The sequence below is a fragment of the Thamnophis sirtalis genome, unplaced genomic scaffold, assembly GCF_051295495.1.
Source record: "Thamnophis sirtalis isolate CommonGarterSnake01/CBP01778 unplaced genomic scaffold, rThaSir2_p1.2 scaffold_3, whole genome shotgun sequence".
Lineage (NCBI taxonomy): Eukaryota > Metazoa > Chordata > Lepidosauria > Squamata > Natricidae > Thamnophis > Thamnophis sirtalis.
In genome coordinates, this window is record NW_028261383.1 from 108520081 (window position 1) to 108664259 (window position 144179).

Consider the following 144179-nt stretch of genomic DNA (forward strand, 5'->3'; position numbering starts at 1 on the left):
TCAGATGCTTTGAATCAATGCCCTATCTTCAGAGAACTTCATAAAGAGGGAATAAAGAATGTGCTTCCTCACACAGAAAAATAAATGATGTTGTTGGAAATGTTTATTTATATAAATTGTACTGCATAATTGAACAACTTTTTATACAGCTTAAGGTAAATCTTATCAGTTCATTAGAACTATGTATACACAGTTGAATGGTACATCTATCTAAGCCACAGCTCTTACCTTTTCATCATGTGAGCAATATGCAATGATTGTAATGCTTAAGACTGGTAAAATCTAGATGATTAATATTTGCATACCATCTCAATATCAATTGCCTATAGACCAAATCTCTAGCAATAACAATAGCACTTAGACTTATACAGTATACTACTTTATAAGTGCTATTACAGCCCTTTCTAAGAGGTTTACAGAGTTAGCATATTGCCCCCAACAATCTAGGTCCTCATTTTACCCACCTTGGAAGGATAGAAGGCTGAGTCAACCTTGAGCCAGTGAGATTTGAACTGCTGAATTACAGCTGGCAGTCAGCTGAAGTAGCCTGCAGTACTGCACTCTAACCACTGCACCACCTTGGCTCTTATAAATCTGTATGAACTGAACTTGAATTGTATATCAATGATCTGAAGCACTTTTATACAAAAGCACATATAGATAGTCTTTTACTTATTATGTATTGTTTAACACCGTTTAAATTATGACAAATCTTCCCAGAGCTACTTATGACCCATTTTCTGAGTTATGAAAACCACCACCCCAGTCATGCGATTACATTTTGGGTATTTGAAAACTGGCTCATTTTTACAGCTGTTGGTTTTGTTTTGTGGTAAGATGCTCACAATTTGCAATGTTTTTACCAGTTTCCAGGGTTTACTTCCAGCTTCTGGTGAAAACTGCCCTTTGGGAAGAATGACTTTCGGACCATGGTATTCACTTAACAAAAATCATAAAAAGGGTCACAATTTCAAATGTGGTAATGTGATGCCTCAACTTATAACTGTAATGATTGCAACTTCATAATTCTGGGATCAATTTTAGTCATAAGTCAAGGACTACCTGTCTAGTGTAGTCACTGGAGACTTCAATGCTAAAATGGGGTGGGATATTTCACTAGATATCAAGTGCTACTGTTTCCCTCCTTGTGACAATGAAGTAACATCACTACCATCCTGACACATTAAGAACAGTGTTCTTAATTAATTAAGTAAATTAAATAATTAAGAATTATGAAGGTCGGGTGTTTGTGCAAATATTGCTTGTTTAAATTCACATTTACTATAGTGTTATAGTAAAGCACTATCCAACTGAATATAGTTTAAGTTAGTTAATTAGTGAGTTTTAGGCTATGTTAAGATTTTCCAGATGTGACTAGGTAGCATTAGTTAACTCAGTCAGATTTAAAATGGGTTATTTTTCTCTGAGCAACCATCTTCCATGTAAACTGCATTTGAATTGTCCAAGAAATGTTCTTTTCCTGGGGAGGGGGGGGGAGTCTTTTCAAAATCAGTGTTGTAAGTTAAATATTCTTGTGCAAGATGGTCTCAAAAACTACAGGAACAGCTTATTGCTGCAGTTAACTCAGAACCACTTCTTCATTTACATTCTACTCTGTTAGCTTGTTGAAGTTCCTAACAGTATCTTAGCCCATTATAACAAAATAGTGCAAACTTGTAGCCAGCCTTAATTGCAAGGAAGCTTCTGAAAGATCAAGGTCTGTCTACTGTTCAAAGTTCTGATTTGATACAGACTGTATAAATGTTGAAACAGCTCTTATAAATGCATATCAAGAATTCAGAGACCACCCATCATCTTTTCTTCCAGAGAAAAAATCAATATAAACAACTGCTCAAAAATAAAAAATCTGCAAGGATGGTCTGGCAACAACTAATTACTGCTGCTCAGTCTAAAAACTCAACAATTTTCTGGCATCCTGTTGCATCGCTCTCATTCTAAAGGTCACCTCAATTTGACTGCTGCCATGGGGAGAAATACTATCAGCTTTTGTATACAGGGGAAGAAGTAGCCACTTTTTTATTGAATCTGGATACAAACCTGCCCCACCCCAGTGGCTACCAGTAGCCTGTATAGAGTACAGTAGGTTTGCTGCTAAAGTGTTTAAAGTCTGAAAAAGCCCCTGCTTTTGTTTATAGAAAAATAGAATTCCTTTTTAATGTTAGTTATCTCTCAGTCGATAAGAATGATGTACTTTCTTACAATATCACCCAATTTCATTTAATATCTGGGGGAAAAAATCATCAGGATTTTTGCCAGGAACACTTCTATTTCATTATATTTTTATTTTACTTTAGTTGCAATCTTTTATTATTCTCACATCTATTTTATCTAAATCAATATAAAAACTGTCATTATGTTTTATCTGTCAATATCCTCAAGTTGGTCCAAATGGTGAATCAATGCATCTAAAATCCACTAACTGAAAGAATACATAAAATATAGACCTCTTTTATTCACAAAATTGTGGCTGTTGCAGAATCTCTACAATCACATGATCATTATTTCCAACACTCCCTGCCAGGTTCCAACATGCAAAATCAATGGGAAAGCCGACAAGAAGTTGAAGTTCACTATCTTTTGGACAGCTTCTGACATTTCTTTTATCTGTTTAGATAAAAAAATATTGTTTTTATCAAAGTTCATATGTTTTTATATTTATGAGATATATGTGTTTTACATGATCACAGGGTCACCAGCATTGGTCTTTAAAAAACATCAGATTGCATTACCTTGCACTCAAGAGTGGTGGTGGTTTACAGTGGTTTATTCGACTTGTATGCCTCCCTATTCCCGAAGGGACTCAGGGCGGCTGACAAACCAGGAGGGAAGGAAACAAATACAAAAAAGTAAGACAAAACAGAACCACAATACAAACAATTTAAAAGTCACAACAAGCACAACCAATTCGAGTAGGGGTGGAACTCAACAACTCCAGGCCTGCTGGAACAGCCAGGTCTTAACGGCTTTACAGAAAGCCTGAAGGGTGGCGAGAGTCCGAATCTCCACGGGGAGATCGTTCCAGAGGGCCGGAGCAGCCACAGAGAAGGCCCTCCTCCGAGTGGTCGCCAGCCAGCATTGGCCGGCAGATGGAATTCAGAGAAGGCCTAATCTGTGGGATCTAATGGGTCTATGGGAGGTGATTGGCAGAAGGCGGTCTCTCAAGTACCCAGGTCCAATACCATGTAGGGCTTTATAAGTGACGACTAGCACCTTGAAGTGTATCCGGAGACCAATAGGCAGCCAGTGCAGCTCGCGAAGGATAGGTGTAACGTGGGTGTACCGAGGCGCACCTACAATCGCTCGCGCGGCTGCATTCTGGACAAGCTGAAGTCTCCGAACACTCTTCAAGGGCTGCCCCATGTAGAGCGCATTGCAGTAGTAAGATGCAGGAGATGATCCAATGTCTCACAGTTTGTCTAAGATGTGTGTATGGATCCCTGATTGAGACGCTATAGATTGGAAGTGGTTGGTGCAATGCAGGGACATGCAGTCAGGGGAGGCAGGGGAGGCAGAGCCTCACCACTGTCATCATGAAAAGAAAAAAAATGTAAAAGGAAAAAGGCAAGAGCTGAGGTCAGGGTGAGCTAGTTGCTGCCAGAGTCACCGTGGATGACTCTGCTAAACAGTTTAAAAAAGCCTCTAAAAAAGCGCTCTCTACAGGGAGAGGCAGGAGAACGACGTGCCTCATCTAGTCTGACTTTAGGTGTTTTATTTTCACTTGAGCAGAGTTAAGCAAGGGTTAAAAGCCTAAAAATTCCTGACGTAGGTGAGGCATGTTGTTCTCCTGCCTCCTCCTGTAGAGGGCACTTTTAACAATATATATTTATTGTTGTATTTGAGCTGATAAATAAATAAAGGCTCAAATAAAGGCTCAGCTCAAATACAACACAAATGTAACAAAGGCAACAGCAAAAATATTGGCTTTCTGTCTGGATGGTCTCTTGTGATGAGCCGATAGACAGAGAAATGAAGCAGTATGCCTCCTCCCATATTTGGGCATACCAGTGGTTGTGACACTAAATACATACATACATACATACATACATACATACATACATACATACATACATACATATCCAATTTTCCATAAATCTAAATCTTAAGAAAACATATTTGCATAGATAGTTTTTAATATACATAATCTATCACCAGATATATAAAATTTAATGTTGCAGGGTGGGGGGATTAGGAAGAAATAAAGCCTCTATGTCAACAATTCTGGATGCAATTCAGGGTGCTTGTTATTGCCTATTTTGTCTTTTAAGACATAGGCTCTGGTTATCTGAGGGGACAAGATATTTCCAACTGTATCTGCCTCCTTGCTATATTTAGACAGAGTGAATGCATCAATTAATGGTTGTAATCTGATAAGTCTGTGGAACTGTACCTTTCCTGTTGCAGCTCTTGCCTTATGAAATAGCATCTCCTCAGATTCTTGTTTCCTATCTCCTTGATTCCCAGGATTCTCTTTAAGACTTAACTCTGTTCCCAGGTCTGGGCTTAAGGTGCTTGTGAAGGCACTATTTGAATTTTCAGGATGGAAGGCATTGTTTTGATCATGACAGTTATATGGATTACATCTGTGTTTTAAACCTATGTATTGGGTTTGTTTTATGCCACTTGTTGGAGTTGGGCACCTTTCACAAATCAAAATCAAAATTCCATCAATAAATGAAATACCTAAGGTTCGTGTTTATGACACATAATATAGTGGACACTGGACAAAAGTTCTTTGTTTTTCTTAGTCTTTTCAGCTATGCAGGTTTTATTTTCTTCTGGAATATAGCAAAGGAAGACCAAAGAGGTGACAGGTTAACACATGATACTACTACAAAAAAGCAGAGAGCAGAAGACCAATCAAGCATGTGAAGTCGAATCATCCTGAAGGGAGTATTAAACAGATGATTCATTTTTGTAAAAAAATAAAAAATAAAAAATCCTACACTCTAAAACTAAAAATCAGCAGTGCTAGCCACCAATTATAGACAGATTTATAAGAGGGTCATTGGGCTAGAAAACTAATTGCTTATTTATCTGTATTTAGTTATATGTTTCAATTAGGAACAACTTTGCACACAGATTATTAAAGACATTTTAACGCAAGGTCTAGGCCAGAGTGCAACACTATGTATTTGTTAAAGTAAATGTCATGCCATTAAATAATGCATGCTTAATTAGAAAAGACAGCTGCTTAGTAATAAATAGTATTGCCATTTACATAGTAGTTCTGTAGCTTAACTATAGTTTTGTGGTAGTTTTTATACCCTTTGTTTTTCTGCAATGAAACAAAAAGGACATTTTTTTCCTGATTTTAAAGAGATTTGTTCATAATTTGGGAATCAGGGATATAGATATGAATTTAATATCTGGGTTATTTCCCCTATCCTCTCTGATCTATTTTTTTGCATTATTTTTGTATTTCTTGTTTTTAAATGTTTGTAAACCATCCAGAGTTGCAGCATATACATTTAATTAACTAATAATATTCCCTATTCCCAATCCGGATTATATTCTTATTCTCTCTGTGTATGTCCACCCTCCCTCCCCCCAAATACTATGCATTCTGGAATGAGGCTTCTCCTAAGATTTGAACAGTTGTTGCCCTATTGGTTTTTTAAGTACGTAAAACCTATTCAGTCAAGACTTTTGAGAGGATGATTGATGCTCCTTTCTTTCATTTCGCCCCCAGTTTTTTCCCTTTGCCATTATTGGTCTTTTGCTTTATGTTTTTATGTTTTTGTATTGTTGCTTTTAAAGCAATATTTTTAACAATTTTAAACTGTGTAGAGTCCCTAGGAATTTGGGGGGGGGTATATACATTTAATAAATCATTTATTATAATTATACTTATTCATTAAACATGAAACTCAGTCAACTGAACATTCAAAAATGCATCACAAATACCATTGACTGGTGCTAACGGTTGATACAGGTTGCTGCCAGCATTCTAGATATCAGCCAACTACCTTCTTAAAATATATGATGTTCCGAGTAGCACAGTTTTTTTGCAGTTCCACTGGTGTTATTGCAGGAAGCTGCAATTTGTTGATGTATCTTGTAAAATTCTTGGACATGGTACCAAGCGCCCCAATGACAATGGGTATCACTGTTACATGCTTCATCCATAGCCGTGTAGTTTAGATGGCCAGGTCGCGATATTTCATTATTTTTTCTAGTTCTTTTTCTTCGACTCTGGCATCTCCAGGAACAGCGATATCAATAAACTGTACACTTTGGCTCTCTACAACCATGATATCTGACGTGTTGTGCTCCAAATGACGATCCGTTTGTATTCGAAAGTCCCACAAGATCTTCACCTTCTCATTTTTGATAACTTTTTCCATTTTATGCTCCCATGACTTTCTGGATACAGGTAAATCATATTTTTTACATAATGACCAGTCGATTAATTTAGCAGCTCGGTCATGTCTAGCTTTGTAATCAGTTTGTGCAATTTTGCTGCATTCACATATTAAATGTGAAACAGTTTCAACTTTGTTATTGCAAAGTCAGCAGTTTGGGTTGTCAGTGGATTTTTGTATCTTTTGTATGGCATTAGTTTGTAGTGCTTGTTCTTGAGCAGCCAGTATTAAACCTTCTTTTTCTTTCTTGATAGTTCCCATCTTAAGCCATGTCCATGTCAAGTTGTCATTTTCCTTCAATATTTTTCAAGTGCTGTCTATGCAAAGCTTTGGTTTTTCATCTATCTAACCTATCATCCAGCTGTTTTTCTTACATTCTGCCTTTATTTCTGTTGTTTTTATATTATTTTCTGTTTTCAGAGCCTGTAGCAATTTTTCTGTACTTTGGATCACATAATCATTCAAACTTCATTTTTCTTCTTCTACAGTTTGATGGTTTTGCAATAGCCCCCTGCCCCCTATTTTTTGTGGCAGGTACAACCTGTCAATGTCACTTTGTGGATGTAAAGCATATTCAAATGTTTGCGCACTTTTGGGTCCTAGTATTCCAGTTCAGCCAAAGTCCAGTTGATGATTCCAGATGAGTAGTGTATCACTGGAACTGCCCATGTATTAATGGCTTTAATTATATTTCCAGCATTCAGCTTTGATTTTAATATTTTGCAGACCCCCCTCACATATTCCTTTTGTGTTGACTCTTTGACTTTTCCATTCAAGATGTTATCTGCTTCCAATATGCCTAGGTATTTGTAACCATTATCCTTTATTATTATTGTTGGTGAGATTCACAGCCTTTGGGGCTGGTTGGTAGCTCAACAGCTCGAGTCCTAACCAAGGACCTAGAAACTGTTAAGTTAACTTTGGAGGATATAAGTTGTTCCAAGTAGGGGTTTTTTGTAGAGTCAGAATGCATTATTGTTGTTGTTGTTGTTGTTGTTGTTATTTGCAGTTACATTCACAGTCTAAGTCTGGTGGAAACTTAATTCAAGTCTAAATCAAGGAATTAAGAATTATTAAGATAGTGTCTAAGAATATAGGCAATTCTGAGAAGGATGATATCTTTGAAAAATTAGCCTGTTCAAGTCTGATACATTCAATCTTTCCAAATACTGAGAGACTCCTTTAGGTATTGCTCTGAGGATTGCAGTCAGAATCAGTATAACAATGAATTTCATTTTCCATAAGTGGCCAACTCAAATCTGCATCTCTGCATATTTCATAATGTTTCTCAACTGTTTTCCTCAATCATAGCATCACCCAGCACAGCAAAATCAATGAACCAGACTTTTTTTTTCAAAAGTAGTTATATCAATTATATTATGAATAAAGATGGGTATTTATTTGAATATTAAAGTTTCATAAAATCTTAACAAACTCATTTTTCAAAACTTCTCAATTTGATGGTACCAGTAGTTTTTACAATATTCAAATCCAAATGTTTGTCAAACTTTCAAATAACAAAAAATTGCATCTCAGTCATGATACCTCTTGTAACAGGGATGGGTTCTGTCCAGATTTACTGCCGGTTCGCTCATGCGTGCACACATGCATGGATGCGCACTGTGTGCACATGCACAGTTCAATTAAAATTGTTCTGCGCATGTGCAGAACCAAAAAAACAAGATGGTAATGGCAATGGCAGTGACTGGGTAACCAGTTCATGGGCATGGCAGTCCTGGGTCGCTTCCGGTTCCAGTGACCCAGGTTGCCATACCACTACTGGTTTGGCCATATCGGAGGAAATCAATAGGAACCTACCTCTGGCTTGTACTCAGTTTGTGAAATTTTACTGCAGCCACTAATTAAATTGTGAATTGTTTCATCTTCTTCACATTTGTTGTCGTTTTTTATATGTTGAATGTTCACCTTGAAAGCTTGTTCTTTAGTCCTAAAATAAAACTTTCAGTTTGTTATTTTTCTTTAGCACTCCTGATCTAACCAATTCCATGTAAGGTTTTCTTTTTATCAGCTTTTCTTTGTATATCCTTCTAGTATGGACCATGGTTTGGCTTTTTCTTCCAATCAATAAAATGGTTATCAAATGATTCTTTTTTATATTTAGCCTTCACCTTTGTTGTTTGCAAGAGCCTTCATTGATTGTCTTCCTTCACCAAGGCTACTTGTCTTGCCTTAATGTAGGACATTCAGGCCATGCTTTTATTCCTGCATAATTTGTTTCATCTGTAGGAGTCCTCTACACCTTTCAGCTCCTAGCAAATAAAGCTGATCAATGTTATGTTTTTTGGGGTGTAAAGAATGAAGTATTATTATTAGTTTTCTTGTCTTCGGATCCAAGTTATCAAGTTCCACCTGCATCCAGACAACTATTCCTGCTGTGTCTTAAATAACAAGGGCTACCTAGGCATTAACTGTTTTAATTATTTTTCCACCATTTGATTTTGATTTCAAAATATTCCAAACTCATTTGATATATTTGGTGGGGGAATAATCTTTGTCTTGGTTCTAAATTGGAGGCTTCCAAAACTCCTGAGTATTTATCTCCTTCTTTGGATGCTAGTGCCTTTATTAAGTCTTAATTGTCAAGATATATTCCATGATCTCCATTTTGCTTTCTTAATAAAATATTGAATTCCAATTATTATTATTATTATTATTTTGAATTAAATTATTATTAGCCAAACATATTTATCAAGAACCTTCAGGAATAGCTAGGTTGCCATTAAAATTTGGAAGTTTTGTAACTGAGAGCAAAACTGGAAATGATTTTTTTAAAGGAAATCTTAAATTCGGAGCAGGGCAATATAAATTTGGAATAAATTTTAAGCCATAATTAAAAACTGTGAAAACCCTTTTTTGCAGTTATAGAAACAATTTCAAAGCATCTAGAAAGCTCATTAAAATGAAACTAAAGCCCTGCAGCAAATGTAGAAGACAGGGTTAAGTGGCATAAAACTGAGAGACTTCCAGTTTTTGCTCTGCCAGAATTTTCTACTTATAACTGCCATCATCATCTTGAATTGGACCATTTAGGTCAGAGTGTGCAAAGAGTGATGGCAATGCATCATGCACTGTATGCATAATGTGATGTTGATTTGCTATGCTTAGCATGAAAAATTGGATAGCGTATTTTACTGTAGGTGAATCATAGATTAAATGATAATATCAAGGTATGCAGATTGAAAATGTTCATCAAAGTTCGCAAATAAAGCATTCTGAAAGTAGAAAAAGCAAAAAAAAACAAAAACCACCAACCTCTAAAATGAAATTGTTAGAAAAAAAATTGAGAAAACTGGAGAAGTTAATCTTTATATCACCAATACAAAAAAGAAACTGAAACTAAAACACCAAGATCATGAATCTGACAATGTATACCAGTAGACATAATCAACAACAAAACAAAAGAATTAAGCTCAAGAACAAGCATTATAAATATATGTTATAAAATGAAGGATTCAACTTTTGTCAAATAGCAGTAAATGCAGATTTTTATGAGTTTTCTTTTAAAAAAAAGATGGAATCATGGATCCCAAAATTAGAGCTGGAACAAATTGCTCAGATGGACTATAAATAACATCGAGACAGAGTATCTAAATAGAAGATATTGTTGAAAATGTTTACGCTAAATTTTAAAGGATTTTTGGATAGAAACTGTATTCATTATAACAACACTCTGAAGAGAAAGGATGAACTTTGTAATTGTTATAATATAGACAAAATAACAAACAAATTAACCTATTTTTACAATAACTAAATATTTTGACTATTGGGCTATGGATTTACAAAACCCCAATCTAACGTGTGCAAAACATACCTGGATAATTCTTAAATTCCTAGCCTGAATTCAAATTTCCAAACAGCAGTCAAGAATGCACTGTATTATTTTTTGATAAACAAGACATAAAAGTAAGATTTAAAAAAAATGGTTACATTAAATATATCTGGACCTGATTACATGTTATTGATCACCAATCCTGAAACAGGGTGAAATGTTCTACTTCTAATAGTACCATGAATGTAAAATAAAACAAAGAAGAAATTGATGCTTAGGCAATACAATATTTTCTAAAGCAGAATAATAATAGAATAACAGAGTTGGAAAGGACCTTTAAACGTCCTGCACAAGACATTTCAGACAAATGTCTGTTGAGTCTTTTTTTAAAAGCCTCCAGTAATGGAGCACCTACAACTTTTTAAGGCAAGCTATTCCAATAGTTTATTATTCTCACTTTCATGAAATTTATCCTTAATTCTAGGTTGTTTCTCTCCTTGGTTAGTTTCCATCCATTGCTTCTTGTTCTGGTGCTTGTCTTGTCTTCTGTTGCAAATAGGTTGATTGCCTTTTTAATCTATGGAATCCTTCCCAAGCTCTCTCTAAGTTTGTTAAAATCAGCTCTTTTAAAGACTAAGACATTCTGTTCAAACCAATGTTTTAGACTTTAAAATAAAATAAAGAAGCAATGCTTCTTTATTTTCATTTATTCATTCTGTAAATGTATATGGCTGTCTTAGTTAAATAATCTTAAAGCATTATTAAAAGCATAAAAAAGAAGCAAAGATGAAGATAGTTAAATTAATGAATGAATCTAACAAAAATAATCAACCCCTTAATCTGCTGAGAGCAAAGCAGACAAAGAACTGATCTCAATAATATCCTGGCTTTAAAGCTTGAGGGAAGAAGCAGGTTTAAAAGCCTTTCATATAAACATATGAACTCAGGAGGAAGGCTGTTCCACAGAGAAGGCACTAGGGCAGAGAAATGCATGTGTTCTGAGATATACATCACACAGCAAAATGACTTGGGTTCCTACAATATTTTGCTTCCATTGCAAATGTTTCATTTTTATTTCTATTTAATAGTAAAAGGATGGTCTATAATTCAGTGGGAATGCATGTGCCTTGCATTCAAAAATTCCAGGATTAATTTCCAATATTTCTGAGCTAAGAAATTTGCCTGAAAGGTTAAAGAATTTCTTACTAGCCTATGAAAATCTCAGTCAGGCTAGGAGGATCGATATAACTAACTCTCCATAAAGACCTCAAATACATTGCAATATTATTATTTCTTCAAGACTCCTTCATAATGGATTGTACTACACATTCATACATTGGTTTATTCCTAATTCCCTTAGATCAATATTGTTCTCCACAGTGAAATTATTATTAAATCACAGTGTTTTATCCAAGGATCCTGTGTTTTGCTTTCAAAGTGTGATCTCCCATAATTATTTTAAATCTTGCTCTAGGTCAAAGCTGCAAAAAGTGCAGTCTCTGGAATACATGCTATCTTTGGTGGTGTACTAACATTTTGTGGATTTGTAGAATAATGTATGTGTGCCTGATATTCTGCAGAGTGAATGGTTTATGTATGTCTCCAGTTTTGTAGACTCAATAGACCATTCTAATCCTTAATAATCATGAATATCCATATTCGAATGCTGGCCCTGTCCACCTTTGGAATACAACACTTTCATGTCATGCAAAAGCCAATCTCAAGCCTAAATTATGCATACCGTACTTGCTTTAGATCACCTGTAGTGATCAAATATATGCATACCTCTATCATCTTAATGAGATTTAAATGCCTTATAGATTCTTTTCTTATAATATCTGTTGAAAAGGGGACTACAACATGTGAGATCGAAGTGTTTCTAAAATAACTCCATTTCCTCACAAATCTTGGAAGACTAGATAAATCATTTAGTACTGGCTCTCCAAGGCAATCCTTTGGAGGGGAATTAATGCCCAAGGGGATGATGATGATGATGATGATGATGATGATGATGATGATGATGATTACACTTAAAACAGTTAAAAATTGACAAAATCACCATCAGTCAAATGCAAAAAGCCGCACTGCTTGGATCCGCACACATATTACAAAAATACGTTACAACGTCCTAGGCCCCTGGGTGGGGCCCGACTAGTAACCAATGCCAAATCCAGCGAAACAACTGGCCGCTGTGATACAATTGTATAATAATTCATCCAACAGACAAAACAAGAATACAGAAAAGATTGATAAAATCAAGAATGGAGAGTTGGCAGAACAAAGCATTGCATGGCCAATTTCTGGAAAAAATAAAAGATAAAGTGGACAGTGAAAAAACTTGGTTATGGTTAACAGCAGGTACATTAAAGAAAGAAACAGAGTCACTAATCCTGGCTGCGCAAGAACAAGCTATCTGCACAAATGCCATTAGGGCCAAAATCGAAAAATCCTCTGATGATGCTAAATGCAGACTTTGCAAAGAAGCTGATGAAACTGTTGATCACATACTCAGCTGCTGTAAAAAAAATCACGCAGACTGATTATAAATTGCGGTACAATTCAGTAGCACAAATGATCCACTGGAATTTGTGCAAAAATTGTAATATTAAAACAGCAACAAACTGGTGGGAACATCAGCCTGAAAAAGTCACTGAAAATCAGATGGTCAAGATCTTATGGGATTTTCATATACAAACAGACAAAATACTGGCACATAAAACACCAGACATCACACTGGTTGAGAAAAACAAGATTACAATCATAGACATCGCAATACCAGGTGATAGCAGGGTCGATGAGAAGGAATATGAAAAAATATCAGGACTTAAAAATCGAAATTCCAGGACTTAAAAATTGAAACCAGCAGTGGTAATTCCAGTGGTAATCGGCACACTGGGTGCTATTCCAAAAGCACTGGAATTACATTTGAAACAGTTAAAATTTGACAAAATCACCATCAGTCAAATGCAAAAAGCCGCACTGCTTGGATCTGCACGCATATTACGAAAATACATTATGACGTCCTAGGCCCCTGGGTGGTGCCCGACTAGTAATCAATGCCAAATCCGGTGAAAGAACTGGCCGCTGTGATACAATTCTGTTGTTGTGATAATAATAATAATAATAATAATAATAATAATAATAATAATAATAATAATAATAATAATAAGTTTACAATCCAAAGTGGCAAGTTAATTAGTTTCTTACCAAGAGCAAAACTTTAACCTACTTTGCATTAAAGCACACTTGGAAAGATAATTCTAGGATAGGTTTTAAAAATAAAATGTAAACTCTTACTCTGCTCTATCAGCCTATTTCCCTTATCAGGGTTTATAACAATTACACATTATTGAATTTAATCTTTGTCAAAATGAGCAATCCCTGGTTTCGAGCACTATAGATGAGTTGCAAAAATGTGTCTGTTGTGAAGCTTCTTTGAAAGGAACCTGAAACAAAGTAGCTGGCAGGTAAGTTTGTATTGCAAGGCCTTCTGACAGCTTGTCAAAGTTCTACTTTTCTCACATTCAATCAACTTTTCTTTTTTAAAAGAAAAGCATGAAATAATATGTCAAATTGACAACCTCTGAAAGCCAGCACAGCAGCAGCCTTTTGCCAGACCTACAGACTTAGGAAGACTCTCAGTGTAAAATTATATAACTGTATAAATGATCTATGCTAAAAGGTATAATTTGTCTGGTCAAGTACTAACATAATTAGTGTCTAATTAAGACATTAGGTACTCCTATTAAATGACTGGATGCCTGAAGACCACCAAAGTTAGGGAAAGAGGAAAGGAGTACTACTTTAAAGAGTGTGCACCTTACAATTTATTGCTAATGATTTCACACAATTAATTTGCCACCTCATGGATTGCAATTAATTTGAAAGCAACCTCAACAGAGGCAAAGCTGTAATTACATGGGATGGTAGAGTAGTACTTTTGGTCAGTATAGCCATGATTGTCAAAGAAGATTGAAAAACAAATGGAATTGTTTATTTGCTCAAAACCTAATGTTGCCATTATCAGTTCTAATTTGTTTGTCATTATGGTGATCTCTTTGCCTGTAGGTACACATATGAGTAGGAATATAATTGTAAAGTGTAGTGCTTAATCTCTGGAGCAATTTTCCTTTATTCTTTCATTTATGACTTGTCATGACCAAATTATGATCACAAACAATTGTACTGGGATACATTTAATTATTATTATTCTTTTTTTTAAAAAAAAATCATAAATAAGAACAATTTGCACATACACATAGAAACATAATTATCGATATAACCAAAACCAAACCAACTCTTGGTGGGGAAAATCTACTCATGTAAAATTGAGTTGATCCTCTTCTTCATTCAATTGGGGTTAGATGAATGTAGCTATCAGGCTCACTAGCAAAGTTAAACATGAGAGAATTACATAAACATTTAACTCAACATGACTTGGCTAGCCTCTAGGCTCCTACTCTGCTTTGTAGTAACAAAGCAATGTGTAAAAATCTTTAATGTATATTAGGCAAAAGCTGCTAAAACAGTCAATGACCTTTCAAAATGAAGCTACTATTTCAACTTAGCTATAGTTTAATTCCAGCACTTCTTTTTCTAATCTTTTCCATGGTTGATCTGGTTATTTTACCAGCTTTTGTCTACTTTGTTGGTTGTTCACAGAACTCACATTTCTTTCCTGGAACAAAAAAATAGGGCTTTTAACTTAACTCTCACATCATTTTGTTTGTTTGTTTGTTTGTTTGTTTGTTTTATTTATATTCAGTCTTTGTTATTTTTATGAATAATTCGAGGCAAGGAACATATTCAACATACCTCCAACATCCTCCAGTTTTCCCCACCACAAGAGCCAAGGTGGCACAGTGGTTAAATGCAGCACTGCAGGCTACTGCTATATCAGCAGTTCAGCGGTTCAAATCTCACCTGCTCAGGGTTGACTCAGCCTTCCATCCTTCCGAGGTGGGTAAAATGAGGACCCAGATTGTTGGGGGCAATATGCTGACTCTCTGTAAACCGCTTAGAGAGGGCTGAAAGCCCTATGAAGCGGTATATAAGTCTACTGCTATTGCTATTGCTATTACCACAACCTTGTGAGATGACTTGGATTGCAAGAGAGTGACTGATACAAGATCCCCCAAGCTGGCTTTTATGGCTAATGCAGGACTTGAACTCACAGTTTTCTAGCTTCTAGCCTGGTGCCTAGACCAAATTGGCTTTCTTAGGTTAAATTTGCTTTATTTTATATTAATTAAATTAAGAAATGAATGAATTTCCAGATATAATTTAATGTTCATGTTCCAGAAAACATCTTGCCTTCTTCAGGGCCATTGTGTTATATATTTATTTTATTTATTAAATTTGTATAGCTGCTTATCTCCTAAAGCCCAGTTGCTAATTTTTTTTTTGGATTCTACTCCCTTTTTTACATTGAGAAATAGAGCAGTATATCTAAGTTATCCAGAACTCCATCTTCACACTTAATGAGAAGGTATATTGACATATCCATAAATATTCTGGAAATTAATGCAGAACTGGAAAATATTTGCTTTTATCAGACACGCCCAGAATGTCTCAGTTGAAGAGGTGGCGCCGAAGGGTGAAGACGTCCCCATGGGAGCTCCTCCCCGAAGGGAGTGGAGCTCCAGGTGACGTCACTGCGGCCTAGTCCAGGAGGCGGAACCTTAGGAAGAGGTAGGCTGGGTGGAGGGGGCGCAGCAGGAAGAGGCGGTTGAGTTTGAAAATGCCGGTAGGCGGCCGGGGGGTGGGAAGGGCCTGACATGGGAAGGCCTAACTGGGAGGAGGGAGGAAAGGCAAAGGCGGATTGTGCGGCTGCTGGAGGCTGTGCCAGGGACTGCGATGACCCGGCGGCCGGGTAGGGATGGCCTGACTGGGGGAAGGCCAGCGATGGATCGATGCGTTGGAGCTGTAGCGGGTCCGGGGCAGGCTGTAAGACGTCGGCGGCTGGCCTCTGTTTGTTGGGTTGACTGGAGGCCTCTGGGGGGTGGCGGTGCATCAGTTGATCCAGGTGGCGCCGCCACTCGCTGCCATCGGGTAGATGGACCCTGTAGGAGACGGGGCCGGTTCCCTCGGTGATGGTGGCAGGCACCCACCGAGGGTCTCCCGGGTAGTTACGGGCCCAAACCAAATCCCCCAGAGAAAAGGAATGGGAGGGTTGCCCCAGGTTGCCAGGCTGAAGTCCTGAATAGAGGGGTTGAAGTCTATCTAGGGTGGTCTGCAGGCGCCGACCCATCAACAGTTCCACGGGGCTTTGCTGGGTGAGGGGGTAAGGTGTGGAGTGCTGAGCCAACAGGTAAGCATCCACCCTTGCCTGCCAGTCGCCACGGTCCATACGGCCCAAAGCCTCCTTGGCCGATCGGACCGCCCTCTCCACCCGGCCATTGCTGGCCAGATGGTAAGGAGCGACTGGGGTGTGACGGATCCCTTGGGTGGCTAGGTAGGCTTGGAAGACTGTGGAAGAAAATTGCGGGTTGTTGTCGGACACCACTGTGTCCGGCAACCTGTGGGTAGCGAACAAGCGTCGCAGGGCCCGCACCGTACTCTCCGCTGTGGTGGAGCGATGAAGACTAGCTCCACCCAGCGCAAGTAGGCATCCACAGCGACCAGGAAAACCTGGCCATGGAAGGGACCCGCGAAGTCGAGGTGAAGGCGGGACCAGGGCCCGCATGGTATCTCCCACTCCCGAGAGGAGGAGGAGGGGGAAGTGGGGCAGGACACCTGGCAAGGGTCGCACCGGCCGACCCAGGCCTCAATGTCACTATCAAGGCAGGGTCATCACACGTAGCTTCGGGCCAGCGCCTTCATGCACGCAACCCCGTGGTGATCAGAATGGAGCCGCTGGAGAACCTGGCGGCGGAGGGCAGATGGGATGACCACCCGGTCGCACCATAGAAGGCACCCAGAGTGGAGTGACAGCTCTAACTGACGTGTTTTAAAGGGGCGGCACTCCAGAGAGATGCCCCCTGTAGGCCAGCCCCTCAGGACCCATGCCATGATCTGAGAGATGACAGGGTCAGCTTGCGAGTGGGCGGCCACGTCAGAGGCAGTGAGTGGGAGGTCCAGCTCAGCAATGGAGAGTACGGAGAGACAAGGGACAGGCTGGGGGTTGGAACAGGGTAGGGGCAGCAGCTGAGGGCATCTGCATGCCCTAGCTGCTTGCCCAGACGGTAGCACAGCACGTAGGAATATGCGGCTAGAAACTCCATCCAGTGGGTCATCCTGGGAGACAGAATGGGGGGGGGTTGGCTTATCACCGGCCAAAAGCCCAAGGAGAGGCTTATGGTCAGTGTAGAGGGTAAAGTGCCGACCGTAGAGGTAATCGTGGAACTTTTTAACCCCAGACACATAAAGCTATGGCTTTATCCTTTCCCATAACCTCCTAACATGTGAGAAAAGAAAGATCACATCATTGGCATCTGTAAGGTAAAGGTAAAGATTTTCCCACACATGCGTGCTAGTCATTTCCAGCTCTAGGGGTGGTGCTCATTTCTGTTTCTAAGCTGAAGAGCCAGTGCTGTCCGAAGATGTTCTCTTTAGTCATGTGACTGGCATAACTAAATGCCAAAGGTGCATGGAGTGCTGTTACCTTCCTACCAAAGTGGTCCCTATTTTTATACTTGCAGTTTTTATGTGCTTTCACACTGTTAGATTGGCAGAAGCTGGGACAAATAACAGGAACTCGCTCTGTTATGTGGCGCTAGAGATTTGAACTGCTGAGCTGCCAACCTTCTGATCGACAAGCTCAGCATCATAGTCACTGAGCCACTGCGTCCCTATTGACATCTGTACAATCAATTTTTTACAACATATATTTTTTACACATGCACACATAGACAGAGAGATAAAAACCAAACTGAATGTTGAAAATTGGCTGCCATAGTCCTTAAAAATAAAATGGAAGAACTTCTGGTAAGAAACAGCAGGATAGTCAAAAACTGTGCAGTCCTCAGCATGGGAAAACATGATCTCTGCCTTCAATATTCTGGCATGACACTAAGAAAACCCCAGCTCCACAAGCAGGCACTTTAAGGGACTATTTTCCCCTTGTAACTGATCCAGCACTGTTTTCTGGGCACAAGTCCACGAGAGCCCTGAGTGAATATGAGCAAATTTCAAACCACAAAAATCATTCCCAGACTTTCAATATTTCAAATTAGTGGTGATAGTGCAGAGTTTCAAATCAAATTATATTAATGGATTTAGAGAAAACAAACACTTTAGGCCGCTCAAGGACCTCCTATTTCCCTCAGTCTGAACTTGAAACAACCAGTCTTTCAAAGGTGAGAAGCTCCCTCTGTTTGGCTGTTAGCAAAATCATCCTTGCTTTCGAAATCATATAGTGTGAGCTTCCAAGATTTCTGCTACCAAATAAGTTTCATGGACACAATTGCTAGCAATTATTTCAATACCAGAAAGAATGCACTTAATAATATAAACTTCAATTCATATTTTTGTGGGTTTTTTATCTCACTTTTCATGTGATTGGTTCTTAAAATGGATAATAACAGGAAGCTGGAATAACATTGATTCACTGTGATTTATTTATTTGTTGTTATATGAAGAATGCCTGTTTTTACATTGAGAAATAGAGCAGTATATCTAAGTTATCCAGAACTCCATCTTCACACTTAATGAGAAGGTATATTGACATATCCATAAATATTCTGGAAATTAATGCAGAACTGGAAAATATTTGCTTTTATCATTGCCAAAGAATTGATGCTACAAGGTTAAAAGGTATCAATTCTTATCAGTTAAATAAATATCTGAAAACTAAAAATTTGTACATCACTGGAGGTTCTATTAGAAAAAAAAACTTTTAAAATGGAGTGGCTTACACTCATTTTAATGTAAAATTTCTCTATTTTATTATATATTTTGATTTTGATATTAATAATACAACTTCTCTCTCTCTCACCGACACACAAACAGTTAAATATAAGCTCTGTGGGTTTATAGAACAGGAATTTTGGGGGCAGGTTGATTTTGGATATTTTCTTTTTTTCCTTTTCATATAAAGTAAAAATTTGTGTTCTTTTTGGAGGAGGGGAGGAGGAGGAGAAACAGATGACAGAGGAGTAGAAAGGGAATAGAAGAGGCAGGAGGAGGAGGAAGAGAACAACATCAACAACAACATCTTCATTGAAAGTGGAGGAGGAAAAAATATCTTATGCCCGGTCTAGGATTGATAGATTTTTTTTTAAATTGGGACTCTCCTTTGGAATCTGGAAGAGCACTGAACCCAGACTTACTCATATAAATCTGAAAAATTTAGGTCCTTCCAAGAGTCATCCCATAAAAAATGTATAATAAACAGTAAAATTACCACTGTCCTAATTTTCAAAGAATAGAAAATATTACTCTATGATCTGGCACTGTATGGCATTATATTACAACATTACTTTTTCTCCTTTAAGACTTGCCTTTTAAAATAATAAATACAAAGAAAGGAATTTCTCTGGTAGTCTCTAAATAAACCAAAATGTATAATTATATTATATTACCATATAGTATGAATATTACATTATGTTAATTATATTATATTGCTAATATACATAAGAATTTCATGTGAAGGCAGCTGACATACCAACGATACAAATTTATATCAATATAAAAATCATTTCAATGTTCATATAAGAGTAAAATAAACAAAATATAAAACTAAAGAAATATACATTTCTAAAGATTCATGTAATTTAGAACACACAAGAACAACTGGTTAACTACACAACTGATTAACTACATAGAATTTGGAAATTTAAATTGCACTTGAAGAACCAGCTATAGGATTATAATTTATATTTTATTTTATATTATTTTTACTTTACTTTTTATTTTATTATTTTACTTTATCTTATCTGAGGATAACTTTTTTTAGAAACAAGAAATTGATGGATTTGTGTAGGGCAGGTTAAAGTGATAGGAGATGGTATCTCAGTCTATACACACATACACAAACACACATAGAGACAAACATAGACATTTTAAGAAATCCTTTTGCTTTTTCTTCTTTAAAGATTACCTTGATTTGTTCCTGTGGCTTTCTAAACTTCAACAAGGAAGAAAGGGAATCTTTAAAGTAAACCAATAAAAGCTACCTTTATGTTCTGTTGAAATGGTTACTGTAATTATTTGAAACTTTACAACAAGCAGACCACATAGAATGTCAGCTCAATAGCAGACGTGTGTCATTGTTAGCCCCAGAAAATTTCATACCAAAAACCTCACAGTGCTCAGCCACCGTCGAATTGAATGTACACCTCAAATAAAGCAGAAAGATAAATATCTATAAAACAAACTTCTCTATAATGAATAGCAGATTAACTGACCCTTGTAATTTGTGAAGAAAAGAAATCCCCCCCCCTTTTTTTTTCATTCTCTTTTATGTATGTGGAACATTTCATGTAACACTCCCAGGCATCTGAAGATTAGGTCCAATTTAAGCAAGAGACAATTTATTTTGCTATGTTTTGTTATGTTTCTATATCTATTATCACCTTTTACACTAGCTATAAATATGGAATCTTTTCTACCTCAGTAAATACGATGTATAGAGCTCATTATTAGGGCAGCAAGTTCTTGTGCTCATATTTTGTTAACTCATGAACTCCAATCAAATTTCAGTTAAGCCCCCAATTTCATGAAAGAGAAACATTTAATAATAGCTAATTTGTATTTTTATGTTTCAGGGCACTTCTAGTGCTAGCCACATCTGTCATTTTTGGATACTGTAGTTATAGAAGAAAGGGGAGCTCTGCCATCAAATCAGCAAAATTATTCTTGATTGCATTAAAAAAATGACTCTTTCCTTACTATTTAATGTGCAACGGTACCTGTCTGCCTACATTTTTAACAATGCATTTATCATATTTTCAAATCTGGGGTTACATTTTTCGTTCTAAAGTTTAGATGCCAAATTCAAATAATGAGAGATAAAATTCTTCCAAGGAGAATAATAAAACAAGTAAACCAAGACTGAGAGGCCCTTTAACTTTAATCTCTCAAAATAATTTCAATATGATATATCTATGGAGATCTCAGTCATCTAGGTCATGGTTGTCCCAAAGATGCTTTTTCAAGAGGCAACTGTTTTTTGTTTTTTTTTTGAAGATGTTTCACTTCTCATCCAAGAAGCTTCTTCAGCTCTCAATTTCAATATGATATGTTTAAGAAATCAGGATAATATTGTTTTGGTAAATTTACAAATAAAATCTGACTGGTACAAGCATCATACATTTCAAGCAAGAACCAGAATACATGTCAACTCTCTGTGTTGACATTCCACACATACTGTTGACAGAGCTGGATCTCAGATTACAGTAGCTGGGTTGAGATGGGTGTATCTATAGGGTAACATGATTTATGACACAGACAGAGGGGAGGAAAGGAACAGGGACAAAGTTCAGAAGCAGATAAAGAGAGCAAAGAAATGGCTGCAAATAAATATTGCCTAATGAAGAATGCCTAATGAAGCTGTTAATAAATCACTGGTTTTTATATTAAGACATTGGCTCGCTTATTATGAAGCAGGAATAGCATCGTTAGGAAACTTTACAGACAGCCATTTCTTGCTTTTATATATCTGGTGTGCCTAGGGAAACTCAGAAGACCACGGCAAAAGGCCAGCTATCTGAAGAAAGCCTAATTTTAGCTGGAGTGCAGCCTGACCTCAGACATCAAAGATGAGATGGGCAAAGCAAGAGGAGATGAGTATTCAACCCTAAAACAGCTACAGCTGAGCCACCTCTCCTATGCCCAGAAAAAGGGAAAGGCCCTAAGCGAGCTGGGAAGAGTGAAGGGGATGCTGGACTGGAATCAAGCCATGCCCCCAAAGCCCCAAATGGAGCCCCTGGGAAGTTGCATAGAGCAACGGAGGGAGGAATTTGACTTGTCACCCTCCTTGAAGAAATGACATTTTGCATGCCAAAAAAGAAGGGAGGAGCAATGGATCCTCTTGAGGTGATGAGAAGCACATGGGAATGCAGCCCTTCTTCACCCATTAGAAGGAAGATGAAACCACTGCCTCCCCCACATAGTAGGCAGGCTACCTAGAGCAGACAATCTTCCCCCTCCCTCCAAACTAGAACTGAGGAGTAACTTCAGACATATCAAATGCAAGCATACAGAGACCGACAGGAGGAGGGAAGGGCAGTGCTGATTGAACCGCCCCGATTCAGAAGAAAGTTTGATGGGCATTCAGATCAGTTAGCCCTCTTCCTTGACTCAGCTGAGTTGACTCACCTGGAATGCTATGGACACATTTACTTATCCCCCAGAGCCATAGTGAATACTATCACAGAGGGACTAGAGGGAGAAGCAAGAGAATGACTAGCAGCCCTTCACAAGAGGAGAGCTCCCCAATAGCAAGGTGTAGATGACTTCCAACAACTGTTAGAGGTCAGATTTGAGGAGGTGGAGGAAAATGAGCATGAGGAAGATGAGCTCAGCAACCTAAAGCAGAGGGCCTTCCCCATTAAAGAGCACATCTGCAAATTCAGGAGAGCCATTGGAAGGCTACCCACTTTACCAGAGCATTTGTTAGTGTATTTTTTCAGAACGAGTCTGGACCAGTGGATTGCCCAGGTAACTGCCTATTGTGACATCCCAAACTGACTCTCTGAGTGGTTCTGAGTAGCAATAAAAGTAGATGGCAGATTAAGTGCTAACGACATGAGAAAGCTACCAGACTTGGATAGAAAAGGGGACCAACCTCTTCCACACCAGCAAACAGAAACACCACCCAAGCAGGGAACCCCCCAAAAGAGTTCACCAGAGTATCTGGGAGCCACATCCAATGAAACCCAGGAGACCGAACAAATCCCAGGGGAATATCAGGACCTTGCAGAAGTATTCAGTGAGACTGAGTGCAACATTCTGCCCTCCCTCTCCACTATGAAGCAGATTGTGCCATTGAAATCATCCCCAGGGCAAAATTACCCAAACCCAAACAGTACACCATGAAGCCACGGATCATGGCGCCAGTCCTCTTCAAAGAGAAAAAAGATGGAACTATGAGACTGTGTGTGGGCTTTAGAGGAATCAATGCAGTGTGTGTACACAACCTAAACCAGCACCCCATCATGAAGGACATGCTATCGCACTTGGCCAAGGGAAAAGTCTTCACAAACTAGACCTCAGAGAGGCATACTACTGAATACGGATCAGGGAAGGAGATGAGTGGAAAACTGCCCCTGGGGAGCTTCCAATTCAAAGTGATGCCTTTCGGACTGTAGGGAGCCTCAGAAGTGTTCATGCATTTAATAAATGGGGTGCTGCATGAGCACCTCTACAAGGGGGTCCTCATCTACCTGGTTGACATCCTCATCAACACAGAGACTATGAATGACCACATACCCCTGGTCCAACAGGTACTGGAAAACTTCTGGCAGCCAACTTGTACGTCAAACTATCAAAATGTGAATTCCATCATGCACGACTAGACTACCTGGGCTACTGAGTGTCAAATGAGTGAATAGAGATAGACTCAGCCAAAGTACAAGCCGTCCTAGGCTGGCAACCCACTCTCACCTGTAGACAGCTACAAAGCTTCCTAGGGTTTGTGAACTTCTATAGGCAATTCATCCCCTCCTTTGCGAAGATTGCCAAATCCATGACAGACCTCTTAAAGACAGGGAGCCCAGGAACAAAACCTCACCTGGGACAACCTCTACAGTGGGACCTAACCTGCCAAAAGGCATTCAAGATACTAAAAGAAATGTTTGCAAAGGAACCGGTGCTGAAGCATCCTGACCCTAAGCAACTCTTCGTGATCCAAGCAGATGCCAGTGACATGGCAGTGGGAGCAGTGCTACTCCAAAGAAACAACCAAGGAAATTTACAACCCTGAGCCTACATCTTCTGCAAGCTCTCACACACATAAAGATGATGGGCCACATGGGAAAAGGAGGCTTTCGCAGTGAGATGAGCACTGCTAACCTGGAGACACCTGTTGGAAGGGGGCTGGAAACTGTTCAAAATCTGGAGGCTCTCTGGGCCCCACAGAAACTATCACCTAAACAAATCCAATCGGCTCGATATTTCAACCACTTTAACTTTGTACTAAAGCACATTCCAGGGCAGAGGAACTTTCTAGCTGACACCCTCTCCCTCATGCCCCAGTACAAATGTGAATGGGAGCAGGTAGTGGACACCATCATTCCCTCTACCCAAATAGCAGCCCAAGTGATCACCAGACAACAATGCAATGACTGGCATGACCAACCAGCAGGCGACCTAACCACAAGACTCAAAATTGAACTGCTAGCACACCCCTGGTTCCAAAACAACCAACACATCTTGACAAAAAGAGATGACCTCACATGGAAGGGGACGAAACTCTATGTCCTGGAATACCTACACATCCTACTTCTCCAGAGGAGTCATGACGCCAAACCGGCAGGCCACTTTGGATTTCTAAAGATGTTACACATTGCCCGGAGGCAGTTCTGGTGGCCCAAAATAAAGAAAGGTGTGGACAGTTACATGAAAAGTTGCACCATCTGTACCACAATGAAGAGGTGACCGGAAAAAAACCCCCAAACTGCTGCAACCAGTAGCAGAGCCAACGAGGCCATGGGAGGAGATTGCAAAGGACTTTATATTAGAGTTGCCGAAAAATGGGAGAAACACGGTGATTTGGACTGTAATAAACCTGTTCTCCAAATAGGCATACCCTGCGGTGGACTACCCTCAGCTCAGAAGCTGGCTAATTTTTTTCTCAAGTATATCTACCCCCTGCATAGAGTACCTCGGAGAATTATCTCAGATAGAGGGGTCCAGTTCATGGCTAAATTCTGGAGGGAGTTCCTGTGGTCCATTGGGTCATCCCAGGGCCTTAGCTCGGCTTTTCACCGAAGCACCAATTGAGGGGGGGCAGAGAGACTGAATGCTATGGTAGAGCAGTACCTGAGGTGCTATGTGAACTATCAGCAGCCCAATTGGGCAGACATTCTGTCTTTGAGGTCGCATACAATAATGCTTTCACAGCAGCACAGGACTAACACAGTTCAAAGTAGTGAGCGACATGGATTTTGTCCCAACGCCTGAGTATCCAAGGGATCCACCTTCCTCAGTCAGCTTGACTGACTGGATGTTAATACTAAAAGCAACCTGGGAGAATGTCAAAAAAAATGCTAGCTAAAGCAGCACAAACCTATAAAAAAAGAGGCAGATAAACACTAAGCTCTGCAATGATCATTCTTGGTGGGAGAGGAAGTTTACCACTCCACAAAATATTTGAGGTTAAGACTTCCTATCAAGAAACTGGGACCAAGGTTTGTGGGACCATTCCCCATAATAAAGATCATCAACCCAGTCTCAGTGCAACTGAAATTGCTCCCACTGCTAGGCAAGATACACCCAGTATTCCATAGTAGCCTCTTAAAACCCTGGTTGGATCCACTCTGAGACCACTTCCACGGGAGTCCCCAGGCCCTGTGGTCATAGGGGGCCAAACCAATTATGAGATGCAACACATCCTTGATTCAAGGTAAATCCAGTACTTAATCAAGTGGAAGGGCTATCCCTTGTCAGAGGCATCTTGAGTAAAGAGTAGAAATATTCAGGCTGATCGCCTTATAGAAAGATTCCATGAAAAATATCCAAACAAGCCTGGGGGGAGCATGTAGCCTTGAATCCTAAACTTGTACTAAAATTGTTTTTGCTCGCAGAGATTGTCTTTGAAAAGTGAGGGGAGCCAGATGTCAATTCTCCGTGTTGATATTCCATGTATACCATCGGCAGAGCCGGATCTCAAATTACAGTAGTTGAATTGAGATGGGTGTATCTATTGGGTAATGTGATTTATGACACAGACTGAAGGGAGGAAAGGAATAGGGGCAAAGTTCAGAAGCAGATAAAGAAAGCAAAGAAATGGCTGCAAATAAATATTGCCTAACGAAGAATGCCTAATGAAGGTGTTAATAAATCACTGATTTTTGTATTAAGATATTGGCTCGCTTATTATGAATCAAGAATGGCATTGTTTGGAAACTTTACAATACAGACATGAATTTACATACATGAAGGACACAGTACTTTAACAGGTCTTTTCCAGATAAAATTAATACTTACTTGGAACAAATGTAAACAAATAAAATTATTATAAAATGTTTTCCTGGACATATTTGAACCCCAAAGTATATAAATTATTGCTATTCTTCAACTTCTTCAACACCAATATCCTTGGTGCCATTACAATGGAAGTAGTTCTTTGGTGGCATATTTCACATCTACTGTGTTCAACTGCGGGATCCTTGGTGCTCCTTCAATTTGGTTGTTTTCTTGAAAATATTTCATTACCCAAACAAGGTAACATCATTAGTGCTGCACTCTGCTGATGGTTTTCTTATCTAGACTGGGTAATGAAACATCTGCAAGAAAACAACCAAACTGAGAGAGTTCCTCATTTCAACCCTGAAGTACAAATATTCAAGTCGTGATGGTGCAGTAGTTAGAATGTAGTATTGCAGGCTAATTCTACCAACTGCCAGGAGAATAGAATAGGATAGAATTCTTCATTGTCCAAGTGTGATTACACTTGGACACACAAGGAATTTGTCTTTGGTGCATATGCTCTCAGTGTACATAATAGGAAAAAAAGAAAAAAAATACATTCATCCAGAATCATAAGTTACAACACTTAGTCATAGGTTTCTAATAAGCAATCAAATCATACTAGGATTTGATCCCGACTGGCTCAAGATTGACTTGAGTCAGGATTGGTTTGATCCTGACTGACTCAAGATTGACTTGGCCTTCCATCCTTCCAAGGTCAGTAAAATGTGGATTGTTGGGGGCAATATGTTCATTTTTAAACTACATAGAGAGGTCAGTAAAGCACTATAAAGTCGTCTCAATGTTATTGCTATTGCTATTGCTATTGCTATTGCTATTCTCTCTCTCTCTCTCTCTCTCTCTCTCTCTCTCTCTCTCTCTCTCTTCTCTCTCTCTCTCCCTCTCTCTCTCTCTCCCTCCCTCCCTCCCTCTTCTTCTCCTCCCCTTCGTCCTTCTTTCTAGTATTATTCCTGCAGGAACAGGGTCCACTTTTCAGATTGATGAATGCCATCTTGCCTGACCCAACACCACACCCAGGTCATGTCTGCATTTGATGGAGATGGCTGTAGATCCATTGGTTGCAGCCAAGCTCCCCATCAAATCAACCTGGGCCTGATGTAGGTGTAGCCTGTGTTCAGCTCAGTACCACCGTGGCAGGAGGGCAGTATCCAGGGCCACCACTAGGAGGAGCAGACCTTACTTCCCCTTTATTGGTGATCAACTGCTTAATTTATTTATACTGGGCATGTTTAGATAGGGCATACTACTTATCAAAATAGTATGTTATAAAGCATATCACAAGTATGATGTTTGAATGAATCATATTTATAGTTCATAAGCACACCCTTCCTGTGGAAGAACCCTGCTGGTGCCTGTGCTGCCCTCTTTCCTTCCCATTTGAACCTTTTCCCCAATGTCAGTGCAGAAAGTTTTCAATGAAGCAGGTACACAGACATTAGATGATGTGCGAGGAGACGTGAGATTTGCTACCAGCAAATTGAGTCCATAATGTAAGCAATAAAAGGCATTTTTTTTCTTGAAAAGGAAAGAACAATCCAAAAGAAAGGAAGTTTAGAGAGCCAACAAAATAAAGCTCAAAGTAAACAAGCTGCAAGAACTAAAGCTGTCCTGTTTGTCTGCTTATAACCTTTAATTAGGTGAAATAGGGCATTGAACAGTAGCCATTTTTGAATGAGTGTAGCCCCAAAGAGCTAACTTAAAAATGTATTCAAAATCCGAGACATATTATTCCCATGGGATTGTCATTTGGCACAGTTGTGCCACTTCAGTTTTTCCATGGTTAGTCTGGGTTATCTGATCATCATTTCCAACATTTCCTGCCAGTTTCCTTTCACAAAAGTCAACAGAGAAGCTGGGAGGAAGTCAGAAGTCATTGCCTCTCTTTTTGCCCACCCAATAGTAATTCTGTTTTTGTGTTTAGATAAGGAAATATCTTGTAAATTATGATCCAATGGTTCATAGATAGTCTAGCAAACATAATAGAGTGATATATAATAGTAATAGAGTATAGCATATAGAGTAGTAATAGTATGGAATATTGTAGTTATCATTGTTGCCATATTGATAGCATAGAAATAGCATTAGGGCAGCATATAGGAAGCAAGCATATAACACTTTTATGTTTTTATGTTTTTATGTTTATTATTTTATTGTTTTATTTTATTTTACTCCCCAACCATTACAGGGAAATATAAAGAAACCACCTGTCCTGGGTGCTTTGATTCAGTCTGTGTCAATCTAATTAGGAATGTTTTTCAAAAATCCCATAACATCTCCACAAAAACTAATCTTTTACAAAGTTGTCAAATGTATTTCCAAATAAAACAAAATGAAAATGCATCTAGCAAAATGTATGTATTTAATTAAAATTCTGCAACATCATAGATACTAGGTCTACAAATTTCACCCAATTGTTAAACAGAAAACGATTACAGCAAAAGTCCAGGATTTCAAAATAACAATTCTCACTTGTGCTTTAATTTGAACTTTCTTTTGCTTCTTTTCACCACACCAAAGCTCACCATCTAACTATAGATGGTGACTGCCATTAAAGTGGAATCAGAAAAAGAACTGTGACAGTAACAGTAGATTTCAATCACCCTCACACCAGAAAAATATACATTCTGGGATTGAGGCAAGATATAAATTTCTATATACATAAATGATTATGTCTTGGGACAGCTAGACACAGTCAGCAAAAGTAGCAACCAGAATATAGTTTATTTTAAGCAGTGACCAGAATCAGATTCAAGACCTAAAAGTTATTACATTGTTTAGAAACAGCTAGGGTCATAATGCTACAGCCTTCAATAGCTATATAAGTGTAGACTTGGTGATAAAAACACATTTACATTTCATTTCAGAGAGCAAATTCCATGCAAATAAGGGGATTCGTGAAAAGAAAGTTGAAAGAGAGAGTTAAGAGGATCTTTTTAGTGACTGGAGATTACTTGGGACTGTAATAACAGTTAGCATGTGTAATTAGCAGAATCATAATATTATCATTAAAGTCAAGAATGCTTTAAAAATGGAAGTCTTACCCAAGTCAGAACAATAAAAAAGAACAAAAATCCTGATAAGATATGTAAGTAATCAATTCATTATGTAACCCAACAGAGAAAGTATAGCAGGGAGCCAGCTGGACCAGTAATGTTAAAGTGTGCTAAGGGAAGACAGAGATGTTAGATGAATTATTTACTCCCAGGGAACTAAGATATTCATAGTTGAGTTGTCTCTAAGAAAAATTCTAATAAGTAGATGAGATACAAAATTATGAGTCAAAGCCACACACTACCCCCTCAAAATACCCACACAAATTCTAGGTAGCATCCATCTAATAATTTTTAAATAATTCAATTATGAAATTGCTGCAATTTTACCCCGCAAATCAAAAGCAATCTCTGACTCCATAATGTTATTCACACTTCTGTGTATAAATATCACAACATGTGGTTTGATCATGAGAGGAATCCCAAAAGCATAAATATCATACATTCTGTTAAGCAATATGTGAAAAATACACAAATAATGAAGTAGAAAGAACTGCAAAAGGATAAGATTAAAATATGAAAGAAGATAATGTTATGACAATTCTTACTAAACCCTATTACTATTACTATTATTGGTAATAACAGCCATAATAATAGCAGGGTAAGATTCAAGGAGATTTGATCTGTGGGAATGAGAGTTATGTCTTTATTTCTAAATGATTAAAAGAACAGTTACATCTACTTTAATACATGGAAGATTAAATAATATTGGACAGCTGGTATGAAAAGACCACAATGTTTGAAGTGCTTCTGTTACAGAAAGCTTGTTGATCAGTAGTTGAATATCTAGTGAACAGATTGCCACAGCTTTGACTGCACTAATAGCAGATGGGGTTAATTAACATAATGCCAATTTATTTCAATGCCATTTTTGTTTTTTGTTTTTTTGTAAAAAAATTAACAATTGTAACCCAGTATATTGGTTCTCATAGGAATAGGAATAAATACTAGTGTCAGATGATTAGTCTTATTGAATATCACCAGGAAGGCAGACTATGTATGTATGTATATATGGTGTCCCTTCCTTTTCTTAAGCTCATCGAAAAATGAACATGTTTGAAAAGAAAAAAGAAAAACTTGGCACATATCCTAATGTGTTTTGCAGTTGAACACCAAATTTCCTTCTTGTATGATCACAAGTGAAAGATACAACCCTTGTGCGAAAATTACACCTCCCTTAACAAAACAAACAATGCAAGAATAGAGAAGGGAAAAAATAAGAACAGAGGTTTATTATGCTACAGATGACATGGGAAAAAAATACACCAAGGTGAAGGGGGGGGGGAATCTAGATGAGCTTGAGAATTCTAAGGTTTCTTCGTGATGATTTATGGGCTGTTTATAAAGCAAGATCCATTGTAACCCAAAGGAAATAAAAATATGGCTATCAATAGATTAAGTTAAACAAATCGTAACTCTATTGAAGGAAGAGAAATGAATATCACAGAATGTTAGTTATTATTAAAATTGGTATATGGGGAGTCTTTATAATGGTAAATAGAGATGTGAGAAAAGGCAAGCTTGAACAGCCAACCTGATACATTTATAATCGCCCTGTAGATTTATCTAAACATTTATTTTCATGCAGGGGAATACTGGCCACAGTTTTATTTATTATATTCCACACTGTGTCATAACGTGACCTCCAATTTTCTAAAACTTTTCTTTAAAAAAAAGCCTTTTGTTATTCTATCACATCTGCAAAGTATTACATTTCTCTTAGTTGTGTGTTTCACTGCATTTTGATTGTGGCAAGATGACAGATGGTGGAAGTAACACTATTTTCTCTCATCTTTCTGATCATCAGTAATCATCATAGCTGACTTGACTTCTTGATTTGAAAAAAAAGTCTTGTGGGAGGAGTTCCTCATAATGTTTTCCTTTAGGACTGAGTTGAAAAGTGATGACATGGGATGGCAACATAAAGATAGGCCAGTTACACATGTTCCTTGGCAACCTTCAGCACCAAGTACCCTTCCATAAACATTCCATAGTTCCCTCCCTTTTTAAAAACAAACAAACAAACAAACAAACAAAAGTAATTTATTTACCATAAAACTGGAAGGAGAATATAAAGGAATACATAGCACACCATTATTGAAAGACTGTCAATGTCTTTCTCGGGTATTTTCCCACATTTTTTTTTCATTCTTGTTTGTATGCTATTTAATTTATTTAATTTATTTAATTTATTTAATTTATTTAATTTATTTAATTTATTTAATTTATTTAATTTATTTAATTTATTTAATTTATTTAATTTATTTAATTTATTTAATTTATTTAATTTAATTTATTTCCTGCCCATTTTGTCTAGTGCTTAAGTCTTCTTTGAGATACAAGTAGAATTGACAAGGTTCCTCCCCCTTTGAGGTGATATTGTAGGGAGAGAATACAACTTCATATGAATGCCAAAAAGTGCCAAATGTTAAACAAATGGGAGATAGAAATGTAATAAATAAATAAAAAACAAGCAAACAATAAATCAAACAAATAAATAAATAACAGCAAGGACAACACTGTTGTGAAGTGTGTTTTTGCTTCTCTGGATGCTTCTTCTGCAGCTTAAGGTTTGTGTAATGACAATTACAGAGAGAAAGCATCAAATTGTCAGTTAAAATCACTTAAGACAAATCACTATTAACAACCATTTGCCAATTGACAACCTCTTTTGTCATGATTTCTTTCCTAAAAGCATCTCCCTCTTTCTTTTTCCCTCACTCCTTTCATGAATTGTACACAGCCATGGAATATCAAATTAACACTTGTCCAGATTTGCCCTTTCCCAGTAGAATTCCTGATGTCTGAGGTGCAGATGTGATCTCATTCTGTCTTGCACAGAATAACAGAGGAAGGCTGATAAGATTTTGACTGATAGGAGCAGTTTAAATTAGTTAGTTCCACTGGCATTTCCATCTTGCCAGGCATATTATTTCTGTCACTTTCCTATAATAATCATGCTGCTTCACACATTATATTCATCAATGTGTATACACACACACACACATCTGCACAAATTCTCACTGAGGATATTTGCATTGCATTTAATGATAACTGACATACCTGCCTTGCTCTTGGGAGGTTTTCTGACATCTGAGTGCTTCACAATCACTAGAAACCCTCCCCACAATTTAATATATAAGTAAAGTACATGACTATTTCCAGTAATATCATGCTACAGTAGAAAGCTAGTGTGATAATGGAATCACAGTGTCTTGTACTTACCTTTTGATGAACCTATCCACAGTTTTTCAAAGAATCTGAAAAATAATTCCTTACTTTGAGTAAGGGCTAGAGTAAGTCCATTTTACTGTTTTACTGTTCATTTGTAGGAACAGATTCCTAAGAGGCAAAAATTCTGTCCATTAAAAAATAATGTGTTCCATATATTTTCCCAATATTATGTAGGCAACATTTACATGAAATTTTCAGATGTTTATTCAAAAATATGGAATATATAACACTAAGATGCACTGTTTTTTATTGGTAAACTTGAAACTATTGATTAGTACCCTTAAACCTTAAAGATATTCTTGACACCTGAAACAGTAAAAGAGGAAGTAAAGAAGAAAATCCTATGCTTAAATTTCATAGTGGGATGATGAAAGGACAAGCTGAAGTTAAATCCCATTAAGATTCCAATGCTATTAATAAATAGGAAATGAGATCAGAGTTCATGCTGTTTGGGACAGGATTGTACTTCTCCTGAAATCACTGGTTTATTTATGAGTTATTAAAAGAGACATATAAAGATTTTATCAACTCATTTTTACATGGAGAGAAATTCAGTGGAAAGTATTTCAGAAAAGATTGTCTGTCAATTTGTTTCATTACTTTTCTTCATCTTACTAACTACATGTTCTGGCCTGCTATCTCATGCTTCCATTCAAGCAACATTTCTACACACCGGTTTGTTGCATATTTAAATGATCACATTTCTTCTAACTTATAACATCTATACATTTGAGGTATGAAATGCATCACAGAATTTTGAGAAGTGAAGGTATCTAAATAATTTTACTATGTGTTAAAAAGCATGTTTATCAACATTCAGAAACTTCAGAAAAATAAGCTTTTGAAAAATATTTTCTTTAGAAAGAAAATATTTTTTCTGTCAATGAGGCAGAAACACTTTCAGGAAAACATTTGAAAAATTAGAGGACCTTTTGATATAATACTAACTGATCTGTAAGAACTTAAAGTTCTAGAAAACCTTGAAGTCTTTTTTGAAATATACTGTAGATGATATATATGATGTCTTTTAGTAGAAATATTATGTTTAGAAATAAATTGTCTTGCAGAGGTGATAATAAGCAAATGTCACACTTATGTATAGTAATGGATCACTTATTTGGTTTGTACCAGACTTGACATAAACATAAAATTGGTTTATTTTATCTTAAGATAGCACTTTTCTCCTGAATAGTAGTTTTTTTTTTGGAAACTAGTAATTACAGTAGTTAAAGCCAAAGTGATCAACCAGGAAGAAAGTTTTAAAAAGTTGGTAAAGCCTAAAGCGTATTAAAGGCACAGGTAATTTTCACAGGAGAGTAGTCTGAAATTGTATAATATAGGTGTTACACTCAGCTGTTACTTTGAGAATGTTTACAATGTTGAGAGATTCTCACATTTCTGCTGTTTCTATGGTGTTATTGTGGAGCATAGTGATATTAAAAAAGAGTATCATTTACTTCTTTTCTCCTTTATATAAGGCACAATTTGTAACCATTTAAAAAGAGCTGAAACACGTGAATGATGATGAACAAAGCATTCTGGTTTTACTATTTCTCTGACATAAAATTAGTCTAAATAAATAAATTACCAAGAGAATTTAAAAGTACTTCTAATGAGTGATAATTGTCCAAAGTGTTCCTTTTAATCAAGCCCCATAACTCCAAATACTGACAAATACTTGGCCTTATCCAATAGTCAGGGAAACCAGGAGGCCTGAGTCTGTTTTCTTCTTTTAATGAAGCATATTGTGTCAAGAACAAAATCAAACTAGTGTCTACACAGAAGTGAATTACTGAATGCAGAGAATATGGTTTGTCACATCCTGTCTGAGAGACAACACAGCTGCTCCTAACAATTCATCTGAATTGGATAACTGTATATTCTAGACTAACAAATCAGGTAGAAGACCAACTGCTACAAGGTTTTTTGCTGGCCAAGGAAAAAGAAAGCAAAAGAATAAGAAAACTAAGCCCAGCCTGAATTGTATCTAAATGCTGATACATGCCCATAGTGACTTTTTAATTGGATTTGTAGAACTAATTTCCCCTTTTTTCCTTTTTCCCTCCCAATCCTCTTTTCTTTGAATGCCTTCTAACACTGTAGACCATAGTTTTATGGTCTATTTCTCTAGGTATTCTCTATTTTTTAACTGCCCATGAGCTATTATGGGATAACATGACATAATGGAAGGTGGGATAAAGTGCCTTAAAATTGCAGAATTTTAGATATGTAAGTCTGATGCTCTAACGATAATTATGACATACACATCATCATTTCCTTATGTTAAATCCATGATACTACAAAAAAAAAAGATGCAGTGTGTATAATTTATCCAATTTTGAGTTGTCAATCATTTTATATGGAAAGTCTTAGGGATTTTGCACCAGTATCAATTGGTGTCTTCTTTCCCTTTCCCTCCCAATCTTGGTTGTCCCTTTCTACCTAGAAATTCATGTGGGCATTTATATGTATTTTATTTATGAAGCAATGAATGTTTTGTGTGGGTCATTGGGAGTGTCATAGAGAATAGTACCATAACCAGAAATAGATGACCATATAACTAGAGAAGGTGGTAATATCAGCAATGTTGTACAATATCTGCCAGTTACATCACTTTGGTTTTTATTTTTATAACAAATGTTAAATTGTCAGCAACAGTTGCTGATTAAATGAATTATAAGAACTACATTATATCAGTTTGGCAGAGGTAAAATCAGATTGTGTTATTTGTCTTTGCATCCTATTCTTTAAATACATTTTTGAGAAATAAATGGTTTCAAGTCATATATTGCATTCCAAGAATCTCAGGCATCACACTGAAACTTCTATCTTGAAAGAAAGAAACTGTTGGCAAAACAATTACTCTATTTGAAAAAAAAAAAGTATAACATAATGTTGTATGGACACCTAATTTATAATAATGCATGGGGAATCATTTTTACACTTTTTTAAAAAAATGATGCCCATCAATTGCATCATTTTTATTCATTTGATTAATATTACATCAGAATTTCTAACCCTAATACCAAAAGTACACCTTGTAGATGGTTAAAGTATGAAAAAAACTGTAAAGGCAAGTGGCAGTATCGATTTCTATCCTTCTTTGTTGAAGTCCAAAAAATATATCCCAACTGTACTTCTGCTGTTGCAACAAAACTAAATATTACAATCCTTTTTTCTATCATCCATTAATTATGGTACATCTGAGACTACCATACATCTTAAAGACCAATGGTGCAGTTGGAGGCTATAATTTAATGTGTCAATCAGCCTCAATTATAGGTTGGATGTTTAAGTATTCCCATGATTGTGCTTGCTCACTCAAAAGGCTGAAAATATATTTTGAACGTTATTGAATGTTTGTGGTTTCCTTTAAGTCTGAGTTGGAAGATCAAGGAGATTTAGAACACTTAAAAGAAGAAAAACACTTATGTGATTCTGTCCACAGTCAAAGAAAAAAAAGAAACAGTGGTGGAAACCAAATGTTAGGAGATATTTGAAAATACATTTTCATATAGAGAAGGGTTAGACCACTCATTATATTTATTTGACCAGTGAGATATAATCAAGCTTGTACAAAAGACATGACATAATAGAAATGAATATATGTAGCTCAGGGTTGAACTGCAGAGTCCTTGATGCTTTCTGAGTTTGGCTGTTTGTTTGCAGATGTTTGATTATCAAATAATATAATCAGTGGTAGTTGGCATGGGGTTTTCTCCCTGTTTATATACAGTAGTTCATTGAAAAATCCCTTGCCCCCTATTTATGTATTGTATTCAATTGGAAAAAAAAAACAACCTTACATGAAACAAGTGCTCTGCCCCCAAGTAACAATCTAACTTCACAGAAGAGTTGCTGTCTAAGAGCATTATTTAGATCAGCACAAATGCCTTGTAACAATGTAGATAGAGGGGGGGGGGAGAGAGGGAGGGAAGGAGGGAAACAGGCAGACAGACAGACGGAAACAGACTGAAAAATCAATGCTTTTCAACAAAAAAGAATATGCAGGCAACTTCATCAAAAAGTCCCTAATCACTCATTCTACTATAGTATAAACAACACAAGCTAAGAAAAGGATAACACTACCATCTAACAAGAAGTTCTCAAAAAGCAACCCAAGACTATTGCAATCAATGGCATCACTGTAGTGCATAAACCAACTAAAGTCCCTCTAAAACATTTTAATTAATCCAAAAGTGTTTTTTTTTCTTATTATGACTGTTTCATCCCTTTATTTGGGGTGAAGTTGGGGCAACTGAATTGAGCTGAGAACTTACTGGCTGGATGTCCTTCCTGACACCTATGTTGTATTCACAGCATATGTTTTCTCTTTACATCGGGAACGAGAAACTTCTGTCTTTGCCTAGGATTGAACTCTTAACCTTCCAAGTGTAAGGCAAATATCTCCACCTTTAGTCTACTGCACTGCTTACCCCAAAAGACCCAGTGTCCCAGAAGAAAAACAACAGAAGTTATCTACACTATCCAGTTAGGAATTGTAACTGTCACTGTCAGACAGACAGGCAGAAACTAGGCAGCGTGTATGCATGAAAAGTAACTAGCAGTCAGAAGTCACAATGAATTTCACAACACATGAACAGATTCAACCACAGTTTTATCCTAAAACAAGCCAAATCCAAAATGCTACAGAATTCTTGGAAGTTTGATATTTAGACAAATTAATCATCAATAAACACATAGAAATAAACCATATTTGCATCATTTAAAAGACACAAGAAATGCTAAGAAGGGGGGGGGGGAAAGACCCAGAGAAGAACATATTCTCTCCAGTAGCCAACAACCAAATAAGCAGGAATAAACACAAGACAAACAATCGATAATAAGACCTTAATGAAGGCCATACCATGGAGAAAACTATACCCTCACACAAAGTATATGTAGAACAAGTTAGTGTATGTAAAATATTTATGAGGGTTGCAGTGTTCTGGGGTCATGCGATTACTTTTTATGACCTCCTGACAAGCAAATGAGGAAGCTAGATTTACTTAACAACCTTATTATTAACTTAACAACTGCAGTAATTCACTTAACAACCTTATTATTAACTTAACAACTGCAGTAATTCACTTAACAACAAGGAAAAAAGATCTTAAAATGGAGCAAAATTCACTTAACAACTGTTTTACTTGGCAATAGAAATTTTGGGCTAAATTATGGTTGTAAATTGAGGACAATCTGTAGAATAATGAACTGTCTGCAAGCAACAAGCTCAGAGAGCACCAAAGACTCCACATAAATGGCATGAAATAGCATTGTAAAAAAGAGATTATGCTGATGAAACTCTTTTATGTTCAGAACATTCTTTTGTGAATTCAGAGCTTGAATTCTGGAGTTGGAGAATAGAGTGTTATTCAATGAAATTTAGATAAAATGCAATCTAAGAAAACACCTAAGCAGGACTTTATTTGTTTTTCCTATTAATGCAGTAGTAACATTCCTAACTGAAAAATACATGATTAGTACTGTTTTGAACATGGCTCCAGAGGCAAATTGTTTTCTTAAAAAATAGATTGTTGTTGAAAATGCTTATACCAAAGGATACAGCAGACATTTTCCCCTAATAGATCATTTCAGCCATCCACACTTTCAGAATCGTGTGTGTGTGTGTGTGTGTGTGTGTGTGTGTGTGTGTGTAGGAGGTGTTTTGCCTATTGGTTCGTTTTTTCTTGGTGGCCTTTAATCTCTATCTACCTGGCCCTCATGCATTTAATTTGTTTCCTCAATCTGTTTGGTTTTTTTTGTACATTGAACTTTAAATCTTAAAAGCCTTTAGAAGGAGGTGTGGCAATGACATGAAAGTGTTCTTGGTTGTACTTTTCTCATTTGTCCCCATTTCCCCCAATCTTCTGTACGTATGCCTTTTCCAAAACGTTCCAAATTTATTTTTAAAGATTGTTTAATCCTGGTGGGGGAAACTTCTTAAACGCTTTCTTTGAGGAAAAGATCGATTTATATATGAAGTCATGTACATATACAATTCTTTGAATTTACAATAATTGCCTACCATTTTCCGTCAAGCTCTTGTGGCATATTGTGGACATTACAACTCATTTGCTTTCCATTAGTCACAAGATTACTCAGAGCACTTACTGACCAGTAGAGCACTTAAGGATGGTGACAGCACAAATGGCTAAAGGATTTGCTGAAAGCAACTCATTTGATGTATGAAACATTTTATTTCTATATATGTATTTACAAGGAAATTGACTTATTACTACTTGCTACCATTCAGTTTTGTCCCATGATATTTGCTCTGAGTAAAGTTCAGGCAGATAAATTCCTTCCCAAAATCAGAGTACATTAGTAGAATCTTACTTTTTTCCCTCCCAAATTAAACTAAACTAATCATGAGAATGGCATAGAATAGAATAGAATAGAATAGAATAGAATAGAATAGATTCATTGGCCAAGTGAATTGGTCACACAAGGAATTTGTCTCTGGTACATAACCTGTTGTATAGTAAAAGTTAGTCCTCGCTGTTACGAATGACAGCTCGGCAGCAGCCAGGCGCGTCTTAGCCAATCAGACGTGCCTGTCAGTTGCCGGGCGAGTCTGAGGAACTATAAAAGGCAGACTCGTTCAAACTGTCAGTTGTTCAGCACCAGAACAACGAACACTCCAGTCCAGCTGGAGCTGCTTCTCTGCCTCTCTCTCTACACAGATCATCCTTCTGTTGCTACATTGTTAAACCAGCACCCTGCCTGGTTGTTACCTGTTACTGTTACAAGTTGTGTTAAAATAAATTGGTTACAGAGTTACCGGACACGAGCCTCTGTCTCATTCCTGAAGATATAATACTGGCGACGAGGACTGGGGACCTGTAACCAGAAGAAAAAGGAACCAACTGCCACTTCTCCAACCAACTGCTATGGCCGGAATGCCAATGTTTGCCCCTTTTGGGGTTGGAGGTGAAACCTGGGAGGCATTTCTTGAACGGTTTGAATGCTTTTTAATCGCTAACAACCGTCAAGGTCAGTCTCAAGCGAGGAAATGTGGGTTCTTCCTTACGGCTTGTGGCCCAGAAATGTTTGCCACCGCAAGGTCCTTTGCCGCCCCTAGAGCAGTGTACGACCTCACCTGGCAAGAACTAACAGACGGATTGCAGGCATACTACACACCTACTCCATCTCAAATAGCCAGACGCTTCGCTTACCGCAGGCGAGTCCAAAAGCCTGCAGAAACGGTAAATCAATTTTTGCAAGCCTTGAGAGTTGCTGCAGCGCAGTGTGAGTTCCCAGATCTTGAGGCAAATCTCGCAGAGCAATTCGTCTGTGGCCTAAAGGATATTTTTCTCAGGCGTAGACTTTTGGGCAAGCCTAAGGTCACATTAGCTTATGCCATAGACGAGGCTCGCGCTGCGGAGTTGGCAGATTCATTCTCCAACGAAATAGAACACTACCTCGCGCAGATGACGGTTGCTGGAGGGTTACCTGCCACTCAAGCCCCAACCGTTCCAACTCCTCCTCCGCTCCAACAGCCAACGTACATTACAAATCTAATTGATGAGCTAGCCCCCCTGCCTGACTATCTACAACAACTTCAGGTAGATAGACTTGGAGCACAACCCCGCCGTCAGCAGCCTCGACAGAGTCAAGCCATCAGCCGTTTCCCTTCAAACTCCTCTGCTTGCATTGGCTGTGGCGGAGTGCACGCCCGGGCTAATTGCCCCTTCAAGGCAGCGGTTTGCCGCCGCTGCGGAAAGAAAGGACATTTAGCCCATGTCTGCAAGGCTTCACTTCCTACTCCTTCTGCAGCAATCGAGCCACCTCCTCCATATGGTCCTCCTCCACCCCCGCCGAAGAGCTCGCAGCAGCGGAAACCTGCTCAGTGTCAAGACGAATGCTTTAACATCAATCAAGCTTCTTCGTCCCTGCATGACACCTCCATCAACTCATCCTCACAGGGTACGGACAAAATCAATATTAAAATACTGATTGAAGGGAAGCCGTGTCAGATGGAAGTGGACTCCGGCTCATCAAAATCCCTTCTTTCTTGGGACACTTTTTCTATGTTGTGCCCCCACGTGAAACGTTGTCACTTGTCACCCCTTAACGCAATTTTAACAGACTATCAAGGCTCCCATATCTCTATCCTAGGTTCATATGCCTTGAGGGTTTCTTATGGCAAGTTTTGCGCTGTTTTACCTGCTTTAATTGTTCAGAAACCTTTACCAGCAATTCTGGGGTTAGAATGGTTTTCTCCCTTGGGTATCTCCCTTCAGGGGATTCATTCTACTGCGGACACGCCCCCAGACATAGCAGCAGTCTTGTCAGACTATGCTGATATCTTTGATGGCCAGCTAGGCCATTACAAAGGCAGCCCCATATCCCTTAGCTTGGACCCCCAGGTTGCACCAATCAGACTGAAGGCCCGCAGGGTGCCCTTTGCATTAAGGCCAAAGGTTGAAGCTGAGCTCGATAAGCTCGTGGCGCAGGGCATACTGGAGCCCGTCGACCACTCACCTTGGGAGACCCCCATTGTGATTGCGGTGAAGGCCGATGGCTCCATTAGGATCTGCGCCGACTATAAGTCGACCATCAACCTTGGCCTTCAGGCAAACCCCTATCCAGTCCCTGTTGTACAGCACCTGCTCCATTCCTTGGGGCAGGGCCGTATTTTCGCTAAACTGGATATGGCGCAGGCCTACCAGCAACTCCCTGTGGATGACGATGCGGCGGCTGCCCAAACCATCGTCACCCACCGGGGGGCTTTCCGTTGTGGCTGCCTTCAATTCGGCGTTTCCGTTGCCCCGGGGATTTTCCAGAGCCTCATGGAACGTCTGCTCCATGGGCTCCCTGGAGTGGTACCTTACTTTGATGACATCCTGATCGCTGCTGACAGCCGCTCAGACCTCATCAAAGTACTGAGGAAAGTCCTCGACCGTTTCAGGGGCGCGGGTCTTAAATTTAAACGCAGCAAATGTTTCTTTGCTGTGCCCCAAGTGGATTTCCTGGGCTTCACAATTGATGCCCAGGGAATTCATCCTACCCCTTCTAAATTGGCAGCTATCAGGAACGCTCCCACTCCTACTACAAAGGCGCAGCTCCAATCGTTCCTGGGGCTTCTAAATTTCTATGCGCCTTTCATCCCTCACAAGGCATCACTAGCCGAGCCGCTACATCGGTTGCTCGACCGATCTGCGCCTTGGCAATGGGGCAGCCGCGAAGCGCATGCATTCGCGGCTGTCAAATCCCTGCTGACGTCAGAGGCAGTCTTAGTGCAATATAGCGACAAGATGCCCCTGACTCTAGCATGTGATGCCTCCCCCGTCGGTTTGGGGGCTGTTCTGAGTCACGTCCTGCCCAACGGCTCAGAAGCCCCCATAGCTTTTTATTCCAGAACACTGTCCTCGGCTGAGAGGAACTACAGCCAGATTGACAAGGAGGCTCTAGCTGCAGTGTCTGGAATCAAAAAGTTTCACGACTACCTATACGGGCGGCACTTCACCCTATTCACAGACCATAAGCCACTCCTTGGGCTACTGGCTGGTGATAGACCGACCCCTCCTATCCTGTCCCCAAGGATGACCCGCTGGACGGAGTTCTTAGCGGCGTATTCTTACGCCCTGTGCTACCGTCCGGGCAAGCAAATAGGGCATGCAGATGCCCTTAGTCGCTGCCCTCTTCCGGACACGGAAGATCAAGCGGTTCCTTGCCGTTCTGTTCTGGCAATTGCTCAGTTAGAATTGCCATTGACTTCTACCGATGTGGCCGCCTACTCTCGGTCTGACCACACACTGTCACAGCTATTGAACTGGGTCCTGAGAGGCTGGCCTGCGGGTGAGTTACCACCTCAGTTCAAGCACTTCAAGAACAGACAGTGGGAGCTTTCTATACATTCAGGCTGCCTACTGTGGGGCGACCGTGTGGTCATCCCAACGGTCCTCCGACAACAGATTCTGCAACGTCTCCATGAAAGTCACCCCGGAGTAAGCAGAATGAAGGCCCTTGCTCGCAGTTTCGTTTGGTGGCCAGGGTTAGATGCAGAGATCGAAGCCTGGGTCGCCAAATGCGAAACCTGCCAGCAGTCCCGACCATCTCCTCCTTCCTCTCCCTCCCGGGAATGGGAGATGCCTCGGGGTCCCTGGTCTAGAATACATATAGATTTCGCTGGCCCCTTTCACGGCCAGACTTTCCTTATAGTTGTGGACGCGTACTCTCGATGGGTGGAAGTATTGCTCATGCACTCCACCACATCTGACAGTACTGTGCGAGCCTTGCGACGATTGTTCGCAACCCACGGGTTGCCGGACACAGTAGTGTCCGACAACGGCCCGCAATTCACGTCTACAACGTTCCAAACATACCTGGCCGAGCAAGGGGTCCGCCACGCGCTGGTTGTCCCTTACCACCCAGCCAGCAATGGCCGAGCGGAAAGGGCGGTTAGATCTGCCAAGGAGGCTTTGGGCCGTCTAAACCGTGGAGACTGGCAGGCAAGGGTGGATGCTTACTTATTGGCACAGCACTCCACACCTTGCCCCCTGACACAGAAAAGCCCCGCGGAGATGTTGATGGGCAGGCACCTGCGGACCACCCTGGATAGATTGCATCCCGTCTATTCAGGAATTCAGTCTGGCAACCTGGGGCCTCCAACCCCCTCCCGCACTTTTAAGCCTGGGGACCTGGTTTGGGCTAGAAACTATGGAGGAGAGCCGAGATGGGTGCCTGCAATTATAACCGAAATAACAGGGCCCGTTTCCTACAGGATTCGAGTTTCAGATGGATCAACCTGGAGAAGACACCTGGATCAATTGAGAAAACGACGGTCATCAGAAAATGATTCTCAAGCCGACACGCAAGGTCCTGGCTTAACCGTTTCTGAAATGGATCCCCAATAGTATTATGAAATGTTTCATTATTGACTCTTACATATAATAATAACAATGTAATTTCTATGTTAGATTCAGATTACCAATATATTTTTCTCAATCATCTTTCTCATTTATGGGGTCAGAATATCTTAAACTTCAATTTATGATCAATTATTTAATAATACATTGACAATCAAGTAATAAAAGGCTAGTGTGTAATTCTTTGTTTCAGTATCTACCAGATAATGCCTGTTTATGGTTGTTACTAGAAACTATACATTATATTTCATCACATAGAGAGACTTGGTCAGAGTCATTTTAGGATGACATCCAATTGTGGAACTTACTGTGACAATGGCTTCCTTGCTCCAGGTAGGGTGCCACACCAATTAACACACCAACAGGGCTAGCCAGACACCTTCACCACCTCTCAAGGAGTAGCAGTGAGTCTGTGAGGACCCCCCACAACCCAATAACCACTTGTTGTAAACTATCACCAGACACAATAGAGACCACTTCTGTATGAACTACAACAGCAATTATCATGTGTGGGTTCAGTTTCAGGGAATCACATTTGTCCATTGTTCATGAAATAATTTATTTCCTTTATTTTTAAAATCTGAAATCAGGGTGAATAGGAGGATGAGCATAATGAAATCCAGAGTAAAACAAAGAACAAATTAGTCAATGTGTATCTACCCTAGCAAACAAGTTGAATTATGTCTCCCCAAAAATGTCTTTGTTCTCTGACACAAAACATACCTCTTTGGCTCCAGTATCTTCTTGCTCACTTCTGACATTCACTCCCCATTTTAGTCATTAACTTGCATACCTTGCTCTTTCTTGGTTTTTAGTGACTAAGCTGTGACACATGGATGGCTTCACACATGATATTGAACTCCCCAAGACTTGTACATTGGGGAGAACATAGGTATCTAGTAGGTCAAAGACAAGGACTTTGCTTTGATCCCAAATGATTTTTTTTTAGATTATATAACAGGATATGAAATAAGTAAAGAAAATGTAAAGAAAAAATGCAGCAGAAAAACTTATTATAGAAAAGATGAGTGATTTGTTAAGAAGGGCCTGTTATCAAAAGAAGACAGCCAGCTACTGATGTGCTACATATTCTGCACAGTTGAAGTGTGAAAAAAATGGGTAAAGCCAATTATAGCAAATGTCAGGTAGACAGAAGAGAAATATCTTTTGATCAAAGTATAGTTGCTACAGAATTTTTTAGTGCCCAAGTCCTTCACTCATCAGCACCGATACTGGTTTAACAAGTCAAGTTGCAATATTGAGCTCAGATGAAAGGTTGCTTCCCAGTTCCAAGTGCAACAAGTGACAATTATCCAGTCCTTTCATCATGAAGCTAAAGGGATTCCTGATAGTCATCTATGCACCATCTTGATCAAAATGTCAACAAAATCCATCTGGTGATTAAAATTCTTTTATGCTACCACTGAGATAAATGCAAAAAAGGGGGGGGGGAAAGTTAGCCTTCCCTATGTAAAAGACTCAGTCATGTTAAATACTTAACAACAAAGGCAATTTTAAAGCAAACCAGGATTACCTTTCAGTTCCAAAATTATATAGGTGTTTATAGTAGAATATATGAAAATATGTGCATATTTCCAATTATAGAAATTGTTTTTGAATAAGCAAACATTTAGATGTACCACCATATGACAACATGTTAATGTATACCTGTTAGCTTCAAAGGCACCAATTCCTTTCTCTTATCCTTTTTTTTTAATCCCTGCCCAATCAATTAATCAATCAAAAACTATCCACATACTGCATAAATAATCACTTTAGTATTAGATTGGGATTTATCTACTTCAAAAAATAAATTTGGTACATTGCATTGCATGAATGTATACCCTTTACATAAGCCTAAAAACAAAATGAAAAGCAAAACCAAAAAAAAAAAGATACCTCTGCTTGTCTTTAATCTTTTAAAGCATCTTTTTATAATACTTGTGCTCAGACTTGTCCAAAATCTGAAGTAGTTCTTCCAAAACATTTTTTGAAGTGTGCACCATTCTATTGTTCAATTCAGTAGCCTGAAGCAATTGAAATGAATTGGGAATTATTATTTACCAGGTAAACAATCAAAGCCAGGTCCCTCCCTCCCTCCCTCCCTCCCTCTCTCTCTTTCTCTCTCTCTCTCTCTGTCTGTCTGTCTCTCTCTCTCTGTGTATGTATTTGTTTGTGTGAACTGTTCCAGCAGGATACAGAGAACAAATAAGATCACCACTATTAGTCCATCTGAAAAACCATCTCCATCCAGCTTTGTTTATCTGAAAGTCATGCAATTGTTATTACAGCAGCCTAAAGAGTCTAGAAAGCAGTGCCACTCCACATTCTTCTGCAAAAATAATTATTTCAGTTTCATCTTCCTTTGGACTTGGCTCCTTTTCCTGTCCACTAGCATCCTTATTACATCTTTGTATTAAAAGGTAAAGGTTCCCCTCACACATATGTGCTAGTAGTTCCTGACTCTAGATGGTGGTGCTCATCTATGTTACAAAGCTGAAGACACAGCGCTGTCCGAAGTTCTCATAATTCTCATAAGAAGAGTAGAACATTCAGAACCATTTTCTGTGTTTTGCCTTTGCCTCCCCATTCCTTCCCTTCTGTGGAATGTCTTTTTGACTTGTAAACCTGGAATTGTCTTATTTTTTTTATTGAACTATTTTCTGGTTAGAAAAATAGGATAAAAATACATATATGAATGTTTGAAGAGTGAAGAAAATAGGATGGCGTACTAATTTAGATAGGAACATGAAAAATTTGATTCTACAATGATTACTTATTTGAGACACAAAGCAAAGCATACCCAAACTACTATCTGTAATACAATCTTGTCCATCATATTTTAAGATATCTCATCTTCTTAAAAACGTTCCATTTCTCTTATTAGTAGACCTTTTTATAATACTAAGTCCCTGAACAGAAAACTCTCAAATTTATTAGTAAAGGAAAGTCATGTCTGACTTTAGGGCAAAATGTTCCTCTCTGTTTCTTGTCCAAGGTAACTAATGTTGTCTGAAGACATTTCCATGGTCTCATGGCCAGCATGGCTGTATGCCAAAGTCAAATGTAATGCTGTTACTTTCCTGCTGAAGTGGTACCTATTTATCTACTCGCACTTGCATGCTTTCAAGTTGTTCAGTGGACAGGATCTGGGAGTTCAAGTTTTGTGTGTTGCTCAATTTCAAATCTGGGCTGTCAACTTTCCAGCTGACAAGCTCAGGATCTTTAATTGCTGAGCCATCATGGCCCCAACTTATTATTACAATAAACTCATTTTTTGCAAGCAGACTGCATTCAAAATGGTGGGCAAAATATTTTATAAACTTACATAACTTAATATAAAGACCATATTAGAATAATTGTGCTGTTTCCTACATACCTAGTTTAAAGTGAATATAAGACACACATTCACATGTATCCTCTAATCTTGTACATATACAAGGAGGAGACTGCACAGGAGACTGTTTGCAGTTACAGTAATAGAAAAGGCAAGATTTGTTATTCAGAATTTGTGTTTAATTCCAATATGTGTAGCAAACATAACAAGACTGCTTCTGAGTTACTTTAAGGACAAGCATGTTTTGATTTTCTTAAAAATAATACTGCAATATAATAAAATGAAGAAATGCTTCTTTTTCAACAAACTGTGGTGACACCTTGCCTTCCACTTTCATAAGACTTTGCCCAAAAACCTTCATAACACTTCTTACAATAAACAAACCCAGACTGCTGAAGGCAAATGATACGGCTACTCTGAGTGGATAATAGCACTCCAAAGTATTGTGCAGTGATGACCCATCTTGCAAATTGAGCTGTTAAAATAGCGGCTGGGATTTGAGAGCTGGATAAAAATGTACAAAACATTTTAACAAAGATGCTCTGAAATGCACTCAGACATCACAAACATCAAGGGAAACAATGAATGCCCCAGATGCTCTTAAGGTAGATCTAACTATTGGACTGTTTAGACTTTGAGTGATCCACTGAAATTAGATTCACTTCAAGAATGTATTGCACATCCCCACCATGAAAAGCTGAGGATAGTTTATTTGTCTTGATTGACTTCCTACAGAGCAGAGTAAAGCAGAACAGGCATCATGCTAGTTAAAAGCAGAGCATCAATCTGTAAGGATCTCTCAAAAGTGCATTTCATTCATATTACTAAGAAAGTGCCTATTTATTAATCCATGAATAACATTTTTAATAAAAATATACCAAGATTGAATATATAGTACGCCACTGATTGAGGATGAAGCAAATGAGCAAATTATATCCCAAACTGTAACAATTTAAGTGACACATTAAGAGGAAATGTATGGATAAAATGACAGCCAAAGGAAACTCTTCTTTAGTACTTTTCTCTTTCTCTTTCCTATGCTGTTTATATACAAAATTAGTCCTAAAGCGTAACCAGTTGACTCCTTTTCTACTGTACCTTATGATAGACGACTAAGAATAATATGAAGAATCATATTTAAACCAGGTGCAAAAGTTACACATTCAAACTTAAACAACCTTTCTTTTTCCCAGAGAAATATAAAAAATGATCATAAGACATGCTTGGAATGGTCACTTTCATTTTTGGATTATAGATGCATGCATATTCTTATATTATAGGTGAGTAGAAATAGGTGGAATTAATCTGCAGAACATATTAATAGTGCATTCTATCTATTTCTTTCGCCTACCTGACATACTCATCATTTTGTGATTTCTTACTGAATACTGAACCTCTTCATGACTGTCATGCCACCCAATTAAGCAACAACATCGGAGTTATGCTACATATAAAACATGCATTGTCAGTATGAAAGGAGAACGAAAAAAACACTGGGAGAAAAATATGAACTGAATGCCTTTGCATTCTTTCCTATCATTTTAAAAGAATTAACTGTATTGACGGATATAATAGAAACAATGCAATGTTACGGTAAAATACTTTGCAACTGTACACATATTTGCTTATTTCAAATAGTAAAATTAGGGGTCAGAGGGGCAACAACAGAAATGGAGCAGAGAAAGAGACAGGAGCACATATTACTTGTTTGTACACTTTATACACTTGTTTCTTGTTAACAGTTCACAAATCTAAACATCTTGGAACAATATATTCTATTTCCTTGTCCTCTGCTTCCAACTGTTTAAGATCAATATAGAAACAGACACTATATTATTCCCAGATATCAATGAGGCTTCAGGTATCATGCTCAGTAGGAGATGCTGCTAGTCAAGCCATGAAATGTATATTTAATTAAAATGGAATGTGGGAGTAGTTTGGCATAGTCCTGCCCAAGTGACTTCACATCCAACAATGGTTGCTGATATGAAGAGACAAACACCCTTTTATTTTTTGAAAATACAAAATCAAAAGTTCCTTGGAACTGTTTCTACTTCTTGTTAAAACATATGGCATGTTTCATAAAAGCAAAAGGGAAGCTTTTAAATATCATTAAAGCTCTGCCTAACTCCATGTACCGTAAAATAGCATGATACCTGGAGAACTGTGGGCGTTGAAGTCCACACAACCTGATGTTGAGAAACACTGGATTTAGAAATGCTGGATATATTTTTAACAAACTATCCATATTTTACTTCAGAATGAAAATGAATTCAGCTGTATTTTATACAATGACATTTTGACTATTGGACGTACTATATACACATGGTTAAGCTAAAACCTCACTCAATGCTTGGCTTGTGCATTAATTATTTTCATCCTTTCCCTCCCTCTCCATTCCTCTTTATTAAACATATTCACATATCATGAAAAACATACATTTTCATTTGTAAATAAAAGTTGACTAAATAAGTTTTAGATTTTTTTAAACTTCATGGCCAATCTGTCTAAAAATCCCCAATCCATTCACTGTAGAGAGCATTAAGAAAATGACAAGAGAGAATACAAGGAGATGTGGCATCTGCAATCTGTTGCCAAAACTATGTTATTTCTATAATGTAACAGTAAATATATCCTAATAGTTAGAGAGTTATATTTAGTAGAATCAGAATGCTAAGTGTAATCATTCCATGTTCTTAATACTTTTACCAATAAATCGACTTTACACTTTTCATGCTAGTCACCACAACTTTTAATAATATGAAGTCATACAGTAAATTCAAATACAGTTCCATTTGAAATTTATATCTTATTTTGAAAACTTTTAGACCCTGAAATTGATAAATTTGTTGCTTTGTTATATTTATAAAATATAAGAGAGATCGCAGACATCACTCATCCCTACAAAGCTAAATCAGGAAACAGTTTGGTGGCATATAACCTTTTGGAAAAGAAACTATGTACAAGCAGAACTAATGAAAACATGTATGTGGACAGATTTCACTAACAATAGTCCTTATTTGTCCAATAACACTTCACAGAAAAAAATCAGCAAAATAATTTAGATCAAGTGTAAGTATTTTTAATTAAGCTCTTCTTAGCATTGTGAGCTTCAAGGATTTGAAAAAAAAACCACCAAACAAACAATAAGACTGATTAGTCCCCATGCAGTATTTTTTTCCAAGTCCTTGCAGGTTTAAAAGAAATCTATTATAGATTTAAAAAATAAGTTTAAACAGCATATATTACTGCTTGCTTTTGTTTATACATAATGAATACAAGTATTCAGAGTAGACCACATCTTAAGCATGTACTAATCCTTGCATAATTACAATTCAGCATCTCAACACTAAGGCAGAGGGGGAAAAGTGAAGAATCTCATGTAATGTGACTTTGTTCTGCTGCCTTGTCTAATCCAATTCAATTACTTCAGCTTTCTTTCCCAAAGGTCTTATACTTGGAAAGCAAGCTTTATGTAAGCCACAAAAAGAAGAAGGGAAAGTGAAAAAAATGGAAGAATAGGAGAAAGAGTTGCAATGGAGATGATTATATTTTTAAAAAGTCCTTTCCTATTTTTTTTTAAAAAGTCCCTATAATAAAAAAATACAGCTTGTAGTTCACAAAGCCTAGAACAACTGGATTGTGATGTTGATGTTGATGTTTATTGGTCTTGTATGCCGCCCACTCCCGAAGGACTCCAGGCGGCTTACAATAAACAAGGGAAGGGGATAAATAAAAAAAACAACACTTTAAAATACACAACAGTCACAGTTTCCATGGGGCTGGATATTTCGAAAGCCCCCCTGCCTGCTGGAGCAGCCAGGACTTAACGGCTTTGCGGAAGGCCTGGAGGGTAGTAAGGGTCCGGATCTCCATGGGGAAGTCGTTCCAGAGGGCTGGAGCTGCGACAGAAAAAGGTCTCCCTGGGGAGTTGCCAGCCGACATTGGCTGGCAGATGGAATCCGGAGAAGATCTAACATGTGAGATCTAATCTGTCTGTGGGAGGGGATTGGCAGGAGGCGGTCTCTCAGGTACCCAGGTCCGATGCCATGTAGGGCTTTATAGGTAACGACCAGCACCTTGAAGCGGGTCCAGAGACTAATGGGTAGCCAGTGTAGCTCGCGGAGGATAGGTGTGACGTGGGTGTACCTGGGTGCACCCACAATCGCTCGCGCGGCTGCGTTCTGGACCAGCTGAAGTCTTCGAACACTCTTCAAGGGCAGCCCCATGTAGAGCGTGTTACAGTAATCCAGTCTTGAGGTGATAAAGGATAATAGGTCTGGCCATAGAAACTTTTGGATGAAAATTCTAAATTTACCTGACTTGAACATTCTGACAAAAAACCACACTACATGGAAGAACTTATATCCTCCGACGTTACCTTAACAGTTCCTAGGTCCTTGGTTAGGATTCGAGATGTTGAACTACCAACCAGCCCCAAAGGATGTGAATCTCCCCAAAGATTAACCACGCAATAATAATTTCATGTAAATGTTCTACCTCTGGTCATTTAACCAATGCACTTGATACTGTACATGTTATGTGCATGAATGAAGGTACTTTATGGGAAACTCTACATATAATGAAACCATTCTAGAAAATATAAGAAAAATATTTCTCTTTTCATATAAAACTAAGATTTACATATTGATTGTATATACAAATGTTTTGTAATAAGCTACATACTGCCATTTTCACCTAATAAAGCAAAGAAGCAATATATTATTGATTTTATATCCTAGTGTGACTGTGCCCTGTGTGTGAAGATAAGAGTCTTCCTGACCTCAGTCCTAAACCCTTATAAAGATAGAGCACTTATCTAACTTTGCTTAAAAAGAAAAGTACAATAAACTTGGGTATCTATTTTGTATGCCCCATCCATGCCACATGAGCAAAATATGCATATACTTTCAATCAAGAAATCAAACATGTAAATGATAATTTGATATATTAAGCTTCCCCTTTGCTCCTGTAACAGGTGTGTCTGCTTTAACTGTGTTTTTTTTACTAGGCAAACTGGTTCTCACTACCTTCTAACATTCAAAATACAAATAATGATTACTTTATGCCTTATAATTTTAGAGGCTCTGTTACTTTCTTTATATTGTGTGCATAATTATGGAAAAATAGACACATTTTTTCTTAATACAATTTACCAGTGAAGCAGTGAACATTTAGGCCTATTGAAAATTCAGTTAATTAAATGTTAAAAGAAATTTGCCAATTACCCTGATAGATAATTATTCTTCTTGGTTACCTGACTATGTTTTCTATAGGTTTTTGCTCATATGTGGTCTGTTATGCTGTTGTTAAATGTAATCATTAGTGCTCACAAAAGCTTGCAGTTCTAAGAATACCTGGAAAGGCAAGTTTGGTGTTCTGAAATAATTGAATTGTGAATAAATTGAAAGAAATTAAGGGCACCCCTAAGTGATAAATCAAGGATCAGCAAATAATTGGAATAATAGATCCGGTATACACTGTATAGTAAATAAAGTATATAGTATAACATTGCATAACAAAATGTTTCTTATTTTCTGGCAATGCACATTGTCCAAAGAGGAACTTCTTTCTTCTTGCAGCCACTAAATCCAGAGTCTACAAGTATCTATTCTAAATTCTGGATTAACAAGTCAGGATATAGATTCTACCAAATAAAGACTCCATCCAGGATCAATTTCTACTTACACAATGGGATTTACTAGTTCTTTCCCTCCTTTGTTTTACCCCTGCTTGTGCCATACTTAAGGACAATACTTAATGTATATGTGTTGTGGTATGCTATAGTAGTGTTGTATATAGAAAAAATCTAATTAGATGTTCATGTTTTACTTGCAAGCAACTTTCATTCCTCTTTTTTAATATTGACAGAAAAGCAATTAAAGAAGGAAAATAATTGTTCATAAAAAGCAATATTTGAATAGAAGAATGGGTATTTCTTTCACAACGTATTTCTTTGCAATTCATTGTGCTCCCTATAATTTTATATGGCTAGATGTACTGTGCATGAGCAGTAAGTTAAGGAATAGTTATTCCATATGGTATCAATTACTCACTTATACATTGTGAAAATATAAAGAATTATTTTAAATTAAACAGAAGAGGTCTAATAATCTAATCAATATCCTCTAAGGCCAAATATTCATGTGATGACTGCCCACCTCACTTCTCCTTTAATTTCACATTTTTAGCTTAACTTTATGAATCCCAAATCCTAGATTTATCATAATTCATTATAATAAATAGTTTTTTCTTTCTGGTTGCATTCCTTTCATCTCTTAGACTTGGATTCAGTACACAAACTCTAAAGTCACACCAATTTACTTCAGTTTGAAATTCTAGATCTTGGTATTTATGTGCAATGGCTGCAGTAGATTCTTAGTTATGATTCAAAGTGAACTGAAGAAATCTGTATTTTCATAGAAATTATCCCACTTCAGTTTCTGTATTTTTGCTGGTGCGTCATCAATGAATATTCATAGAACTTTGTATTATTCACCATTGTTAGTTATTATGTCTTTCAATTATGTACATGCTAGAAGTAACAAAAATAAATTCATGATAGATTAACAACAGTACTCAAGTAAATTGCAACTGGAATAGCAATAAAGCTAAATGTATTGCTACAGCAACAACAATAAAAAATAAATTATATGAATTAATTAGCTGAACATATTAAAACAGTAAAGAAAAGAATAATAGCATATGCATGCCTCAATAACCTAGAACAGCTTCTTTTACAACATGTTTTGAATTACTTGATTTCATGATAAAAAAAGGTGCCATGGAGTTTGATTTGCAAAAAGGCTGTATATATATGATACCACATTCCTAAAGATGTCAGACATATCTAAATATATTCTGCACAAAGGCCATTTATTCAATTCTTTCTTAAAAATTAAGAAATATGGGAATACCCAGGTTAAGAAGTGATATATTTTTTAGGAACAAACGTCCATATTGCTAGGGAGACTACAATTTTCGTACGAAAGACTATTCTGAAGAAGGACAGATTATCAAAAAGAGATTGGGATTAACTTCAGGTGTCATGTTTATTATCAATATGTCCTACTGTTTCTGTGTTGCTTTTGTGATTTTGGGGTATGATGAAATGACTGGTCAATAAAATGCACTGTTATTTCTAGGTATTTTTATTCAACTCACTCATTGTGGACAGAGTCGTACATTATACATTATAATGTCTTTCTTAAGAACTGGTAATATTGTAAATGTGACTAAGTTTGCTTGCAATGAAAACAGCATTGGTGATAAAAAAAATCTATGAAATAACTTATGCTTAAATGTCTTATTCGGTTGCATTTATATTTCTCCATGGAATATTGTCATTACTCATCCAACATGCATTTTGTAAAAGAATATTCAAGAATCTTCAGTTAAAATGTGCTAGGCACAGAGACATAAAACTTACCTTACTAGGGCACTTTCCCATATAATGTCATATAGCACATTTCATAAAGATATCCTACTTAGCTGGAAGAAAATAAATAGGATCTGCTTTATTGTAATCCACTCATATTCCCAGTGCCACAAAGATTTTAAAAATTGATGTATTTCAAAAAGAATATATGTCTAAGAGACTTTATAACCTAAACTACTGAGCAGTAACAAGAGGGAAATATTACACTGCTTTCATGCTAAATTTTGTTGTCTCCTTCCTTTTATATGTTAAATAATTTTACCCAAATCTCAGGTTCCTGGTTATATTTTTCTGCCCAGAAAAACATATTTGTGCATTATTCTTTCCAATCACACACATAAAGGCTTTTCAAACAGTAAAGGGTGATTAAGTGAAAGAACAAATTATATAGCTGAGGTTCCTACTGGCCAAATGAATGATGCTCCTCCTGAAATGGACTGATGCTCTTATCTTCATTTAGTCTTCTTTGTGAAAGGAAAAAAAAAGTGGGGAAAAGGATGGCTGAAATCCCAAAGTATCAGAATAGCAGTCTTTGCCTCAAACAAATACTCAGTTTGCCTGCACTGGCTAATTCTTTAATGGGCAGTCATTATTCTGACAATCTTAAGATGTTTGTTAGTAAAGGGACAGGGCAGTTATTTTCATGGGACAATAATCTCCAGCCTGGTGTTTTTGATATTCTTTTCATTGCTTACTGCACTCTACTTTTCCCTAAAATATCCAATCTCCTGAAAAGATGAAAACACATCCTCTTGCAGTGCTTGCTCAAATCACATTGCCACAGTAAGTGGTACTTCACAAGGTTTCACTTGAGCGGTGCCAGTGCTCTATTGTTCCCCCTTTTCAGCTTCACCTTTGAAGCACAATGAAATTGTTCAGTTTCTTTTTGTTTGGAATTGTGGTAGGGTGGAGGATTGATCAAAGAGTGGGCAATCAAATTCACAGTCAGACAGGCACTGCCTTTGGCTGTAAATTGGCATTCTAATGCCAGCCATTGGGACATGATGAGAAACTGTTTTTTCAGTCTTTGCTGACTGCAATTTTTGCCCAGCTTAATAATGCACAAAAATTGAATTCACATAGTCTGGAATTTTGATTTTTCACTACTTAGGCAAGGGAAGGAAACACATAAATTTGTGCTGCCTTTAAATCTCATTCCTTTTTTCTAGTATAGATGATGATGATGATGATGATGATGATACTACAATTGTATCACAGCGGCCAGTTGTTTCGCCGGATTTGGCATTGGTTACTAGTCGGGCCCCACCCAGGGGCCTAGGACGTTGTAACGTATTTTCGTAATATGTGTGCAGATCCAAGCAGTGCGGCTTTTTGCATTTGTCTGATGGTGATTTTGTCAATTTTTAACTGTTTTAAATGTAATTCCAGTGCTTTTGGAATAGCACCCAGTGTGCCAATTACCACTGGAATTACCACTGCTGGTTTGTGCCATAGTTGTTGAATTTCGATTTTTAAGTCCTGGTATTTTGCAATTTTTTCATGTTCCTTCTCAGCGACCCTGCTATCACCTGGTATTGCAATGTCTATGATTGTGACCTTATTTTTCTCAACCAGTGTGATGTCTGGTGTATTATGTTGTTGTTGTTGTTGTTGTTGTTGTTGTTATTATTATTATTATTATTATTATTATTATTATTATTTACTTTCTTTTTTTTTTTTTTTTTTTTTTTTTTTTTTTTCTTTTTCAGGAAATATATTTTATTCAATTTTCACATTCCATTTGCAATCATTTATATACAGGGTATTTACTATAAGAAAAGAAAAAAAAAAGAAAAAGGGAATAAAACGAACAAGTAAAAAGGAAACACAACTCATCATTCACAACCCCACCTAACCCTTGCGTCCTCCATACACCCCATCTACCCCCTCCAACTTTCCTTTCTCCCTCTAACACTCCCCTCCTACTTCCCTTTCCCCTCAAGCCTTCCTTCTCCCCTTACTCCCCAGACACCCTCCTTACATTCCCCTTACTCCTTACATTCCCCTTACTCCTTCCTTACTCCTCCCTCTTCCTTCCCTCTACCTCCCTCCTTGGTGTATGCCTTTGTTCGAGTGTTGTTTGATCTGATAAAAGTAAAGTAAACCAAGGAAAATAATAATAATAATAATAATAATAATAATAATAAAAAAAAAGGAACCACCGTATATAAATACATTCTTGTTCTTATTAAAACTATATTAACACCCCCCCACCCCACCCCCCACAATCCCCATCCCTAATCCTCCCGACTTCCCAGGGTCCACACCTGGCACTACCTTCTATCTAAGATATCTTGTATACATATGGATTAAAAAATAAAAGTAATATATCAAAAAAAAAAAAAAAAGAAAAGAAAAGCAGAGAAAGAAAAAAAAGGAAAAAAAGAAAAGAGAAAAGAGAAAAAAGAAAAAAAAGAAACCACTCTTTGTGTTGATCTCAGCCCCCCATCTTTATCTATGCTTAAATAGTATAAATCATTCTATCTATATTTTATTCTCATCTCTTACTTCTTTGCTATTTACCCCGACCTTCTGTAGACTCTCCCGTTCCCTTCCTAAACCTCATGATCCCTTCCAGTAAGATTTAAGCAGCGTAGTTTATGCCATATATTCAAATATAACTTTACAGACAAATAATCAAACTTTCCCATCTAATAAAATTTAAACAACGTAAATGATCTTTCTTTACCCCTTTTTCAAACAGTAATTCAAAATAATCTAACCCGATTTCCCCTTCTTAGTAAAGTTAAGCAGCGTAGATCAGATATTACTTTACACAGGAATCAATTTCTGTAATTCCAACCGACTTCCCCTTCTATTAGAATTTAAATAACTTAGTTCATTCCACATGTATTTTACCCTCATCCCCCACTTGTCTGATATTTACCACTATCAAATTTATACTACCATTTGTTTAAAATATAACTCAGAGCGATTTATAGCATGAATCCTTCCACATATTCCAATAATACTTTCAGCAAAATTCAGTTAACCTTCTATTTTAAGGTAGTCGCTTCTAACAAAATTTAAACAACATAAATCATTCCACATTCTTTTTACAGTTATCTTAAGATAATCCCAAGCGGCTTCCTGTTCTAATAAGCTTTAAACAACGTAAATTTTGCCCTCATCCCTTGCTTGTCTAATATTTATCACAAATAACGTAGTACTACCATTTGTTTAAAATATAACTCAGAGCGATTTGTAGCATGAATCATTCCACATATTCCAATAATACTTTCAGCAAGATTCAGTTAACCTTCTATTTTAAGGTAGTCGCTTCTAACAAAGTTTAAACAACATAAATCATTCCACATTCTTTTTACAGTTATCTTAAGATAATCCCAAGCGGCTTCCTGTTCTAATAAGCTTTAAACAACGTAAATTTTGCCCTCATCCCTTGCTTGTCTGATATTTACCACAAATAACGTAGTTCATTCCACATGCATTTTACCCTCATCTCTTGCTTGTCTAATATTTACCACTATCAAATTTATACTAGCGTTTATTTGAAAAATAACTCAGAACTATTACAACCAACTTTCCCTTCAAATAAAAGTTAAATAGCATGGATCATATTCAAATAATGCTTTCAGCAAGAGTCAGTTAACCTTCTATTTTAAAATAGTCCCATCTAACAAAGTTTAAACAACATAAATCATTCCGCATTCTTTTAACCACTATCAGATTTATGCTAACGTTACTTTAGAATCTAGCTCAAAGTAGTTTCACCCAGCTTTCCCTTCTGATAAAAATTAGTCCACTTTTTCTACCGGAGAGAGGTCTCAAACCCCCATTCAGTCCTCAACTTTAGGAAGTCTTTTGAAGTATCTAAATTCTCGATCTGCGTTCTTCTGCTTCTCCGAGGGAGGAGGGGCTACCCCCTCCATCTTGCAGCCGCATGGCCAGCCGTTTGCTTTCTCCTTCCGCTTGTCTCTCCTCTCTTCCAAGCGCGTCAGGAAGTCCCGCCTTCAGAATCCTACAATAAAAATCTTGAGCTTCCGAAACAGAGTTAAGACGAAATCTTTGATTCTCAAATGTAACCGTGATGCCGGCAGGGGCCTCCCATCTGTATCGAATCTGTTGACTCCTAAGCTCTTTAGTTAAAAAGGCGTAGTCCCTTCTTGCTCTCAACATTTGGAAAGGTATATCTTTGAAGACAATCACGTCCTGGTCATCAACTCGGAGACTGTTATTATGGAACTTTTGCACAATCGCGTTTCTAGATTCTTTTGTAGAGAAATGTATAATTATGTCCCTCGGGAGCTGTCGCTGTTCCGCTATCAAAGAGTTCTGGCGATAGATTTTCCGAATCTGCCAATCAAAGTTAAGTCCCGGGCTTCCCAGCGCATGGCTGAAGGCTTCAGCAAATGTCTGTTTCAAATTCTCTTGCTCCTTTTCACGGAATCCTCTGACTCTTATTGAAAATGCCCTCCTATCAAAATTTAGCGTCATAAGCTGTTCTTCGTTATTTCTAATTTTTTCTTGTAAAATTTGAATATTGGTAGTCAAATCAAAATTAGCCTTCTCCAGACTTTCCAATCTGTTCTCTATTTCAGCAGAGTAATCTGACAGGGCAGACACGGCTGCAAACGTATTCGCCTTCATTTGATTAACTTTAGATTTTAGATCCTCATAAAGTTGCAATACAAATTCCTTAAGTTCTTGCTTAAGGGCATTAAATATTTTAAAGAGATATTCCTGTGTTAAAACTTCTCCAGTAGAGGGCGTAGGAGACAAAGGCTGAGTTTCCAAAAAAGATTGTTTAAATTCTTTAGACACATTTGTAGCAAGACGTTTCTTTGATCTGGGTGCCATAATAGATAAACAAGTAAGCAGTGCTTCACTCCCCTCTATTTCCAAAGAAAAAGAGTTTATTTTGTTAAGGAGCGGTCTGCAGGAAGATAAGCCCGGCTAAGTACATCCAGTAATCATCCACGGAGAGAAATCGCCATTTTAAAGTCTATTTAAACAAAGAAGTCTTTAAGACAAATGGTGCTGGTATTTAAGATAGTAATAAAAGCATAAATCTCACAGGGGTGGTACCCTCCCGTATCAACTCTAGCTTGAAAAAAACTTTGTTTTGTCCTGGGGGGGGCTAGCCTGTCTGGGGCTGCCAAAAAAAAAAAAAGGCAGCTGAGAAGAACTGGCCGGAGATAAAGGCTCCGCTTCGGCTGGATCTAATCTCTTCCACAGCCAAAAAAAGAAAAAGGCTGTGGCTTACGAATAGACCCTAACCTACGGAGCTATCCTCCCTGCCCCTCTCTTAGCCAAAAAGGGGTGCTATCTATGATCTTATTTAGATATACAGACCAGATCTCTGAGGAGCTCGGTGGAGCCCTCCTCGGCAACAGGCCACGCCCACAGGAAGTCCTATTATTATTATTTACTTTCAATCACATCAGTCATAACTAATTAATAAATAATAATGTGATGAATCCCCCTCCCTCAGAATGGTTTTACAAATAGATCAGATAATTTATATATTAAATCAGTTCAATATTTGTTTATTTGCTTAGTGTAGCCTAATATAGTCAAGGATAAAGCAATGAACAAATGAAAGGATAACCAGATGAAGATGTAAAATTACATCATTATTAAAAATAGAAGTTGACAGTCTTTTAGACAAAGTGCACATCTGGAATTTTGAGAAACGGTACAAGAACTCATACTAGAACTGCTATGGGAGACTAAAACATTTGCAAATAAATGTGAGGGTTGCAAAGTTCAAAGACACTAAAATAAACAAATTTCATGGCAAATTTGTCTTGGTTAGTTTGCTTGTTTTTAATTAACAAAACATTGCTTGAGTATAGGTGGGGTAGAAGCAATCTAGGAATGCATGACTGGCTTCAAATTCCATTTTGAATTCTCTGAACAAAGACGGAAAGGTACAAATCTACTATGATTTTAAAGTAGTTGATACCATAGTGCAAATATTAGCAGTAACATTGTACCTTCAGCAGCAACAACAACAGGAGTACAGTCCTACATAACTATATAATAAACAGAACAACTCCAAACCTTTTGGCCATGTTGCTGGAATATTATCATGTGCTCTTTTATTAGGAAAAAAATCCAACAAAAACAATCCAAATATTGAAAACAACATATTGCACAATTGACTGTTACAAATCATGTGTACATTTTTCCTTATATATTCCATAATTGTTTTAGCCCCATGTCTGCAAATTTTTTTTTTTTTTTCAAGAGAACTTTTTTATTTTTCTTTAAAAAAAAAACACAAATATGTCATCATTTGTCAATCATTAAGACATTGAAGTACATTTTTTTTTGTTGTGTATACCCCTCCCTCCCTCCACCCCCCCATCCCCCCTCCTCCTTCCCCCCCCCGACTTCCCAGAACCCGTACACGGTATGGATTTTTAACTAACACAGTCTAAAATCTATTGAGAAAAAAGAAATAAAGAAATTAATGACATTCTAGGTTGAACTTAGCTTCTTCTTACTGAACTGACTTTTAACAGTTTAAATCATTTCTGATCTTAAGCATAGGCTAACTGGAATTTCTTAGTCCCGTATTTATTTTGTATATAGTCAATCCATTTTTTCCAGTCTCGTTTATATCTCTCATTTGAATGATCTTTGAGATATGCCGATATTTTAGCCATTTCAGCTAAGTTTGTTACTTTCAATGTCCATTCTTGGATTGTAGGCAAGTCTTCCTTCTTCCAATATTGCGCCACCAACAGTCTTGCTGCAGTTATCAGGTGCAGAATCAAATTGGTCTCTACCACTGTAAAATCAGTACATATACCTAGTAAAAATAACTGAGGAATAAACTTTATCCTTCTTTTAAAAACATTTTGCATGACCCACCATATTTTTATCCAAAATGCCTTAACCTTTTGGCAGGTCCACCATATATGATAATATGTAGCATCGAGAGAACCACACCTCCAACATTTAGGCTGTACATTCGGATACATAGAAGCCAACTTTTTAGGATCTAAATGCCATCTGTAGAACATCTTGTAAAAATTTTCTCTCAGATTTTGAGCTTGTGTAAATTTCACATTTCTTACCCAAATTCTTTCCCATGTATCCAACATTATTGGTTCCTCAATATTTTGAGCCCATTTTATCATACAATCTTTAACTAATTCTGTTTCCGAATCCATCTGTATTAATACATTATATATCCTCTTTATATGCATTAAGCTTTGATCTCTTATTTGTTTAAACAGATTATCCTCAACTTGAATAAAACCAATTTTTTGATCTATTTTCCACCTAGCCTGTAATTGCCCATACTGGAACCATGTTTGAACTACCTTCTCCTCTTTTAATACCTCTAAAGATTTTAATTGTAATACCCCCCTTTCCGAGGTAAGAAGCTGTCTGTAAGTAAATCTGTCCTGTTTTTGTGCTGTATTCATATTTTCAATTGCATGTCTAGGAATTGCCCACATGGGTATCTTGTCATTTAATTTATATTGGTATTTCTTCCAAACCCGCAATAAAGCATTTCTTAAAATATGACTTTTAAAGTTCTTATCCAATTTTTTGTTGAATAACAGGTAAGCGTGCCAACCAAATACCAGATCGTGTCCCTCAATGTTCAATATTCTATCATTGGTTAAATGAATCCAATCACTAATTACAGATAATGCCACTGCATCATAATATAGTTTTAAATTAGGTAGTTTCAGTCCTCCTCTCTCACGTACATCTTGCATTATTTTCATCTTTACCCTCGGCTTCTTTCCTGCCCACACAAATTTGTTGATACCCTTCTGCCATTCTAAAAGGTTCGCATCTTTTTTAAGTATAGGTAACATTTGGAAAAGAAATAAAAATTTTGGTAAAATGTTCATTTTCACTGCCGCTATCCTGCCCAGCAAAGATAAGTGCAATTTCTCCCATTTTTTCATCTCTGTCTGTATGCTATGCCAAAGTGGTTCATAATTATGCTTATATAACTTCCCATTTGAAGTTAAAATGTTAACTCCAAGATATTTGACTTTTTTAACTACCTCACATCCTAGCATCACTCCTAATTCTTCCTTTTGTTTAATATTCATATTTATAGCTAATGTTTTGGTTTTTCCTAAGTTTATTTTAAAGCCAGACACTTGACCATATTGATTAATCGTATTCATTAAAACCATACTGGATTCCTGCGGTTGTTCCAATATTATGACCAAATCATCCGCAAAAGCGCGGACTCTATATTCTTGCTGCCTAATCTTGATCCCTTTTAAACCATCCAAGCCCCGTATTTTATTCAACAATACTTCCAAAGTTATAATAAACAATAATGGGGACAAAGGACAACCCTGTCTTGTACCTTTTCCAATTTGAATAGAGTCTGTTAAACTTCCATTGACTATGATTTGTGCTGTTTGCTGTTGGTATATTGCTTTAATTGACTGTAAAAAATTATCTCCTATCTGCATTTTTTGCAATATCTTCAGCAGAAATTGCCAGTTAACTCGATCAAAGGCCTTCTCAGCATCCAAAAATATAAACGCAGCAGGGATCTGGTTGTTCTTTCCCAAATATTCTAATGCATTAATAATTAATCTGACATTACTTTTCATCTGTCTCCCTTGTATAAAACCTGTTTGGTCCGTATGTATCAATTGTTGAATGACCAACATTAACCTATTTGCTAATATTTTAGTAAAAATTTTATAGTCTACATTCAGTAATGAAATGGGTCTATAATTTTTGGGTTGAGTAGTATCTTGATCTTCTTTGGGTATCAAAGATATAAACGCTGTCTTCCAAGATGGAGGGACTTTACCTTCCGTTTGAATCATATTAAATAATTCTCTAAGAGGTTCTACCATTTCTAACTGTAAGTTTTTATAGTAAACCGCTGTCAAGCTATCTGTACCTGGTGCTTTCCCTGGCTTTAATTGCTTAATTACCTGCAGGATTTCCCCCGAGGTTATTGGTTGATTCAATTTTTGCCTGTGTTCTTCTCTAACTGAAGGTATTTTCTCCTTGTCTAAATATTTGTCTATGTCTAAACCATTAATTTTATCCCCTTTATACAGTTCTGTAAAAAATTCCCAGAAAGCCTTTTGAATCTCTTCCTGTTGGAACACCTCCTTCCCTCTGTAAATCAGTTTAGATATATTTCGAGTTTTCCTTTTTTTCCTAATCTGATAAGCTAACCATCTGCCAGGTTTGTTTGCATTACAAAAAGTATTGTGTTTTGCATATAATAAATTAGTAGCTACCTGGTCAGAGATCAACATGTCAAATTGAGATTTTAATATGTTGATAGTTTCCTTAACCTTTGTATCGTCTGGTTTCCTTGTTAACTCCAGCTCTTTTCTCTTAATTTCCTCTTCCAGTTCTGTTCGTTTTAACCCTTGCTTATTTCTATGTGTTTTATTTATATTCATCAAAACTCCTCTCATATACGCTTTGCTTGCATCCCATACAAATTCCATAGATGTACCCTTATTCATATTCAAAACAAAATATTCAGATAGTAATTTTTTACAATCATTAATATAGTTTTCATATCTAAATAAATTTTCATTCAGTCTCCAAAACCTTCTTGCCTGCACTACCCTTCCCAACTCCATCCAAACTGGGTTATGGTCCGAAAGGACTCTAGCTGCAATCTTTGTTTTCTTGACCCTAGAAAGCAAATCATTAGTGGTTAGAATAAAATCAATCCTTGAAAGGGATTGATGCCTGTCCGAGAAGAAAGTGAAGTCATATTCCTCTGCATTTCTTTCTCGCCAGATATCTCTCAATTCAAAATCATCCATAATGTCAAAGAAGGATTTGGGTAACTTTGCTCGCATCTTAGTATTTAGGCGGGAAATCTTCTTATCTCTCTTAGTGTCTATCACTCCATTCCAGTCACCCAATAGTATACAGGAACTATAGTCCCACTGTACTAATTTAGCATGAAGATTTCTATAGAATCTATCTTGCTGTTGAATCTATCTTGCTGTTGATTGGGTGCGTAGATTCCCAAAAGTAATGTCTTTTTCCCTTCTAAGATTAAGTCTAAAGCAATATATCTTCCGAAGGGATCTGCTTCTATTAATTCAGCTTTCATATCTTTTCTTAAGTATACAACTATACCATTCTTCTTTTCCATAGCAGAAGCTGCAAAATGTTGACCAAGTTTTGAGTTGATCAAATATTTTTGATCAGTTGACTTGATATGAGTTTCTTGCAAACAAATTACATCGTTCTTAAACTGTTTAAGATAATGAAATATTTTCTTCCTCTTCTGTGGAGAGTTCAGTCCGTTGACATTCCATGTTAAAATCTTAGTTGTCATCTTTGGTTGGTTGAAGCATTTTTAGAGCTTCCTGCACGGCCTGTTTAACCTTAGGTTTAGCTCCTCCCACTGCTTCCAGATTTGTTGTTGTAGTTCCTTGATCGATGGCCGATGATTGTTGATACTGTTGCTTCTTAGCTTGTTTCTCCGTACGTCTAGTAGTCATGCGGCTAGGTCTTGGTTCCATAGCACCTTGCACTTCTAGAGAAGAGAGATGCTCCATCTTGTCTGGTGGTTGTGTAGTTTGCTGTCTATCCTGTCCTTCTTGTGGTCTTTCTCTAGGTCCAGATGGTGCAGGGTGTCCGGCCTTCAATATATTATAATAAAAATCTCGGGCTTTCCATACAGAGTTGAGGCGGTACCTTTGCTTATCAAATGTAAATATGATGCCGAATGGTGCATCCCATCTATACTGTATCTGACGGTTTCTGAGTTCTTCGACCAAAAAAGCGTAGTCTCTTCTGGCTCTTAACATTTGAGGTGGTATCTCTTTCAAGACAGCCAGGTCTTGACCGCCAATTTGAAGCTTAGTGTTATAAGACGCTTGCAGTACCATATTTCTGAACTCTCTTGTAGTAAAATATATAACGATGTCTCGAGGAAGCTGCTTCTGCTTTGCCAGCCAGGAGTTAACGCGGTAAGCTTTGTCAATTTGCCAGCCTTGGTTGGTCCCTGGTCTTCCCATCAGGCGGTCAAAAGCTTCCGATAGGATCTGTTTCAGGTTCTCCTGTTTCTCCTCACGCAGCCCCCTTACTCTTAATGCGAGCTCCATTTGTCGGTACTGTATCATAATAATTTCTTTTTCAGCATTTTCCACTTTTTGTTCCACCACCTCTGTTTTCAATGTCAAGTTAGCATTGGCATCATTAAGAACCTCTTCCTGGGAGGAGCTTACTGGTGGGGGCAGCAAAAAATCAGCTGCCTCCGAATTCCTGGCTACGTACCTGTTTAGAGGATCTTCCATCTGACGTCTTATCAGGTTTTCTTATCCTTCAGGCAAGAGGGAAAGAAGAAACTGTTTTGCTGGCAAATGCTCTTCGATTTTTGCAGCTTTTGTGCTTGCAAGGAAAGGGGGGCTAGCCCAAGGCAGAACGGCTGTCCGTGCTGGGAACTTCAAACTGCCTTGTGCAGGACAAAGTAGGTCTCTCCCACTCTGCTCTAAGTTTTGTTTGATTTAATCTTATCACGAGCTGAATCCGTTTACTGCGAGGACAATAACTGCTTATCAACATTTTAGCTTCTTCTCTTTTTCTCCTCCGAAAAATTATTTACTCAGAGGCTTTTAAAATGGCGCCGAGCAGGCTGGTTTCTCCGGTAATAACGAACACTTTTTGCTAATTCTCACAAGACTTCAAAAGAATTCAAAACAAAAGAGATAGCTTATCAAATGTTTTGGTTTCACAATAGAAGAATTTTACTCCTTCATTAACTTTGCTTATTTGGAAGTTAAATGGTGATGAATCTGTTGAACGGTCTTGTTACAATGTTTACTCACTGAAAGTTTTGCCAAGCCTTAAACTTCAAAATAAAAGCCTCTTTTCTTAAAGCTGCATATTTAGGCGATAGAGTTTTATTAACTGCAGGCAGACAAATTTTGAAATGGCCTCAAAACCAAATATTAACTTGAAGTCGTCACCCTCTACTTCCAGGGGCACATCCTCAGTGCCTGGCACAAAGCTGCAGCCTCCGCTTCCTACGCCCCCTGCTGGGGATGTGTTAACGAAAGAATTTTTTCTGAGTAATCTAAGCGAGGCTCTTAATGCACAGACAATTAAAATGGAAGATAAATTTAGAGATAATAGAGAGGAGAGAAAAGAGGAAATAAAAGAAATGAAAGAAGAAATTAAAAGTGAAATTAAAAGTGAAATAAAAGGACTTAAACATGAGTTGTATGAGAAATTTGAGGCTAAGGTTGATAAAATTAGAGACGACATGCTGAGTCTTGTAACTGTATTAACAGAACATATTTCTGGAGTGCAAATTTTGCTGTATAGATTCCAAATACTGCCATATAACCAAGAATACCATTTACAGCTTTAAGATTCAGTATTTAATGCAGAATCAGATTAACAATCTATCTGATTTTAGTCCAAAATGTGGCAATGATAGTATAGTATATGATGGATCAAATTCTTATGTTGCTTCTCAAACAGCAAGATTTTTACAACAAACATTTATTAAATATTTTTGGAGATGTCTAATATAACCAAAACTCATTCTGTATATGGTATAAATCTCAAGAACATGAAGAAAAAAAATTCACATTGCATAAAACAACTGTCAATTGTTTACTAAACTGCAAGGGTCCTTAGTCCAAATATTGTATAAAGAATTATACCAACTTTATTCAACTTCCATTAGAACACAGTAATTGATTTAGGAACCACAGTTAATGTTCCAAAGGTGTTTTTTTTCAAGAGGTAACTGGACTTTCCGGTTTTTATTTGAAGACGTTTTGCTTTTCATCCAAGAAGCTTCTTCAGGTTCTCCAAGTGAAACATCTTCAAAGAAAAACCAGAAAGTCCACTTGCCTCTTGAAAAAAGCACTTTTGGGACAACCATTATCTGGATGACACACACAGTTAATGGCCTCAAATCACTGTAGTACTTCAGAAGGATAAAAAGAACATATGGATTAAAGACTCCTAATAACAATTCTGGAGTCAAATAAACAGCTAAGAGACATTTCCTTGAACTTACCAATTGCTGTATGTTATTTAAAACAGCCTTCTCTCAATTCATTTTTGTTTTAAAATCATATTTTAAATATCAGTAACAAGTAGTTGTTTTAAAAATAAACATTCCCGTCTCTAAAACAAGCACGACTGTGGAACTAAGTATTAAAACAAGGCTAGACAAAAAGACAATTAATTGTATACCCATTTTAACGGCATGTTTAAGTCATACACTTAAAAAATAAGTTAAAAATATTATTCTAGATTTTATTGTTTTCAACTTCGGTGGATAGCAGACTATGCTATGAACAACTTTGAAAAGCACACTAAAGGGATGTTGCACACCAAATAAGATGAAATTTACAACTGGATTAAGTACAATTAAAATTCATTTTCTTTTGGTGCAACATTAATGAAGTCCACATATTTTTTAATGTTAATTGTAAGGAAGCTGCTAGCAATGTCTATTTTAACTAAGTAGCCCCTGGTTAATTGGAATCTTTATAGCTTATAATTACCTCAGAGTTGCCATTAAAAAGCCAGAAAACTGGGAAAACAACTAACATAACTATTATGATGAGCTTTTAAATTGACAGAGCAATACAAATCTAGAATAATGATACTAGCTGGTCTATTGATATATATTACAACTTTTAAGGGTAATTTTGGTTCCTCACAGAAGCAGATGTTACTGCATAGTCAGTGGGGAATAAAGGTAATATAATAACATCTTAGTTATCCATATGCCAGAAAATAAAATATAAGCACACAATAGTAATGCAACTAATATACAATGGTATACAAAGACTACAACTTTCACTAACGCTAACCCTTTAACAATAACTACAAAGAGTTGGGACCATTTACATACAACTGAGACCATTTCAAGTCAAATCATGTCAAAATCAAAATTATTCTTTTCAGGCTTGATCAGAGGCAGTATTTCTCTATGTGATGTTTATCCAAACTGTCTTTGCATATAGCTGTAGCTATCTTTTTACACATTCCTTCATGTCTACAAGATTCCTTGATTTATTTTTAAAAAAATAACTGAAAAACCATGATTCATGCACCATACTTCATAATATCCCAATATATGTTGAATAAAACAATGGATTTCTGCTGACCCTGCTTTTTCATTGGCTTCTATTTGTTTTTGTGAAAAGCAGTTTGAATATATTTCTATAGGAATAGCAGAATAACTGAATAACAAGTGGAAGGGACTTTGGAGGTCTTCTAGCCAAACCCCCTGCTCAACATTTGATAAAGGAAAAACAGAGTAAAGCTGAAAAAGTCTCTTCCTCTTTAAAAAAGTCAGATGCAAAACACTTTAAAAAAACTCTTCAAAGTCAAATATTTTCTCCTGGAACCATTTTCTCTACATTGAAATCCAAACATGGATGCATAGTTATATTACCTGGTAAGTTTTGGAGTAACTTTTTATACTTGAAATATACATTTTGTTTCCAGACATCTTAGACAGACCATGTCAAGCAAACGAATCATTATTCAGTGCCCTTCAAAACATGTCCATCACAAACTCGGCCCTCTATACTTAAGATGATTTGATCTCCCACTACACAATCTGCTCTTCAATCTCTTGAGTGGTATATTCATTATTTCAGTACTGACAGAAGATGATGATCTTCTATGGGATTATTTCCCCACCATGAAGTTCTTCTTCCATAAGATTCTCAGTTTCTATAACACTAGAAAGCTGTTACAATGAAATAAAACTTTTTTCACATTACATGAAATGTTTGCATAGCTTTACTTATCTTTCCCTCATTAGCTACTTTAATTCAAAGATTTTTTCTTCTCCTGAGAGAAAAGGGGAAAAATATTGACATCGTATTTGATATTGGCATTAAATTTACAAATTTACATCATTTATTTTCAAGCTGACTGGAAGAAAAAAAATAGTGAACTTTCATAAATGCTTACTTTGTTCGTTCATTGTACTTGTGCTTCATTATTTCCTTGTATATAGTTTTTATAAAGATTAGCTAGTTTCCAAGAGTTACTTCAATGAGAAAATGATGCTTCTCACCATATCAAGGGCTTAGGAAGATGGAGATTGCTTTGAGTTTAGACCGTGTGCACATAAATATTTGACACTATTATGGAAATATTAACTTTATTCCACTGGACCTGCATAATGACAAAAAGAGGAATTGCTGAATTCTCTTTTGAATTTCTCTGTCATTTCCATGTTCCCACACAGGTAGCCATCTAAATGAAACATTATTTAAATGGGGGTGAGAAAAGCATCAGATGGGGAAAAATATGTTCTATGAGACTTCAATTTTTCTCAACTGCCACTATAGAACTACCCTAAGGAATTCTAAGGGAAAGAAAATATAAGCTTTATAGCAGGTATCCCCAATCTGTGAGCCATGGCCCACTACTGGGCCATGTGAGCAGTGGGCCTGGCACACACACATGCATGCAGCCCCACTTGTATGAACGGCAGGTGCTGGAGGTTTTATGAAAATTTGCCACAGCTAATTCATCATGACCAATTTGCCACAGCCAACTCACCATGGCTAACTCACCACAGGACAACTTGCTGCAGGACAAGAGTTATACTAATATCAAAGAAATAGTGGAATAGAATCATTAGGTTTAGGTTTAGATTTATTAGATTTATATGCCGCCCTTCTCCCAAGGACTCAGGGCGGCGTACAACATTAAAAGAAACACATAATACAAAAGTTTTTAAAAAATTAAATAGAATATCCCAAACCCAATTAAAATTGATAATGACATTTTTTTAAAAAAAAAAATTCGAATTAAAATTAACAGTGATCAATAATTTATTTTGTTTTGTTCAGGCAAGGCTGGCTTGCTGGAAAAGCCAACTTTTTAGGATGCGTCAGAAGGACCGGAGGTCAGGGATTATACGAAGCTCCGGGGGCAGCTCATTCCAGAGGGAAGGTGCTCCCACAGAGAAGGCTCTACCCCTGCGGGTCACTAGCCGACACTGTCTGGCCGACGGCACCCTGAGGAGGTCAACTCTGTGGGATTGCACTGGATGATGGGAGGCTACCGGTGGCAGTAGGTGGTCTTGCAGGTATCCTGGGCCTAAGCCATGGAGTGCATTAAAGAAAGGATGCAAAAGGGGGGACAGAATAAAATGTGAATGGCAAAAAGTTTTTTAAAAATTATTTATTTTAAATAATTAAATAGAATTGTTACCTTTCTCCCCACCAAAAAAGTCCCATGGCAAGTTGTCCATGTTGAGTTGTCCTGCAGCGAGTAGGACATGATGATTTGGCTGCTATGAATTGGTTGTGGTAAGTTGGCCATGGTGAGTTGGTTGCAACAATTTGACTGTGGCAAGCTGGCCCATTCCCAGTGCCAAAGTTTACAATCCCACTTGTATGAGCATCAGGCACCAGGGCTCACATCTCCACTCATGCTCACACAATTGAAACTGCATGCACACATGCACATGTGTATACCTGCCTCTCACACAAAATCATCGATGCTTTCCACCCATCCCTCAATTATACGATTTGGTCTTCCTGCTGCCACAGATGGCAAGAAGGAAAAAAATAAAAACAAAATACAGAAGCAAACTGAAATCCTGTTATCTAAAAAAAAAAAAGGTCTGTCCAGCCATTATCTATCTCTTTCTACATAGGTCTGTCAGTCCAGCATTTCTTCTTGAAAACTGTTTGCTTACCTACACTTGTTTTCAACAAAGACTACTGCTACTTTAAAAGTTCATAGGAATTTTTATTTCCATGTTAGTAGCTTGAAAACAACGGAGAATTGATATTATTCTCCTCATCCATGAGTATACACACTGATATTCTATGGGTCTATGGGCTCTTAAACTTATATTTAGCCTTCTCTCAACATTGACTATTTATTGCTATTCATCATTATTACTTTTTTTTACTAAAGCTAAAAACAAAACATTTCAATGATCTGTTAAGCTATCTGCTCAGTAATGATTAACAAAATCTCCTTGTTCTAACTTATTCTTTTTTTTTCTCCTTGCCCTTTTGCCATTCATTGCCCTATGGAGATATTTTATTTCCAAATATGTTTATTCCCTTTTCCCAAGGCAGACTCCCTTGATAACATTTTCCTCAATCTGATTTCTAATTGTTAAGGGATTTGTTTATTCGCTTTCTTGGTTTACAGCCCAATCCTTCTGCATCAATTTTGCTACCACCCAAAAGCAGCAGGAAGAAAAGTCAGATGGCATTTTTGCAACCATTTGTTATTCTTCAGCGAAGAATTCACAGTTCTTTGCACAGATTGTCATCTGGTGGGAGAAGTCTCTCTCTCCCCCACCCTTTTTTTGTCAGCTTGAGGAATCCTCTGTGGGCAGGGATTTTGCTGTATGTGTGGGAGAATACTAGAAATTTTATATAGCTCATGATTTGCCAGTGCAATATTTTGGTTGCACATTTGATAATTACTTTGATTGCAAACCTGGAATGAGTTCTCCAGAACATCTTTGAAGATAAAAATTAAGAACAAACAGAAGCAGCCTGATTTTGGAATTGCTTTTGCATTCTGACAGGATGGACTATGCAGAACTGTTTTAGTCATTAAAATGTTCTACACAAATTGATGGCTGAGTGAGACAAGCTTGCCTGCGATGAAATTCTTTTTGGTATGACATATATGCAAACATATCACACTCCATAAAGAAATATAAAAAAGTTCAGATTCCTAAGAATATGCTGAATACGAAGTCAGATTTTTTTATATTTTAGAAAAGTACTGTGTGTTCTGAAGATGTGTGTTCTCCAACAGAAGTCCTTCTATTACCTAGTTTATGATCTTTTGAAAGGAGCAAAATTAGAATTGTGTTGCCATACAAATTTGTCAAATCATGTTGTATAAAACTTTTAATTTCTTATATGGGTGCTGTTTGTTGGGTCATATACTATATCAGTATTTTTCATTCTGCAATCTCTTAACATGACTTTTTTAAACTATGGACATAGTAATCTAATGTATTCACATTTTTCATTAATAACCATTTTAAATGCTAATAATAACTGTTAATCATACAGTTAAGATTTGTATATTTCACTTACCTAGAACAATCTATCTTTTTTTTCCAGAACCCCTAGTACTTATCATAATTCTTATAGTCAGGTAATAACTTTAAAAATGGAACAACAAAAGAAATACTGCATAATAATTATTATATAAATAATAATTTAAAAAGTATTAGTTAGAATCACATATTGTACTAAGTCATGATGTGATTTATTGAATAAGTCATATTTGCTTTTATATAATACAAATCTGTAAACTTTGGTTCACGTCACACTCTAGAAACCATAATGGCATGGTCCAAATCTCATATTAACTCAATACTAAAACAACATCAAAACAATATGGCCTAGTATATGTGAACCTACCTATTTCCATGTCTTAATGAAATACAGTATTCGGATTTCTTTTGTTTTAACCAAAACGTTTCAACCAAAGATTTGAGTTACAAAATTATATTATCCACATATTATCATCTCCTATAAAGGAAATGATATAAGAATGGAGAGAGAGGGGGGGTAGGGAGGTAGGAAGGGAAGGAGGGTGGGGGGGACGCAATGTTTATTCCAAGAATGAAAGATATTTATTCATCACTTTTCCACACAGATATAAAAGCAATTGTTTGTTGTTATCTATATTAAAGATGTATCTGTAATGACGGCTGGCCCTTCTCCATCCCCACTTAGTAGTAATAGTAGCTTTCTCAGTTTTGTGAAACTGCCTGAGCTATGCTCCCTCCATTCAATATTTTAATCTTTAGCCAGGGTTGAAAATCTGCAATCTCAATATTGCATTTTTGATTTAAAAAAGAAAAATGGGGAAATGACCCAGCAATCTTTCCTAGTGAAAACCTTTGGTTGATTTACTGTCTCTGTTTCTTACTGCATATAAATTGCCACAGCATAAGAAATTAATTTAGTTCTTATTTTTATTAATGTTTTTTGGGGGCGAAAGGGTGGGGGATTATTGCAAAACATATGAAAATCAAACTCCAGCTTTGTGTTGGTTACTGGTCCCCACAAAATGTGAAAAATTGCTTTGGCTGGAAAAAAAGCAACAACACTAAACAATGTTTCTAATAAAAACATTGGATATGGATGTTTAAAATATTTCTATTCTTGTTTAGGTGGCAGCATGAAATCAATATTGGTGAAACTTGAAAAACTATCTAGATCAAGTTTTGTTAGTAGAATTAAGCACGAAATGCAACAGGCTATACTAGAAAGCTTAAAAAGTATTCCAGAAAAAGCAATGAAAATCCTATATTATCACCAATAAAATTAGAAAACATCAAGGAGGAGTCCAATTTTAATTAGCCAGGAATTTTATTTTTGTTTTTAATTATCACATAGAATGAATCAGAATGAATCACAATGTATTACAATGAATCATGCCTTTCATCTGTGCAGCAATGTTTATCAGATTCTACTTGCCAAGCAGCATAGGTAGGCGTACTCCTTTCTTATACCTACATTATAAGAAAGACCAAATAAAGAATAGAAAAGAGATGCTACAAGGCAAAGTATTACGTGACCACTATATTAAAAAAAATGATGCAGGCTAAGTAGATAACAAGAAGGTCTGGCAATGACTAAGAACAGTGTTGGAAGAAATGTCCTTCTGAGTTCAGTTCCAAGTGGGGAAAAAAGACACTGGTTATATGGAGGCTGCTTGGAAGGATGGTTTAATGGTGGACAGGATCACATGGCTTGAGCTCCTGAGCAGAAAAGGGGGATCACATGCTTCAAGATGTTGGGTGAAGAAGAAAAAACGGCTGAGATGCTGAAAGTCCCTAGTTTTATGCCCTCTCTGGCCTTTGATCTTGAGCTTGTATTCTGATTGGTTATCAGACTCCCATGGGGTCATGCAGGGGCAATTCTGTAGGCTGTGTTCTGAGTCCAGGTTTGGTTGAGCATTGCTTCTTCCCAGGTGCCATGTGTTGAGAGAAGGCTAATGCTACCTTTGTTATGTAGAATAGACTGATCCAGGCCCCCTAATGGCCTTTGACAAAGGTGGGGGCGGCTGAGTTTCTGCCTCTCTTGAGTTTCTACTTCACTTTTTAGGGGAAATATTCTGCCTTTTTAATATTTCCTAGGATATTTCATTCTTCTAGGAGAGGGGTGGGTGCTAACTTCCTACAGCAGAAAAGGTGAAGAAAAAGATAGGGAGTTAAATCTGATTACACAAGACTAAGCCTTTAAAACAAATGCAAATATTGATAAGAAAGTTAATTTTAAAAAAAAGATGTGGTGGTGAAAACTGCAATACCTGGTAACAGCAGAATAGAAGGGAAAAAAAACTGGAAGAAAACACAAAATACAAGATCTGCAAGTAGAAGTAGAACACCTGTGGTAAAAGCAAACAATGGTAGCACCAATAGTAATAGGCACTGTGCAATCCCCAAAACAACTGGAGTACAACTTGAACACCATCAGGATTGACAAAGTCACCATCAGTCAATTCAGTGATGGGTTTCAAAAATTGTTTGAACCTACTCTGTGGGTGTGGCCTCCTTTGTGGGAGTGGCTTGCCACCCATGTGACCAGATGGGAGTGGCTTGCCGCCCATGTGACTGGATATGAAGATGCCGATGACACTTGTCAGAACCACCTTAAATTACCTCACACACAGCACTGGCATGCATAAGAGTATGATGTAAACTTGTTTTTTAAAAGGCATCTTTGGTTTGTGTTAAAACAACTTCAACACACGCAATGTTCTGATTGCACCACAAACGCAGTAGTCATTCTTACCTTTCACAGAGGCACTGAGTTTTATAAATATGAGCATGATAGTGTAGAATAATCATATCCAAGGACCAGTGGTGGGTTTCAAAAAATTTTGGAACCTCTTCTGTATGTGTGGCCTGCTTTCTGGGTCCACTGGTGGAACCTCTTCTAACCGGTTCGGTAGATTTGACGAACCTGTTCTACCGAATAGGTGCGAACTGGTAGGAACCCACCTCTGTGTCAATTGATTGGATTTTAAGAAGTTACTAAAATTGTCTATAAAGTTGTGATAAAGGGGGAAAGTAAGTTATACATTTCCATTCTTTTCCCTTACGATATTTTCTTCTTTTTATTTTTCTTTCTATTTTTCTTTTTCACTTTCTGTTCCAAAATTTTATTTCACATCCATTTGAACACATAGTCTATTTATAACTTTCCATAATCAAAGTTCTAATCATTTTTGTTGTTCATTAGAAAAATATTTTATTAAATATTAAGTCTTTAAACTTGTTTTTAAAGTTTAAACTTTTAAAGTTAAACTTGTTTTAAGCTCACTTGGTGCTATAAAACTTTCAATCTAAAGGTTCTTAATGGTTGTAACTGTGTTTCAAGTTTTCAAAAGTAGTCAGAAAAAGAAATATGCGAAATCATTTTGAAGGCACTGATCATATTTTCAACAAAAATATGGCTATTCCTGATCTGTCAGAACTTTAAATACATAATATATTTTTGTTTTGTGGTCTCTTCACAAGGCAAAACTGTCTGGAGGACTTGTGGATGAAGTCAAGTGCTTTCTTTGTCTGACTCCTTATTACAGCACAGAATCAGTTCCACTTTTATCAGAGATATCTTCATTTTGCCATTTCTGTCTTGGAAATCCACCTACCATATTTTTTGGAGTATAAGACACTCCAAAGTATAAGAACCACCTAGCTCTTGGGGAGAAAACAAGGAAAAATATCTACCTCTGCCGCCCAGCAATTTGCCTCCTTGCAGCAAACAGCAAACAGCCTGTTTCAGTTTAGCCTGAAAAGAAAAAAAAAATCTGCCTCTGCCTCCCAGCAATTTGCCTCCTTGCAGCAAACAGTCTTTCAGTTTCAATTTCAGCACAGCCTGATTAGCACAAGCAGCTGATTGTTGATTGGATTGGCCTCCTGAGGATCAGCTGTTTCAAGCTGCAGGGTTGCCATAGCCTAGTGCTACCTCTGTGCTCTCTGATTTCAGCCTCCACATGCCCCATTTTCTACCACTGTGCATGCCATTTTCCATCCATTCAGGGCAGCGGGTATTGGAATGGGTGGAAAATGGGGCATGCGGAGGCTGAAAACAGGGCATGCGGAGGCAGCAATAGGCAATGGCAATCCATACAGCCTGAAACAGCTGATTGGGAGGCCGATCCAACTGACAATCAGCTGCTTGTGCCAAGCCGTGCTGAACTGAAACTGAAACAGACTGTTTGCTCCAAGGAGGAAAGTTGTTGGGAACCAGAGGCCAATGGGTGGGGGGGTGGTACATGGGACTACATTCAGTGTATAAGATGCACCCAAATTTTCACCCCCTTTTAGGGGGGAAAAGTGTGTCTTATACTCCAAAAAATGCAGTATATTAAGTGATCTTATGGTTGTAGACATTGCTCTTTATTCCAGTGAGTAATTCTTTAAACATGGATTCTTACAAGTGAAAGATAAAATCAGTATCTACCATCTAAAAGTCCTATACAACAGTCAAAGATTCAACCATCAGTTTTTATATCCTTAAATGTAAATAATTATACTGGCCATGAATTATTTAGTTTTTAAACCTTTATATTTTGGAAATATACGGGAAGCTAAATGGGACTCATTACACATAATCCATTAATCGATAATGAGAGAAAAGATACAAATCACAGCCAATCATAATTAATTGCTGGACTCCTTTATTATAAATGTTAAATTTGCAATAGTTTGAGCATTAATGTATGAGAGATTTCCCTTTCTAAAATCAATGTATATTTGTAGCAGTATAAGATACTTATTTAATGCATATTTTATATGGTAAAAGAGATATACACAAAGAGATTGTATCAATGTTTTTGATAAATGAATAGCTTTGCCAAAGATTACAGCTAAAAAAAAATTGATTAAGAGAGATTATTCTATTCATTGCAGACTTCAGATTTTTTAGATTGCTGTGAAATTTGTTCTGCATATTAGAAAATCTTCCAAGACAGCTTTTCTCCTTGCATTGCTGACAAGGACATAGAACACTGCATAAAGAAATCAAAGGAGCAACATAAATTCTTGAATGGAATCTTCAGGAGCCACATGACACAATTAAAAGAAGTTTTGATCAAAGAGCAGATGGGAATGCACGAAGCATATAGACATGTTAATAGTTATTCATGAATGGTATTTACATGACTAAATGATAAATATAGAACAAGAAAGAGTAATAGTTGCTTCCAAACTTATTTTAGTAGATAATTTGTTTGAAAAAGGCACTTCTTCAAAGAAGTTCTGGAATGTACTATTACAAAACATTGAATTACCTAGCCTGAGAGTTTAAGAAGAGACAACAAAATGATTAGAAAGCTACTAGATGTTCACTACAAGGAAAAATTACAGTGATTGGGACTTTCTAGTTCAGAACAAAAGAAGTAAAATGATATAAGTGGACAGGGTGAAAAATGCAACAAGGAGAACTCTCTTTCATGCATAAAGAAAAGATTAGGGACTTGACAAAGTTATGGAAGATTGAGTTATTAACAGCAATTAATCTTACTGAATCACTGCTAGCATACCTTAAAGGACAGCTTCTAGGAAAAAAGACACACTTGGTTGGCCGTATCTTTCTGACTCTTGGAACAGATGGATGGTTGCCTGATCCACAAGGACAAATGTGTTCTTGAAACATTAGAGCTCTTATATCTTTAGACAGACTCATTAAGGATAGTTCTATTAATGACTATTTATTTTATTGATTTGATCTGATTTTAGTGCTGCCCAGGTCCAAATTAATTCTGGAATCATAATAGTCAAATGAAAGTTTAAGGTGAAAATGATGTTTATAGATACCCATCTGAAGAAAAACAACTCTGGCTGTCTTACCACAATAATAAAAGCCAAAAATGGAACAAACCCAAAGAAACTGATGTCCCAATACATCTTTTCTGATGCACACAACAATATCACAGGTGAACTCCAACCTCACTTAATTCCAGCACTTGGGAGAATAGTCAATTCTTGATGGGCTTAGGTAAGGCTAAAAGCCAGCAAGCACTCAAGGGAAAAAGTGTTATACAGGGCAGGAGCTGTTTCAGAAAAATGATGATTCTTAGGACCTAACATCAATGTCAATATTAATCTTATCCAGACACGTTCGGTCCCTAAAAATATTAAACACCAGTTGTTGAAAATAGAAGGAAGCATTCTTCAAAATACTTTAAGGTAGGATAAGAAGCAATGGATGGAACTTAATCAAGGAAAGAATCAATAAGAAGAAATTTCCTCACAATTAGAACAATCAGTGGAATGGCTTGGCTTCAGAAGTTGAGGGTGATCAATCATTGGAGCTTTTTAAGAAGAGATTGGACAGCCATTTATCTCAAATAATGTGGCGTTTCCTGTATCTACTGTAAGTTGAATTAGAAGACTTCCAAGGTCCCTTTTAACCCTGTTATTCTATGAAAACCTTCATATACTTCATGGAACTTCCATACGTATTTGGATGATAACTTAGAAAAGGATTTTCATTTGTTTAAATAGGATTCTTATTTTCTGAATTATTTTATTTTTTAAATTAATGTTTTCTGAGTTAATATGTGTGCATGTTTATGTGTTTGTATAAAATTTTCATGAATATTTATGGGGCTAGATTTGTAAAATATGAGGAATAAAAATGGTTATGATGTTGGTAGACAGCAACAAACTGTGTGTCACCTCCTTTTTTTATATCAACTCCATATAAACATTTATATTTGGCAAGACTATCAAGGGAAATTATATGAAGTCTATAAGAACATTTTTGCTTAAATTGATTTCTTGAGTATTTATGTTAAGAATATTTATGTTATGAATTTATGTTAAAATATGTTAAGTACGTTTTTTCTTGGATGAAAAATGCATTTAGTTTCACATCTGCATGACAAGGCGATGTATACACCCATACTCTCCAAATCACATTTTAAATGATAATTCCAGATCTCTATATAAAAAAATAATTGTAGTTTTACAAATATTGTAGGAAAGTGTAGGAAAGTGCAAGATGTCCACCGGAATTATAGAACAGAACAGAACAAGAGAGTTGGAAGGGGTCTTAGAGGTCTTCTAGTCCAACCTCCTGGTCAGGCAGGAAACCTTATATTATTTCAGACAAATGGTTGTCCAATCTTTTCTTTAAAATTTCCAGTGTTGGAGCAGCACTGGAAATTGTTAATTGTTCTAACTGTTAGAAAGGTTATAGGAAATAATCTTCACTTAAAGTGACTACTGACACGAAAGGATTATATTTATATTAATGAAACCCAGAATTATCTAATAGCCTGCTTAGGCAGATAAATCCAGATGAACACGATAGCCTTCAATAGCTTCTCTCTTTTGTGTCAGGTAAAGCCAGGATACATAGGAAAATTCTTTACTTTAGGACCACTAAGACTGACCAGCGAAAGATAATGTTTACAAAAGATTCTTCCTTTAGGACCTGATGAATCTCAGTAGCTGTTTGGACCATACTTCTTTAGAAATTATATTTACATATATTACTGAAGTTTCATACAAAAGCACAATGGTTTAGAGAGAGACATGAATGTAAACATATATTCAGTTTTTAAACAAAAGAGGCCAGATGGACAAGGATACTGCCAGTGTGAAAAGAAAAACTTGACTGGATTTATACTGATCAGCACAACTTATAAATGCTAGGATTTTTTAAAATGCATTTTTTTCTCAATCCAAAACAATGATTCACATCTAGAAATCTCTACTTGAAAAAAACCCTTTAACCTTAGATTACACAGGTCTGCGACTAAAAAGCTGTTTGATTATTTTCATCTAATTTCCATGTATTTTGGTGTGCTGAAAACGAATAAAATATTGAAAAAACTCCTAGACGTCATGATTTGCCACAACATGCAAAATTGTTTTCAAATTTATCCATTTGTTTAATTTTTGGTATTTTTTTATATCATAGGTTTTTAACAAAATTTAAAGCCCAAATTACTATTAATTAATTCATATAAGTGCATTTAAGATATAAAATGCCAAAAAACCCTTAAAAGGTTTGTCCGAGTTATGTAAAAAAAATAACACTGTAAATCTGATGGTCAGCAATATATACATAAGTTAAGCAAGTTTTAAGTCTGTGCTTCTAATGGTAGAAGGGGTTAATCTTTCCTGAAGAATCCAGTGGGATGGAGACACAGGGCAGATAGCAGCATCTCTGGTCAGTGCAGGGGGCGTGGCCAGCACTGTGAAGTCTTATGTACAGACACAGAACTGCTCTCTACTGCATGCCACACTTGTGCCTGAATCATCATCAGGTTCTTGGTTCTAGGCTGTTCACACTTTTTCATCGCAATTCATGTTAGCTAATCATTCTTCAACCGTTATGTTATGTTATGGCTCTGAGAAAGTGTATTAATTCGCCAAATGGTTTCTGTTTCATCTGTGGTGAATATACAGTGTTGAAGCAACAGCAGAATATTACAGACTTTGTGAAAAAGTATACTTTGCATATTTTTGACTAAAAATTGGAGATCAAGATAAAGTTTGGGTGTCTCATAAAGTGTGCAAACGATGTGTTGAGGACCTCCAAAACTGGTTCAAGGGTAAGAAAAAATCTTTCCGTTATGGGATTTCTATGGTATGGCGAGAGCAAAAGAACCATAGTGATGACTGTTACTTTTGTTTATGCGATGTGAAAGGGTTTAATTCCAAATGGAAGCATTCCATTTTATACCCCAATGTTCACTCAGCAATTCGTCCCATCCCCCATGACACAGATATATCAGTACCCAAGCCCCCTGCTACCTTGGAAGAGGTACCTAGCTCCGATGAAGGTGAAGTCATACCTGAACCAGATGATGAATCAAGTTCTGACTTTGAAAATGATACAAGACCAAAATTGTTTTCTCAGGAGGAGATGAATGATTTGGTAAGAGACTTGAATCTTCCCAAAGATGCCACTGAGTTACTCAGATCAAGGCTGAAAAGCAGGAATTTATTGTTGCCAGGAGTGTCATCTTCATGGTTCAGACATCATGAAAAGGAGTTCGTTCCTTACTTCGCCCAGGAAGATAAGTTGGTTTATTGCATCGATGTTGAATTTAAAATCCAATATGATTGAGAGCAATGGCATCTTTTTATAGATTCTTCAAAAAGAAGTATCAAAGCAGTTTTACTCCACAACGCTTTTTACGCTTCCATACCTGTAGGTCATCTGTACCCTTGAAGAAAACCTATGAGAACTTGGAATTGGTTCTTCTTAAACTTAAATATGAAAACCATGATTGGCAAGTGTGTGGGGACTTGAAGGTCTTGTGCATGCTGCTCGGGCAACAAGCTGGGTATACCAAATACTCTTGTTTTCTGTCTCTATGGGACAGTCAAGATCGACAAAATCACTAGACCAAGAGATGGAGAATGCTTCAAATACTTGGTCACCAAGTTTTCATGCCTGTTGGAGGCAAAACTGAAGGAAGCTGTGTTCATCAGACCAGACATTAGAAGGCTTATAGTTGATCAAGAGTTTGTCAATACCATGACGGATCCTCAAAAAGAAGGGTGGATTGCATTTAAAGAAGTTGTACCGAAATTTTTAGACAATAACAAAGATCATCACTACAAAAAGATCATTGGAAGAATGCTGAAAGCATTTCAAGGTTGCCTGATAAGTTTGAAAGTGCATTTCTTCCAGTCCCACCTGACTACTTTCCTGAAAATTTGGGAGCTGTGAGTGAGGAACAAGGTGAAAGTTTCCACCAAGACATTAAAGAGATGGAAAGGAGATACCAGGGAAAATGGAGCATTACAATGATGACAGACTACTGTTGGATGCTTCAGAGAGACATTCCAGATGCTACGCACAAGCGTAAATGCACCAAGAGGAACCTCACAAGGAAGAATCGAGTTTAGTGTGTGTAGGTGAGCTCATTTCAGTTCAAAAAAGGATTTTCATGAAAATATTGTAATAAAACTTTAATTTAAGTCTATTTCCATTCATTTTGAGGTATTGCCTTATTTAACATAGTTACCTAAATTGTCAGGAAATGTGATGTCCTATGACAAAATGGAGGTCATTTTCGGATTTAGCGCACCAAAAAACATAAAGATTACGTGGAATAACCAAAACAGCTCTTGAAAAAAATTTTTTTTTTGCAGACCTGTGTTCTTTGTGCCTGTATAAGGATACATCAGTACAGTCATTCATTTCAATAAAATAAAATAACAAATAGAAATTTTCTTATGTCTGTGAGCCAGTTTAGTTCAGTATTCTCTATATTGATTATGAAGAACTTTTCATATTCCCAGACATAAGCTTTTTCACAGTTTTATCTATAGATAAAACAATTGTTGCAACAGTGAGTTGGGTGGCATATAAATTTAGGTAGATATACAAATAAGATATCATGGATCAAATATAGGTCTTTGAGAAAGTGAAACTGAGGTTGTTGTCTGTAGTTTGGAAAAATAGTAGCAGCCAGGCAGAAATCCTTCCCACCTCTTCATCCCTCATGACTTCATGTAATCACTTTATTCACAAGCATCCAAGTTGATGGTGAAGCTGCCTGTGATAATTAATCCATATTCTGGCATTTTCAAGGACATGCTGACATCCAGAGGCAGTCTCACCATGGCCAGGCCATTAGTTTACAAAACCAATGTTTTGACAGAATGTGGAGGGATATAAAATGTCAGTAACAAGTACCGTATTTTTCAAAGTATAAGATACACCTTTTTCCCTCAAAGAAGAGGGTGAAAATCTGGGTGCAACTTATACACTGAATACAGCATTTTTGGCTTCCTGAAACCCTGCCCCCTTCACCTCACCCTTCTTATACTCTGAAAAATACGGTAAGTAAATAAAATGTAAGTAATAAATAAAGGAACAGAGGAAGTGGAGGTGACATCTGAAGACTTGGCAGCTATTACAAACAAGCAAGAGGACTATTAAGCAACTATCAGGACTACATGTTACAGTGATCAGCATATCCCAGTGGTGGGAGTCCTGGCTGGAGCTTGGAGCTTTTCTGGGAGCTTGTTAGCAACTATAAAGGAACAACTAAACTGAAACAGCACCTCATCCCAATTGCAAGAACTTTTGGGAAAACACAAAGGTTGTATGCAATTTTATAGACTTTGAGACTGATTTGAACTATTAAAAGACTATGTATAAAGGTCTGACTATTAAAAACATTTTTATGTAGCACCTTGCAATGCCTAGAAGGGTGGACTTGATCCAGAGCAATAGCCTACTGTTGGGAAAGTGTGGTCTGCAGTGGTGGGATACGACTGGTACACCCTGGTATAGACATACCGGTGCCTGCTGGGAGCATAAGGTACCATTCCGGTATGGTGCTCTGCTCTCCTTACTGCTATTGAGCCGATTGGGGCATTTGTGCATGCGCACGGAGCATACGGCATCTGAGTCACGCTCCGCCAAGCAGCTGGAACAATGCAGGCAGTGAGTACGAATGTGCACGCTGCATGCATGCTGCACACATGCTGCACATGTGCACATGGTGGGCACCCAGCCCTGTTGCAGCATACCAGTTACAACGGGATCTGGAACCCACCACTGATGTGTTGCAATAAAACATTATGTACAGATTTGTTACATTTTGATGTGTCTAATCCTTGGATAGTAAAGAATCACAGGATCTTTCTGCATAAAAAAGTCTATACTGCAAATTAAGTTACTCCTATTAAAATTGATGAAATATTGAAGTACTTGAAAGGCGTCTTACAATTTCTTGCTATCTGTAGTAAGCTCTGATTTAAAAAAAAATAGGTATTAAAAATTATGGAAGGATCTTCTCTAACATAATTGCTGTGCCTACTATTTATTGCCTTCAAATATTCAAAGTTTGATTCGGAAGCTGTTGATGCTCACTAATGTATTTAGTGGTACTTACAAGTTGTAATCTGCCATTAAAGTCTGTGGAGCTTATTTCCCAAAGTATCTGTACTGTGTCATGTTTCAGCTACAGGATACAATTTTCTTCAAGTGGAGAAAAAGTCTTTTAATAGCATCACTCCACATTCAAACTAATAACTGAAGAAGAAACATGGAGTGCTATTCAAAAAGTCAATGAAATGATGAACCTTCACTTGTGACACTGAAACTAAGGGAAGGGTTTTTCTTTTCTTTTCTCTGAATGTGAAAATTACTATATCAGGGTTAGCAGTGATAATTGATTAATTGAAACTATTTGTGCAAGCTTGTTTTAAAATGTTTACATCATCAATGTTTCTTTGGGAGAGTTGCTGTACATGTTAATGTGAGGTTAAAGGGGTGGGGAAATGCAGGATGATATAGTAATTGCACCACTGTTTTTAAAATCTCAGGTTGCATATGTTTCCCAGTTTTTCATTTTTAGTATAAATAAGAATTCATATTTGTATGACATGATTATAGATAACTTATATTAGATCTCAAAACTGCAACGTTCAAACTTAAACTACTATGATGAATTTCCAGCCCCACTTGAAATGTTGTGACTGTTGTTGTTTTTTAATCTGTCTGCCTTTTGTCCTATTTATATCCCCTTCCCCCCTTGGTTGTTAGCTGCCCTGAGTCCCTTGGGGAGTAGGGCGGCATACAAATTGAGTAAACTACAACTACTACAACTACTATGGAGTTTCTCAATCATTCACGGCTGATTGTCCTGGTTTTCCAAAGGTGCTTTTTCAACAGGCAACCGGATTTTTTGGTTTTTCTTTGAATGCATTTTGCTTCTCTCCAAGAAGCTTCTCCAGCTCTGACTGGATGGTGGGGATCATTCCCCACCATCCTGTCAGAACTGAAGAAAGTTCTTGGATGAAAAGAGAAATGTCTTCAAACTTAAAACGATTCAGAAAAAAAAGTGCTTGGTCTATAACATACATTAAGGAGGGGGGACTCAAAATTTGTTTAGATGTTTAGATGTTTATTAACATTTATAGGCCGCCCTTTTCCCTGAGGGGACTCAGGGCGGCTCACATAAAAATCAGGAAGGGGAATACAAACAATGACGTAGACACATATAGTAAAAAAAATAATAAGCAACATTCATTCATCATTCGGGAGGGGCGGCTATCTTTGTCCCCAGGCCTGACGGGCTAGCCAGTTCTTAAGGGCTGTGCGGAAGGCCTGGACGGTGGTGAGGGTACGAATCTCCACGGGGAGCTCGTTCCAAAGGGTCGGGGCCACTACTGAGAAGGCCCTCCTCCTTGTAGTTGCCAGCTGGCACTGGCTGGCCGATGGAATTCGGAGGAGGCCCAATCTATGAGATCTAATTGGTCGCAGGGAGGTAATTGGCAGAAGGCGGTCTCTCAAGTACGCAGATCCACTACCATGCAGGGCTTTATGGGTGACTAATAGCACCTTGAAGCGCATCCGGAGATCGACAGGTAGCCAGCGCAGCTCGCGGAGGATAGGTGTTATGTGGGTGAACCGAGGTGCACCCACAATCACTCGCGCGGCCGCGTTCTGGACTAGCTGAAGTCGCCGGATGCTCTTCAAGGGCAGCCCCATGTAGAGCACATTGCAGTATTCCAGCCTAGAGGTCACAAGGGCCCGAGTGACTGTTGTGAGAGCCTCCCGATTCAGGTAGGGTCACAACTGGCACACCAGGCGAACCTGGGCGAATGCCCCCCTGGTCACAGCCGTCAGGTGGTGGTCAAGAGATAGCTGTGGATCCAGGAGGACTCCCAAGTTGCGAACCCTCTCTGAGGGGTGTAAAATTTGACCCCCCAGCCTGAGTGATGGAATATTGGTCGAATCTTTGGGAGGGAAGCACAACAGCCACTCGGTCTTTTCTGGGTTGAGTACAAGCTTGTTAGCCCTCATCCAGTCCATAATGGCCTCAAGGCCTCGGTTCATCACGTCTGCCGCTTCATTGAGTTGGCACGGGGCGGACAGATACAACTGGGTATCGTCCGCATATTGATGGTATCTTATCCCGTGCCTTCGGATGATCTCTCCCAGCGTTTCATGTAGATGTTGAATAGTAGGGGGGATAAGACCGAACCCTGAGGCACCCCATATGTTAGGGGCCTAGGGGACGATCTCTGCCCCCCCACTAACACCGACTGCGACCTGTCCGAGAGGTAGGAGGAGAACCACCGCAACACGGTGCCTCCCACTCCCACCTCCCGCAGTCGTCGCAGAAGGATACCATGGTCGATGGTATCGAACGTCGCTGAGAGGTCAAGGAGAACCAGGATGGAGGGATGTCCTCCATCTCTGGCTCTCCAAAGATCATCGGTCAATGCGACCAAAGCGGTTTCTGTGCTGTAACCAGGTCTGAAGCCTGACTGGAAGGGGTCGAGATAGTTTGCTTCCTCCAAGGACCGCTGGAGCTGGAAGGCCACCACCTTCTCAACAACCTTCCCAAGGAAGGGAAGGTTGGAGACTGGGCGATAGTTATTAAGAACAGCTGGATCCAGAGATGGCTTCTTTAGGAGGGGTCTCACCACCGCCGCTTTCAGTGCGGCGGGGAAGTTCCCCTCCCGAAGAGAGGCGGTAACAACCGCCTGGATCCAGCCTCGTGTCACCCCACTGCTGTTAGTAACCAGCCATGAGGGACACGGGTCCGGTACACAGGTGGAGGCACTTACAGCCCTCATGGCCTTGTCCACATCCCCGGGGGCAACATCCTGAAACTCAACCCAGAGATGGTCTACTTGATCCTCTTGTGCCTTGGCTGGAACTGCAGGGATGGAGTCCAAGTCCGACCGAAACCGAGCAATTTTGTCCGCTAAGAATTGGGCATAATCCTCAGCTCTACCCTGCAAGGTTTCCCCCGCTTCCCTCTTATTTAGTAGGGAGCGGGTTATCCTAAACAGGGCGGCTGGGCGGGACTCAGCGGACGCAACCAAGGTGGCTATGTGAGATCTTTTCGCTGCCCTAAGTGCCCTGGTGTATTCCTTGGTGCTGGTGGTTACCATTGCTCGGTTCGCTTCGGACTTATCGGACCTCCATCGGTGCTCTAGGCATCTCCTCCGGCGCTTCATCTCCCGGAGTTCCTCGGTAAACCAAGGAGGTCTCCGGGATCCGCCGCCTCGGAGGGGCCGTAGTGGTGCAATCCGGTCGAGGGCCTCCAACGCTGCCGAGTGCCAAGCAGCAACCAGAGTCTCTACCGGACTGTGTGCGAAAGTATCTGGAATAACCCCAAGCTCCGTCTGGAACCTTAACGGTTCCATAAGTCGCCTGGGGCGGAACCACCTGGTCGGTTCCTCCTCCCTACAGTGGGGGTTTGGTCTCCGGAAGTCGAGCCTCAGTAGGAAGTGGTCTGACCACGACAGGGGTATGATGTCGTTACCCCTCAGACCAAGATCACCAATCCACTGCTCCGAGAGGAATACGAGGTCGAGCATGTGACCCGCCGAATGGGTTGGGCCCCGGATTACTTGGGTCAAGCCCATGGCTGTCATGGAAGCCATGAACTCCTGCGCCCCATCAGAGTTTTCACCGAGCGACGGCAAATTAAAGTCCCCCAGGACCATCAACCTAGGGAACTCAATCGCCAGCTCGGCTACCGACTCGAGGAGCGAGGGGAGGGCTGCTGCAACGCTGTTGGGAGGCAGGTACGTTAACAGCAGACCCACTTGACCCTTGATGTCCAACTTTATCAGCAGAGACTCACACCCGACAAGCTCCGGAGGAGGGACCCTACGAGGAACTAACGACTCCCGGATAACAATGGCCACACCCCCACCCCTTCCTTGGGCTCTCGGCTGGTGCAGCACCTGAAATCCTTCTGGGCACAGCTCTACAAGGGGGACAAAATTTGTGATCAATGAACTATTATCAAAGGAGGAATGAGTACATATGTGAATGGTTTATCATAGAAAATGTCACCTGTTTGTGGCAAACAACATTCATCAACAACTTTGGGTCTTTTTTTCTGCAATTGGATCAGAACCATTAGAAAAGGCTTGAAGAAGGAAAGGGGATATAATTTTTGTTCATCCAAATGAGTGTCAAAGATAAGTAGGTAACATAATATGCATACATCTTTGTGCAACCCATGTCCCCTTGTGCAAATGTATGAATATACTCTTGTATGTATGGGGTGTACAGCAGGGGTGGGTTCCTGCTCCTCTATAGAAGAGGTTCCACAAATTTACAGTGCCGTTTAGAACCAGTTCCAGCTCCCTCCCGCCGCCCGTCCACACATCATCAAGATGAAGAGCAAGAGGAGGAATTCTAGGAGTTGAAATCCACAAGTTTTAAAGCTGTCAAGTTTGAACACCCCTGGGGTTTTTTTTCTAAAGGGTTAGGGGTGCAAGGATCTTGTAACTTGACAGCTTTAAGACTTGCACACTTCAAATGCCAGAGTTTCTGAGCCAACATTTTGGTTGTTAAACAAGAGCATTGTTAAGTGAGTTTCACCATATTTTACAAGTTGGCCATGCCCACTCAGTCACATGACTGACAAGCCACTCCCACTCAGTCACATGGCTGGCAAGCCACTCCCACCCAGTCACATGGCCAGAAAGCCACTCCCTCAAAGCAGGCCACACCTACAGAAGAGGTTCTAAACATTTTGAAACCCACCACTGGTGTACAGCCTTCAAACTGCAGGTTGACCATTGTATTTGCCATTTTTCTCAAAAGACTGTTCTTTGCTAATATACTAACAAGAAACTTGTAGAAGAGCTAGTGAATTCTAGCAGTAATACCAAGGCTAGATCTGAAGGATCTGCATGATGCATCATGAATATTGACCACTTCTCAGTTTTCGAGTAGAGAATGGTTGATGTTTCCCTCCTTCCAATTCCATCCCATCACAAATGCACCTTGCACCCATGTTTTACAGCTCTGATTCAAAGCTGCTATCTTTTCCAACCAGACTTCTCTTAAGCTCTTCTGAGCAATGATTTCCAGCACTTCATTCCATTCTAGTAACTGCACCAGCTCCAGTTGGCTATAGCTCCTGGTTTGTTCTGTTCTCTTCAGCAGCTGGTTGCTGCCCCTGGCAGTGGCAGCATTTTGTCCTATGCTGAGAGGCTATTATGTTCTCTTCTAGTTGGCAGTTTCTATTTTTTTAAAAAACTACACAAATCAAACAATGGCCCATTAAGTCAGTAAACTATCCTCACCCCCCTAGAAACTCTTCCTCCATACAATTTTATTTTTGTGTGTGTGTGCGTGTGCGTGTGTGTGTGTGTATTCATATGTATATGTATCCCAATGTGCACTCTTTTTTGTTTCTTTCCAGCATGGGTAATAAACGCATGTCCCTTGTTTTCTACTGCAAAGCTTCCCTTCTCTTTTCTTTCTGAAGGACAGCTTTAAATTGCAATATAGGAACATTGCTGCTTTGTTTCTGTGAAACTAAACCATCAATTCTTTCTTTATACAGAGATTCCATTGACCTACGTGGGAAGGTAGGAGCAAAAGAAAAATCTGTTGCTTTGAATATTGTAGCATGATGGAATCATAAAGAAAATAGAAGGGGTGGGGGAATGCTCTTTGATAGTACTAAAAGAGATAATGAGAGGAGGGAGAATGAATACATCCTTGTATGAAAACCATGGCAGGCAGAAGGACCCATCCAGAGACACACCAGCCAGTGAAGTTTGCCTTCCCTGCATAAATGGGAGAGGCAAGAAAGAGAAAAACCAATCAGGTCTAGCCATGGCCAGGCTTAGACTGAACATCAGGTCAGCTCCAGTGCCAACTGACTGCAATCTGAGACAAAGGTCTGAAATTGGCTTTAAGAAATAGCTGGGAGTAGTATGGCAGATGGGTAGCTTAGGCTGCATTGTGGAATTGCCCAATGTTTAATGTTATATTTGTTTGTATGTAGCTTTATAAGGGAGAAGAAGCCTTAAAATGTGATATTTTGTTAACAAAGCAAAGACAATAACCAGTCACTTAATAGCGAGATGAGCAGCATATATATTAAATAAATAAATAAATAAATACATGCATATTGCTTAAAATATTGCTTGTATGTATTTATAGTTGCTATATATCTTTGCCATTGGTGTCAACTTTTCAAGCTTCTTCTTCTACCCGGCAGAAGCCCACCAAACTTACGATTGATGATCTTAGTGTTTTAAAATGTTTTTTTTTAATGGTAAGCTACCCTGAGTTGTTGGATAGGAGATAGGCAGCAAATACATTTTATAATAAATAAAAATAAATAAATGAAATTGGGGTGTGTGTGTGTCACCTGGGGATATAAGGATGCTGATGCCTCATAGCCAATCCGATTTGTTGTTAAGAGCAAACAACATGAATATTGATAAAAAGTTTACTTTTGCGTAATCAAAAAGTTTCGGGAAAAGACACAACTAAAATCTAAGTGGATACCAGTGCTTGTGATTCAGGAAGAGGAAGAACCAAACTACACAAATGAAATAGAGGCAAAATATTCATTCCCAAAAAATCAGAAAACATTCTTAGCGGGAATTATTATTATTATTATTATTGAAAATAATACCCATCATTCAACACAGCACAATTGTTCGTAGATTCTGGTGTATAGCTTCACATGTTTTTGTTTTGAAACATCTACTCAGCTTTATTTTTTTGTTCATTGTCTAATACAACACATTATTCAAGCAAATACACTGTTTTTAATAGCGTATTTTTCATGTTCTCACTGCTGGATACCATGATTAACACTGATGCTAAATGGAACATTTTAGGTATGTTCCCATAGTTGAATGGTCTTTCATATAGAGCAATTCAAAAGTTATTGCTTCTATTCTCAGAGATTCCTAGCAGTGGGGAAGGAGATACTGCCCCTCTTCCCATGGGGTGGGCTACAATTTAGTGTCATTCACTGTGTGAATCTTAATTGACAGGCAAGCATGCCAAACTTTCACAAACATTAATTTGTTATGAAGCAAAGACTTTCACTTCCTTTAAATTAGAGATAATGGAAAAACATCATCTAGGAATCACATACTATTTACAACCAGTAGCACTGCAAATTAATGGACATGTTCTACCTTAACCTGTGAACGATTTTTGAATTATCATGAACTAAATGTTTAGAGACATACACTAAGATACATGACTGCTGTGTAGGATTTTTATTTGTTATAAGTTCTTTTTTTAATAAATGAGACTACTTAATTATAGTTAACATTATTTCCTTAGAGTCTCCACATAAATGCCCACCTCATTCAAAATATTGGAAAACGTATTTTAAGCCAGTGAGATTTCTGATTTAAATAAATAATTTAAAATGGCTATAATTTATAACGTGCATTTTCTTCTTATTTGTACAACTAATATATATTGTTCAATAACCATTTAATTTTAATCCACACATAACAATGCATTATATCCAGTGGTGGGCTGCTGCGTGGTTGCATGGTTTCGGGCAAACCCTTAGCTTTGATCACTGGCTGAGACCGTCCAGACACCTTCGTGCTAACTATTTATAATTAACTTTCTGGCTCGTTTCCTCTGCCCTTGCTGCCCAGGTGAGTTTTGCACTGCCCCTCATTTACTCAACCGAGCTGCCTGAGTTGATTACCTGCTTCACTGCCAAAGGGGCGCATGTGAGCAAAGCTAGCATGTGCATGATCACAACCAGAAAATCGCTTGTGAACGTAAGTGCAGCCCACCTCTCATTATACCTTGATGATAAATTTCCCTAATCCAGGATTTTAAATTTACAAGACAAACATCCAGGGTTTTAAATTTCCAAGATGACAATTTCTTAAATTCTTTTCTTACATTAGATATTGAAAATTTGGGAACAATATTCAGTACCATCCCATTTTTTCCCCAGATTTTTGGATTTTGGTATATTTACTTTTTGGGAAAGGAAAATGAATATTGGTGAGTTTTACAGAAGATAACGTTGAAAATGCACTACATAGCTTAAAACCATTTCTATCTATTGGACCTGATGGATTATGTACCTACTTCTTTAAAAAGCTTTCCATTGCCATGGCATAATCTAAGCATAATCTTTGAAAAATCTTTCAGGACCAGCTCCTTGCCCAGCCTATGGTCACTAGACACACTCATCCCTATCTTCAAAAAGGGAGACTCTAGCCTAGTTAAAAATTACAGACCAATCTCTTTACCTTGCGTCACCTGCAAAATTATGGAATCAATCATAAACCAATCCATTACCCTCCACTTAGAAATAAACAACCTACTATCTAACAAACAATTTGTTTTCAGAAAAAAAAATAACCTGTAATCTGCAAGTCCTACACTGAAAAAAACATATGGACTCGATCAAGGCAAAGCAATAGAGGCAATTTACACATACTTTGATTCAGTTGTACATGACAAACTGCTTCTAAAACTAAAGTCTTATGGCATCTCTGGACCCCTGCATAACTGGATAGCTGTGTTCCTGTCAAACAGGCAACAAGTGGTCAAAATAGGAAGCACCCTATCAAATCCTTCACCTGTTAACAATGGTGACCCCCAAGGCAGCGTTTTAGTACAAACACGCCTTATACTTTACATAAATGACCTTTGCAACCATATTACAAGTAACTGTGTTCTCTTCACTGACAATGTAAAACTATTTAACACCACTGACAATGCTGGTACCTTTCAAAAAGATCTTGACTATGTGTCAGAATGGTCAAACAATTGGCAACTTCAAATCTCAACCAACAAATGATCTGTCTTACACATTGGCAAAAAAGAAAATATCAAAAGACAAAATACAGGCTGGGTGCACTTGTAGATGGCCCACACTCTGCCAAGGACCTTAGAGTACTCATATCTAATTATCTAAGTGCCAGAGCCCACTGTAACAACATTGCCAAAGAGGCATTAAGAGTTGTTAACCTCATCTTGCATAGCTTCTTCTCTGATAATATAGTACTGCTAACCAGAGCATACAAAACATTTGCTAGACCAATTCTTGAATACAGCTCATCTATATGGAACCCGTACTGCATATTGGACATTAATACAATTGAGTGAGTCCAGAGATATTTCACAAGAACAGCCCTCCACTCCTCTGCTTGCAACAGAATACCTTACGCCGCCCGGAGTCCTCCGGGATTGGGTGGCCTATAAATAAATAAATAAATAAATAAATAAATAAATAAATAAATAAATAAATAAATAAATAAATAAATAAATAAATAAATAAATAAATAAATAAATAAATAAATAAATAAATAAATAAATAAATAAATAAATAAATAAATAAATAAATAAATAAATAAATAAATAAATAAATAAATAAATAAATAAATAAATAAATAAATAAATAAATAAATAAATAAATAAATAAATAAATAAATAAATAAATAAATAATAAGCCACCAGACTTAGACAACTTAGAACTATGCTGCCTTCAGACTGACCTAAGCGTAGTACATAAAATTATCTGCTACAATGTCCTATTTGTCAATGACTACTTCAGCTTCAACCACAACAATATATAAACACACAATAGATACAAACTTAACGTAAACCGCTCCAAACTTGATTGCAGAAAATACAACTTGAGCAACAGAGTAGTCAATGCCTGGATTGCACTACCCGACTTTTGTTGTCTTCCCCAAACCCTCAAAACTTTAACCTTAAACTGTCCACTGTTGACCTCATTCCTGGTGTACTTATGCATGCCACATTCCTAAGAGGTCCGTAAGGGGCATGCATAATCACACCAACACACCTACCGTCCCTGTCCTAATGTTCCCTTTTATTTGTATCCATTTCATGTATTCAAAATCATGGTTATATTTATATATGTTATCTAATACATGTTTGATGAAATAAATAAATAAGTAAAAATAAGTATTTTCTGCTATAAAAAAATTGTACTGTTCCTAATAGAGTTTGTGAACTTTTCTTGATTTTTGATTTTGTTTTGCATCATAGCATATAGTTATAATGAACATAAAGTATAATTTGCAATTACATTTAGACAACAATCTTATCTATATTTACCTGTAAATAATTTTAATTGACCTCTATAAAATTCACCTTTCAGTAAATTATACTTAGGATTAGTCTGTTGTCTTTTTAATGCACTAACTCAATTATCCGGTAGCAGCAGGAAAATGTCATATTAATCACTTTCCTCCCAGTTACACTGAAGTAGTTTCTAATCTATGAAAGTCTATGCAAGTTGCACCAGATTTGTTAGTTTTCAATGTGCCACATTACCCTTTACTGTTGATTGTCCTTGCCATCTTCATTTTAATTGAATAAAATTCAATTAAATTTCAAAGCACCCAGCTTCTTATTTATAGAGCCTTTATCCTATATTTAAAATATAGCCTAAAGATGATAATAGATTCTCATTTATTCCCTAGCCTGCTACAGTGATTGCATTTTGACTAGAAAGGATATTTGGTGACAAAAACCCAAAATTTTGCCATTCTACACTTTCAAATTTCCTTTGAATTTTTAAAGTGAAAGTGTTTTCCTGTTTGTAATAGTTATGCTTTTTAAAAGCTGAATGAGAACTGGTTGGGAAAAAAATATTCAAGGACATTTTTGTGCTTAATATTAAAAACTGAATTCCATTGTGGTCAATATATTTTACCACCATATTGTTAAAATTCAGTAAAATTCAAGAATCAAACAACAATTTGTTTTCCCAACTTGGTCTGTTCTTTTCATATTTCATAACTATTGCATATAAAAGGCTATGAGAAATAGCCTCCCAATATTTTGTAAGTGTTAATATCTGAAAAAATGACCTTGGAATTTGGGTAACCTGCATTTACCTAAATGACAGAATCTGTTTTCCCCAAAATAAAACCTATCCTGAAAATAAGCCCTAGCATGTTTTTACATGTGCACCGAATATAAGCCCTACTACCAAAATAAATCCTACTTAAGAGCCTACGCAGCCGGCCTGCTCCGCATTCCACTTAGTTGCTTGTGGTGCCACAGTCATTAGGTGAGGTGGGGAGTGATGGAGCTGCCCCACATGCCCTGCACTAGCTTACCCAAGGCCTCGGCAGCCAGCCCATCCACACCCTGGCATCTGCCTTGCGATTACAACACTGGCAGCCACGTGATTGCCGGTCTATTTCTTCTGCTTGTTCTCGGGCACAATGGGGCAAGAGGCTGAGCGGTGTGCTGGTGCTTACTTAGGAAATTTAATGCACTCTCCTGCAGATTGCTTTTAATGGGTTTTCTTATTTTGAATGTTTTAACTATTTAACTCAGTGTTTCTCAACCTTGGCGATTTTTAGTGATTTTTTTTTTTTAGTGATTTTATTGAAATTTGTAGGCCGCCCTTTTCCCTGAGGGGACTCAGGGCGGCTCACATAAAATCGGGGGAAGGGGAAATACAGACAATAACAAAGACACATATAATAAAAACAGTAACCAACATGCATTCATCATTCGGGGGGGGGCAACTATCTTCATCCCCAGGCCTGACGGGCTAGCCAGTTCTTCAAGGCTGTGCGGAAGGCCTGGACGGTGGTGAGGGTACGAATCTCCACGGGGAGTTCGTTCCAAAGGGTCGGGGCGACTACTGAGAAGGCCCTCCTCAGGGCCCCCGCCAGGCCCTCCTGGCGACTTTAAGTCCTGTGGACTTCAACTCCCAGAATCCCCCAGCCAGCATAGTCGCCAAGGTTGAGAAACACTGATTTAACTATACATAATTAGTTTGCCCTATTTTTGTTTTTTGTTTTTTTGGTGAGCTTTTTTTTTTTGCTTTGTTTGCTGCTCAGAGCCATGTATATGAGATGAACAGTTATATAAATTTACCAAATTTTCTTAATCATAATTTCCTTTTATTTTCAATCCAAATTATACAGATGGGAATGTGCACTTATCTGCAAAGAGTGTGAGATGAATATAGTCAGGAACCTATCCAATCAGGATGCCTACTCGCCTTCTGCAGTCAAATGGTATGGACATATTACTTAACAATGTGGGATAAGAGTTCATTAGGTACATGGTGTTCATAGATTAAAAACATCTGCCAGGTCTGGATTTATGTTCTGCATTTCAGATGTAGTTCATGGCTCTCTGGGGTGTTCTTACAGCAGAAGGAACCAATGATAAGCAAGGCTACACTTGTTGTAACGTAACATTTAATATACTATTATACCATTTATTCCCTTGTAATATACCATTTTTGAATTAGATTCTGAACAAGCCAATATTTTCTATGTTGGCATTGTTGGCTTCCAGAGTAGAGTCACTGGCTTCAATATTGCTGAATTACTCCCTTTAGGCCTATTACCTCTAGATATCCCTGGCTTTAAATCCTCTTATCCAAGTCCAATAGGGACATAATACAAACCACAATTTCAGTTGGTTTTGAATTATGTTAATTATTTGTATTTATTTGGATCTGTTTTTCATTTCCTCTGGGACATAAACAAGTCTTAGATAATCTGGTGAAGTACCTATTGTATATTTGAGAATGTATGTTCATAATGACCTTTACTTCCCTCAAATATGGTAGCCTTAAACTTCAGCTATGTGTGCTGGGAAGGGAAGGGACAATTTGGCATTAACTTACTGATTTGAACAATAGTGCTAAAGAATTCTTGACTTATCAACAACTTGCAGTTTTGCAATGGGGTGGGTGGGAGTTTCTGTCAGATCCAAGAGTTTTATGAGACTTAATATCTATAATAGGTTAACAGAGTTAGTGTTTGGAAATGACCTTGGAGGTCTTCTAGACCAACCCCCTGATCAGGCAGGAAACCCTGTATCATTTCAGACAAATAGTTGTCCAATCTTGTCTTAAAGGCCTCCAGTGTTGGAGCACCCACAACTTCTGGAGGCAACTCGTTTCATTGATTAATTGTTCTCACTATCTGGAAATTTCTCCTTAGTTCTAGATTGCTTCTCTCCTTGATTAATTTCATCCATTGCTTCTTTCCTGCTTTTAGGTATGTGTGAAGGAATGGGACAAGGCATGTGGAGATTTATTTATTTATAAAATTTATAGGCTGCTCATATTACCTTGAAGCATCTTGAGGTAATTTAGATTTGAACTAAATTATCATAAGTATGTCTTCCAATGAATGTACAAATCTTGGACAGTATCATTCTGTAATTATAATACATATTAATACATATTTCATCAACTTGCTCTGATATAAATACTATTTTTTGGGGAAACACATTGACCAAGGTGAGGGGATGAGACCAGCAATGTAAACAGTACACTTCTTTTAGAGGGCAAGTCTGAACCTCTGAAATTAATCTGAACTAGTTGCTGTTTATTTAAATATTGTTTTTATATAACACATTAATATCTATATATTAAGAATAAAATTACCATATTTGCTCTTTTTCTCTCAACTCCCACAAACTTTCACACTTTTCAGTACAAACTTTAACAGTAGTTCAATGCACTTGTACATTTCACTGAAGTAACTGATTTCTATTTGTTCTCACATATGATAAGTGTAGAGATTGACTCAACAGATCATAGGAAACGGAACTGTATTTTCTAAGGTCTTCAATAGCCAGCTGGATAAATAGTATTCCTCCTGTTACGTGGTTTACTGAAGGAAAAATCCAATTTCTAGACTCCACAAGGGCTAAATTATCACCATTTAAAAGTGTCCCATTGAAGCACCATTCTATATGGAAATGTTCCAAGACAGCAAGTGAATCATTGGGTCCTCTATTCTGGATATAATTTATTGTATTTCTTTTTCAGAAATAATAAAATATATCCAGAATAGTAGGCAGACATGAGGAAGATACAAAATAGAAAATTAACATTTGAATACATACTCTATGTCTCAAGAAATTGTTGATTTTTTTAAAAATGAAATTCCCCCCCCCCCCCGCAACCCTCTATCTTAGTCTGCCTTGAGGACAAGGATAAAATGGGAAACATGAAATCATGCTGCTGCTTGTTAAAAGCTTCTTAAAATGAAACATTTTGTATAAAACTCTTACTTGAAGAGCACACGTGAGAGATGCTAACATTTGGGGGGTGGGATCTCTTATTTAAAAACAATTGTGGCCATGTTGCTACAAGAACTATGCCATATAACAAAAAAAAAACCCAAAAAGATACAAATCAAGACATTTCTGAGATTACTACCATTACCACAGTTAAAATGTAACAGGATACTCTTATTTCTACTATAAAACCTTCTCCAAAAACCCATGATGATAAATTTAATCTGGACCTAAAAAGACATGTATGTAACAGGGTCTTTCATCATCGCAAAATTGAAATGCAGGAATGTTTTCCAAAGTCTGGAATGATTTCTCGTAACAATGCTACCTGCTTAATACTGCAAGTCACACTAAATTGGCCATGCTTTTAAAAATATAATTCAAAGAATATTTAGGTGAAGTAGTGACAGGATAGGTGCTGCAGGCATTTCTAAAAAAGGAGAGAGAGGTTGGCAGCCAAAGGCATTCTGTAACCTAGAATTCTTAAATAACACTTAAAATTTCCATTTGAAATAATTGAGCAAGTGGACTAAGACTCCAACCTGGGGCAGCATTTACCAGCCTTCTTCATCTTAACAAGGGCAGATTTATGGTAAGATTTATTCGTGAAATTCTGGAAACTAAATTAAATCAAATGTGAACATTTCCTAAGGTTGCTTAAGTGACATTTTATATATTCTTTATTTCTGTGGGGGGTTTTTTACTATGATTTTCTATCTGAGGGGCATGTAAAATCACACTGGAAAAAGGGAATGAACAGGAACATCATTGGCTTAGGTTTAGCTATTTGGTTAATATTCCTGTATTACCTTGGATTTTTACAGGCCCTTAATATATACTGTATATGGAGACTTTTCTTATTTTTTTTTATAATGTACTGACAATATCAAGGTTTCTTGTGTCTGAGTAATTCTTATTGATTCTAATATCATGGTGCTTCATTTTCACAACAAATACACAGGGGTGTAATCGCTCATTGGTTAAAAATGCTAAGCTTGTTATCTGGAAAAGTGACAGCCCAAACTATGTGATGGGATGAGCTACCATTACCTGCCACAGTTCCTGCCCTTCTAGCAGTTCAAAAGCATGAAAATGTGAGTAGCAGTAGCATTAGCAATAGCAACAGCACTTAGTCTTATATACCACTTCATAGTGCTTTTACAGCCCCCTCCAAGAGATTTACAGACATGCTCTGGATCCTGTCAGTCAAAGAATGTTGGCTGTCAGGGACCAGGATGTGTGCCTTTAGTGTCTGCCTCTATGACACCCTCCCTTATGAATTAGGGTTTCCCTGGCCCTGGTGCACTTTCTGAAGGCCTTCAAGACCTGGCTGGAGTACCAGGTGTGTGAAGAATCCCAATTCCTGGGTATGTTGACAGGAATGGATTATAATATCTCTTGGCTGCTATTCATATTTTATTTTATTTTTGTAGGGTGGAACTGATTTCATTATTTTTATGAGCCTTTGCCACCCAGAATCACTAGTTTTAGATGGCCATCTGTACAAATCGAATAAATAAATAAAATAAAATAATAATGTCATCACTTTGTAACCAATATAGACCAAATACATTCCTGAAAGCTAGTCATTTTAGATCAGGAATGCCTATCTTTTAGTCTACATAGGAAAAAAGTATCAACCTCTCAAAACGTATTGTGACTATTCTTTAAATGATTTATTTGTTAAATAAAATAATGCCAAACGCACTACAAAATACAAATAAAGGAGAATATTTGTAGATCAACGTTGACAAGAGGAGCCCTTGTGCTCTCTGAGTTTGCTTGTTTTCTTGCAGATGTTTCATTACCCAAATATCACTGATGATATTACCTAGTTTGGATAATGAAATGTCTGCAAGAAAATAAGCAAGCTCAGAGAGCACCAGGGACCCCTCTCACTATTGCATGATGGGAGCAAAGTATATTCAGTTTAAAAGATCCAATTTAAAGCTTGAATAAAGACAAAGCGTTTGCTATGCTGTAGGACTTAATACATTTAGTAGAGCAAAAGTGTCTGGGACATAAAATAATAATTTAAAAAAGTTGTGTGAATGCCCAGTGTCAATAAAATAATAATTATTGCCTGTATATTTATTATCCACCATCTGTTCCCTGAAAAAAACAAGGTAAATATTATATATTCTTATTTCAGAATAAAACATAATGCACTGATAAAATGCACATAGCTTAACAAAGTGTGTACTATAACATAATTGTATTTACTGTGGTATAAGCACTTTTGTTAATTTCCTGCAACAGACTGACACAGCTGTCTCTCTGGAAATTTAATACCTAATGCAATGAAGTATTGTTGGAATTCATATGGCTAGAAAATACATATGTTAATCAGGTTATGAAAGTAATCGAAACCACAGTAGTCCTCATAATATTTGAAAGAAGTGCTCCAATGGATTGTCTAATTGGTCTCTCTCCAATGCTACATAAAACTATGCAGTTTAAACTGTAAACAATTATTAAAACATAGACTTTTTGGAGCAGTTTGTTTTTAAATAGCATGCCACTTGTTGGTGTATATTGAAACTTCCTTTTCTTTTTTTTCTTTTTCCTGCCAAAGAGGAAACTGATAGAACAGTTCCCCTGTTTTCTTTGATTAGGTGAATGAATAAGAGATGCAAAGTTATCAAAATGGCTAAGGAAGAGTGATATCGCAAAATCTACCATTTCCAGGCAACAAATCTGCTTCTAAGCATTTTGATCTGCTTTCTGAGATGAGCTGACAGACTATGGCTTCGGAATTTCAGGATATTCAGTATGTTAGAGTAGTGACACATGGTGTAGAAGAGGGAGGTGGGGAGGGAAGGAAACATCACTGTTTAGTAAATCTTTTTCAGCTTTTCCAGCTTTGATTCATAAATGCTAACTACCATTTCTAAGCCCCATCATAGAATATTATAAAAAGTTTTTAAAGTCAAAAATAATATTATAAGTCATTTATAACATCACTCCCCACTAATGTGTCTATTTCCTAATCTTCTAAATTGGGCTAACAGTATATGAAGAAATTTGGATTGGGATATTGTTAATTTGCACACTCTTTCTTATACATAATGGAATCAGACTGGAATATGAATCATGTGGCAGATTATTTATTTGACCACAAATCTCTTTCAGCTTGCCAAAGTTTCTAAAGCTGAAGAGGATCAATGATAGGGAAAACCTTTTACCCAGCTTTGAGACCTGCCCTTGAAGTTACCATTGATAAAATCCAGCTAAGTGTAGGTAAAGCCCTAAGACCAGAAATTGGTGACTGCTTTGGAATGCAAAGAATGACACCAGTGTACTTATCTAGCTATGCAGAAAATCCATTTGATATTAAAGAAAGCCAGTTAAGTCTGCTCTTTAAATTAGGCCCAGATGATTTTCACATAAAAGTCTACAAGCCTACCAATGGAGCACACATAGTCTTTTCTTAGTTATTATATACTTTAATCAAGGTTTAGTCTCTATAAAAAACAGTGAATATATAATAGTAGTATATAGGAGCAGCAGCAGTAGTAGTAGTAGTAGTAGTAGTAGTAGTAGTAGTAGTAGTAGTAGTAGTACAAAGTTGTGGTGATTTTTTCCGTTGCTCTAGATTTATTTAAATGAGATATTTTTACATTTACAGATAAAATTTTATATGTATACATGAAATTGCTTTATTCATATTTCTAGAAATCTGATCTTAAATATTGTGTTAAACTGTAAATGTTAAACTGTACAAGAATGCTAATAAATATAACTACAATATTTTTTTGTTTGGCTAAACATAAAGAAATATAAAAATATGATTTCTAGCTTCTTATTTGCTTGAAAAATGAATTTCTTATTTCAGTAAAATGCAAACTTCTTGATATGATTACCATATTTTACATTTAGTAGCTTTACCCGGCTGTTTATGGTTTGGCTTGTTGTCAAGCATAATATATAACCTCACACCTCACCATTATGCAAATAGCCATTTGGCAAAGAGACCTTAAGCCGTCAAATTTCTCAAAGGACAATCACGTTTTTCATACTTCTTAAAAACCAAATTATATTTGACATTTAATTTTAGCCCACTTATCTTGCAAAATAAATCTAAAACCTCTCTTGTGTAAAACTATTAATACAGCATGTGTTTTATTATTATTATTATTATTTTCCCCAATTTACCATATGTACTTACTTGCCATCAATAAATTTAATTTAGTGTTGAGAAGTACATTCCTATATAATAACACCAAGGCATTTAAACCCCAATTCAGGCATTACATGAATGAAAGAGCAACATGAGTACAAGAGACTTAGGTTTTTTTTCCTACCATCATGTATTAGGAAATACATTTATGGCAGGTACCCTTTTCTATCAGTAATGATCCCTTCCAGAGGGAGAAAGAGAAAAAGAGAAAGACAAAGAAATCTCCTACAGCAAAATTATCCATTAACATATGAGGAGGAGGAATTGTGCTAAAGTATTGTGCTGAATTAGTTTTTCATGCAAGTAATTTCTCAACAGAACTTAAGTTAAACATAATATAAAAATTAAAGCCAATGAAGGAGAAAATAAAGAAAAGGTTAAATTCAGAACCTTTCATCACTGGCTTTTAAATAATCAAGATCAAAACACAAGCTTTTAATTATGTTACAGAGAATCATAACTTTTGAAAACTTACTAAGGAAGTCCATTACAATTAATTAAAAACAACAGAGAATGATTATGTTGATTTAGGGCAGTGGTCCCCAACCTTTTTATCGCCGCGGACCAGTCAGCCTTTGATAATTTTACCGTGGCCCGCTGAGCGCGCGCAGGGATGGAGGGGCGTTGTTCGCGACGAAACATTGATTGTTTATATATCAGATTGTTTTGATTAAACAACTTTTATTTTATTGTATTTAAACATGCCTTACAAAATAAAATACAATTACATAAATATAAAGTGCAAGGCTACGCTACTAGCGCTGTCTACGCTAGCCCTACGTAGCTGCGCAGGCGCTCTTAGGATTTTTTCAGGAATCGGCCAGCGCTGAAGCGCTGAAAAGGAATGAGAAGGGCGGCGCTGGACACAGGGGGGCGGTGGGCCGCTGGTGACGTCAGAGTGCCACCAGCGGTCCAGTAACACCCCTTGTGCCAGTTAGCCCTAATTTGCATACAGAAAGAAACTATGGCCCCCGGCCACTGCAGCGATCATGGCCCCCGGCCGCTGCAGCGATCATGGCCCCTGGCCGCTGCAGCGATCATGGCCCCCGGCCGCTGCGCGGCCCGGTGCCAGGTACTCCACGGACCGGCACCGGTCCACGGACCGGGGGTTGGGGATCACTGGTGTAGAACAGTGGTCCCCAACCTTTTTATCGCCGCGGACCAGTCAGCCTTTGATAATTTTACCGTGGCCCGCTGAGCACGCGCAGGGGTGGAGGGGCGTTGTTCGCGACGAAACATTGATTGTTTATATATCAGATTGTTTTGATTAAACAACTTTTATTTTATTGTATTTAAACATGCCTTACAAAATAAAATACAATTACATAAATATAAAGTGCAAGGCTACGCTACTAGCGCTGTCTACGCTAGCCCTACGTAGCTGCGCAGGCGCTCTTAGGATTTTTTCAGGAATCGGCCAGCGCTGAAGCGCTGAAAAGGAATGAGAAGGGCGGCGCTGGACACAGGGGGGCGGTGGGCCGCTGGTGACGTCAGAGTGCCACCAGCGGTCCAGTAACACCCCTTGTGCCAGTTAGCCCTAATTTGCATACAGAAAGAAACTATGGCCCCCGGCCACTGCAGCAATCATGGCCCCCGGCCGCTGCAGCGATCATGGCCCCCGGCCGCTGCGCGGCCCGGTGCCAGGTACTCCACGGCCCGGCACCGGTCCGCGGACCGGGGGTTGGGGATCACTGATTTAGGGCATAGAATTTGTTAAACTTGCTAAACTACTATGGAAACACTACATATATAAAAATGATGTTCATAATGCAGTGACCAATTGTGTTAGGGACTAGGTCCATATGTCACTTATCTATGGTTTGCTTATCCATAATTTATTGAATAAATTACAGTTGAATAAACTAATTGTATGTGAACCATAGAATACATTAGTTGTTTTGATATGATAAAACCAAACAGCACTACATTTTAGGGAAACACAAGAGCCCATAAAATTTATGGGCATGATATTGCATTAGACGTTGTCCAAAATAATTATAATTATTTTTATTATAATTATCATTTAACATATCAGTGTTTTTAAGAGGTATCTCTGAAGGTCTCATATGTTATAAAATTAAGAAATTACATGAAATTGAATTGGAAACAATGAAAAGAAAAAAAAAAGAAAATAAAACACTTTTTAATGTCAAAGTGGATCTGAATCTTCTACTATAGATAACGCTAAGAATTTAACTTTCTTTTCAGAAACAGAAACAACGTAAAACAGAATGAAAATAATTCAAGTATTTATGATAATTTTTACAAAACCATTATAGCACTTTAGGTTCTTATCTTAGTTGCTTATTTTCCAGACATTTTCGCGACCTAGAATTAAGAATTCATCCATTGATTACTGACGGCTGCTGTATCAGGAACACAAACCTTACAACAACTTTGTGCTTTACGAGTATCAGGAAAACTTGGGGGGGGGGAGGGAAATCTGGAAGCAGTTTTGAATCTAGAAGCACATTTACTTGTTGTGATCAAGTGCTATCCTTGAAACCTTTTGCCACATGAGCTTTTGATTGCACAATCATGCAATTTCTTAACAATTATATTTAAAATAAGCATTATTATATAAATGTAGAAATAATTAAACAATATTTATTGTCCTATATACAAACAGGTCAATTTCAGATTCTGATCACTTTCTGTTTTTTGTAAAAATTGGGTGGAGGTGGGGGGGGGAATGGGATATGGATTATTGCAAAATGGTCTCAAATTTATTGTCTTCTGTATAGTACAGTGATGGTGAACTTGAGCGCAGGGAGCGGGTCGTGTGTGAGTGTGCCAAACCCATAATGCTATGCACACAAACCCAGTGCTCATTCACGCATGACCAGTGCTTCCCCCCATTTTTGGCTTCCAGTTTGCTTGTAGGGTCATTTTTTGCCCTCCGGAGCCTTTAGGGAAGCCTCCTGAAAGCTCCTGAATGCTCCGGAAGGCTAAAACCAGCCCTACAAGCAATCCAGAAGTACATTCTTGAACTTCCGGTTTGTTCGCAAGGCCAGTTTTTCGTGCTCCGGAGAGCAAAAAATGGCCTCAAAAGAAGGCCATGTGCACTGGCCAGCTGACAGGGCAACGTCTTGCGTGCCTGGACAAATGGCTCCATGTGCCACCTGTGGCACGCGTGCCATAGGTTCACCATCATGGGTATAGTATGTTAAGATATCTTCACTTATTGTATGTTCTGCAAATTAAAGCCTATAGATTATGATAGGATTAAATTTAAAATAATCTTGTTCAAATATGAATCCTGATTTTAGATGTCCCATTTGTGATTAAATTATTAACTATGAAATACAGCCTTCTTCTAAAGTAATCATGAAAACCATGAGGTGATACATACACACTCAGTTATTTGTATAATTGAAACACAAATGATATTAATAAAATCTCAAATTAAATTAATTTAATGTAACTATATGTAGGGAGTTGTTTTGCTAATTCACTCAGGGACATTGCATAAAAAGATCTTTGTATCAATTTTGGAAATATTTTTTTCTTTTATTTCTGAGAAGTATATGTAGCTTACAGAAAGGCATAGTAAGAACTAACGTCTGCAGCTGAATAATGTATACACAATTCGTAACTAATTATGGAACAAAAGCCCATTCTTGAGGCAGAAGAACATAATGGTGCAAGAAGAGACATCAGAATGCTTTCACTATGAAAAAAAAATGTCTATACTAAAAATGGAAAGAAACATTTAATAAATCTTTGTCCTGAGCACGCCAGACTTAAATAATGTGATACATCAGAACTTATGTTAATGAAGTTTAATTTGCAATTTTGGCTTTAATTCTCACTTCAGTGTAGGAATTATATCTCAAAAGCTTACATTGGTGATATGTAACCCTTTAAAAACAATGCAATTTGCTTATTGTAATTATTTTCAAGCTGGTTTGAGGCTTCAAAGACATTGATAGAAGAAGTATATGCAATATAGGATCAAATGAATTCTTAGGTCAAAAATTGCTTTAATTAGAAACTTATGCTAAATTCTTTCTTAATATTTCTTCTGCTTCAGACCTTATTCATATAGATCTGGCCACACTCATGCCCGGTTTAACAAAGGGGGGGGGGAAAAACTCATGATACATCATATGACACTTCCATGACAATGCTAGTTTGACACCCCTGATGCAGAGTCATAGAAGAAACAATGAACTGTTACACTAATAAATTTCCTTTTAAAAAAACTCAGAAAGAAAATCTATAAAAAAAAAAAACATTCCAGGAAGCAAATTAAATGTTTGTTAGAGCCGTATACCAGCATATTGCACTAGCAATTATAAAGCATAAAAATATCTCAAAGTCTAAAATTATTTTTAAACACACAAAAATCTAATGCAGTAAGCAGGAGCATTAGGTGGACATAAAGGAGCATAAAGGTTAGTATGTGGCATCATAGATCAATCAAATTACAGTATTATGAACCAGAGACTCATTTAGTCTAGTTTTTGGCACAGATCATCCTCTGGGATTTAAAGCACAGTTGTGCATAACCTCACAATATTATATGTCGTAATAGAGTTACTATCTGAAAACAGGAGGGAGGGATGGAATTGCCCTGGGTATTTATATAGTAATAATGGAAGAAGGTTAGTACAGATGTCTCTGCAATTCAGAGATTTAAATGTTTCAAACATTCTTTATGTTCAAGAAATATTATAACTTCAAATTGTTTTTTCTCCCTCTTAAACTGGCTTAGAATTAGCTAGCATCAGCACAAAACAGGAGCAGTTTAAGCATGCAGTGCAGTCACATCAGTTTGCTATGGATTTCTAATGACATCGTAAATCCTTGTGTTATGTCTAAATTAAATGAAGAAGGTTGAGTGTGAACTATTTGAGGAACAGGTCCTTTTAGAGAATCATGTATTAGGGAAAGTGCCACCACTTTCTGAAAAAGACATCTTATTTCTAAGTATTCATTTGAAAAGGACTTTTATCCATTACTGGAAAATATTTTATAAAACATACTAAAATACATGTGAACTCCAAACAAAAAAGGACTAACAAGTGTAACCCATGAAGTGATCACAACCAAGCCAGGTTCAATAACCACATACAAGAAGAAATGAGGAAGCTTCAGAAAAAGAATGCTTCTCGACAGAGAAATAAATGTTGTATGTTTGCTTAAAAATATTTAGTAGCATTACAACTTGGCTGCATTTATGTAGTTTAAACTAGTCAGATGAAACAGTTGTTACTTTTTAATGTATTCCATTTGTACATACAAAACCATTAAGGTCTGTGTTTTAGATTATGACTTTATTTCCTTTTTTAATACATCTATATACAGAAATGCAAAAACACTCACGCAGGAATCACAAAATCTCCAGAACCATAAAGTCTACAAACTTGAAATTTGTCATGTATGTTCCTCTTGGCTTCTAGATGCTCGGTAACAAAGGATTTTTCAAAATGACCATCAGAGAATTAGTATTTCATATATTATTATTAACACACTCTGATGCTAAGGAGTTAGATGTTCTACTCCCCCACGCAACCTGAAAACATGGACGTGGGCATGGCCAGCACGTGAGTCATTTGGCCTGCTGGCAGGGAGTTTGAAGAGGAGCCTGAGGGAGAGAAAGTGATAAGATAGATGGCTTCTGTGAGGCAAAGCTGAGGGGGACAAGGTGATAGGATAGTGGGGCAAACCTGAGGGAGAGAAGAGGATAGAAGAGGGGAGGCTTCTGTGGGGCAAGCCTGAGGGAGAGAAGGGGATAGGAGAGGGGAGGCTTCTGTGGGGCAAGCCTGAGGGAGAGAAGGGGATAGGAGAGGTTGATGGTAACTACTCATTAATTTTCAAGCTGTGTGTCAATTTATCAAGCCCGATCACATAGTTTCATGGGTATTCAGCTATATAAAATACCTGAAATCTGATAACAGATTTTATTATAATCGTTATTAGATAATAATAGCCATATATAAAAGGAAGTAAAAGAACAATAAAAAGAGAAGGTTCCCAAAATATCCTCAAAAAGAAGATCACTAATAGAACAAATATATATTACATGTTACTGAGAAGATCACATGGATGGGGCAGAAACATTTCTATGCATCCCGGTTTGGGAGGAGGAAGAGGAGGAGATGATGATTTGGGGACAGCAATTAACAATAATTATGTTGAATACCCACATTATCCACTCAAATATTTTTTAAAGAATGTTTTATATCTAAATGCATAAAATCCAATTAATTGAAAATAGTTTTGATGAAATAAAGTTGTGACTGAAAAATAGTTTCCTTATTCAATTTCAAGAATTTAATTGTCTAATAAACCCATTATTAGAGTAGAGAAAACAATCAATGAATAATTGATGCAACTATTTAACTTTAGCTTTTCTATACACATAATATCTGAGTAGATTGCAATCTACTTGAATTTCTTTATTATTTACATTTGCATAAACAATTGTACATATTTTAAAATTGAAAAGCTTTTTACTATTTAATCCAATGGAATGGTTTTACAAACCTGAGTGTTATTTTATAAATGCATTGATAAACTGATTTTATATCTTTTTTTAAAATAAACTGACCACTATGTAATCTTACCAGGATTTGATTCTGTTTCACTTTGAAAACCTATCAGAACATTTGTATTATAAACATGGAATTTTGTTTATATGTTTCTCATATTCCTTCTTTTTAAAATACTTAGTTTTATCAATTTGGCACAACTATGTTTATTAACTTTGTCCAACATTTTGCTTTTAATTAATAAATCAATTTCAAATACATATTTTTCCTGAATTTTTTTTCTGAACTCATGCTAAATACCTAGCCTTCAAATGCTTATTGTATATTTAAATATTTAAAAGGTTCAGCAATTTCATGAATTTTCAGCTGTATGTATTCAATAGCTAAAATATATATTTGAAGCATCATTTCCATGAATGATGCATAAAAACACTTATCACATATTTTTCAGGATATATTATTTCTTGCTAACTCATTTTTTCTATTGCTGATAATCATATCTTATAAGTCTTATGTTCTGAGGTATTATTACATTTCCATAAGCAATCAAATTTGCAGTAATTAGTTATTTGAATAGTCATGAGGAATGAGATATAGTTCCTTATCCTGTCAATTCAGAGTTTTGTGTTGTTAACATAGATTTCTTTACCCTACTAATGTTTAATAATAAAAATACTTGAGAATCCCAAGTTTCCATTCAAATAAAAAAATAAAAATAGTTATTCTAGTTTGAACAATAGTGATAATGTCTTAGCACAAGCCTTTTCTCAAGGATCTTTAACTCCTTTGCAAGAAAGCTAATCAAGAATGTGTGCAGAGAGAAGTATTCTATTTTCTATTGAGTCTCTTCCTACTTTAATTGTTATTTAAAAGTATTAGAAATTCTTCAAGAACAGTTAAGGATTGAAAGGGATATTCTAAATTAGAATAACCAAGAACACTTTGTCCACAAATTCTGCCCTGAAGCACTCGGGACAGTATATGAGGAGTAGAAAGCACTACTTTAGAAAGTAAATCAATCTCCAAATAAAGAATGACTATTGGGAACCTCCTAGTCACTGTCAGTCTCCAGGGCATATAGAATGTCAGGTTATAGGTTCTGGTTATCCACACCACTGTCATTATTCTTGAGAAAGGAAACATTTTGTGCTGGGTCTGCCCCCTTAGCACTGTATTATGAGATATGGTGCTGTTACCACCCAAAACAGTTATGCTTTTGTAAAATAATAATAATAATAATAATAATAATAATAATAATAATGATGATGATGATGATGATGATGATGATGATGATAAGAAGAAAACAAACTCTGTACCTTTTATCTCTAGTAGCTTTGAGGGATGTAGTTATAGAACAACAGCTGGTTCTCCTTCTGAAAAGATGAAAACAAAAGTATCAATATTATGACTTTTAAAAAACAGTTTTCTTAAAACCAGAAATTGGGGAAATGGGGGGGTAGAGTGGAACTTTATTTTACGTGCTTATGTTAGGTTTAGCGTATCAACTTCCCAAATAATATCAATTGGGCGAAAGAAAGTATTTATCACTGAACACAGTGTATTAATGCCAACATCATTCTTCCCTAGAATACTTCCAGCAGAGATTGGATATAAGTACAAATGGGTAAGTAACTTAAATAGAATAAAGTCTGCAAGAATGGAGTTTGCAAATGATAATAAACTTCTGATAAGCATTCAGAGGCATATATGCTGAAACATTTAGGGAACACTTCCTAAATATCACAATCCATAAAGCAGACTAGCACTTATTGGGGGGAAAAATGAATCTGAATAAAAATGCTGACCTCCATAGGAGATATTTCTTCCAACTCATTTCTCCTAGTTAATGTTTCACTTTCATAGACTACCATTTTCAACCCTAATTTTAGGAATATTTCCTCTATGCTCCCTACAGGTCACAGTTAAATTTCTTCCATTACCTCCAATCCAGATATACTTAGCTCTTATCAAAAGCTCCAGATAGTACAATCTTTTCTTCTAAAGTTCTTGCTTCTGCCGCCTCCTCCCCTCCTCCTCCTCTTCCTCCTCCTTTTGCTCCTCCTCCATCTCCTTTATCACTACCAGGCTTTGTTATACTTTGAAGATTTCCTTGGCTCCAAGATATACTTTCTATGACTTCTAACTTTCTGAGACTGTCAGTTTTGCTCACGCTACAGTTTGTTTTACCTGAACAATACTTAGCTCTTTGTTTCTCCCAGAATCTAGCTCACAAATATTATATGGCTGCTTACATTTTCTTACTTTTGTCATTCTTCACCAAATAGTTTTTTTTTTTTTTTTTGGTCTTTTCACAGATGATCTGTTTTATATATATCCCAGCTTTCTCTCATCTTTTTGGCTAAAGGAGGAGGAGGCATAGCTGGGTAGAATCTTTATTTATTTTATTTATTTATTTTGGCGAGCATGTATTAGACAACATATATATGTATAAACATGATTTTGGAAACATGAAATGGATACGAATAAAAAGAAACATTAGGACAGGGACAGTTGGCATGTTGGTGTGCTTATGCATGCCCCTTAAAGACCTCTTAGGAATGGGGTGAGGTCAAGAATAGACAGTCTAAGGTTAAAGTTTTGGTGATTTGGGGAAGAAACCAAAGAGTCAGGTAGCGCATTCCGGCATTGACAATTCTGTTGCTGAAGTTGTATTTTCTGCAGTCGAGTTTGGAACGGTTTACCTTAAGTTTGTATCTATTGGGTGCTCGGGTATTGTTGTGGTTGAAGTTGAAGTAGTCATTGACAGGTAGAACATTGTAGCAGATAATTTTATGTACTACACTTAGGTTAGACTGAAGGCAGCATAGTTCTAAGTTGTCTAAGCCTAAAATTTCAAGTCTGGTGGCATAAGGTATTCTGTTGCAAGCAGATCTTTTTGTGAAGTATCTTTGAACTCACTCGATTGTATTAATGTCTGATATGTAGTGTGGGGTCCAGACAGATGAGCTGTATTCGAGAATTGGTCTAGCAAATGTTTTCTATACTATATTATCAGAGAAGAAGCTATGCAAGATTAGGTTAACAACTCTTAATGCCTTTTTGGCAATGTTATTACAGTGGGTTCTGGCACTTAGATTATTAGATATGAGTATTAGAGTGCACTTCCTAGTTTTGCTCTTCTAAAGCTCTTTCACCCCTTCTCCTGAAGGTTAGATTGCCCAAATGTCTAAAGCTTTATTTCTCTGTAACTAAAAATGAGGGCATGTGGGTAGTCGCTGGTAAAAATGCTTGTATTTTAAATCAATGGATTCTTCTATCCATGGGTATGAATATGTTGAAGATCATCCTTGCTAAAGGGTCTCACCATCATATTCTTAGGAGTGGAATCTCCAATATTGTAAGAATAAGGTCAATTTCTGAATAAATCTGAATTAATTGTAAGCATTTTGTGCCTTTCTCAGTGTGTGGTAGGAGAAATAACTGATTTTCCCATAAGTGTTCATCTTTTTTGATATCAAATTTGTTGTTGAATCTCCACTACTTGACAACATATTTGAAATGAAATCTCTCTAAGTCTTTGAAGCAATCTTTAGAAATTATCCAATTTAAAGTCCCGATCACTGGTTCCACCCAAGAATTCCAATAAAGTATCTTCACTGCTATTTTCAAGTTCAAGTAATTCCCCAACATCAATTCCTGAGGCAATGCTGGATCAAAATGTAACAATTTATCTAATAAAAACCACATGTACTTGGCAGATTTCAAGAGTGGAAATTAATATCACTCCATCAAAGATGCATTAACTACATTTCAAATTAGCTCCACATGCTCAACCTTGCCACTCAAAGTATATTTATATATCATATCATATTAGAAAGAACCCTATCAATTTTTAATAGCTTTAAACTTTAAATAAATAGACTTCCTTGGGTTTCACAATCTTAGAAACAACTCAGGTAACAATATGCTAGACGTTGCCCCTGATATATGGTAATATTATTCCCTTCCCAGATTCAAAACTACTCTTTTTCGTAGCATGATTACCTATTTAATTTTACTTGGAAGTACACATATCAATTTAGTCCATTCCCTCCCTCCCTCCCTCCCTCCCTCCCTCCCTCTCTCTCTCTCTCTCTCTCTCTCTCTCTCTCTCTTACAAAACTTGTGTTGGTATACATCTTTTTCAGTTTAATGGAATATGCATTAATAAGTCTATCTGCATTTATTTAAACATCAAAGTTTGCTTACCAAACTAGCTAATCAATTTATCAAACATTTTTAATTACTAAGATGAATGTAACTAATCTGGCTGTGTTGTTGTTTTATCCATGATGTGGCATTAGTGGCAATATAACATGACAGTAATACTGAAATTATTACAATACTACCCAGTTACACATAAATGAAATCTACAGTTCTTGCTAATTTCCATACCAAGGGGGATTACCTAAAGTAGTAAACTAATTCTAGTAGATTGTTACTGAAATGAATGCCAGAACGTGGCTAGCAGTTTAATTATTACCATGAGAAAATAATTTATTACATTGAGGAAATAGCTTGAATCTTGACTTCCGGGCTCATCAAATAACCTCCAAGGATATACTTTCCTACCACCTTCGAGATTGGAAGAAAAACATGTTGACATCAAAATTGCTGCCCAGTTCCTCTTACCTTATCACCCCTCAGAAATGAAATGGGTATTGTCTCTGCTGCTACATGAGAATGATGGGCCAGTAGCTACCTCTTTTTCTGATTGGCACTGCTGGCAAGCTGAATCTCTGCCATAGTCCAGAGATATATAAACTCAGGAAGAATATTTAGAAGCAAAGAGTGTTGTTTACTTATAGTTAAAGATGGGCACAGTAATATAATAAGGTTTGGCACCAGCCAAAACCAGGAATTTAATGGACAAATGACAAATATTAAGGAAAAAAGCAATGAGATATGGTGAGGTGGAATTCGAAGTATGGCAGGAAAACAGAGTTAAGGCTTAAAAAGTCCCCCCCCCAGTGTTCTTTTCTCAGAAAAGGAGCCAATCAATAATCCAGGCTTTGCCACCAACCATATTCATATTTAAAGAATACTACTTGTTACATCTACTCTTCTTCCAGTCTGCTTCTTAGCCAGTCTATCTGACCGGCAGAGCTTTAAAGCACATTTGTGCATGGTACTGGGTGGTTGAATTTTGGAATTGAAGAGGCTGTCAGACAGTACAGGCAAGGAATCCTGAAACTTGTTGGATCTGCTCCAGCTAGAGTAGAATTGTTGTCTTAAACACTAATGGAATTACCCTCTCCAGAACGATTATTCCTATAAACCCCTGGTTCTACCACCTTCTCTTCCTCTTCATTGAAAGTCTAGCAGGGCTATTACACCTCTTGCTGAAGCTCCTAGTGAAACAAAATACATAGAACAGGAAGGACCCTCTTGTCTGTGATCTGCCTGTCTCCTCCAACATAAATCCTTTACATTTTCAGAATGGTCTATCATGAAAAACCAAAAGCAAAGAAGGTTCTCCAAATTGCTGAAACTGACTGTTCCAAGTGAGCCCTGGAGTTACTCCCAGCAGAGTTATTTATGTTTGAAAACCTGACAAATGGAAGGAGGACAAGGGCTTTAAATTCCTACCCCAGAACTGTTTGTGCAAACTCTCTGGATTGTTTATGATCACTTTAGTCAAATGATAGCATTCCATATGTATCTCTGTAAAAAAATCTGCCGTGAGTTATAAGTAATACAATAGTATAATTTAATAAATAGTAAAATATAGTAAAATGAAATTATTACAAATGGGAAAGCAAAAGAAAAACCAATGAAAAAAAACACAAGGCACACTAATAAAATAGAGTTAAAATAAACAAATCAAAATTAATTTGAGATCATAAATAACAGTTACAATTTCATAAAAGCCTAAAGAACAATGGCACTAGTAATATTTTTTTTCTGGAAAACATGCAATTCCAGGGATCTAACATCAAAATATTAATAGTGACTACAGGTAGTGAGAATGTTTAAAAATGATACAGTGCTGTTTCGAGCTCAATATGCCTTTGAGTAGAAAAACACCTCTTTTGTACTTGAAATGAACTGTCATCATTTTGGAAGTGTTTGGAATTTGAAGCGGCTTAATATACATCTTAATACTCCTTATTCAACTTATATTCATTATTTTCCATTAATAATATAGCCACTGAACTGAGCTTAAAAGTGATAAGAAGGAAAATGGTGTTTTTTCCCCTTCTTTTTTTGTAGTGTCAAAGTAGTCCTTGGTGTGGGAGAAAGGTAAACATAAAGGAAAAGGGGGGGAAATGAGAAAGAAACAAGTCTGAAAGTAGAATAATTTGAGGCAGTAGGATAAGTCCTGTATGAAAAAGTATTAGAATGCATTACCTCTCCTGCAGAATGAAAGGAAAGTAGACCTAAATACATAAAGGAAGATGAAGTAGAAGGTACCACAAGAAGTATCCAGAATTACAGTAATGGCAATATGAAAAAAAGATGCTTGGTGAACCATGAAGTAGAGGAAGCATGGAAGACAAAATGGGTTTAAGGATGATTACGGCACAGAATGAAAATAAGATACTATATTGTGTACAGCAATGCTTCCATAGAAATAAAGAGAGTTGGATAGAATGGAGTCGTAAAGAACTCTATACATTTGTAATTAAAAGAAAGAAGAAAAAAACAGAAAAATACAGATTTTACATTAGAAGATGATTGCCACAGTACTTAATTTTAACTGCTTTTGAGTTTAATAACAAATGTTTTAGAACTATACAAATGTTTTTAAAAACTCTCAGAGGAAATAATGCTTACAAAGTCACTAGTGAATTTCCATAATAAGAGTGAGTTGAACTTGACTCTCCCAAGTCGTTGACTTAACTCCTACATCATACTGAGTGTCACATAGTATGACTAAGACGTTACCTCTCCTTAGTCATATTAAAGATCAGCTAGAAAGAGAATGAATTTGGCAACACTCAAAAAACTATGGGCTTTGTTCCTTCCTTCATCATGAAGTGCTGGGGAGAATATTATAATCTCTGTCAAAATCAGGTATATGTATATCCATTTACCAAGTACTAAAAAAGAAATAAATAAAACATGATTAGAAAAGGAAGCCCAGATGACATGTATTTAATTTGGGAGGAGATGCTTGACCTTCCATCGTCCATGAAGTATTTCTGAGGTTGCCCTATGAATCACACACGCACACACCCACACACACACAGACCTCAGAGGCATTTATTTGTTCATTTGGTGTGTGTGTGTGTGTGTGTGTGTGTTGTTTTATATCCTGCCTTCATGATTTTTACAAATAACTCAAGGCAGAAAATATATCTAATACACCTGACTCCTCCTATTTTTTCCACAATCCTGTGAGGTGAGTTGGAATGAGACAGAGAGTGACTGGCCCAAGGTCACCCAGCTTGTTTCCTCACTAAGGTGATACTTGAACTGATCTTATACTGCTCTTCTGTAGGAAGGCTGCTTAAATTACTATATTTCTTATGAGGTTCCAAGCAACAATAATAATAATGTTATTGTTGTTGCTTGGAAGATCTAACAGGTGACTACAGCTATGTTCTTGATCAAAAAACAATACAATCCTTCTGTCTGAATGGTTGTCCTCTTCTAGCAGGGTTGCAGCTTCAGGAAGGATACATATGGAGTACAGGGGTGGGTTGCTACCGGTGTTACTGCTGGTTCGGTGCATGCCCACTTTGCAGTTGCCTGTAAATAGGTCTGCACATGCTCAGAAGATTAAAAATGCCAAAAAATGCCATGGCAACCGGGGAACCTGTTCGGGGGCATGGCGAACCTACCGGTTTGGCGACACAGTCACAATTTCCACTACTGGTTCACCTGAACCAGTGTGAACCGGTAGCAACTCACCTGTGATGGAGCAATAAGGGAAGTAGGGAATACCCACCTAATCAGCCAGATCAGTCAAATCAACCCTAGTAATCAATGGGATGACAAATGTTGCATTCAGATCATCCTCACATCATTTATTTTATTTATTATAATGATTTTACGAATCTGTGAGTTACAAACTACTGTGATTCTAAAGTTGGTTAAAATCCAAATAATTCAAAAATTCCAAATCAGTATACATAATTATCAACTTATCTACTAACATATCATTTATACCAAATCTATTAATGTTGGAGTCTGGTTTTCATATATCAGATTACCAAAATATAATGCTTGTAGATGAACTTTTGTTAATATGAGAATAGGAAGTTCTGATTTTGGTTTCCTAAATTTTCAGTGCTTTTTATGGCAAGGTATGCAAAAGCATATCACAACGCAGTAGCCATGGAAATCATATATACAGTATTATCTTAGTGGATATTGTAATTTGGACAGGCAGAGCATTGAAATCATAGATGTATAAATGCTCTGAAAATAAAAATAAATGGAAAAAAATCATTTGCAACAACAAGACAGAAATGCTTTCATTTAACAATTTATGCATCCTGACGCATCCATTTAGTACAGTATTAAAAAGGTAGATAGAAATTCAGCATCGTCTCCTCTATAAAATTAAAATATAGAAATCCCAAAGATAGATAAAACCTGCTTGAGACCTGGCCCCTCCAGTTCACAGATGCTGCCAACAATGAATGTTTTTTTTTTATCTTGCTAATATTAGTTGTGAAACATTAATATTTATAGCTAAGAAACTAGCATAGAGATAACAATTATTTATGGTGCAAGAACTAGAGACAATGGAACAAAAAAAATTAATTCAGTTTTCTTGACCAAGAATCACATTCACAAACAATATCAAATGTCTGTTTAAACTGATGTGGAATATACTTATTATGCAAATCTGTATTATATTTTATTTTTCCTCTCATACCTTCATCTGAAAACCAGTACAAATAATACTGAGTTTCTATGACATTTCATTTTTTTAATTCTCTGAAAGTACAACAAAACAAAGCCCTATCTTTCTGAATAAATGGTCTCTTCTTGTGCAGTTCCTGATATATTGTGTCATAATTCTCCCTTCCCATTAAAGAAAAGGAAAAAAAATCCCTGATGTATTTGATCTAGGACTGGCTGGACTGTCCTCAATTCATAAAACATTATTTTATGCAAATCAGGTGAAAAACTAATTATTGTTTCCCACCTAAAAATGTATTTAAACAAACAATAAATGTATTGGTCTGTCAGCTGCTCTAATGTTAGTCTGAAACTTGTATCCCTCAAATGAATAATTACCTACAAAATAATTAAATGTTGCTGATATGGTGAGCTCATCCCACTTGTACATAGAACAGCAAAGCTTGTCTTCCCTGAAATCCATCTCAGTCATGTTGGATAAGCTTACTGTCCATCACAGTGTTGGCATCGATCCCTGCTCAATTACGGAAGAAACATAGCACCATATTAAATGACAAATAAGGCTTAATTTTAAGCACAGCCAGGCTGTAAGCCCATGTTCCATTATAGATTAAAAAGAACCAATTATTTTTAAAAGAAAGATTTAATGAAAGGCCTTTAGTAATATATGGACATCTTGCCCTCTCTGCATTCGCAAGTCAAACTCTCCAGTAATGGTTGAAAGACTCTGCAAACAATCTCAGCATGCAGTAAAGATGTTCTCTGAGGATTAGCCGTTCTTTCTTAAAAACCACTAAACCCCTCAACTTCTGAACACTTTCCCCCCATAATTATACCAGAAAATGTCACCCTTAAAAACTACAAGAGACAATAAATGAACGACTTTTATTTTTACATTTTGTAGATGCTATTAGCATAAATCAATCAGAGTTTGTTTCAGGGCAAAAATCATAGGGTACAGGAAAGCTAAGGAACATCTAGTGAGAATTCTTGAATTAATATAAAACACAGGAATCAATTTTAATCCAAAGATTCACTGTCTGGAATGTATTAGAATGGAATGTTATGTTCTTCAATTGGTAAAGGGACATGTTCATACTGGCATTCCCTTGTATCTGTATAGTAAGTCCAATCAATTTTCTATATGAAGTATTTAAATCAGCATATTATATGGGTAAGCAAAGATCATATTAAAGGTAAAGGTTCCCCTCACACATATGTGCTAGTCGTTCCTGACTCGCAGGAAGCCGAAGAGCCAGTGCTGTCTGAAGACGTCTCCGTGGCTGGCAGAACTAAATGCTAAAGGTGCACAGAACACTGTTATCTTCCCACCAGAGGTGGGTTCCTACCAGTTTGCACCTATTCGGTAGAACCGGTTCATCAAATCTACCAAACCGGTTAGAAGAGGTTCCACCAGTGGACCCAGAAACCAGGCCACACCTACAGAAGAGGTTCCACAAATTTTTGAAACCCACCACTGCTTCCCCCCAAAGGTGGTTCCTATTTTTATACTTGCATTTTTACATGTTTTCAAACTGCTATGTTGGCAGAAGCTGGGACAAGTAACGGGAGCTCACTCCATTATGTAGCGCTAGGGATTTGAACTGCTGAACTGCCGACCTTTCTGATCGACAAGCTCAGCATTTTAGTCACTGAGCCACCGCATCCCTTCTATCTAAGGTCATCTTAGATCTCTTCTATTTAAAACTTCTTTATTTTTAAATCATGCACATTACTTGTGTAACCTTCAGATGGTATAGGGTAAATTATTTCCATTTAAAAATAATGAAGTGGGAAAATTAAAAGAAATTAAGAATGCTAAGTCATTGGAAGGAAACTATTATCTCAATTTCCACCCTGACTACCAGGATTTTGGAAATAACAGATCAACATATAATTGACTTCTGCTTTTAAAGCAATTATTTTTTCCCAATTTATCAGTGAAGAATTAGTGTAAATCTCTTCTATTAAACAAGCATGTCCCATACTATTACATGCGATGGTCTACTGAATATATATTATAATAGTACATATAAAAGACTGCAATATTCTTAAATATATTTAGAAGGAACAACAATCAAGTTTTGCAAGCCATAGTATGTACATTCACATTCTTCATCTCACATCTTCATATGTATAAGAAATAACTTTACAAATTAGTATTTAATGATTTGACCCTTAATCTCAGTTTTATCTAAAGGGACACAGTGGCTCAGTGGTTAAGACGCTGAGCTTGTCGATCAGAAAGGTCGGTAGTTCAATGTTTCAAATCCCTAGTGCCACAAAATGGAGTGAGCTCCCGTTATTTGTCCCAGCTTCTGCCCACTAAGCAGTTCAAAACATGTAAAAATGTAAGTTGAAAAATAGGAACCACCTTTGGTGGGAAGGTAACAGTGTTCCGTGTACCTTTGGCATTTAGTTCACATGACCATGGAGATGTCTTTGTACAGCACTGGCTCATCAGCTTTGAAACGGAGATGAGCACCACCCCCTAGAGTTAGGAACAAGTAGCGCATATGTGCAAGGGGAACCTTTACCTTTATCTCAATTATATTGCCATACTGCTTGGAATGTGCCAAAAATTATAAAGGGGAAATATAAATATGGCCCTCTAGTCATCATATAGTCATTGTCAAAACAACTAGTGAACACATTTTCTGCTCCATTTTTGAAATATAGTGCATTTAGGAAGTATTCAGACCCCTTTCATTTTTGTCAATTTTGTTATGCTGGTTCTAGAGTTGTTGAAATTCATTTTTTTTTCTCATTAATTTACACTCAATACGCCATAATGCCAAATAAAAACAGAATTTTAGAAATGTCTGTACATTTATTTTTTACAAAAACACTGAAATATGACATTGATATAAGTATTCAGACCCATCACTCTGTACTTTGTTGAAGGACCTTTGGCAGCAATTATAGCATCAAATATTTTGAGGTGTAAAGTGATAAGCTTTGCACACTTGGATTGAGGGATTTTCTTCCATTCTTCCTTACAAATCCTCTTAAGCTCAGTCAGGTTGGATGATGACCATAGGTGAACAGCCATTTTCAGGTTCCCCCAGAGATGTTCAATAGGGTTCACATCAGGGCTGTGGCTAGGCCACTTGGGGCATTCACAGAATTATACATAAGCCACACATGTGTTGTCCTGTCTATGTGCTTAGGATCATTGTCATGTTGGAAAGTAAACATTTGGCCCAGTTTAAAGTCCTGAGCACTGTGGAACAGGTTTTCATTGAAGATATTCCTGCACTTTTCTCTATTTAGCTTTCCCTCAACCCTGACTAGTCTCCCAGTCCCTGCTGTTGAAAAACACAGCATGATGTTGCCACCACCATGTTTCTTTGTTGGGATGCTATTGGGCAGATGATAACTGGTGCCTGGTTTCCTCCAGACATAATATTTAGAATTGAGGCCAAACAGTTCAATCTTGGTTTCATCAGACCAGAGAATTTTGGTCTGATGGTACTTGAGAGACCGCCGGCTGCCAATTACCTCCCAAAGACCCATTAGATCACACAGGGTTGGCCTCCTCCGGGTTCCGTCTACCAGCCAATGCCATCTGGCTACGACCCAAGGGAGGGCCTTCTCTGTGGCATCTCCAGCCCTTTGGAACGAACTCCCCGCAGGGATTCGGACCCTCACCTCTCTCCAGGTCTTCTGAAAAGCTGTTAAAACATGGCTGTGTCGGCAGGCCTGTGGTTGATGAGCTCCCTTCCCCTCTCGACTTGTGTGGCTGTTGGCTATTTTAAAAGCTTGTCTTGTATTTTTGTGTTCCCTTTCCCCCCTTGAGTTGTTCGCCGCCCTGAGTCCCGCTGGGAATAGGGCGGCATATAAATAAAACAAATCTCAAATCTCAAATCTCAATCTCTTGTTCCTCACAGGCCTTCAAGCAAACTCCAAGTAGGCTTTCATTTGTTTTCCACTGAGGAAAGGCTTCTGTTTAGTCACTTTCCCATAAAGCCTAAGTTGGTGGAAAGCTGCAGTGATCATACTCCTTCTGGAACTCTGTCCCATTGCCACACAGGGTGTCTGGAGCTCAGTCAGAGTGTCCATCAGGGTCTTGGTCATTTCTCTTACAAAAGCTCTTCTCCCCAGATTGTTCAGTTTGACCAGGTGACCAGCTCTTGAAATCCTAGTTGGGCCAAACTTCTTCCATTTGAGAATTATGGATGCCACTATCCTCTTAGGAACCTTCAGTGCAGCAGCAATTTTATTGTATTATTCCCAAGTTCTGTTCCTTGCAATAATCCTGTCCCTGACCTTTGCAGGCAGTTCCTTTGATCCCATGGTTTTTGCTCTGATACAGTATACACTGTCAGCTGTTGAGCTTTCTAAAGAGAGGTGTGTGCCTTTCCAAATCACCTGCAACCAATTTAATTTACCACAGTTGGACTCCGATGAAGGTGTAGAAACATGTCAGCAATGATCAAGAGAAATGGGAAGCACCTGACCTAAATTTCAAGTGTCGTTGCAAAGGCTCTGAATACTTATGCCAATGTGATATTTCAGTTGTTGTTTTTTTAAAATAAATTTAAATTTCTAAAATTCTGTTTTCACTTTGTCACTATGGGATACTGTTTGTACATTAATGAGAAAAAAATGAATTTCAACAACTCTAGAATAGGCTGCAGCATAACAAAATTGAATAAAAGTGAAGGAGGTCTGAATTCTTTCTGACTGCACTATATACTTTTATTCATTCATTCAAGATAGAGTCCACCCAACCTCACAGTATTTTGCATTGATTAAAACATGAGAGCTGAGGTGGCGCAGTGGTTAGAGTGCAGTACTGCAGGCCACTTCAGCTGACTGCTAACTGCAGTTCGGCGGTTCAAATCTCACTGGCTCAGGGTTGACTCAGCCTTCTATCCTTCTGAGGTGGGTAAAATGAGGACCCAGACTGTGGGGGCAATATGCTGACTCAGTAAACCGCTTAGAGAGGGCTGAAAGCCCTATGAAGCGGTATATAAGTTGAACTGCTATTGCTATTGCTACATTGGAAAGAAGGACAATAGTACAACAAAGACAACAATGATCATGAAAGGAAAATAATTCTTAATTTGATAACATTCTAGATAAATTTCCAAATGACTAATACTATCCTTCCTCAAGGTTTGGAGGAACATCAAGTTTTCAATGATTTGTTTAATATCTTCACAATAGGAGCCATAAATATTTTTGATGGGATACTGTTCCAGAGGGCAGGCACCGCAACAGAGAAGGCACATAACTGAAGTTAGATTACCTGGAGCAGTCTTGCCAATTTCAGATAGTGAGCTTTAGTTTGCTGCAGGCTAACCCGGCAGTTCATTGCCTACTTTTCACAGGCAACAAATCCCCATCAGCTTAGTCAATTTCCCCATGGTCTTGAATATATTTACCAAGAATATATTTACCATATATTTAGAACTGTATAATAGTGCATTGATTGTAACATTTGCCTTGTAAACGGAAGCTTGTTGAGAGCAAGATGCTGAGTAAAACTAATCTTCTAGTATCCAAACCGTTTTTACAGCCAGAAACATACAAAGCACCACATAACTGTTTCCAATTTCTGAAGAACACTAATGCTAGCACTTTTACTGCTCTTCCTGTAGCAGTTTTGGAGGGCCTAGTACAAAATACTAACCCTCAGATAGGGTTTGTAACTTAGGAGTCCTCCTGGATCCACAGCTGACTCTCGATCATCACCTGTCGGCTGTGACCAGGGGGGCATTTGCCCAGGTTCGCCTGGTCCGCCAGTTACGACCCTACCTGAATCGGGAGGCTCTCACAACAGTCACTCGAGCCCTTGTGATCTCTAGGCTGGAATACTGCAATGTGCTCTACATGGGGTTGCCCCTGAAGTGCATCCGGCGACTGCAGTTAGTCCAGAATGCAGCCGCGTGAGTGATAGTGGGCACACTGCGGTTCACCCACGTTACACCCATCCTCCGCGAGCTGCACTGGCTACCTGTCGATCTCCGGGTGCGCTTCAGGGTACTGATGACCACCTTTAAAGCACTCCATGGTAGTGGATCTGGGTACTTGAGAGACCGCCTTCTGCCGATTACCTCCCTCCGACCGATTAGATCGCACAGACTGGGCCTCCTCCGAATTCCATCCGCCAGTCAATGTCGACTGGCGACTACACGGAGGATACCCTTTTCTGTTGCAGCTCCGACCCTGTGGAACGATCTCCCCGTCGAGATACGCACCCTCACCACCGTCCAGGCCTTCCGCGCAGCCCTCAAGACCTGGCTCTCCCAACAGGCCTGGGGATAAGTCCTTAATTTGCCCCACCCGAGTGTTGAATGTAGAATGCATGTTGTGTTTTTACTACTTATTTTGTTTTCATATCATTTATTGTGTATTGTTCCCCCTCCCTAATGGTTGTAAGCCGCCCTGAGTCCCCTCAGGGAAAAGGGCGGCCTATAAATTTTAATAAAATACCTGTAAAAAAAAATGTTGCTGTGAACTGAGACTGAACCACGTTCTGAACCACTGAACCTTATGGACATGTTGAAACTGCAGCTCGTGTTATATAAGGACTCAAGGACCCATCTTATAACTCCCTAGCTTATAAAACACCTGGGAAATTAAGATGCCTTTTATATTGGTATAAAATATAAATATACTTGTTACCAAATATATTGATAAGAGTATGATTTACTCTCCTTGAACATAACTAAATTTTGCTATACTGCCTGTAAAATTAGGCCAACTTTGATTATCCACTGATAAAGCCACCACCAATTGTAATATTGCATTTTGTTTTGTTTTCACTTTATTCCTATTTTAAGTTTTTTTAAAATTTGAAATTCTGGTCAGTGATTGTAATAAACATAATTATGATTATGTTTATTACAATCATCATGTATGATTCATCACAGACTCATCTAGATTTTTAGAATATTATAGTTTGTCATAGTCGGTCAGATGTTGGCATTTCTGTCTACCTATCAAGTCATTTCCAATAATACACAGAATTGTTGAGAACCTTCCAATAATACACAGCTTCATCATTTTTCCAGTTATCTGAATTAAGAGGGTTTAATCCCCAGCTCCCACATTGTAGAATTGGACTTTTAAAACAAAAACAACAGGAAATAGAAAAAAATAATTGACTTGGAACAGTGCATGTATTTTAATGGTATATTTAACTCTCCTACATTCTTGGGAAGGATCTAATAGTCAATAATAGCAAATCCAGTCAGAATTATCTAATACTCTAGATGTTGATGATGATAATGATGATAATGAGGTTTGACCTAACTACACTCTATTCTTAAAAAGCATTGTAACTAGCAGACAAATTGGAAAAATGTGATAGACTAATTCTGTTGAATGCTTTGCAATCCTTGCCAAAGTGCCTCAGGATTTTTTAAAAACTGGATTAGAGTTAAGTCAACATGACTGCAAGACAGGAGTAGCTGAAACAGTAAATGAAGACATGCTCTCAACTTACTTTTGAATCTTCATGGCTATATTTGTGCATATGCAGTAGCTGAGTAGAATTTATATAAAGTGGCAATAGCTTTCTAGAGATTCAGACAGCAGCCTTTCCAGTTATGACTTAACATAAAGATAGCAGTTCGGGACCATCAGTATGCAAAGTATATTTTCTACTCTTGAGCCAGACAACATTTCCATAGTGGCCAAATTGTGTAAAGCTGTGTGAATATTGGAGAGGGGAGGAAGGGGAGTTTCATATAGTATTCGTCTGCATACAAAATATATTTCCACTACAAAAAGCTATTTTTCTTATACAAGCAACTGGCACCTCAGCCTTGAAAAAGGACAGCCTAACAGCATTCAGATTGTGCATATAAAAGAAACTATTTTCCCTACAATGTTCATGTTGAATAATTTCTTGCCTTTGAGGTCTCATGTTAAGTTTAAATTCTATTGTTCTGCAAGTAGACACTGTCATTTCCCCGAACAATTTGATGTTTTATTGGTGTTACTTTATTTTCCAAAAATTAATATCCTAAATAAAACCCGCCAATTCTGAACATGGCTATTTCAATTGATAGGTTCCTGGGGTATGCATAGACAGATTCATATGCTTGGAATAATAACTTCAACTCTAAACATCTGTTATGTGTCATGTAATAATTTGATTATTATATAGGAATGGGATATAGCTAATTGAATTATGAATTAGTTTGATGTCAAAGACTGGATTCTGGACAAGATAGTTTTACATGTATAGGTGAAGATACTCCTGCAAAGGTTTTCTTGAAAATAATCAACAGAATCTAATGCAGCATAAATAATACCAGTTGTTTCCATGGTTTCCAAAAACTATTCAGGGTTTAGTGTAGTGCAGAACACAGCTGGACAATAAATCCATCGATGAAAGACACAATAACTATTGTTTTGCTTGATAACCTTTACACATTAAGTAGTTCAAACTGTAGGATACAGAATGCTTACATGTGGCTTAAATAAGTGAAACTTTGTGCATTTAAATAATGGGAACACTATATTGTTTGCTGAACTTTGGTTCCATTAGTTTTAAGGACAAATGGGACTTTAGATTTTTTTTAAAAAAAACCTCTGTAAGTAATCTGTATTAGAGTGCAGATTTATTTTGATTTTCATTAAATTAAAATGTTGTTTCATTGTTGTTGCTATCATTGTTATTCTTGAGCAGAAATCTTTCAGAAGATTTCTGAAAACTTTTTCAGGACTGAGGAGCCTAGTCTAAGAATTGATGTCACTAATCATCGTTAAAAAATTGTTTATAAGAAGTAAGAGGAAGTCTAAGCTGCATTTGCATGCTTTAACTTTCAGTAAGTATACAGTGCCCATTTCTGAATCAGACCATTGTACTGTATATCATTAGCAGAGGTAGCATACATTTGAAAAAAAGAGAGAGAGAACAATAAATGAAGCAACACTGTCATTCCATATGTTGCAGGAATATCAGAAAAGCTCAGGAGGATCTTCAGCCAACACAACACACATGCACACTTCAAACAAGAATACACTAAGGTAGAAGCTTGTCTACCCCCAAGGATAAAACAACCAGAAACAAACTAAGCAATGTGGTATATGCATTACAATGCATGTGCAGATATGTACATTGGAGAAACAAAGCAGTCACTTCATAAATGCATGGAACAACATAGGAGAATCAACTAACCAGGCCAAGATTCAGCAGTCCATCTGCATGCAAGACAAAGGCCACTCTTTTAAAGATAGCAACGTCCACATTTTGAACAGAGAGGATTGCTGGTTTGAAAAAGGGGTCAAAGAGGCCATCTATCTCCAAATTGAACAGCCCTCTTCAAGAGAGGAGGAGGGATACAACATCACCTATCTCCAATATACAACTCAGTCCTTTCAACAGTTCCAAGAAGGCGCCACACTCATTTGCACTACTCAGGTGACCCTGATGATACTGATAAACTTCCAGGTGGCCTCAATGACTTTCTAAAAGAATTCAAATAACCAGTGGTCTGTAAGGAGTATAAATCCTTTCATTCCCCACCATCCAGTCAGAGCTGAAGGAGGTTTTTGGATGAGAAGCGGAAAAAAGTGTTGTGCCCCATCAGCTAACTGCAGAGTTAGACAAGGGGGAGGGGGAGGAGAGCCTGGACCAGCTTTGGAGCCTTTGGAAGGCTCTGATAAGGAAAAAGCATCAGACACAGAGACAGAGACAGAGGGAGGGCCCGGGGCTTTTCATCCTCTCACAGGTGGAGAGGCAGCTGTCTTTGGGGCCTGAGCTGAGTGAGTGGGAGGAACAGATGGGATCCATCCCAAATGCACGTATGTGCAGAGAGGAAAAGAGAGGAGAGCAAAAGAAAACAAAAAGCTGGCTCTCAGGGAGAGGCAGATGCAAGCCAGTCCCTCCCTGACTGGAAAATAAATAGGAAGGGTTTGAGACTGGCCTGTTCTCACAGAAAACCAATCTTTTCTAGTATATAGCAGATTTTTTTTTGACTAAATCAGGTTTGTTGGAACTAATTACATTTGATTTTTTATTTATCCATGTGAATAAAAAACTGCCCTGTTATAAAAAGGGGTTTGTTTTACTTGTGAATAAAAGTCTTATCACTACTGGCTGGGTCAGAACAACAATAAAGTCCAGTTGCCTCTTGAAAAAACACCTGTGGGATATATCTCCATGCCATATATTTCTTCTGTCTGAAGGTGGAAACACAGCAATTTTGGGGTCATGAAAGTCCTACTTGCTTTCAAAATCTCCTGGTTTTTATTACCGCTGACCCATCCTTGAAGATATGGCAGTTCAGATCACTTAACCCAGCTTGGGATTGGCTTCCTCTAAGCAATGTCCTAAATTTGGGTGAAAGAAAATGCTTCATTACCAAACTCAAATTCAAAGCATGACTTTCTGACCTCATATTATATACCCATCTATTGTTATTAGCTGAACTACCCAATTCTTTTCATTCTTCTCTTCCTATGATAACAGCTTTAAATATAAAATCTAAATAAAAAATTGTCCCTCAGCACAACATATTTATTTTCTACAATGTAACAGTCTGTAAGGTCCGGCCTTTCCTCCTGGTTCAAGAAAGTAAAAACTGTTGAAACTTTAACATTTCAAAAAAGAACCTTTTATTGAACAGGAGTGATGGCAGGAAAAAGGAAAGCAGACTCTGAGATTTCCTCAAACAATAAAGTTAGGATAAAGTAATTAGAAACTCATCCCTTCAGTCCAATGTGGATCCAGCCAATTCGCAGGTGTGGCGATGTTATTGTAATGGCTTTCCTAAGAAAGTAATAAGTGCTCATTTCAGGGTCATCTTCTGCCAGCTTCAGAGTGATTCAACCCACATGGTCCTCCTCCCCCCCCCCAGTAGTGAGATTCAAATTTTTTTACCACCGGTTCTGTGGGCATGGCTTGGTGGGCATGGTGTGGCTTGGTGGGCATGGCAGAGGAAGGATACTGAAAAATCCCCATTCCCTTCCCACCCCACTAATTTCAGTTTGGCTAGTCTAAAGAAAAGAAGAATTACGGGTGACATGGTAGCAGTATTGCAGTATTTGAGGGGCTACCACAAAGCAGAGGGGGTCAAATTATTCTCCAAAGCACCAGAGGGCAGAACAAGAAATAACTTGGAAACTAACCAAAATCAAATTTGGGGTTAAGGAGAAACTTCCTAACAGTGAAAACAATTAACCAGTGGAACAGCTTGCTTTCAGAAATCAAGGGCGCTCCATCACTTGAACAGGGGGCTGGACTAGGACATTCTAAGGTCCCTTCCAGATTCTATTCTATTCTATTCTCATCATCTCATCTTTTTTTAATCAGGAAAATGGGTAACATTTTCCTCACTGCAGCAACAGGTGGTTAGCAAAAGAATTTCACATCTCAATGAATTTACAGATGAATGGAATGCTAAATAAACCTATCCAGTTGTAAATTGCTTAAGCTTTCTTTCCCCTTTTAAGGAATCTAGTTAGTATGAGATTCTTTTTTCAGTGTGAATGGCCACTGAACCTAACTAAATCCTATCCTCAGTATTTCCTCTCTTTGTGAAGAATATTCATGCTTTCCTCTTCTAGATAAAGAAACTTTGCTCTTTTTTATGCAAACTAAGATGAAGAACACTCTCAAACTAGCATGATTAACTTTCAAATGGAACCTATCTGTATCTAAAAATCAAATCAATGCACAACAAAATAAAATTTCCTTCTTGGTAAAATGAGCTGTTATTGCATGATCTCCCCGCCCTTTCTATTTACAGCAAACAAAATAAAACAAACAAACAAAAACATAAGACACAAGATGAAATGTTGACAGTGTACTTATGGTATGGTCCACGACAGCCATTATAATCTGAATTATAGTTCAAGTTAGGGGTATGAAAAAATTAGAATAGGGTAGATTTAATGAAAAGTGCTGCTTATCCAACTTGTAAGTACTTTTGCCAAAACTTCCACAATGTTGGCTGAGAACTTTTTATTTAGTGAAATAATAATCCTAATAGCACATATACAAATATCACAAAGCACTCAAAATATGTGGTATGGATTTTAATTAGGAAAAAAGTATTCCTTTTACCCCTGATAATTATTATAGAAGCCAGAAGTTGTTTGAAAATGCTTAAAATTAACAGATGAATTGTTAAGCTGCCTAAGGCAGTATGTCAGGGTTCCAAATAGCATCCAAAATTAAATCAGAGTTCAAGGCAAAGTATTCCTCAAAGTTCCAATTTATTAAGAGAGCTATGTTGGCACACCTGTGAAAACCTGAATCTGAAAGCTTCTTGGTTGTCCAGTTGAAAGTTCAAGATCTTGCCCCCACACCTACAAGTCCATCACATGGTCCAAACTTCTACTGCCATGCTGGCAGTTCCACCCATCCAGTTCCAGTCAGGTGCAGAGGTACCAAGACAAAGGATGACCTTGGCAATCTAAAAGGAATTTTATTTTGGTTACATCACATCCTACTCCTTACTATCCCCCTCCCATTTCCCCACTATAGAAACAGCATAGTAGATAGAAGTGTAGCAGGACAAAGATCCCAAAAGAAACCTGGCTGCAGGCCTGACAGAGTAATGCTGATGTCCCGCTGTTGAATATAACTATCAAGCAAGAACATTTGGCAAATCATTTTGGAAGTAATGGACTGTCATTCTAAAGTATACTAAGAAGAGCAAAATGATTCATGAGGCTACTGTTGAACAAGTAATACATGGTAAGCAAGTTGACTTACCTTGCAAAGGTCCATATAATTAAATTATTTCTAATTTGGAAGAAATATGATGATTTGTGTGATTTATACAGCTAATTAGAACACTTCTACTCAGAAAAGACTGAAACTGTCAGCCTCTGTTTTGCTGCTTGCTTTCGGCTGCCATTGAAATGGGGAGGGGGCATGGTATTTGGGTGGGGGAGTATTCAGTGCAGGAGTGACTATAAAAAGGGAGTTGTTCACACCATCTACTGCACATGTTGCAGATAGAGAATTTGCCGCCAAGGCCAACTGTCCATCATACCAGCCTGATGATGTTTTTTGAATGTCTCCCACATGACACCTGTGGGGTGTACGATTGGACTATAGGATGGGGTTACCAAGGGGAGGGGGTTGGGTCACATATTGATATCTATGATTACGCGTGCTTTTGCCTCAGATCTTGCTTTGCCTAGCTGCTATCTACTCATGACCAGTAGAGTACTCTTAATTCTGCAAAATGGAATTGAGTGGTTTCTTTCTTGGTTACTGAAGAATCACATATTCTTAACTTCAAGTACTTTTTGTTAGCATTCACTTCAAAAATATTCAACAGCCATAAAATTAAGGAAAGTCTTATGGGATATTGTGAAGAAAATATAAATAGATAGATTACCCTGATCATTACTCTGGTTCTGAACTGAAATTTTAAAAAAGTTTGCAAACTGGATTTTAGGGAACAGGTAACCTTCAGTATGTTTTCAGGAAAGTCACCAAAATAAAAATAAATAATCCTTACTCTTCCATTCTCTTTCTCATGTAATAGAGGTTAGGATGGGATCTTTCACTTTCAAAAATGTGAATGGAGACTAGTCTTATAAGGCACCTGAGTCCCCAGAATTATAATTAATATGATATGCAATATCTGTAATCTCTGGAATTAACAGGGCTGATGCAAAATGGTAGGATCATAGAATTTTGCATGTATATTGAAACTATATTTTTTTTTGTGAAACAAGTGCTTGATTTGAATATCAGCCGAATTATAGATGTCAGTTTCAGCTGAAGATAGAGCTGGTATTCAGATTTCCCAGAGATGTTACTTGCTGTTGTGATTTGGCATATCTTACCAGGTTTAAAGCACTGATATAGGAAGAGTCCTAGTAGGTCAGACCAATTGCTGATCAGGTCCAGAATTCTATTATCCATAGAAATCAGCCAAATGTATTCAAAAAGCTTTTCTGAAATGTCAAGTCCTTTACTGGGTCATCAATTTAGTATAATTAACTTGAGTCCCCTAAAAATGAAAGTTTCATAAAACTAAAATTAATTCAGACTTTTTGACATTTGTGAGGGTGGCTATAACTTCATTGTGATCTTTGTGCACTGAAAAAAATGTGATTTCTCACAACCAAAAGTCTTATTTACCCTAATTTGAGGAAAACCCATTATTCAAAAGTATTGTATACGCTCTGTATATAAGCTACTGTGAACTCATCTTTAAGTTAAATATGAGGAAAAAAGGAAAAAAATAAATGCCCTATATTGCTGAAAATCAAAGGGAAACATGTTATAAAAACAACAATAACAACAACAATAATAATAATTCTTGATCCTTCCTTCCTACCACCAATCAGAAGGTAGGTCAAGAGGTTGTGGGATTTCCGTATACAAATGGAAAAAATACTGGCGCATAATACACCAGACATCACACTGGTTGAGAAAAATAAGGTCACAATCATAGACATCGAAATACCAGGTGATAGCAGGGTCGCCGAGAAGGAACATGAAAAAACCACAAGATACCAGGACTTAAAAATCGAAATTCAACGACTATGGCACAAACCAGCAGTGGTAATTCCAGTGGTAATTGGCACACTGGGTGCTATTCCAAAAGCACTGGAATTACATTTAAAACAGTTAAAAATTCACAAAATCACCATAAGTCAAATGCAAAAAGCCACACTGCTTGGATCTGCACGCATATTATGAAAATACGTTACGACGTCCTGGGCCCCTGGATGGGGCCCGACAAGTAACCAATGCCAAATCCGGCGAAACAACTGGCCGCTGTGATACAATTGTATAATAATAATAATAATAATAATAATAATAATAATAATAATAATAATAACAACAACAACAACAACAACAACAACAACAACAACAATAACAACAACTCCGCCATTGCCGGTCCCAAGCCCGGATGAGAAATGAGGAGGGTTGGGGTCAGGTTGGCATCTGGTCCCGTAAAAAAAAAACCCGCCAACCCATATAATATGGTGAAAAAAACAAATAAGAATTCCATACCGCATCGGTCGGGGTCCCTGGACATCCGTCGACAAGTGGGCTACAAGTGGACCAGCCAACAAAACGACAAAAATATAGTGCAGATGAAACCCGTGCCATAATGGCCTGTTACTACAACTCAGAGTCAGAAAAAAGAGGATATTTAAAGCGAATGTACGAATTATGGAAACAACAATATCCAGATTCAAATGTTAGTGAACAATGACTAGCAGATCAAAGGCGATTTATTATACGGAATAAAGTGTTTAGTGAAGTTGAACATGAGGAAATTCAGGCAAATTGCAAAGCCCAAAAAACAATATCACAAGCGGAAATAACTGATATTCAAGACACAACTAAAGACATTATAGTAGAACTCCCAGAAGAAGCTCTCGGGGAGGAAATAACATCACCACCGCTAGAACCAGTTATCACTGAACCAACTGATGAACTAACTCAAAAACAAAAAGAATTGAAGGATAAGATCATGGAGCATTTTCTGCTTAATGAGGAAAGGCAACGTTTACCATCACTAAAAACTGTGCCTAAGAAAATTTTGGCCCCTATCATGAAAATGGTTAATGCAGTGTTTTCAACAATTGAACTGGGATCCATCTTGGAAACAAACCAGTTAATGTACAGCGCAGCTGTAATAGTCACTAATGAACTAGGCATTAAAATTAAAGTACCTAGTCACACAACAGAAAAAGCATCAAAGCCAAAGTGGAAAATTCATTTAGACAAAAAATCAAAAAATTAAGGGCAGATGCTAGTAACTTAAAGAACATGCATGAGCAATGGCTTAAAAACAACAAAATCATAGATCGGCTAATCAGAAGATATAGATTGGATACAAGAAACATCAATGAAGCTGTAGAGATTGTAAAACAGCGGATAACAGCAACAGCTAGAAAAATTGAAAGATATGAGGCACGAATCATCCAATATAAACAAAATCAGCAATTTCAATCAGACCAACGGCGTTTTTATCAAAGTCTTAATGTGAATGGTGACACCAAAAGTGAAAAACCAGAAAAACAAGCCACAGTTGAATTCTGGAAAGAATTGTGGGAAAATGCAAAGTACTACAACAAGGAAGCAAAGTGGATACATGACTTTGAGAAAAGCATTGGCAACAAACAAATGCAAGTATTAAAAATAACAACTGAGATGGTCAAAAATCGAGTTAAAAAGGTAAAGAATTGGACATCACCTGGAAAGGACCAATTACATGGTTTCTGGCTCAAATATCTGACCAGTTTACATGCAATATTGGCCAGGCAACTGAATGAAATTTTACAAAAGGGCCAAATTGATGAATGGTTGACAACTGGAAAAACATACTTGATTCAGAAAGATGCAACTAAAGGAACAACACCTGAAAACTACAGACCAATAACATGCTTGCCAACAACCTTCAAAACACTCAAAGTCATTATTGCAGATAACATGATGGATTATTTGGAAACAAACAACATCTTGCCAGTAGAGCAAAAAGGCAACAAAAGAAGGAGCAGGGGCACAAAAGATCAGCTTCTAATTGATAAAGTGATATTAGAAAATTGTAAGAACAGAAAAACGAACTTGAATATGGTCTGGATTGATTACAAAAAGGCATTTGACTCACTGCCACATAGTTGGATGATAAAATGCTTAGAAACAACTGGCATTAGCAAAAATATTACATCCTTTACTGAAAAGGCGATGAAACAATGGAGAACTGAGTTGGCAGTAGGGAATGAGATCTACGGAATGGTTAATATCAAGCGAGGAATTTTCCAGGATGATTCACTTTCACCTCTTCTCTTCATCATCGCAATGATCCCACTATCAGTAATCTTAAAAAAATGAAATTAGGCTACCAAACAGCCAAAAAAGCTGAAAAAATTTCGCATTTACTATATATGGATGACTTGAAACTCTATGGAAAGTCAGAAATAGAAATCCAATCATTGACAAACACAGTCCGAGTATTCAGCACCGATATTTCAATGCAGTTTGGCATGGAAAAATGCGCCACTGTATCCATAAAAAAAGGCAAAATCACTGCATGTGAGGGAATTGAAATGCCCAATGGCCAATTAATTAAATGCAAAGAAAATGAAGCCTACAAATACTTAGGCATTCTGCAGTTGGATAACATCAAGCGTGGAGAAGTAAAAACTATTGTCAGGCGAGAGTACACCAACAGAGTTAGGAAAATTTTGAAATCTAAATTGAATGGTGGAAATACAATCAAGGCCATAAATACCTGGGCAATACCAGTTATAAGATACACAGCTGGTATAGTTAACTGGACACAAGCTGATTTGGACCTTTTGGACCGAAAAACCAGGAAACTAATGACAATGCACTACAGTTTACATCCACGTGGTGATACTGATAGACTATATCTGCCCCGAAAATCAGGTGGCAGAGGATTATTGATGATTGATTGATTGATGATCTCTGGATTGATGATCTCTGGAGAGCCAGAGATGAAGGACATCCCTCCATCCTGGTCCTCCTTGACCTCTCAGCGGCTTTCGATACCATCGACCATGGTATCCTTCTGCGACGACTGCGGGAGGTGGGAGTGGGAGGCACCGTGTTACGGTGGTTCTCCTCCTACCTCTCGGACAGGTCGCAGTCGGTGTTAGTGGGGGGGCAGAGATCGTCCCCTAGACCCCTAAATTATGGGGTGCCTCAGGGTTCGGTCTTATCCCCCCTACTATTCAACATCTACATGAAACCGCTGGGAGAGATCATCCGCAGGCACGGGATTAGATACCATCAATATGCGGACGATACTCAATTGTATCTGTCCGCCCCGTGCCAACTCAATGAAGCGGTAGATGTGATGGGCCGGGGTCTTGAGGCCGTTATGGACTGGATGAGGGTTAACAAGCTTGTGCTCAACCCAGAAAAGACCGAGTGGCTGTTGTGTTTTCCTCCCAAAGATCTGACTAATATGCCATCACTCAGGCTGGGGGGTCAAATTTTACACCCCTCAGAGAGGGTTCGCAACTTGGGAGTCCTCCTGGATCCGCAGCTGTCATTTGACCATCACCTAACGGCTGTGACCAGGGGGGCATTCGCCCAGGTTCGCCTGGTGCACCAGTTGCGACCCTACCTGAATCGGGAGGCTCTCACAACAGTCACTCGGGCCCTTGTGATCTCCAGGCTGGAATACTGCAATGTGCTCTACATGGGGCTGCCCTTGAAGAGCATCCGGCGACTTCAGCTAGTGCAGAACGCAGCCGCGCGAGTGATCGCGGGTGCACCTCGATTCACCCGCATAACACCTATCCTCCGCGAGCTGCGCTGGCTGCCTGTCGATCTCCGGATGCGCTTCAAGGTGCTACTAATCACCCATAAAGCCCTACATGGCAGTGGATCTGGATATTTGAGAGACCGCCTTCTGCCAATTACATCCCTGCGACCAATAAGATCCCATAGACTAGGCCTCCTCCGTATTCCATCAGCCAGCCAGTGTCGGCTGGCAACCACAAGGAGGAGGGCCTTCTCAGCAGTAGCCCCGGCCCTTTGGAACGAGCTCCCTGTGGAGATTCGTACCCTCTCCACCGTCCAAGCCTCCGCACAGCCTTGAAGAACTGGCTCGCCCGTCAGGCCTGGGGATAAGGATAGTTACCCCTCCCGAATGATGAATGTATGTTGCCTACCATTTTATTATATGTCTCTATCTTGTTGTTTGTATCCCCCCCTTCCCAGTTTTATGTGAGCCGCCCTGAGTCCCCTCAGGGAAAAGGGCGGCCTACAAATTCTAATAAAACTAAACTAAACTAAATTATTACAAGTGAAGCAAACAGTTGAAGAAGAAAAACATGCACTGACTGATTATTTAAAAGAAAGTCAAGAACATCTATTAATCGAAGTAAAGAACAAAAATCTACTGAAGGCCCAACAGACGAAACCAGAATACAGAAAAGATGTGATAAAATCAAGAATGAAGAGTTGACAGAACAAAGCACTGCATGGCCAATTTCTGGAAAAAATAAAAGATAAAGTGGACAGTGAACAAACTTGGTTATGGTTAACAACAGGTACATTAAAGAAAGAAACAGAGTCACTAATCCTGGCTGCGCAAGAACAAGCTATCCGCAGAAATGCCATTAAGGCCAAAATCAAAAAATCCTCTGATGATGCCAAATGCAGACTTTGCAAAGAAGCTGATGAAACTGTTGATCACATACTCAGCTGCTGTAAAAAAAATCGCGCAGACTGATTATAAATTGCGGCACAATTCAGTAGCGCAAATGATCCATTGGAATTTGTGCAAAAATTATAATATTAAAACAGCAACAAACTGGTGGGAACATCAGCCTGAAAAAGTCACCGAAAATCAGATGGTCAAGATCTTGTGGGATTTCTGTATACAAACCGACAAAATACTGGCGCATAATACACCAGACATCACACTGGTTGAGAAAAATAAGGTCACAATCATAGACATCGCAATACCAGGTGATAGCAGGGTCGCCGAGAAGGAACATGAAAAAATCGCAAAATACCAGGACTTAAAAATCGAAATTCAACGACTATGGCACAAACCAGCAGTGGTAATTCCAGTGGTAATTGGCACACTGGGTGCTATCCCAAAAGCACTGGAATCACATTTAAAACAGTTAAAAATTGACAAAATCACCATCAGTCAAATGCAAAAAGCCGCACTGCTTGGATCTGCACGCATATTACGAAAATACGTTACGACGTCCTAGGCCCCTGGACGGGGCCCGACTAGTAACCAATGCCAAATCCGGCGAAACAACTGGCCGCTGTGATACAATTGTATAATAATAATAATAATAATAATAATAATAATAATAATAATAATAATAATAATAATAATAATAATAATAATAATAATAATAATAATAATAAAAAATAATAATAATAACAAATACATGGTTTCTGGATCAAAAATCGAGTTAAAAAGGTAAAGAATTGGACATCACCTGGAAAGGACCAATTACATGGTTTCTGGCTCAAATATCTGACCAGTTTACATGCAATATTGGCCAGGCAACTGAATGAAATTTTACAAAAGGGCCAAATTGATGAATGGTTGACAACTGGAAAAACATACTTGATTCAGAAAGATCCAACTAAAGGAACAATACCTGCAAACTATAGACCAATAACATGCTTACCAACAACCTTCAAATTACTCACAGGCATTATTGCAGATAACATGATGGATTATTTGGAAACAAACAACATCTTGCCAGTAGAGCAAAAAGGCAACAAAAGAAGGAGCAGGGGCACAAAAGATCAGCTTCTAATTGATAAAATGATATTAGAAAATTGTAAGAACAGAAAAACGAACTTGAATATGGTCTGGATTGATTACAAAAAGGCATTTGACTCACTGCCACATAGTTGGATCATAAAATGCTTAGAAACAACTGGCATTAGCAAAAATATTACATCCTTTACTGAAAAGGCAATGAAACAATGGAGAACTGAGTTGGCAGTAGGGAATGAGAGCTACGGAATGGTTAATATCAAGCGAGGAATTTTCCAGGGTGATTCACTTTCACCTCTTCTCTTCATCATCGCAATGATCCCACTATCAGTAATCTTAAAAAAAATGAAATTAGGCTACCAAACAGCCAAAAAAGCTGAAAAAATTTCGCATTTACTATATATGGATGATTTGAAACTCTATGGAAAGTCAGAAATAGAAATCCAATCATTGACAAATACAGTCCGAGTATTCAGCACCGATATTTCAATGCAGTTTGGCATGGAAAAATGTGCCACTGTATCCATAAAAAGGGGCAAAATCACTGCATCTGAGGGAATTGAAATGCCCAATGGCCAACTAATTAAATGCAAAGAAAATGAAGCCTACAAATACTTAGGCATTCTGCAGTTGGATAACATTAAGCATGGAGAAGTAAAAACTATTGTCAGGCGAGAGTACACCAACAGAGTTAGGAAAATTTTGAAATCTAAATTGAATGGTGGAAATACAATCAAGGCCATAAATACCTGGGCAATACCAGTTATAAGATACACAGCTGGCATAGTTAACTGGACACAAGCTGATTTGGACCTTTTGGACCGAAAAACCAGGAAACTAATGACAATGCACTACAGTTTACATCCACGTGGTGATACTGATAGACTATATCTGCCCCGAAAATCAGGTGGCAGAGGATTATTACAAGTGAAGCAAACAGTTGAAGAAGAAAAACATGCACTGACTGATTATTTAAAAGACACTCAAGAACATCTATTAATCGAAGTAAAGAACAAAAATCTACTGAAGGCCCAACAGACAAAACAAGAATACAGAAAAGATGTGATAAAATCAAGAATGGAGAGTTGGCAGAACAAAGCACTGCATGGTCAATTTCTGGAAAAAATAAAAGATAAAGTGGACATTGAACAAACTTGGTTATGGTTAAAAACAGGTACATTAAAGAAAGAAACAGAGTCACTAATCCTGGCTGCGCAAGAACAAGCTATCCGCACAAATGCCATTAAGGCCAAAATCGAAAAATCCTCTGATGATGCCAAATGCAGACTTTGCAAAGAAGCTGATGAAACTGTTGATCACATACTCAGCTGCTGTAAAAAAATCGTGCAGACTGATTATAAATTGCGGCACAATTCAGTAGCACAAATGATCCATTGGAATTTGTGCAAAAATTATAATATTAAAACAGCAACAAACTGGTGGGAACATCAGCCTGAAAAAGTCACTGAAAATCAGATGGTCAAGATCTTGTGGGATTTCCGTATACAAACCGACAAAATACTGGCGCATAATACACCAGACATCACACTGGTTGAGAAAAATAAGGTCACAATCATAGACATCGCAATACCAGGTGATAGCAGGGTCGCCGAGAAGGAACATGAAAAAATCGCAAGATACCAGGACTTAAAAATCGAAATTCAACAACTATGGCACAAACCAGCAGTGGTAATTCCAGTGGTAATTGGCACACTGGGTGCTATTCCAAAAGCACTGGAATTACATTTAAAACAGTTAAAAATTGACAAAATCACCATCAGTCAAATGCAAAAAGCCGCACTGCTTGGATCTGCACGCATATTACGAAAATACGTTACGACGTCCTAGGCCCCTGGGTGGGGCCCGACTAGTAACCAATGCCAAATCCGGCGAAACAACTGGCCCCTGTGATACAATTGTATAATAATAATAATAATAATAATAATAATAATAATAATAATAATAATAATAATAATAATAATAATAATAATAATAATAATATAACAAATATAACAAAGATATGAGAGATATTATTCATTTAAAAGTTTTCAAAAATTCATTTCATCAATGGCATTAAATCTGAAATTATGATTGTAAAGTTTTTCCATATTATCACACAACTGACAAATATCAAATCATTTACAATAAGAACAACTTCCTATGAAACTTTCCTAGAAACTGATATACATCCACATGATAGCTAGGGTAACATAGAGCCATACTAAAATGTTAGGCACATAAGTAGCAGTAAGAATATTAACTGTTGTGAAAATATGTGATAATATATTCATAAAAACAAATAGTTTCACACAATAGTTATAGCACTACCTTTGCAATCACATATCTCTCTCTCTCCTACCCGCCGAATGGTCCAAAAATATACTGTGTGAATCTTATTACAGTGGTCCTATAATCAGGACAGCTTCTTTTATTACAGTTGCTGGGTGAAAAAGCTCCTTGAATATGTCCACATAAATGTTTACAGGCCTCTCTTTACTTTTTATATTATATAAAGTACTTGGATAGATCTAAGAGCCATCAGAGGGAGTTAGATGGATAAATGGATTGAACTCATATATAACCTACATGCTTTTACTTAAAATGCCAAAACATTAGATGTGCCACAAATAATTCAGGGTTTTGCTACTTAATTTAGAATAAATGGAGTTTTTCATAAATTAATCAATTTCTCTAGGTAAAAAGAGTGAAAAGAAATAACTGTTCAAATCAAAATTCATGTTTAGGATAAAACAGTCTAAAGCTTTGTATGTTTGAATTTAAATGGAGCAAATTGAATGTGAAGATTTTAGAGGAGCACATAAATACAAGAAAACATAAGGTAAAATTGTGGAATTATTATTATTTTTAATTAACTGTTAATAAGCTTTTTGGATGTGAGAAACACTAGGATAAAGCATTCTAAAATAATCTATTGATACCCCCACCTTTATATGCATGAAAACCTTTAAGATTACTTAAAATAATTTTAAAAATATAAAATATAAAATGTCAAATCAATAATATTAAATAAAAAATAAAATCAATATATACTAAAGGCTAATCTGTGATATATTACTTGACTGCCGTTTTGTTATTATGGTTGTACGTACATGTTTAGCCTGGATTAGGCATTTTTATCCATCTATCAAGTCCTTCCCAAGAACATGGGATTGGGACATATTGTTGTTTGATGGTGCTAAAGAATTGCGGTATACTTCATTGATGGCAATTGTGTTCAATGAGGCGCCAGATGTTTGGGCTTGTATCCAAGGCACATATTACTGTTGGTACTATCTTTGTTTTCTTTTGTATATTTTGTAGGGCTCGATTCTGCATTGGATGAATGTAAGCATTGTTATGGAAATGAAATTAAGGAAATTAAGGAAATAGTCTGATTTTTTTGGTATTGGTGTATAGACTGATCTTTTTCAATCTGTTGGAAATGTGTCATTCTTCAGATTTTCTGGCATAGTTTGGTTGGAATTTTATTGATCCCTTCATTGCTTGCTGTTATTCTGTAGAAATCCATCAATTCCTGTAGCCCTGTGGCTCAGTAATGCCTAGATTACATTGTTTATCTACGGTAATTTTATATGGTGTCACTAGTTATTCTTGTAAATAGAGAATATTTTTCTAAGCTACCCTTAGATACGGCCATTTTTCTTGTACAGGATTTCAGTATGCTCCTTCCATTTTTGTTTCATCTTCTTTCAAGCAGATACTATCAATACACTGCTGTCCTTCAGCATATCAAGCTTTGTACTTTGTACCTGTGTCAATGTCATACATCCACACATTAAAGAGCAGGCTTCAATCATACTCTTGCAACTGCCATCTTGCCTTCTTTGAACTCTCCTGTAGATGCCACTGGTAAAAGTCACTTACCCAACATCAGAATAAAAGAATCCATCCTGATGAAGCTTTTGCAAGCACAATTTATATTCTGGGTTTGAATAAGAATAACATGGCATCAACTGAGTTCAGTTTAAATCAAACTAATAATTCCAGGTTTGATTATTCCATTCTTAAATATTAATTCTCACCCCTTAAAGACTGTGTTCAGCCTAACATTAGTTCATTATAACTAATTATCTACATATCAGCAGCAGCAGCAGCGCAGCACCATATTATATTTCTTCAGTATTATCTATAAATTAAGTATCAGCAAGCAGCAACCTTGTAGGGACTCTGAAGCTAAGCAGGGTTGGGGTTGGTTAATATATGCATGAGAAAAGTTGAGGGAATCCCAAAGATGTAGGCTAAGCTTACATAATGAAAACAAATATCTTGGAGGAAGACAACAGAAACTCACTAATACACTATTGCCAAGAAAACATCATGGATGAAATCACTATGATTCAAGCATAACATAAAAGATTATACTAGTTGGGGAGTTGAATTGTGGAGTTCTTGGTCTTGAATATGGTTGCTTTTTGTCCCAGTTGCTCTTTGATATTATCAATGGTGTGCTAATATTTATTTAATCTGCAGTGCACAACCATGATATTTTTGTTGCTCACCTTTTGTGCTATTTTTTTATCTAGCTGGGAAGTTTATAGAGGTTTGTATCTGACACTGGTTGGTAGGACATGCTATTGTAAGAATTATTGCAGAAATAGTTTCGCTTTGGTGGACATTTGCCTACATGCAAACATCTCCCATCTGTGTACTTTCTGAAATGCTTGATGCTTCATGTGTGCTACCACTAGAAGAAATTATAAGAGAAAAACAATCAAGTTCAATGAGCATCAAGGATTCCACATAAAATATCATTTTCATAGTGATGAAAAAATGAAAAAAAAATGCTGAACTTTGGATGACCATTCAATGAGGATGTCACCATTTCAAAACCTGAAATGTTAATATTAAATTATTTACTTATTTAAGTATTTTATTAGGTTTGTTTTATATAAAAATATATATTAAAAAACCTTTGTGTATGATTTTACTTTACACACGGAAGCAGACACATACAGTATATTGTGTATATCATATCTTGTCTCATTAAAAATGACAATTACATTCCCAATAGTCCTGCCAATGAATTCAACTCTACAATCATATCAGCTGAAGAAATGCTTCTTTAGTCCCTGGTACCTTTAAAAAAGTGGCAATTGAAGCATTATGCTGAGCAGCTTCCTTTATCCCAATGACACTATTAAATCTATTTCTGGAGGAATATGCTTTCCAAGTGATTCAGCTGGTGTCAGCTCTTCATCTCAATTTCATATATCAACTTCAAAAATGAAACTTATAAAAAGCACCACAACTTATCTGAGCATATTCTCTTTTCCATACTGACAGCATCATTTTTAAAAAAATCAGAATCTTTCAATTATTGAAACAAGAGAACATAACATGCTATAAGAAAGTTGTCACAAATAACCGAATACCAATCAAGTCAGATGTTTTTTTCTACTATGGATGATTGAGAGGGATTTGTACATCACAACTGTGCATGTAAACAAATATATATCCAAAGAAATATTTGTAGTAGCAGAGAAATATCACTGCTATGAACAAATGGAACTGAATATGATTGTAATAGAAAATCCTAACTCCACAAACCAGATTATTTCATACACTCACAATATGTCAAGACTTACCAAGAATAAAAAATGTTCATAGTTGACTGATATGATAAATCCCAAGGCTACATATTTGAGCATTATCCCATTTAGCACAGTTCCAGTTACCAAACAAATGATACCTATAAAGGTTGGCCAGCTCATTTCAGTTTTCCTATTTTTGTTTGCACGACTATGCCCTTTAAGTCATATGGGTTTATTCTCATTTTTGAACATAGATACAGGGATTTTTTTCCCTTGACTAACATAACACAATTAATTACTCACATAATGGACTTTCGGCTTATGAAATAAACTCTTCAAGGGAATATATTGGTTGCCCTTATTATCTTTAGGAAGGAGTATGATGAGAAAAGGTAGTGGGACCTGTTGTTAACCTATCAATCACCCCAATATACAATACAATAATATAATACAATAGCAGAGTTGAAAGGGACCTTGGAGGTCTTCTAGTCCAACCCCCTGCCTAGGCAGGAAACCCTGTACCATTTCAGACAAATGGCTATCCAACATCTTCTTAAAGACTTCCAGTGTTGGGGCATTCACAACTTCTGGAGGCAAGCTGTTCCACTGATTAATTGTTCTAACTGTCAGGAAATTTCTCCTCAATTCTAAGTTGCTTCTCTCCTTGATTAGTTTCCACCCATTGCTTCTTGTTCTACCCTCAAGTGCCTTGGAAAATAGTTTGACTCCATCTTCTTTGTGGCAACCCCTGAGATATTGGAACACTGCTATCATGTCTCCCCTAGTCCTTCTTTCTATTAAACTAGACATACCCAGTTCCTACAACTGTTCTTCATATGTTTTAGTCTCCAGTCCCCTAATCATCTTTGTTGGTCTTCTCTGCACTCTTTCTAGAGTCTCCACATCTTTTCTACATCATGGAGACCAAAACTGAATGCAGTATTCCAAGTGTGGCCTTACCAAGGCATTATAAAGTGGTATTAACACTTCACGTGATCTTGAATCTATCCCTCTGTTTATGC